At 39.7% G+C, this 121,571-nt stretch overlaps 5 protein-coding genes and 2 non-coding genes across 11 annotated transcripts; 3 read left to right on the top strand and 4 right to left on the bottom strand.

Annotated features, from left to right (window-relative positions):
* Nucleotides 1-18,243: 18,243 nt before the first annotated feature.
* On the bottom strand, nucleotides 18,244-33,410 carry ZDBF2 (zinc finger DBF-type containing 2). Of its 2 annotated transcripts, none has more exons than XM_065751015.1 (7): nucleotides 33,363-33,410; nucleotides 30,781-30,884; nucleotides 30,162-30,213; nucleotides 29,634-29,679; nucleotides 28,940-29,045; nucleotides 28,000-28,127; nucleotides 18,244-23,643 (listed from the first exon to the last, which is right to left on the bottom strand). In XM_065751015.1, exons 3-7 carry the CDS (start codon nucleotides 30,211-30,213, stop codon nucleotides 20,826-20,828), a joined length of 3,150 nt encoding a protein of 1,049 aa, XP_065607087.1. In that variant the 5' UTR covers nucleotides 30,781-30,884; nucleotides 33,363-33,410; the 3' UTR covers nucleotides 18,244-20,825. The 2 variants fall into 2 exon arrangements, with proteins under 2 accessions (XP_065607087.1, XP_065607088.1); XM_065751016.1 differs by lacking the exon at nucleotides 33,363-33,410 and having other exon boundaries at nucleotides 18,244-20,776; nucleotides 20,928-23,643; nucleotides 30,781-31,819.
* CMKLR2 (chemerin chemokine-like receptor 2) lies at nucleotides 33,297-56,620 on the top strand. The gene is made up of 3 exons (XM_065751017.1): nucleotides 33,297-33,377; nucleotides 42,188-42,338; nucleotides 55,476-56,620. The coding sequence occupies exon 3, from the start codon at nucleotides 55,489-55,491 to the stop codon at nucleotides 56,539-56,541; it is 1,053 nt and encodes a 350-aa protein (XP_065607089.1). The 5' UTR covers nucleotides 33,297-33,377; nucleotides 42,188-42,338; nucleotides 55,476-55,488; the 3' UTR covers nucleotides 56,542-56,620.
* Nucleotides 56,621-59,754: 3,134 nt separating this feature from the next.
* EEF1B2 (eukaryotic translation elongation factor 1 beta 2) lies at nucleotides 59,755-63,390 on the bottom strand. Its single transcript, XM_065751380.1, has 6 exons — nucleotides 63,250-63,390; nucleotides 62,958-63,080; nucleotides 61,649-61,772; nucleotides 61,221-61,287; nucleotides 60,356-60,481; nucleotides 59,755-59,945 (listed from the first exon to the last, which is right to left on the bottom strand). The coding sequence occupies exons 1-6, from the start codon at nucleotides 63,327-63,329 to the stop codon at nucleotides 59,791-59,793; spliced, it is 675 nt and encodes a 224-aa protein (XP_065607452.1). The 5' UTR covers nucleotides 63,330-63,390; the 3' UTR covers nucleotides 59,755-59,790.
* Nucleotides 60,714-60,847, bottom strand: LOC136058146 (small nucleolar RNA SNORA41). The gene has a single exon (XR_010623119.1). It is a non-coding gene; the product is annotated as a small nucleolar RNA SNORA41 (small nucleolar RNA).
* LOC136058145 (small nucleolar RNA SNORD51) lies at nucleotides 61,362-61,440 on the bottom strand. Its single transcript, XR_010623118.1, has one exon. It is a non-coding gene; the product is annotated as a small nucleolar RNA SNORD51 (small nucleolar RNA).
* Nucleotides 63,391-63,773: 383 nt separating the features above from the next.
* NDUFS1 (NADH:ubiquinone oxidoreductase core subunit S1) lies at nucleotides 63,774-77,165 on the top strand. Its single transcript, XM_065751022.1, has 18 exons — nucleotides 63,774-64,214; nucleotides 64,351-64,442; nucleotides 65,801-65,908; nucleotides 66,891-66,967; nucleotides 67,059-67,140; nucleotides 67,248-67,378; nucleotides 68,071-68,256; nucleotides 68,709-68,843; nucleotides 69,206-69,320; nucleotides 70,304-70,449; nucleotides 70,982-71,110; nucleotides 72,270-72,399; nucleotides 72,872-73,032; nucleotides 74,638-74,792; nucleotides 75,356-75,531; nucleotides 76,093-76,227; nucleotides 76,440-76,512; nucleotides 76,801-77,165. Exons 1-18 carry the CDS (start codon nucleotides 64,169-64,171, stop codon nucleotides 76,890-76,892), a joined length of 2,169 nt encoding a protein of 722 aa, XP_065607094.1. The 5' UTR covers nucleotides 63,774-64,168; the 3' UTR covers nucleotides 76,893-77,165.
* Nucleotides 77,166-84,675: 7,510 nt separating this feature from the next.
* Nucleotides 84,676-118,565, top strand: INO80D (INO80 complex subunit D). Of its 4 annotated transcripts, XM_065751375.1 has the most exons (12): nucleotides 85,217-85,231; nucleotides 86,343-86,411; nucleotides 94,132-94,227; nucleotides 94,333-94,579; nucleotides 99,804-100,555; nucleotides 103,645-103,753; nucleotides 108,701-108,925; nucleotides 110,932-111,041; nucleotides 112,749-112,882; nucleotides 114,247-114,464; nucleotides 114,762-114,919; nucleotides 115,873-118,565. In XM_065751375.1, the coding sequence occupies exons 4-12, from the start codon at nucleotides 94,362-94,364 to the stop codon at nucleotides 117,039-117,041; spliced, it is 3,093 nt and encodes a 1,030-aa protein (XP_065607447.1). In that variant the 5' UTR covers nucleotides 85,217-85,231; nucleotides 86,343-86,411; nucleotides 94,132-94,227; nucleotides 94,333-94,361; the 3' UTR covers nucleotides 117,042-118,565. The 4 variants fall into 4 exon arrangements, with proteins under 4 accessions (XP_065607446.1, XP_065607448.1, XP_065607449.1 ...); XM_065751374.1 differs by lacking the exons at nucleotides 85,217-85,231; nucleotides 86,343-86,411 and adding an exon at nucleotides 84,676-85,042; XM_065751376.1 differs by lacking the exons at nucleotides 85,217-85,231; nucleotides 94,132-94,227; nucleotides 94,333-94,579 and adding an exon at nucleotides 84,676-85,042.
* The last annotated feature ends 3,006 nt before the right edge of the window (nucleotides 118,566-121,571 follow it).

Raw genomic sequence — 121,571 nt, 5'->3', positions numbered from 1 at the left:
GTATTCCTTGACTTAGAAAAATCTCTATATAGAATAGGTTTTTTAAAGTTCTTCTTACCCAAGGCATAAATAATCCTGGTCATGCTGACTGAACATTTATTATGGAAGTATTTCTCACTGGTATATGAGGAAAACTTCTGGATTTCAACAGCAGTAGAACAACATATCTTCGAATATTTAACAATTTCAAGAATCAAGTTGGACCCTGTAACAACAGAGCAGGTGGGGTATCCCTGCTTGTTGCTCACAGAGACAAGAAGGTTTTATAGAAAGAGAAATACTTCTCTTGCAGACAGAATGCAACGGAGACAACTTCACGGGGCACAAACAGATGACTGCTTCATCAAGCAGAAAACCTTTGCAAGAATAGCATAAAATCACTGACTATCAAGTTCACAACAGTCATGATCATTACAGAATCAAATATCAGAATGGAATATCAAATATTCAGCTTAACGAGGAGTTTCCAAGCACAGAAGAATGAACCGAAGAATGAACCCAGTTACTTCTGTAACAATGAGAACACTATCTGGGTAGTTTAAGACCAGTCTTGAGTGACTGAAGAGTATGCACCACAGAAGGCTGCACCAGGCAGCACAAACAGCAGAGCAGAAGTATCCAGTGCTGAGCTCTGCTGACAAGCGAGTGCAGTAGTCAAGCATGGTTATGACTTACTCATACTACTGCAGTATTAGCGGGCTCAGCCATAGGCCTAGGTCCTGCTGTGCTCTGTGCTGTACAAACATTTTCTTTTGATTTGCAGTAGTGCATAAGTCAGCCAGTGCTGTAAATAACAAAACACATCTAAGAGTCCTGGGCAGGAGGGGGTATCAAGCACTCAGGGACATTGAACAGCAGGACCTCAGTAGCTGGCACATGGCTAATTTGCACGACCTCTAGTGTGCACTCCAGAGAAGGCAATAGCCATTCTCTGTTTCTCAGTAGAGGAATAAAACAAAGCTGCACTGAAACTTCATGCACCTCATATTTAATTACTTTCATTTTTATATGTGCAGTAGTATATTTTATATCAGGTATAGTTATTAATAATTTATACTTAAACCTGGGAATTATAATGAACAATGCAATGCATTAGTATTACCTTTTTGTAATAATTATACATCATGCATTCATTGTCAATATTCAGCTATTCTCAAATAACTCCTCAGTCATCAGTGTGAAGGAGAATATTTCCATAAGAAAAGCTGTTTTGGTTTTGTCCCCCTGTTTACATAAGATGTCCGTGTCTTGGTATGCATCCCTCCATCACAGCAGCAGCCCAGCATTTTGATTTTCCTGTTTCACTTCATTTCATTAAGTACACTGCCTCCCTTGGTTGCTGAAGTGTAAACATTGCAGTAATGCAATAAACACACAAGAGATTCAAGAAACAGTTTTTGCTCTAGATTCTCCTGAAGCAAGCATCACTTTATAAATCTAGCAGCACAGGGCTTCCACTGCTCTTCACCTTGCCACCTTTATTTCAACCTCATACTCTAGAGGAAGAATATTCTCCTGTTACTTAGTAGTTCAAGTTCTAAACACAGCTCTCCCCCTCCATGTTCTGCTGGGCACAGTGCTGTCTTATTATCATAGAGTACAGTAAAAAAATGACATTTTTCCATTAGAATTGCTTTTTTTTTTTTTAACAAAGCTTTGCATGTTTAGCATTACTGCTAGCTACTCCTCTCCACAATAGTACTACACAAATGAGCTCTTATGTGCACCATCTATTCCAGCACTACAGGTCAGAATATACATGGTAATCAGGATACACTTCCCATTCTCTCCTTTCAACATTGTGAAATATTAATGGTAAGGTCAAGTGGAATAAGATGATAAAAACAAATGCATCTTAGCAACATGCAGCAAGGGAGAGAACACGGCTGTGACACTGATATCAAATGAGTCAGAGGTGGTATTAACTGCAGTTCAATTCATAACCAGGTGAAACCTAGCATCAGTAAGCTTCTTTAGTTTGCAGGAAAGATCTAACTTGAATAAAGCAATGCAAACATATTTCAGACTGAACTCACTTGTGAGTGTGCATTCATTAGCAAAGGATTCACAAGCATTTTGTAAGGATTCCTTGACAATGTTGAAACTACTACATGCATGTGATGGCAGTGAGGTATTTTTGCCACCGGTGCAAACATTTTAGTTCTAAAGGCTGCAATTATTCAACATATTGTCCAATTTACTGAAATAGGCACAGCAGAAGCAGAAACATACTGGTCAACAAGGCCACCAAGAACACATTTGTCATCTATTTCAATACAGATATACTTAGCAAGTAAAACATAAGCTGCCAGCAGAAAAAATGCTGCTCTTTTAATAAGCAAGCATTTCTAGCTCTGTCTGCGACACCAGGCCTAGTCCTTGCTTGTTCTTCTCACTCTTGTGTGTTAACATGCAAAATCAGTGTCAAGAAAGAAAGATAAGTGAAATTTTCCCTGCCACTCTAAGTATGCTTATATTTATTTTTAAGCAAGTACACACTTGTCCAAGTTCATATCTGAAGGACTTGCCACAACTGATCAAATACTTACAAGTGGTAGGTTCTGGAAAATACACCACAAAACAGATTGCAGTGATTCCAGTGTGACTTTGCAAAGGGAAGGTATCAACACTCCTTTCTTGACCCATTTGCACATGCACACAGGAAAAAAGGACTGCTAGGAATCTGCTGAGTTATTCAGTCAAGCCCCCACTGGTTATTCCATCACACAATTCCTTTTGTACATTGTATTCAAAAGTAACTAGGGGTTTGGGCCTCCCAGTACCACTGGAAAGCTGCTCCAGAAGCTCAGCGCTTGAATCACTATGTAAATCCTCCTACTTCCAGTCTAATTTTGTTCATGCCTAGCAGAAACCTATTTGTTCTTGCGCCAGCCCTAGCATTAACAGCTTATTCCCCCTGCTGGTAGAAATGTCCAGGATGCTGATGCTCACAACTTCAAAGCCAAAGAAGAAACAAAAATATGAAACTGCAGATGAAACCAGTAAGAATGTTATCTTCAGCACAAAAACACTCAAAATAGCAAGGGCCACATTATCTTGAGAAGCAGAAAGAATATGGCCACACCAGTATAATCCTTGCTCGAACTACTACTCCTCACCAAGAGAAGGAATGTGCTAGCTACAGCTGCTACTGCCAGGAAGCTGGTTCTCTGGACACAGACTTGCAGCACTTATAGAAGTACTACTCTCCCCAAATTCTAGAAGAATCCTGCTCTTTCTCCAGTATTTGGACATGCTGTGGGTGCTGCTCAAGTAACAAATCTTTACAGTCTGATTTTCTACATGCATCCAGCAGAGCTCTGCGCTGATGTTGCTGCCATCACTGCTGTAATCCTACGTTATAAAAGGTAGGTTAAAATGCTGAATAGCAGCAGTGTTCGTCAGGACAGAAAACCTTGGTGTTTCCATAAAATGCAACATTACAAAATAGGAACAAGATAGAAACTGCTACATTCAATTATGCATTCTGCCTTTTCTCCATAGATAAATTTGGACCGATTTCCCTGTTCCTTTCCTAATTAGGCATCAGGATGAATCATCAGATGTGAAATGCACTATCCTGAAAGATTCCTACTTGAGGACATATATAGGATTTGGCACTCCTCTTGAGACCCTAAGTCAATATCAAAGCATCACTTATGATGAATTTATAAAAAAAACTAGTGGAAAGTGATACCAAAGTATTGCACTAGAAGCTTAGGATGTTCCCACATTTGAGTTTCTAGAAGGCCTTTATTCTTTCTTACATAAATGTCGGATAATGTGTTAGATATGGTATATACGGATATATATATGGCCAACAAGTTGTGCCAGGAAGATTCAGATTAGAGGAAAAATTTTCTCTGAAAGAGTGGTCAGGCACTGGAATGGCCTGCCTAGGGAGGTGGTTGAGGCACCATCCCTAGTGCTGTTCAAGAAGTGTTTAGATGAGGTGCTAAGGGATTTGATTTAGTAGTTGGGTAGGGATGGTGATAAGAGAATGGTTGGACTAGATGATCTTGTAGGTCCTTTCCAACCTAATGTATCTAAGAACCTATATATACATACATATATAGATGGATAACATACCAGATAGGTGTATTACCATCCTGCTCCTAGTCTTCCTGCCCCAGCATTCTAAGCTCATTTTCTTACAAGTTTGATATACAGCTACATAACATCATCTTTTGGCTTTCCCCTAGCAGTTGGTCCAGACCTATAGGTTCCCAAATTTTGAAGAGGTCTCTCAGATTTTATGACTCTCAGCACTCACATACCACAGACAGTGCCTGGTAATATCAACATGGCAAATTTGTAGCATCACAACAAAATTATGCACCAATCCCAGTGAACACTTCTTATAATTTCTGCAGTTAATTCCTTCAGCAGATTCTTACTTCCTAAGAGAGCTGCAAAAAATTATTCAATTTCCCAAACAGAGAAATTAATTTGAAGCCAATAATATTTACAAGTTTACTAGACTCAAACTGTCAATGCAGTGAATATTCTAGGGGAGTACTACTATTTTTGTCAGTTTGGTACAGAGGAAAATGAGATCCCATCAGGCTTTCCTAATGTAGAACTCACCCCTCAAACTTTCTGCTTATTTTCTTGATTATCAAGATCTCAGTCACAAACCTCTAGAACACACACAAAATAAAACAAGCCCTCAAAACCATGAGAGCAGATTCCCCACACTCACCCATACAATCTGACCAGGTGGATCGCTACATCAAGGACCAACACTGGAGGATACAAAATTATGCCCTTTACCCCGCTGCGTCCATTCTTTGTTTCACCCACATGAACTTGCACTTAGTCACCCTTCAAAGACCTTATTTCTTTACATGCATATGCTCCCCATGATTATCTGGGGTTGTTTATTGCACTGGTTAACCATAAAGTTTAAACACATAATTATGGGTTGTTATTATGGAAATGTAGCAGGTTTTAAAGACTCAGTGGAAAATGAAAATAGCATTATTGTACTCAGCATGTAGCATCTTTGCAGCATACATGATGGAAAAAGTGCCACTTTCCCTACAGCATACCCTTTCTTCTCCCCACTGTGGGAAATCCACACTATTCTGAAATCATTTTTTCAGTGATTACTTACAAAGCTGCTCCTTACGACAAATTCATGAATTTGCTTTTTCTCTAGAACTCCACCCACATCTTCTGGCTAATAAATGCTCCAACTTTAACCATCTTCCAACTTCTCTTGCATTATCATGCTGCAGAAAATGTTTGCTTATTGTAAGCAACTCCAGAAAATTAGCTGAAGGGGACCAATTTGCTGATAATCAAAGCAATGCAATTATCAAGTTACTGAGCAAGAAGCAAAATCAAAAGGAACTGCAATTCTGAGTAAACTGGGATTCAGACCAAACCCTCTTCTCACAACAAAGGCACGCCTCAAACTTGTATTGTACGGCTGCAAAATTCAAGAGCTTAGTCACAGAAACTGAATTACTCTGACTTTTTATTACTGTTCCTACATGCTGATGCTACATATTGAGCTTGAAGTGCAAAAGAACTTCTTAAATAGACACACTTCAAATGGTAGAGGTTAAAGCATAAAACAGTAGGGAAACAGGACTAAAAACACAAAGCAGATTAATTGCACAGTTTGAAGTACAATCTGACCTCTGCAGACCAAGGTTTGTCCCACTGGACAGTGCTTTCCTGTTTTTACATTATCTTGGCCTCATCCCAGAATTTATGTTGCTCTCCAACACTGCTGCATAATCAATGAAACTTCCATTTACCAAAGAGAGCCTGCTGAGCACAAGATGTCTTTCTCCTTATTCTGGCTGCTGATAAATTGAGTTTACTTATAGAAAACTGTGTCTTAACAGCCACAGCCATCTATTGATTCAGCTGCTTTTTAAACAGTGCAACAGTCATAATATTATGCCACCTACCATTTTGATGAGGGAAATAACAATGGCTGAATTAATATAGCATGAAGTATCAGTGTAATTAAGAAAAAGAAAACAAAATCATGTTTAGAACAAAAGCACTGCTGAGTTATATAAGCTCTTTTGCATTATTTTGCTAAAAAACAACCAAAAGAAACCCATGTAGTTTTATCCCTGCTCCAGAAGATTGGCCACTCGATGGTACAGTTAAAAATCACAGCCTGTTTTATAATAGCTAATTAATCACACTATTTTCTTGACCCCAACAGTTTTACCCTTGTCGTTCCCACTCCATACTGCAGCACAGTGCCCAGACCAATGTAAAACTGCACTGGTTGCTGAGCAGGAGCTAACATGCTTGAAACCCCTCCCTGTTTTCCAAGCATAAACATAGATTAAGGCTGTTAAGACTTTTCATGTGACTTTGAATACTCTGTGGACCTATCCTCAGCAGCACGGCCACCTTCAATTTGCCTTCACTGCTATTTTGTTTCCTTTTAAGATTGGAAAACGCTGGCCACAGCTCACAGAGTACTTCTTCCCCGCTCTGCTGCCAGGGAAGTTGTATTTAGCAATTCCTAGTGTCTGAGCAGCCCTTACAGATGTGGCCATATGACAACAGCCTTGTGTCTGAGCTCAGATAAGCACACAAATTGGCTTAAAGTACCATTGAAATGGTGGCTTCTGGAACCCTTTTTCATCTCAGACATATGTGCAGAGGTAACGAGTTGCAGAGCCAAAACTGGCATCAGTACTGGAAGCATTAATGTGCTTATCCAGTCAGGGTATAAAATGCAATTTGGTTTATATGAGCTGTCATACAGCTGAACTGTAGAGCTCAAATTTAAAATATTCATGACCACGCTAGCAGTCTCTTCTTTTTCTTCTACCCCTCCAAGAGAGCAATGAAGAAACAGTCTCACATTTTCAAATATAACTATTTGTTTTACAGAATGAACATCTTTTGTCGGGCTGCCAAGCTTGACTCATCCCTACAGACTTGTTTCGAGAAGAAGCATGCACATAGAACTGACAGCTGATAGCAAGCTATTTCCTAACTTACATACAGACTTTAAAGGTTTAAAAGCAACCTAGTAAAATTAAGACAGAAACCTTTGCAGTGGCAAATATTTATAACAGTTACTGGTTGCTGTAGTTAAGAAATGTTTTTAATTCAAAGTACCAGGTCACTGAGGAAGTGATATGTTTAAACAGCAGAACACTCTAAATGTACAGGAAGGATAACTGCCAGCTTGCTGCCATGGTTTGGGTGGCCCTGCTTGCCTCTCTGCTGTTCCTGCCATGGCTCAGGTTGACGGACCTCACAGGACTCCAAGCACCAGAATGTGGCAAAGGAGCAGCTGACTCCAACAACTCCACTAGTATTGCTACGTGTAGAAATGCAACCTACCAGCAATGTGAGAAAAAAGAGGCAACAAAGAAGCTCTAGCAGGTGACATGTTATAGTATTAAAATGGCAAACAGCAGGCAATAACAACTTTAACTTCTACAAAGACCAAGCACTAAGTAAACAATCTTTGCTTTGGATTTTTTCACTCACTGGAGATAGCAGCATAATGGTGATTTTTCAACCACTGATTTGAACCAGTGAAGTAACGCACGTTTCATTCTCAGAAAAGGCTATGTTCTGTGATCATTTGCTGACTCTTTAATCAAGTAAGCAGGATGAACCAAATGCACCAAACAGAAAATGCATTCCCTTTCATTTCCTATGTGATAAAGTTACACTGCATAGAATAAGGTTCGTGCTAAGTCTTATAGAGCATGATCCTGCTAGCCCATTCAACTGCAACATAAATTCAGTAGCCAAACTGGCCTCAAGAAAAGCTGCCAGACCATCCTGGTATTTTTGTCAGACTTTCCACTCACTTTGATGTGAAAAAAAGTGCATGCTTACACCAACATTTTCAAATGTGAAGGTTAATATTCACAGTGACAATTGGATTCTGGCTTAGTAATAGAAAATACATTTGCTTCACAATTCAATATGTGCTAAAGCAAATTTCAAATATAGAAGCAATGTTAAGAGCAGAGTCTTAGCTCACATATAGAAAAATAATATTCAGGTTACCTTCCTTTCTAGCTCTTCTCCATAAACATTACCAGTATGGAGAGACACAGGAATGGTAACTGAAACCTTATAATCAAAAAAGTGTAAAAATAGGTTGTAATCTTGAATGTAATTGAACATTAATTTGAATGTTAACTTTCTTGGGGACATAGGAAAATCTAAAATTCAGATACACGTCTCAAGGAAGAAATTTATTTCCTTGGTATAAGTACTAGCCTAAGAGCATGCACTGAAAAACAGCTATGACAAAAGGTACCAAATACATAGCCAGCTGACTACAAACTACATTTTGACATAGACATGTGGCACAGATATACCACTGCCATCAGCCAGAATGAGTCAATATTGCCCACATGATCCACAATAAGGAGAATCACAGAATTGTAGCAGTTGGAAGGAACCTCTAAAGATAAACCTCCCTGCTAAAGCAGGTTCTCTATAGCAGGTCACGCAGGCAGGCATCCAGGTGAGTCTTGAATAACTCCAGAGAAGGAGTCTCCACAGCCTCTCAGAGCAGCCTGATCCAGTACTTTGTCATGCTGACGTTAAATAAGTTCTTCCTTGTATTAATATGGAATTTCTCATGTTCTCGCTTCTGCTCATTGCTCCTTGTTCTATTGCTACACACCACCAAAAAGAGTCCACTCTCATCAACTTGAGTGCCAGACTTCATATAGTTATAAAGAGTTACCTGCTGATCCCCTCAGCCTTCTCTTCTCTGTACTGAAAATCCCAGGTCTCGGTTTTTCCTCATACAGGGGACACTCCAGGCCCCTAATAATCTTCATCACCTTCTGAGCTTTTTTAGATGTCTTATTGAACAGAGGAGCCCAGAAGTGGTCACAGTATTCCAGATGTGACCTCAACCAGGGCATAGTAGAGGGTGAATATCACCTCCCTGCACCTGCTGCTCAGGCTCTTTAACAGACCTCAGGGCACCACCAGCCTTCTTGGCCACAAACTGCTGGCTCATAGCCTACACACTGTCCACCAGGACACCCAGGTCTTTCTCTGCAGAGCTCATCCCCAGCGGCCCAGCCCCTAACCCTCCCAAGCTAGCTTACTGCTGCACGAACATGACCACTGTATCTTGCAGCTTTCAAGACAAACACAGTATCCTTCAGTCTTCCCCATCCCTTGGCTTCTTACTTCCGTGTCTCTGTTGCAATTGAGGCACGTGCAAAATGGGACTTCAGAACAGCATTAAAAGCACCTCCACTCTGCACCAATAAGAAAAAAAGGGAATTCTCTAGGTGCACAGAGGAACATCTCAAGGTTTCATCACAGTTTTCCCTTGTTAGGCAAGCAGCTTTCCTTCCTGGCCTCTTTTTGGATCCTCTGCTGTGACACTATATTGTCACTTCAATGGAATTGAAAATAATGAGACAAGAAGAGACAAATGCTCTTTCAGCAAGCCCCATAGCATGTCTTCCACAGAACTCTATCATGAAAAGACACCAAGAAATCCTTTGCTGCCTCCTCTGAAAATCAACACTGTTTTGATGGAAGATGCTGCAATTTCTTTATCATACCAAACCCAACTTCCATACAGCACAAATCTCCAGTGGGATTTGAATTATGCTGACAAGCTATGTTACCTTTGCAACTAACTCCAGTGACAGCACAGATCGCTGTTTTTATTTTATTTTTTTTACAGTCTAGTTGTCTTCAATTGTGCACAGGGATCTTCCCACCTCCCTCCCCAACAGACACTTCTGTCCAAATATGAAAGTTTACTGAATATCCAGAAGGTTCTCTGCTCAGGGCAAACAGTAATTAGCATACTACATGCCAGGAGAAAAAGGATTAGGCCTTCCCCAGCCATCTGCTGAATATGCTTTGCCAGTGTCAGATGAATGCTTTACTAGATAAACTGCAAGAATACACCCATTTAAGACTTTGAAATTTCATGGTTTTCCATTAAAAATATGATTTTGCTTAGTGCAAAAAGGAGAAGCAGAAGTACACCACAGAACAATAAGATATAATTATGTTTTTGAATCATACATTTTAACTTGAGGGCATACTGACTCATGGAGATATGTCCACTCAATACAAGTTCTTAGAGATTTCACAAATCACCCTCAAGACATTAATATTTGCTGAGCAAATACTTACACGACTAACCATCTGAGTAAGGAAACAAACTGGCTCATAAGATGGATTAAAAAAGAAGCAAATTTATTTGGAGAAGGTAATGCTCTAGGGTCTAAAAGGGTGAGGATTAGCGATCTCCTCAATTCCCATTTGTCACATAACTGAAAATACTTGAAGATAACAGATAAGTTCCACTTTGTAGAAGAATAATTCAATTTGCTAGTGGATTTTTATAATATCCTTATGTTACATTTCATTGCAATCTGAAATCAAACATGCTTATCTTGTTTGCAGTTTCCTACCAGGGTGGACAGAACTCCAGCTCTAGATAAACCTATGTCTCTTCAGATGCTGAGCCACTCAGAAGCAGGTAGACATCATTACAGAGACATCCCTACCTCTCACCCTGCTCAGACTTGGAAATTGCTGAGGATCAGGTACATCTGTATATGCCACGGAAATCATGGAGAGCTTGGGAAGTGAGACCCACAGCAATCCACCAGCTCTGTGGCCCCAGTGCAATTGCCCTGCAGGTGAGCATTCCTCCTGCCAAGCCTTCAAGCCAAACAGCAACTCAGTGCTTCCCTACCTGCAGCTCCTAAAACAAATAATAGAAGAAGCTGGAGAAGAGAGGGGAGATGACAAGCTACCACCACTCTACATCTGAAATCAGGACAGAAAAAGCCTACTGGTAAGTTAAGCATCAAATATCAGCTTTCCTCTTGCTTCAGATTTATATTCAGATGGATCCTGAAACATAATTGAAAAGAACAGAAAATTTCACCAAGAGCTGCTGAACAGCTGCTCTCAAAATCATTACATGAAGTACATTGTATGGACCAAATCTGGGCAGAGCTTTCCCCCTAAGAACTCTCCCTATCTGCAGTTTCTGTAATTCCTTTAATATCTACACAACAGCAGCTCTACTGCACTTCGTGTCACAAGTATTCGCACTGACACATTTTAAAAATAACTCATGAGTAAGATCTTGTTCTCCTTTCTATAAAACCTCTCCTCCCAATGATAAAAACCAGTTAATAATGTAACAAGGTAATCCAACTGTTCTAAAAACGGCACAGAGCCATTTATATTTAAAGAAAGTGTTTAGTTATGGGAAATTAACCTGTGAGAAAGGACTATTATTTTGTAAAGCAAACATCTGTATAAGCCCTTAACATCACCTGCCTATGGATGGCTGTTGGCCATTCATTCCTTATCCTGACTACTCATATTAGAAAATAGTTCCACTGAGAGAAGAGCAGTTGCCTACAGACTAAAATATGATGCCACAAGAGGTTCATGTAGTTTGTCTCATACAAATAAGGTCTTAAGCCCATCACATTAACCAGGCTCTACTGAAGTCACTCCCTGCACTCTTTTTTTAAATCTGAAATAGGAAAGAACTGGAGGCTTTTGTTTCTTCGGTGAGAATAATCTTCAAATCTTGATAATCTTCAAATTGTCAAGGACCTCTATTTATTTTGAATGCCATTTTTTATGTATCAGTTATAGGTCATTCAGGGCTTGATTTCATAAATACCTAGAGAAGACTAGGCCTGGCACCCAGACCACTCAAACCAATAAGAACTAGTAAGTACGTTGATTTTAAACTCAAGTCTAAATTAGTGAGCATTTTCAAAATGCTGCTTTTAAGCTTCTTGCCTCCCTTTCTCCACCTTTAAAACAAGCACAGAACTAGTTTATCATGAGAAAACACCATCAAGAATAATAACCAAATAGAAATGAAAAATAAAAAAGAATACGTTGGGTTGCACTAACCAGACAAGGAAAACATCCTTTAGGTCTCATCTCACAGGGAGAAAGCATAAATATTTTAAAATAATTTGACTAGCACCTGTGTCCCAAAATTTTTAATAATTTACGCTATAACTTGTCTAAACAGTAATAAAATTTTATAACCCAATCTATGGATGCAGAATACTGAACTCGTGGATGACTGAAAGCAAAGCCTGAAAGAAAAATTATGGTTCCAGGGCATTTTCCAATTTGGTTTATAAATAGAAGGTTTTGACATAGCACTCACAAAAATAAAGCTACAGTTAGCATGCCTGAGGCAGCTGTGCAGCTGAGAGAAGTGCATACTCTGGCAACTGATCTGTGCAGTTGCCTATGTTGTGATACATGCTATCAAAACACCAGTTAAGAATACAGCAAGAATTAGCATTTTGACTCAGGGCAGAGTGATGATAACATAAAAATCAAAGTTTGTTTCCCCAATACGTAAACCATCGTACAAAGCAAGCAAATTAAACTCCTATTTGGAAGCAGCAGATAAACTATAACAATACAAACGTTTTTGGCCTTTTTCAAGCAAGACAGGAACATTAAAGTGAACATTTTCTATGGCTGCAAAGCATTTTTAGAATGATAAATAAATGAATTATTTGCTAGATAGGAATTATTCACTAGACAGTCGCATCAAATTAACAGAAATATTTTTGAAATCTGAATAGTGGAATGAATACTCCACTGAATAAGGAATCCTATTTAGGGAATGCTCCAGATATTTCTGCAACTGGAGGTTTTTCACATTAACATCAGCTAATTTCAGATCAGTCACGTGGATGAATATTGTGTCACAGCTGGAGCAGTCTGGCAGTCTAAAGCAGAAGAAAGCTTTCAGCTGAAGCTTAGAAGCAGGACTCCCAGAACTAACGGAAACCTGCTGCTAATCTCTAAGTTGTTTCAAGCAGCAACTTACTGCATTCACATTCTATTATCCTCTGCTGAATGGAGCAGATAGGCAAATCTGAAGTTTATTTTGTATAAAATTAGGACCCGCATCCAAAGCTTCAAAAATCTCAGTTACTTTAACATAACAATTTGTTGATCCACCTTTGAATGAAACAGTTTCTAGCTGACAAATAAAGCCCAGTGTATGCTTAAATTTGAATGGATAAAGCCTCGATGTCACACAATGAGTATCATGAAGACCTTTTGTGCTATATTCAAAAATCCTTTTATCAAGAAAAATATCTCCTTCCCCTTTACTTAGCATCTCTTCAAACACTTTTTCAGCATAGTAGGCATATAGACACATAATGCAATTGCAGAAAAAACATTTTGTATGTGCTGATAGAATATTACGAGGCTGAAAAAGAATAGATAATACTTCCACACACTGCTTACAAAACAGTCTCAAGCAGTTTGAGATCCTACGTAACCTTCACTTACATCAACAGCATTAAATTTAAATATTTACTCAAGTAAACAGAAATTTAAAAATCAAGCAGAAAGCATCAATATCTAGCATGTAAATACACCAGAAATCATCATCCAGAACCAAAAATGTGCGCTTTTCTTGGAAGTATAAAGGTGAAAAAGGGATGAATGGTAGTCCCCTTTGAAGAATTATAAACACAAAACCAAGTTAAACATAAGGGTATAAACTTGCACTCAATTTCACCACTCAGTCCTTTCAAATCCATATACAGACTGAGCATTTGGATTGACAAGATACTGATTTCTGCATGATATAACTCTTCAAACTCAAAACTCTAATACTTTGCATAAAACTTCCACAAGAGTATGTGTGAGCTTGGAAGTTAATGTCATTCCCTTCCTCTCCAGATGCAATTCAAGAACTCAGTAAGAAACACACAGCATGATGACAGCACATTCACAAGCCTGTTTTAGAAAAAATGTTAATTCTTCCCCTTTTGGAAAGCTGAGATAAACTCACATACTTACAAAGCAGAAAGACAGTACTATCATCCTACCAAGGACAGACCAGGAGAAAGAGCTTGAGCTAATGACACCAATGTGCTGCCATACACAAGCAAGAAAATAAAAACAAATCCCCATTGTAAATTTAAATATAACAACACAGACAATGCAATTAAATGCCGTGAATATATATATATATATATTCAGTTCTCCAATATGAGCAAAAACTTGAAAAATTTATAACAGATTTAGAGGAATGCAATGGAAAAAATGCACGGATCTGTCTGGTATTACTGGCACAGCTGTTCTATAGCACTTTTATTTACATTCCTATCTACTGAAGTAGATATAACTGGTGCCACTTAATGCAGATTGCTTTTTTGTGCCACTGCACCAACCTGCTTTAGAGAAAGTAATGGCAGCAAAAGTCAGTAAAGGAATTACTTTTTAAACCACCTTCCACAACCCATTCTCATCAGAAGCTATTTAATCTGACTACCAGCAGCAGAAAGTCAGAATATAACCTTACAAAGGTAAGCATGACTGTACAAAAGAAACAATACAAAAATAATTTTAAAAACTTTTGGAAGCTGAAAACAAGCCCCAAAGAAATAAGCCACAGCAAGTTACCCCAAGCACTACACCTGCAAAGCTTCATTAAATTTAATTAACACAAAGCCAGTTAGAACAAAATATTAGACATAAGGCAAAGCAAACCAATACAAAAATCTCAAGCAAAAACAAATGGTTCTGTGAATGTGGAGTGGATGATAGGAACACAAGGCTTGCCAAAATACAACTATCAGATTTGATGACAAATATTTTTGGCATATAAAAACCATTACAATCCATGTTTCTGCCTCCGTTAGGAATGCAAGTCTTACAAAGAAAAAAAATGAATATTGTTTTTCCAGGAGAAAGATTGAAAGAATGTGAAGCAAACCACCACAGAAAGTAAATGGATTCTGACAATTATTTATAAAGGTTCAGGCAAAACAAATATTTTTTTTTAACGGAATGAAATCAATGAATAATCAGTACTTTTATTTCCATCTCATTCCTTACAACTGTAAGTCTTACTCCTCGTTTCTCTCTCTAATATCAAAAAAGCAAGTCATACATGCACATCACATACACAAAGGATGAAACATGTCCTGAGGACTAAGCCTAACCTGTTCCTACAGCACAATCTCCAGGCCAGCAGGTAGCTCCAAGCACAAGCTAGCAAGAGTACAACTTGATTCTGCAACTTATTTGTTCAATATTAATAATGACTAAGGTAGAGTGTAACCAGAATTTTCAGGTGCACCAACGTCAATGCAGTGTGACAAGTAAAAATGGAAACATGACTAACTTTAACATGCTAAAGTATTTTTGAGGATGCAAGAGTTTAAAAAAAGCCTATTCATGAATGCTAGTATCTTGGAAGAACTGCTTTTAAATATTCCTTAAGGAAGGGACTTCAACAGAGAAAGCCTGGGTTTAAAAATCACCGAAAACTTAGCATAAGCAACAATGATTTGCAATCATATCTCATTGAAAACACTACAATTCAGCAATTCTTCGCAACTTCCAGAGCTAAAGAAACGATTTTGTATGTTAAACCACCAATGCCTCCAATGAATCCAAAACCAACTTCATCATAATTCTCAAACATTCCAAGGAACTGAATTGCTGTTATACGTGACACTCTATAGGCATATTATGAACTGCCTAGATGCCCCATGAAAGACGCAATCACCAAACTTTAAACTAGTATGATGGTTGTAGCTCCACATTTAGATAGTTCAACCATATCCTATGTATGTAATAAAGTACTATATGACAACACAACAGCATGCATCTAGATAACATAATTCAGCCATGAATAAAACATGACAACCTTTAACAATGAATTGAAAATAGCAAAGAATATCCTGAAATTTTATGACTTCAGGTCTCAAGAAACAACATGCCTGTGCTTTTCAACCATTTATTAATTCAAGTGAACTTAGTGCATGCATCACTGTTACAAAACAGCATATAACAACACGAGGTAATGTACTGTTCAGTAGAACCAAATACAATGCTGTTGTTTTATTCAGCGGGACACATACTGAAAATTCTCAAAAACACAAAACTACTCAACATTATAGCATTTTTGGCCACTACTATTAAGCCAACACTAAATAAAATAAACTTTCTAAAAATAAATAAAATAAAGATTTCCACAGCATTTTGCAGTGTTCTCTCCATAATAAATCATAGCAGCAAGTTTTAAGCTAAATTCTACTTCCAGAATAAAGAGAAACCACCACATACAAATTTGCTCTTTAATTAAAAAAGAAAAAATAAATACATACTGCTAAAGGAACAAATAAATTTGTAACTGTAAAGCCCTAAACAAGCAAGGAACAAAACCTCTCCTTCTGGGCATGCTCTGATTTATGTACCTACAAAGTTTTCTAAAATGTATTATTTATTTCACATTATATGCAGCATTTCAGACAATAAGAAAATAACTAGATTTTAATTACATTAGCAAGTGAGGTACATCTTAGTATTTTTAATCTGTCCCCAAAACATTAAGAATTTAAACAGTCTTCTATTTACAGAATAAATACAAATTCTGATTATTCCATTCTCAAACAGATTTACCCTAGGTGAAAGGGAAAGGAAGACAGCTGAAGAAATCAAGACTCATAATTCCCCTCCCTTCTAAATACTACTCAGTAGAAGAATCCCGAACAGCGAAGCACAAAGATGAACCTGTTCTCTACGCTTCAGATAAGGTTACCATCCACTTCTATTACTTCTCACTAGTTTACTTACAAATGATATATTTTGTTTTACAGTCTAACTCATCCCAGTGTAAACACAAAACACACCCAAACGCATGACTGAGGAAAGACAGGGAACAATGCCTGACACTAAATAAGCTAAGGATACAAAGAAAGAACATGTTACACCGTTACTGGAAATATTTGTAACGTCAACGTACAATTACAAAAACGCACTGTATCAAATGACCACAGGGGCAGTAGAGATAAAGAAGCAAATTAAAGAAACATCAGGCAAGAATATTTCAAGTTACCAGTTGCGAGAACATGAAACCCACCAACATGCATTCTTACTTGGGCACAAATTTAGCATGAAATTTAGACATAACTCCACACTAAGTCAGTCTTAAAAACGCAACTAAATATCTGTATACGTGTTCCAGATATACTTTGATAGAACTACCACATAAACATCAGATACAAATTTAGCAAAAAGAACTAGAAAACTGAGACATCAATGTCCTGCTCACAAAGAAGCAAAATTACATCTAACAGGTTCTCGGTGATACCAAAGTACTTGCAGGTAGGCCAACACAGACAGAAGAATAGCACTCACCCAACTGGTGAAGGAGCTCCCTGACTGCAGCACTCCTCCTCAACAGCAGCCTAAGTACAAGAGATGCTCTCCTCTCAGTGGCTGGTCCCTATATGAGCACAGGCTGCACCTGTGTCCACTCCTTCTGGTCAGATGGGGAGCACAGATGCAAACAATTTTTTGCCTGCCTCCCTTGGCCAGCCACACCTCTTCACCAGGTGCTCAATCACCTCTTGGAGCCCTGACCTAACAGTTCCCCTACAGTCAATCAGAAAAACAGCTGAAGAACTGTGAAGTGCATGCATCAGACATTGAAATTTTGGGGGTCTTACTCTGTTTATGTAGCACAGTTCACAATTGAGATGCACAATACTAAAAGTAAAAATCATGCTGCTTAGAATGAGGTTGCTTTAAAAAGCTGAAATTATGAAATGTATTAAAAATACACATGAATGTATAGTAGGTCAAAACGACACGCAAACTTCTTTCTCAGCCATTATATACTCAGCATCTATTATCAATTAGATAGGTAATAGTGAACAGAATGATTTTGTTCATCGAGTCACCTTTTCTTGCTTTTGTACATGAAGACAGGCAAATATTTTGGCAAATGCCTTTATCCATTAATGTTGTTAAAACCACCAAACCAAAACCTCAGTAAGAAAGTATTTCAGCACATATTTCCCATTGCTGAAATCTCCACAACCACATTTTGAAGTTTCAGCAAATGTGCCGATGTGCCACTTGAACAATGTGATATTCAAGAATGGCAGCAAAAAACTTCAGTGTTAAGTAAACAATTCCTTAAGACTTCAGAAGAATGTCTTTTTTTTCCTTCGTGTACATTTTGAGCATACCTTCATCAATTCTCTTTCTAAGACAATTTACAGTTACTTCCCATACTACAGTTCATTCCCAGCAGTCAGTGAGCATGCATTAAAGGTTTTTGAACAGTCAGAACTGAAGCAAAGAAGAAAATGCAATCTATATAGCAAACCTTTTCACACTGTATACCACAGAAGTATTTCCAAGTTTATACCAGATTTGTTTTCTTTAATAAACATTGTCGGACTTTTTAAAGAAGTCAGGTATGTATATATCTTCTTATACTTCATTTAAATATAACACTAAGAAAAAAAAATGTGAAGTCACACCTGGAAAAGGAGTATATTATTTGGAGGGAGGAAAAAAAATCATGCTAAAAAATTAGTCATTCTGTAGTCCTCAAGGTATTTTATTACTCAAAGTTTCAAGGAAATTTGCATGCTAGACAAACACAAGCTTGCAGTAAATGAGTATGGAAAACAGTATTTTTGAGTGTAAACAAATATACACTAGCAATCTTCAGAGTAGTAAAACCTTATTCACAAACAAAACAATCCGTATTTTTCATGTGTACAATACTATGTAAAATGACACTGAAGAAGTCAGATAGGAAAACATTCTTGTATCATAAAAATATGTTAGAATGGGACATATATAGTTAATTTAAAGCTTTGCTTTAAAACAAACTTTATCTTAAAAATCTTTTTTAAGCTTTAAAACTTTATTCTAAAAATTAGCCTTTCTATAAAAACCATTCCATTAAAATTTTGTTTAAAAAAATCAGTTTTATATTAGACAAAATATTAAATTATACAGGCACAATTAGTTCAGAGGACTATAAAAACTCATAACCCTTTATTTTCCAGTGACTTGTAATACAGTCATAAGATTCTTTGTCAACCGACAACCATAGGAAAACTCATCCATAGAAATCAACTTTTATTTCAAAACTAAAAGAAAAATTTAATAAAATGTCAGACTATACTTGACCTGCAAAGGAATTTAGTTTCCAGCTGGCTTAAGTACATGCACATCTTTTATTTATGCCAGGAAATATGCATGTACATATATTTTGGGGAGGTTTTTTTGATGCACTTTTTAACAATGAGTAGTTTATGATGACAGCTTTTACATTTCTTTCAGATGTTTTATTTAAAAATATAATGCTTCAAAGTGCAACTTTATCTCAAAACAAACTAGTAACCCATGACACTTCAGAAAATCAATCACGAATAGGTTTTGATTTGGAGGGAGGGAATGCACAGGTACAGTATGCAATTGCAGAATCAGCAGGGTCTTATACTATTATGATATCTAAAAAAGATATATTGTACAAGCACAGAACTTACAAAGACTTTTACAATAGGATAGATTATATAATCCATCAAATTGCAGATGTACAAACAAGAGCCCTGACAGTGATGAAGCTTAATTCTCTGCTTAAAACTGAAGACAAATGAAAAATCGACACTGATCTTAAAGCGTACAAACAATTTCAGCACTGGGGTTTCTGTCTGCTAAACACTTTTTAATCAAATAAGCTGTCATCATAAAAACTAAAAGCAAAACAAATCAAAAGAAAAATAACAAAGAAAGCAAAGCAAAAGCAGAAAAACAAATATAACCAAAACCACAGAATGTTAGACTTTTTTTTCCCCAACAGACTAAGTCACAGAGTATCAATTGCCTAACGTAAATTATTACAGAATATTTTATTTAAATTTTTAATTCAGCTTATGTAGATATCTGTTCTAAGCAGATATTTGAACACATTGGATGTCGCTTCAGGTTTGTTTTATTTAAATACTGTACTGACTATTTAAAATAAAGGTTGAACTATAGCACACAAAAATGTAATCAACAGTACACCCAATTAAAATCCAAAAAAAAGTACAGGGTCTCAAAATTTAATGCTGAAACACAAGAACTGATTGCTATTTGTATTATAACATTTCCATCCCCTCCCTAAGGAATGTCAAATTAACCTATGAATTTTATCAATAAGCCGTTTAAAAAGAAAACAAAAGAGAATAAAGAAAACACTAAACTTATATTTTTAGGGGAATTTGAGGATTCAGTATAGCCACCACCATGGTAACCAGGAGGGACATATTTCCTTACCAGGATAGTCCATTATTGCTCGGTAACAGCCCACAGTGACTTTTTGTCCAAAAAAATTAGTTTGGACATTGTTTTGGGAAAAAGGATCAATATAAAACCATGTACAGTTATATTTCATTTCAAGAAAAGCACTGATCTGAATTTTATCATACTGTATTAATCTCAATACCACTCATTCAGAAAGTATATACCATATTATGTATTGAACAAGGTGTGCATATATACAAACACAAAATACATACACAGAATTTACCCCAGATTAATGTCTTAATTTAATTTCTAGCATAACAGAATCATTTTTTGCACTTTAAGAATTATGTGGAAAAAAGGAGAATAGGCACAATTAATTAATACAGCTTCTAATTTACCCTATTATAGTGCACTACCGTGCACTGATAATCTCATTAAAACAACATGATACTATTCAAGCCCATTTGTTTTGATGCAAAGGTGAAGCCTAGTAAATAGGATTCTATCTAAGTGCTTTAAACTCAAATGCACAACTTTTGCAGCTTCACACAGTAGAACAGTGCAATATGTAACATCCCATATACCAGGAACAAGAGTTTAAGGTTGTACCTGTTTCACATTAGACTGGCTTTGTACTTTCTGCAGCTCTAGCACTTCAACTGCTTTGTCTATGGCCTCCTTTTGTTCCCTTCCCTTTTCCAGGTGCTGGCTATTAAAAAAACAAACAAACAAAAAAAAAAACACAGTTGTTTTGGTGGCTAGCTCTCACCTGGTAGAACAATACAGTTTCTAAGCAACGGTACAGCAGAAGTTCTTGAAGGTCGGTTCACAGTGCTAGGGTGACCCCGATCTCCACTTACTTCCCAGCTTCTGACTTTGGAAGAAGCTCGCTCTGGCTTCTTAGGAAAAGATCCTGATGTGACTTTCTGTCTCTTCTCAGGAATACTTGTGACATTTGAGTTCAGAAAAGTCCTTTTTGACTTCTTCCTCACATTTAATTTTTTAGCATCAGGTTTTTCTTTCTTAAGGTGCTTTCCCACTGTAGTTTTCCTTGTTTGGTGCCTATGAATGGGGAAAGCTGAAGATTTCTGAGCACAGGGAGAAAGTTTCCTTCTCATTCCCTCTTTTTGTTGCTTTTTAGTTCTGGAAGTTTGTTTGCCTGTTGTTACTCTGTTTCCTCTCCTCCCAACAGCGCATCTGACAGACATAGCTCCTGAAGCTTTTTTGGAAAAAACTGGTTCTTTATTAGTGCTTTCTTTTCTTTTCCATATTGCTTTTGGATTCTCTCTCTCTAATCGATCACCCCTGATGGAGGTCAGAGGAGTTTTGGTAACTCTACTGTTAAATGGAGTTAATCTACCATCTCCTTCAACAACAGACTGGTGAGAACTCAAAGGGGAAATGACCAAGTGTTTAAAAGAGTTCTCAGGGTAACTAGATGCCAGACAGTCTGTTCTTTCTGTGGAAACTGAAGATATGTCTGCTTTTTGACTTGAGAGTGTATCACTTCCTCTACCTGATTCTGGCAGACAAGCTGCCGAAGATGCACTATAGAAGTCTGACCGATTGAAGGACTTTGTTGGTGTGCTCTCTCTCTGTGCATCAACTAATTTCCTCATGTTTGCATCAAAGCTGAGACTTCTGAACAGCTGTCGAACATGAGAAGGCTTTTTGGCCTTTTCCCCAACTGAACTCTTAGGAGGCATTTTCAGAATTCTGTTTGTCAGTGGGTCGTAATACTTGAAAGAACACTGTTTGTATTTATACCTTATGGAGTCCTTGCTATCTGTGGAATTACGATTTTTCCTCATTTTGGGAATATCCACAGGTTTGCCTTTACATTGTTTCATCTCTGGACACGAAAGTACATACACCACAGTCTTGGGCTGCACAGGGCTCATAATCCTGCTATAGGACTCAGGAAGTTTAAGGGCACAAAGTCTAGTTTTCATGTTTGGAGTCTTTTCATTTTCTGGCCATATGACACTGGCTTTTTGATCAGATGGATCAGATTCTCTTCTGGTCATTTTTCTTTTTGTTACAGGGTAGTTCAATAGACTTGTTTGGGTACCATGGCTGACTTTAACCACCTGACATCTTGAAGCTAGGCGCCACGTCCTCTTCCTAGGCGTTCTAAGAATCTGTGGGTTGCATAGCGTATCTGAAGCTAAAGATGGGTTATCAAAATCAGAGCCACCACTTAAAGCATCATTAAACTCTGGCAGTGCTTTAACTGATGCAGTTTCTGTTCTATTACCCTCGACAGTATTGTTCCTTTTTTCATCTTTCTGCTTTCTTCTCTTTGTTCTCTTTCCTGTACAGTTGGCTGAGGATTCACTGTCAAAGTAGCAGCGAAAACGACCTTCCCTGAAATCACGCACAAGTTCTTCAATTTTTATATCATCTTCATACATTATCTGAGACCAGGTCTTTCCCACAAAAGAAGGAGGCACATGAGGCAGAGCTGGAAGAACAGCTTCTTCAGGATGAACTACTACGTTCTGTTTCACTGTTTCTATTTGCTCCACTGACTCGTTTTTTAAAATAGAAGAGAGCTGTGTTCCATAGTTTTTATCTTGCAAACTTATTTGGACCTCTTTTAGCAATTCTATGTCTTTTATAGCTGCCTTCGGTACATCTGCTCCTGACCGAATAGGTGCATCACAGTCAAAACTCATTTCAGAACCCTCTAAATGAGTATGATCCAGAAGGGATGAAAAAGTTGAACAGAGATTATTCTTCTCTTGGAAATGAAGTTCTTCATATGCAGTTCCATGGCAATATTTCAGAATAACATTTTCAATAGTTTCATCCACTGAACTTGCATCCCCTCTGTTCATTTTCACATTTTTGCATCTTGCTAGTGGAGGGGAAGTCCCAAGACCTAGGGAGCTGCTGATCCCCACAGTATCCCTGAGACGGAAATCAGACACCAAAGTTTCATCCTGAGTTTGTAAACCATCTCGTTTTAAAAGAGATTGACCTGAGGTAAAACGTAAAGAATTCCTGTGGCTGCACACAGGATTCTGATGTAAAACTGAAGGGCATTTTGGGTGAACCAGTTCCAGAGCAGGATTCAACTCATCCCTATTGCATACCTCCATTCCTGTGCTATCACATCCTCTATGCAGAATACGATTTGATGATGATGGACTCTTCACATTTTTTTCTATTTTACGATTAACAGGAGAACTGTGAATTAATGTGTTGACAGAAAAATGTTGAGGTACTGGGCTCACAGCTGTAAACTGGCCTTCATGGCTATGATTTGCAAATTGAGCATCTTTGAGGACATTGCATTTCTCATTGCTAAAATTACCCACAGACATCTGGGATGTTCCTGTAACAAGTTCCTTCTCAGTTTCTAATTTTTGAGAAAGTGTCCGTGTTACAGAAGTTTCCTCTGTGTGCTCATGAGACTGGTATAGAGTAGGAGAGTACATGACACTGATGGACTCCTGGTCTTTGCTGGAAGCCACCTGTCTGCTTCTATTCTTCTTTTTCTCCACCACTCCCGAAGAAGCAATCCTGGCAGGCTCTGGAGTGACGGGGAGTGGCATATCATCATAGGACGGCCTAAGAGTGGTTGAAAAAAGAATCCTATATAAATACTGTACACATGATTAAGATTTTTTTTTCCAACAACATTTTTTTAAAGTAATTGCACCTAATGAACAAGCTCAAGACACTAGTTTTGCTATAAGAACCGTTCCATTAAAATAGTGGAAGAAGGAACATTCCCCAAAGCTAAAGACAACAGTTAGTTCTGTTAGTTGATCACCCTCCTCATGCAAATATCCATTAAGAGCAGCCTAACTTAAAATAGTTTTAAAAACAGAGCAAAGCTTGAAAAACAGTTTCCCTTTGTTGAAAACTGTGAGCTTGTAAACAAGTTATTTCTTTGGTAAAACTATAATGTGTTAACTGATGTTTTTTTGTAAGGAAAAGGAACATTATAATATGGCGTAGTATAAAAATACTACGGCGTATAAGAATACTACAGCATATAAATACCTGTTTCCTGCAAAACACAGCTGCCTGATAGGAACTTTGCACACATTACCAAGGAATTCCACATCCATCGCTTCTCACAGACATACCACAGCTCTGACTTACTTCTCTAAGAAGCTAAGTTACAATTGTCCAGCCTCACTGTGGCAACAAATGACTTTCAGATATTCTAGAACTGGAAGCTCTATCTTCATGATTGCCTTAGATAAAAAATGCTTCACATCTTGCAGAATTAACAGAACAGAGAGATACAAACTACTTCTGTTATGCATCTCTAGAACACAAAAGGTTTAAGACCTTAAAAAATACTGCTTTTCCGAAACAGTGGTCAGGCTCTGGAATGGGCTGCACAGGGAGCTGGTGGAATCACCGACCCTCGAGGTGTTAAGGAACATTTAAACATTGTGTTGAGGGGCATGGTTTAGTAATAACTACTGGTGGTAGGTGGATGGTTGGACTCGATGATCTTGTAGGTCTTTTCCAGCCTTGGTGATTGATTCTATGGTTCTATGTGTAGCAGGTGAAAATAGTTTTAAAATGTAGTAAATACAACTGAAGAGAGAATATAATGCTTTACCTGACAGTTATAATCAGACCTCATGAGAGCCAATCAGATGTTGTTTGAATACATGGCAGATAGCCGTGCACCTTTTGTGGTGCATTCATCTGCTAACGGAAGTATTGAGAGTAAAACCCACTGTATACTAATTTTCTTGTTTGTAAGCATTTAGTAGTCAGCATGTGCAGAAGTCCTTGAAGGACTCGCACATGAATTATGTCCAAGCTTATAAAGTTATTAATAAAGCCAGAAGATACCAAGTATTTCTAACTAGATACTCCATACTTATAAACAATGACAGGCGATCTTCTCTGAGGGTAGCTATTTCTCATTCTTTTACTGAGAAATGAGAGATAAAAGAAGAATTCTCAGATTAGAAGATCTGTTCTATGGTTGAAAAAAATAACAGATATTTCAAAAAACATTTTCATTTTTATTTGAAAGTAAATTCTCATTTGGTCTCTGCAGATTTGACAAGACTTAGAGTAGGAAAAAAAACTAAACCACACACAAAAACTCACTGGATTACCACCAAAACAGAAAAACAAATCAAAAGAAGCTAAAAAAACACACACCAATAATCTAGCATTAAACCACTGACTTCAAGCCCCAAGATAGAGCTCAAAGTTGATCTAACATTAGATTTTGTTGGATCTCTACCAGTCTTCTTCATGCTCTTCCCTCAAGCCAGAAGTAATTAAGAATAATTTTTTTTTAAGACAGCTGCATACTCATCACCATTTAATCTCTAATCACATTTTCTTAAGTTGCTTATTAAGCCTCATAGAGAAACAGCCTCTATGTGGGCTTCTGATAGATGCAACATGACAGATGTTATCAAGATAGATTACTTTTCTCAGTTCAGAAGGTCTGTTATGCTGTCAAAGATAGTCTGCTGCGATTTTTCTTGACTAAACTATCACTCATCAATTCACCCTCTTCTAGATTCTTATGAACAGTTCACTTACACAGTTATCAGGGAAACAGCATAACTTAAGCAAAGAGGTAAGGCAAATAAGTAGGTCCTTTCCCTGCCCCTAGTTATAATTGACAATCTCTACAATTGTTTGTTCCCCAGTTTTTCTAAAACATCATTATGAAACATTCTCAACAAATAACTAACAGCTCCAAAACTCACAACAAAGATCTCACTGGCTGTATAAGTGCCAAAGTATACTATTTATAATGAAGTAATTTACAGAGTATTTTACTTCGGCGATAAACAAATTATTCATCATTTGAGTGATGAAGTGATGTACATACTTACTGACTGCCACTACTTGATTTGAACTAACAAATGTAGCAAACACATTGTTGATGTTTAACTATCTAAATTAGTTCTAGGTAGCAAAACAAAAAACCTCATAGCAACTAAGAGTTTTTAAAGCTGCAACTGTTAAGTTAGCTAAAGTAACAGCACAGTAGAATAAAATAGCTGGAAGAATCTAAGATCTTGCCACCTTCATGGTTTCTGAAAAGGAAAAGCTATGTCTTACTGATCTGTGAACCATGCAATAGGTAGTGATAAAGGTCCCTGAGAGTCTGTTGAAAGCCAAACAAATAAAGAGAAAAAACAATCAAAAACCAAAAACTGGTTGCTAATATAGAATAAGTTAAACAATCACTTCTCAGCATTACAAAAGATCATAAACTGATACCCTCTGGTTCAGATTGTTCTGTGACTTATTAGTCATTTTTGTGAAGTATGGCATAGAAATGATTACAATTATCCTCTGAACACAAAGGAAGGCAGTGGGAAAGTTGAGTTAAATTTTGGTAAACAGAAAGGAATAAAACTTGCAAAACACTTTACTTGAGCCTAAATAGCTGTTATCAGTTCAACAACAGCAGTACACAACTCCTCATCGCTTGAAATGCAAGTGTTTCTTTAATAGGAAATGAAGACAAGATTATAGCACAACGTGTAATATTCCTTCTCTAACATCAAAAATAAAACATTTTTTCCTCAGTTAAAGGTGTATAATCACATAGAATACAGTGGAATTCTGGATAAAAAAGAAAAAAAGGAATAGAATGAATAGAAGGACAGATAAGTGTTATTAGGACTGACTAAGCACAAGAAGAAATCTCATGTAACACATTAAAAAAAGAGGATTATTATCATATGAATGTGATGTAATCAAATACATCAGATGATCAAATTATGCCAGTCAGCTGAACTGCTGTGCTTGACTGAGGCATGCATCTAAGCTCTTAGGTAAAGCATTTTTGGCTTAACTCCAAAATCTTATAAATCAGATCTAAACAGAAGGCAAAAACAAGTAGAATTTTTTCTTTTTTTTTAATAAAAATTTTGTCACTTTTATTTTTCACACTTTGTCATCTCTGGTTTCTTATTCCAAACTCTGTATGTATACTGGATTATTTCTCTCAAACTTATCATCCAACCTTACCTATATTTTGTACATTATTTTTCTTATTCTGTTCCTTCTTCCAGTAACTTAGGGGAACATGGATAGCTTGGTTTTCCTAAATAGTAGGTATTATTCACTGAATGAAATAACCTTGTATTATCAATACCTCAAGAGATATCTGCCTTTTTCATTTGTGTATTACCTTAAAGCAGAGTCACTATTTTCTCTGTGAGAAATAGAGAAAGAATACTAAAAAAAACCCAGTTATTTATTATGATATACTTGGTTCAGACCAGGGTTTTTTAACGCCTTGCAGAATATAACAAGGAACGAGACTTAACTAACTTTCTTTCAGCTGACCTTCCTACAGAAAGAAGTTTATACTCCCTCTTATCATGCTTAAACATGCACATGATAAATAAAGGGAACACTTTTAGAAATTTGAGCATTAACAAACTGGCCAATTATTGTAGTTCCCACAAATAGTAACTCAACATGAAACTGTGAGGATGGTGAAAAATAAATACATAAACTCTCACCTGACATAATCCACAAACCAGTATCACATTCAAAAAGCCAAAATTATGAACCACTTCAATATGTACCATAAAACAGACTGCAAAATAGATCAATATTATGCCCAGAGGCATCTATTGTAAGAATTTGTAAATATATGTCAACTGTCCACTCTGCTAGCATACTAGCTGACCAATATGTTACTACTTTTTGTTAGGCCTTTATATTTAATTGCTATCAGTGATACTGTATCATAAGCAGTGACACAAAGTTTGAAAGCACAGAAACAACACCAAAGGAATATATTTGGACAATGGTTATGCAAATACATTTATATTGAACACAAGTTAGAAATGAATGCTTCACCTCAAATGGGCAAAATGTACTGGTCAGTGATGGAACAGAAAGAAGAACTCACAATATATGCACTCTACCAGCATATTCTTAAAAAGCAAACAAACATTATTATACCTGTTGTCATGGTATCTGTGGGGATGATGATGCAAAACATCTTGCAGGAAACGCTCCATCAAGCTACTGGTACCCATACGATTCCTGCAGTAAGTGGTAAAGTGTCTGTGCTGGGAGCTAAAAATATGCTGAAGAAAGATAAAATGAATAACTAGTTTTATATTACCGTTAACACAATGATCTGTTCAGAAGAATTACTTTCCAGGCAAAACATTACTGTCACAACAAAAATGCTTCAACAAAAAGAAAAATCTTCAGCCTTTTCTACTTCAAGGCTGGAATTCTATGAAATTTTTGAATATGCATAGGGAGATGTAAATAATACTGAAATGCGTCAAAATCCTTTCTGAAGTGAACATAAATCAGCTGTTCTGAAAGCTGTTCACAAATCTCTTGTGACTGGAACAAATGCTGTAAATACATTTAAACATGATGATTAAGATTATGAACAGTTTTGAACTTCATTTGAGCAAACACCCCATAATTTACAAACTATGGAGTATTTTCATAAGCACAGAAGACTGAATAGGTTTATACTTTCTAGTTAAAAAGTCTAGAAGACAAGAAACCAACAGTATTAACAACAGATAAGTTAGCAGTTGATCAAAAGTACTCAACTTTGATATTAACTAACATATTAACTGTAATATTTAACGGTACATCTAATTCTAGATGTTAAAGCAACAGAAATAAACCTAATGAGTGCAAAGTATAGTAAGGTGCCACTTCAGAAAAGCAGACTGCAGTAAGCATGCCATTTCCACCAGTTTCTTTATAACAGGTAACGGGTAAGAATTTCCTCTTTGTGCATACTTTGTAGAACTCACTTTTTTTCCATTCAGAGTTGGTCGTTCAGTGCAGAAAATGATGCTTTGTAAGGTAAAAAAGCTTACTAGTACTCCTTGCTATCTGCTGCTGGATTATCCAGTAGCCTTCTTACCTGTTCCAGATTACTGTAGTGTATGTGGCAGCAGTTGCAGTATCCTTGTCTGTTTTGCATGGTGGATACTCCAGATCGAGGATGTTCTTGCCTTCTTGAATGCAAACTGAAAGAAGCAGGTAATATTACCAAGACATTTCACTGAGAAAATGGCAAATGTTGGCTTGATAATTACATTCTTAACATAGAAACTCAGAGTATCCACCTACAGAGCTGAAGCAAACTTAAAAAAATAAATGTTTCTATTTCAGAATTACAATGGCATTCAGGAATACATAGTTTAAGCCACACCCAAGAAAATTATTTCTTAAATGCAGAACAAAGGATAATGGGTATAAGGCACAACCATTACAGATTCTAATGTGAGTTGAAGTAGTCTGAAGAAATCTATCTGCCCAGAAAATGGCAGTCATTCTTTTATTATTCTTCTTTGGTCTTCTGAAATAAACAAACAAACAAACAACAAACTAAGAAATTCTGACACCAACATAATCAGTTTTGGGCACTACAGTGCCCTTTCCCCACAGTTCATAATCTGCAAAAAAGATAAAAGATCTCCATTATATGCTTAATCTACATTGCATCACTATCAATCATTACACAAGAGGATATAGAAGGTTGAAAAACAGATTATTCTTGTTTTACTTAGTGTAAGCAGAAAACTGGTTGTCAGTTAGATTATCACCTTACTCACCTGCTATTGCTGTCCTGTTGTAGTGAGCCTTCAACACCATGTCTTTCTGTTCCCAATATAAAAAAAAAAAAAAGGATTTCATGAAGTTTTTACCTGCAGTCAAGTTAGGTAGTTCCCTTACATTATACTTGGTAATATTTTAAAGAAAGAAGTTTAGAAGTTAAAATAAAAATTTAGAGAGATCATTTCATACTCAAAGATCCTCTAGGATGTTCACAAAACAAACGTCACCCTTTCTTGGCTGAGGTGAGCAGGTATTTTACACTTTTGTCTGAGATCAAGATTAAGCAATCTACATTCATAAGACAGCTCCCTCCACAACCAGAGAGCTAAAAAAGCAGCATGTCCTAAACAGCTTGCCACTGGGGAAGAAAATCCTGTCTGTATGGAAACCTGTGGATAATTTAGAAGTCACTTTTTCCATCTAAGTTCCATACTGAAATTTAGGAAATCAAATGACACAACTGTAAGGTGAACTGATTATATTAAAAAAACCTGCAATAAAAGCATGCGCTTTAAACGTCTCACCTTGTGCTGAAGAAGCGGAAGCTTCATCAGATGGTTTGATTCTGTCAAACATCTGTAAATCAAAAATGAAACAATTGAGATTTAAAAGTACCCCAAAAATAAACAAAATCAAACTCCTCTTCTAGTCCACCTTTCAGCCCAACCTGTTCAGATGTACTTTGTAGTTTTGACTGTAGACAATTCCTTGACTTAAATTAATCTGCATCTTAAAAGAACAACTTCTGCTTTACTAGGTTACCCCAATATCACATTTAGCAATGCATGCTTCCTTTGACGAGGGAACGGGACGATTTCTGGTCTAATTAATGAAACTAAAAGCTATACTTATGAATACAGCTTAGATTGTGTTAGGTTTTTACCAAACGCATTTAATTGGTTAACTTCTTAAGTTATATTTCCAATGAACATGGAAGATGAACTCAAATAGAAACTATACATGACCTACACCAAATAAAATAATCACCCACACTGGAAAAGTAATACTGTTCAGAAGACCAGCAAAACAGTATTTAAACCTCTAATTTACACTTGAAATATGACTGCAGTAACATGCTTTAGGTGCCTATCATCTTGTTAAGTTACAGAATACAAATAAAAAGTCAAACTTTCTAGTACAAACCTTAGTGTCGTCAGCCTTCTGCCAGACAGTTCCAGGCTAGCAAACAACAAATGTCAAACAGCAGGCCATTTGCAGTGCAGAACACTTGTCTCTTCTCATCCTATCTGTCAAAAATTAATTTAAAGTGCTTTAAAAAATAGAGCAAATAACTTGTTTCCCTTGCCCTTAGGCATGTAAATTTTTCTGAACTTCTTTGTGAACAGGTCAGACACTAAAATGAATAAACCCCTTTTTGATGTCCGCAGTACATCTATTCCTTCATTACAGCAGTAGCGGTTCCTCCTAAATGGTAACTGTTCCAACTGGAATAACTTTGTTCATTCTTTCTTCCATGAGGTCTCTACATACTGCATTCTCCTGATGCTACTATTCAGGAAATGAAATTTGCTTCTACAATAACAGAAGGAAAAAACCAAACAATCAAACATCAGTATTAACCAAATTGAGTTTTATTCATGAACCTACTCAGAAAAATAACATTTTCTTTTATTTATGCAAACTCGCAAGATACTGCAATGAAACACTAACTGGAACTTTCACAGGATGCTGGATATTCACAGCATTTTATGAACTCACCATTACATACTCAATGACGTATTACAGTTTCCTTACTACAGACACGGAAAAAGAGAAATACCTCAAGAATTTCCACAATCCCTGTCACTAGCGTCGCCCCAGTCATAAAACGCAGGACTCCACAGTTCCTAGATTTGCTCTTGGCTTACCTTTAATGTAAATGTGGAATAGCAAACCTAAAGATTCAGACCAGTAACTTCTACTTTTTACCATATATATGGTGTGTATCTATTCACAAGAATCATTCCTTCCTTTTTCCTTTGCCTGTTCTCTATGTGGGAAACAAGCTCCCCTGTGAGGCCTGCACTACAAGTCTCAAGCGTTTGAATTTTTTCCAATTTTTTTTGCTCTTCTCCCCTATTTACCTTTTATTATGAAACAAGAGGGCTGCTAGAGCAGTTATTATTGACAGGAGTACCTTAATATCTCAGTGCCAAAGAATAAAACAAAACTTTCACCTTATATCAATAGTATCAATTCACATAATAATATAAAAAGCAACAACACAGAAATCATTAGATAGAATAACACCTGGACAGAAACGATATATCCATCTTAAAAAGAACATAAAAATTCCCCTGGGGCCCTGAAAATCTGACCCAGGGAAACTGCTTACTGATAATTAATCTGATCATCATCTGCTAACTGAGAAAGGCTTTCTTGATATATCAACACATCTGTATGTATCTGGGACCCAAAAACATGAAGAAAAACCCACAGTACTATAATTCATGAATGATGCGTTATGGAAAATAACTTGTTCCTTGCACTTAAAGTCAACTTACTGAATTCTACTATCTGGATATATACGCTCTAGACATGCACAGGGCAGTAAGAGCACAGTGAGCACAGAGGTCATCCCATTCTCTCTGGCTGGTGAGAAACAGGAAAATGGGACTCTCATCCAGAGTCAGCAGGGGCACCACAGTTATCCTGCCCAGGAGATGGGTGACCACACCATAACTCAAAAGGGTCTTGTTTCATCTCAGAAACGACAGACAGCAGAAACTGGAGCACGTGGGAGGGTAACCAATACAGTGGCTCATCACTTCTTTCATTTCAAGGAGTAATTTCTGCAGTCGTGCAGTACTGAGGCTTTAAACTGAGTTACAAGTGTCATAACTTAAAACTGCAGGACTATTAAAAGAATGGAGATGTTCCAGTTTGCACATCTCCTCAGCAACTTTCTACAGCTCAGCAGATTTCCTCACAGCAGAGGGGCACGCAGGGAAGACCTGTAAATGCACAAGCTGCCACTACCAAAGACAAACGGCTGAGGAGAACCTGCAGGGATACGTGAGGAAGCAGCTGACAGGAGAGGAGAAACAAGCTGCCTCCGAACTGAGAACGGCGTCGTTCTGTGAGAGCTGAGCCGCAGCTGAACACAGCTCGTTTGCTAGCAGAGGTCAAGCTTTGCCCAGTTGTGCTCCTCGCTTTATCAGCTCGGAAAAGCCGCACAGGGTTTCTGAGATCGGCGGGCTTTGCGCGGACAGTTGTAGCTTTGTTAGGACTCTTCTGACTGTTAATATCTTAAGCCGTCGGATTAAAAAGTAAATCGCATCTGTGCTAGCATTAGTTTAAACAACCTACCAACGGGAAAAACGAAAAACAAAAGGCACCGAAGAAACTCTAGCGCCACTCTCGTACCGCAACAAGTCAACAAGAGAAGAGCAAAAACGACGGCCCGCGGGGCGTGGCCGCGAGCAGCTGCGAGAGCCAGGCCGGGCCGGGCCGCGGCGCTCCGAGGGCTCCGCCAGGCACGGCCGAGCCCCGCCCGCCGCAATACCGGGCTGCGGGGCGAGGCGGCGGCTGAGGGGGGGCGCTGCCGGCGCCCCGCCCGCGAGCGCGCGCACGCAGGTCCGCCGGGCAACGTGCGGACCCCGCCCCTCCCCGCGCGCGCTTCGGTCGCCCCGCCGGCCCCTCTCGCCGCCTGCCTCCCGCCCCGCGAAGCGTCTTCCCGCCGCTGCCGTGCGCACCGCCCGCTTCGCTCCCCAGCGCCGCCTCACCTCCGTCCCTTCCCAGTAAGTCCTTCCGTGCCACGCCGGGGTCATGGGACGCCATCCCGGCTTCCTGCTCCGGGGCGGCGCTATGGGCGGTGCCGAAGGCCGCGCTGTAGGCGGGGCAGGGGGCGGGGGGCGGGCGGGCGAGGGGTCGTGTGTGGTGTGCTCGTTTCCCGTGGAAATATAAAAGCTTTCGGTTTTCTTACGTGTGAGATTGAGAATGTGGCATAGTTCAAGTCCTCTTTTGCTTCAGTTGTAGGTTCTTAACACTTTCGATCTAATCTCCCTTGGGAAAGTAGAGATTGCACGCTTCGCTCATATTATTATCGCTGGAAGTAGGATGTTTTAAACAGCCGAAGCAGAGGCAAAGGCGATCGGCACTTATATGCACAGACAGGTGCAGGTGGCAGCCATGACTCGTGCAGCGGGGGGGAATGACTGCAAAATTTAGACGGAGGTTGCAGTAAAAAGGGGCTGCTGCTGTGTGATTATGAAACAGTGGATCAGAAACGTCCACCCACACTGATCGAGTAATTGGGCACAGAAAGTCTCACAGAGAAACAGCACAGAAGAACAACAGGAAAAGGCTCCACTTTAGGAGGGAAATTACTTAAATTGCTGTTGAATTCTTTGGATTCTTTTGCTTAGATACGGATATATTTTCATTGCCAAGGGATAAGTAGCTTACGCAGAACTTAAGTTGCCCAGTGACATTTTGTTGCCTGGTTTAATACAGAACTTGGCAAAATTCTTAACTGATTAAATAAGAAGGGGGGGTACAATGGGTATGTATAGCATAGGGATTTTGTTTCTCAAGGCTGACGAGATCCACTAATTTTAGTTACATTTTGTTAGACATAACTCAGTAAGATGGGCTAGTCAGAAGGTGTGTGATTGCAGTAGGAATGTGTGGAGAATCAATCACTTCAGTAACATGGGAATGAGTCTTGATTTCAGAGATGGACAAGTGAAAACCTAGTTTTAGATAGCATCCTGCAGGTTGCAATGGAGATTTGTGGGAAGCAGTCATAAAATCTTGCAGATTTACAGTATTTCTCTGGAGAATATTTACATATGTGAAAGTTCGGGCACATGGCAAAATTATTTCATGTCAGCAGAGTTGCACTGTTTAAAGGTGTATGTTCTATCTGTGGCAAACACACTTTGAAATACAATCTGAAGCCAAACTAGTTTACCTTTATGATGGGTTCACAGCAAGCTTAGTGAGTTACAGCGGATTACCAGCTCTGGATAACTTGTTGGAACAAAGTAAGCTCAGTTACATATCTGAGGCTGCATTGTAGCTCTAGTACTGACATTTCATTTCCAGAATATCTCATGTAAAGCAAAATTCCTTAGCAAAGAACGCTGCAGAATCCATCTTACAATGCCATCTAGCTTATCCTAGGAATATTCCTGAATATTTTCTTGCAAAGATGGAAAGGAATTTTCTGTCTTTTGGATTATTAATCAAAGACAACAGAATTTAGGCATGTGTTGTCAGGTATTTCATGGCTTCCATATTTTTCTGTATTTACAAACTTAAGGCTGCAGACAAACTGGAGGAATGAAGTGATATTCTGTGGTACTTCTTCCCCTATATAATCACTACCTAGAAGTAGTGTTTTCAGAGTTTAAAAAAGAAAAAAAGTCTTCACATGCATTAAAGGATTATATTAACACACCTTTTTTTTTTTTTCTTTTTTTCTGTAATTGCTCTGGATAGTAGATTTTTGTACACATGTACTTTAGAGAATACAGAGATTTTTATTATAATAATGCTGAGCAAAATTCAGTGACATTCACGCTCATTCCAAGCCTGTTGTTGTTGCTGTTTACAGCTGCTGTTGCTGTTCACTTGCTGGCAAGTCATCCAGAAGGAACAGCTGATGAGGCAACTCAAAATGTGTCTCTTTAAACACCAAAAATGTACAAAATGCATCAGAATTCAGTGCTTTCAGAATGTTCCTTCATGATGGGCTACTTCTGTTCTTGTTTACTCTGAAATCCCTAATCTAGTACAGCTCAACTGTTTTGAATCTTTCCAGTAGCTTAAGTTAACGTGTTTTCAAGACACTTTATCCTAAAGCAGAAATTATGAACGGACCTTCTGCAAAGAAATTAAAGCAACAGTTGAGTGGTTTGTATACATTGATCTTGCACTGCCTAAAATTCTTTATTACTGAACCAAGCCTAAACGTGCTGCTGAAGGAATATACATAGAGAAAATGTCTCGGTGTCCTGACAGCCCTCTTGTGGAGCAAAATAAAATTTGCTTGACTTTTCAAAATAAAGGGGATAATAAAGCCTTGGGATCCTTTTCCCATTTGTAGATCGAAATAATGTTTGCTTTCAGAGAATGCATCTTTCATCATGAAGTGCTAAATAGCTTGGTGTTGCATTCACAGTTATTTCTACTCTCTGCTAATAATTGTCCAGCGAGTTCATCTCTCTGAAATAACAGTGCCTGTGTTTTTAAAAACGTGACACAAAGAACAGGATTAGGTCAGGAAGTAGGTTGGGGGTTGCTTGTCATGACTGGTCATGAATTGCAGGATATTCTTTCACCTTCAGCTTGTGCATGGATTTATTTTTAGCTTCAGAAATAACAGTCCCTTAACATTTCTTAATTCTATTTCCCATTTGTTTTATATTCGTTTTCAAAAATAGCATCGTTTATTTTGCCTGTTTGATACAGTTGGATCAGCCCTTGAGAGCTGACAACATTTTCAAGTGCAGTTATTCATTACCAAATCGCTCTGAAATAGACAATAACTTCTGAAATGGGCATGCTAACAAATGCAGTAGAAAGTGATGACTTCATTTGCCTGTGCTGAAGGGAGCTCTATGACCTGAGAGCCTCCATCTATGAAGGAAATGGAAAGAATAGCAGGTTCTAGGATTAACCACAAACAGAAAGCAGGTATGAAACACACTTAGAACAGCATTATTCTCATCTGCATAGCAGAATGTTTTGATTGGCAGATTTTAAACTATCCTTCCTTTTCATGGTATAGGTACGTCACAAAATGAATGCAAGTTTTATATGGGAACCTAATGTTAACATTGAAATATTTGAAATAGAAATCGTAGGTGGCTATTATTCCCTTCCAGCTCACTTCCCTTTCTGTCCTAGTAGGAACCCTGAGATTTTTCCAGGAAAATAAATATTGTCCCTGTTGTTCAGGCAGGGAATTAAGTATTTTCAATAGAGTTAATTTTCTCAAAGCTTATTGGAGATGCGTTCTATTTTTAGGAATGTTCAGTATTCAGGCTTCCAGAAGTTATCTACCTACCTTGACCCCATTTAATATATAAATTAAATGTTTATATATATATATATATATATAAATTTCAATTGAACAGTTCCAGTTTTAAATAGATGTGGATGAATGACCCTGAGTGTAAAATACCTCAGCAGCTTCCTTGTCTGTAGTGTAATTTATAGGAGTCAGGGAGCTGCAAATATATATGCTATTATGTTGAGTCTGTTGATGTTCTGCAGGCAGTTTAAGGTGAGGTCAAAATGTATTCCCAAGGTAGTTAAATAAATACTCTTTTCTTCCACATTGGCTGTTCTAAATTATATTTAATTTTTTCATGTTCCCACAATAAACCACATAAAATATTTTCTTACATGTGAGAGCAAGCAGACTCAACCTTGTTTTACTTTGGGAATCATTTAAAGAAAGATTTCTTTATCCAATTCAGAGGAATAAATAAATAAATAAATAAAGCAGGAAGTTTAAATAATGTGGAATAAAGAAGTTCTGTTTTTCCCCAGGGACAAAACTTGCTTTTAGTCTAGCAAAGCTGATAAGCAACAGTGTCAGAGTTTGAAAGAAACCTCTTTCTCCTACAGTTGGAAAATATGGGGACAATTTCATGGAAAATCCAGAAAATGGAGGAAGAAAAAACAAAAAACCTTTTATGTACCTTTGGTGTTCAGCAGTGTACTATTACTGTAACTGTAATAATTTTCTGGATCAGAGTTCAGTGTCTTTGTCTTCTGGTTCATCAGTAAAACCAGAAGTCTCTTACATGTTGCTAGATGTAGGTCTGAGCTTATAATACAGAAGTAGCTGAGAATCAGTTTCTGCTTTGGACATGAGGTATATAGACTTACTGTAGTGCTCCTTTGCCTTGTTTCTCATCTTGAAATGGAGAAGTGGAAGTTTCCTTCTCTGTAAGGGTAACAGAAATGGAAAGTAGGTCACTCCAAAAGTTGATCCTATTTATTTCCATGGAAAATACAAAAGATACAAAGAACACAATAATATTATTTGGTAAAGCAAATTCTCAGCTACAAAACATAGTCACCACCATTATCTATGCATTTTTCTCAGCGATGATGAAGCGCCTGCACGCTGTGCTTGTAAAAACTTGCCTCTCTGTCTGGATCTTTTACATTGTTCTTGCCACCACTGAAAGGTACCACCCACCGCCTCACTGCGCTCACATCCGCTCTTTGGTCTCCAGTTTGGACTTGATTTGCAATGGCTTTGCACTGGTATTCAGGAACCATTCTCCATTTATGTGCAAGGTGCTACTGTCCAGTTTAAAGCCCTTGCATGTCCATAAATCCGAAGGAATATCAACAGCTAGACAGTACTGTAGAGAGTAACAAGCAGGCTTCAGCGTTCCACACTTGCCTAGAAGTTTCTCTTAAGATTTTGAGCAGTAATGCTATAAAGAGCAACCTTGCTTGATAATCCATATGTTCTGTATAGGCTCCTTGCTTGTTATGCAGGCAGCTTGCTTGCTGTCCTTTATTTTGTATTAAACCTCAGCTTTGCTCTCTATATTTTGCATGTAAGGAGAACTCCTTTTTAACTTCTAACTGCAGTTTGTCAAGTGTTTCAGAGCAGCTCTGTCACAGCTGTCTCAGTAGCTGAGAGAGATGGTCTGGTGGCGCACCAGAGAGGGACTGGCACTCATCCTCTCCTCCTTCATGAACCTGCTGGTTTGCTGCATTGTTAATCGTTATGACAAACTTCAACAATTTAGTTGTGGATTGTTATGGACAATTGCAGAAGGTGAAATTTAGATGACCTCCTGGGTCACAGATTTAGGTCCGCTGTGTACAACCCAAGTCGAACTGTGAGCTTAATCTAAATGCTGGTATATAAAAGATGGATGATTGAACCCTCAGAAGTTAGACTTTAAATAGAAAAAAAGACTTCACTTATTTGAAAGAGTAGATGTAGGTATTCATACTGGTGACTTGGAGCCAAGTAGATGGAGGTAGCAAAAATCTGGAAAAGATATGGCTCAGGTACATCCCTGTGCTTTTATTACACTTCCATGTAAATTAGTGCCCAATATTCATCATAAAACTTCACTTGTTTTGTTTGTGGGAGCTGCATAAAGTGCTGCTTTTAAAAATCTTGTTCAAACTTGTACGCTTATACATACATATACATACATACAGTAATTCATTCCTATGCTTGTGTGGCTTTTTTGCACATGTTGATCTTTTTTTCAACATGTTATACATGAAAGTCTTCAGAATCCCAATATCTGCATAGAAAGAGGATGTGGATCTGCTAAAACCTCCCTTCATCAGGTTGTTTGGTCTAAACGCTGGAGAATGTTGTTGTAGTTACTGACTACGGTATACAGCAGGCAGTTAAGCCGCAAGCAAACATTCACCAAAAGGATAGGCATGAATAGTCATTAGTTTCACGGAAAGGGAGGAAATTACTCTTTTCCTGATAGTCAGGTAGTTAAATTCAGTCTTTCCAGAGAGGATTTTTATCCATGAGGTGTTAATTCAAACAATGAGGACGTCTAAATCCTCAAAAAGTAAGTAGCTTATTTCTTGTGTTGTTCAGCTTAAATTAACCATGGGAAAAACAAATATCTTTTGTTTCATTGAATTTACAAATTCATGATTGGTGCAACTTAATTGATTGTATACACTTTGGATTTAGTCTGATGTGTTCTTCAGTGATGAGATTATCTGCTTGCATTAATGTACACCTTGATAAGAACCAGGGGTCCTGTAGGTGATAAATAATAGTCACAACTGACAGACAATTATTTCTAATCCTGGTAAATTAAAGCTGTTTTGGTTTTGTTACTCAGTAACTTGTGCTTTGGTTAATGCTGGTAAAATACTTCTTTCAGAAGGCTTCTCTGTATTTTTCTTTCCATATATACTGTTTTTGTTCTATAGGTTGCTTCTTTTGTATGTTTGTTTTTAAAGAAAATAAGAAAAATTATGTTTTAAAACGCATTTGCTTTTCAATAGACCTAGTTTATTCACCGCTGTTCAACCCCAAATCTGTTATTTGTATGAGAATGTTCTCCCTTGTTCGTTTTTATCAGATGTAAATAACTAGTTCTCTGCTCTTCAAGTCCTACACTTACCGAAATGTAGAGTAAAAGCTCCAGAACTTCATTAACTTACCCTGTTGAAAAGGAAAAAGACGTGAAAGGAAACAAGGGGTAGCTTTTTCGTTTACTTTCTTCCAGGCATACAACATTCAAAAAGTATCTGAAAAGATCACACTGGTAAAATGATATCAATGGTTAATGTGTTGTATATGCAAAAATGTTGAACTCACCATTCCAGTTTTTACTGTTAGCACAGAAGGAATTAAAACATAGGAAGTTGTAGGAACCAAGCTTGCATTCCTCAGGGATGTGAGATTCCCTTTGTGGTTAATCACAACTGTAGAAGAATGAAGTGATATATTTAGCTCTGAACAGAAAAACAAAACAAAATGTTTTCCATTTAAATGGAAGTTTGTAAAATACTATTCCTTTTTTTAGCTCACAGATACATTGCACATGCAGGTCATACTGTGCAAATTTAGTAATTGTTCAGTAGTGCAGAAGTCCTTCTCAATTTGAAAGGAGAAAATGTAGGTAGAGCACACAGGCAGAAAAAAATATCTTTGAAATCCTGTGACTTGCTAACCCTAGGGAGGAAAGAAGCCCTCCTTTTCCATGAGAAATTGTCTCCACAGAATTTCTTCTGGATCCTTCAGTTGTGATTTTTTGTTTCCCACCATGATAGGCAGAGTGAAGAAAATTGCTGTGTGAATTTTAATCCCCCTGTGCTTCAGAAGAATGAAGGAGTTGAACTATCAACTCAGTACATGTTAGAGCAGTCCCAGTCAACTTAAATTTAAGGTGAAGGAAACAGCCTCTTATAGATAACTGTTCTCCATCTCAAACTAATAGAAACCATTGCACTCAGCAGAATGCTCCCTGCACCAAGAAGGTGAAGAGAAACTGACATGTATGTGATTCCAATTTGCTTGCTGAGGTTTGTCTTTTAGTACAGATTGTGTGTGGGCATTTCTACCCAGTAATTTTCTCTCTTGCCTTACTCAGATAGTGCTGAGCAAGCCTTTGAATTAACTGCCTTACAATAACTGGATTTGACAAAGTATCTACAGAGATAGACTCGTGTACTATTACAAGCAAAATACTCTGCAGATACGCAGTTGAACGGTGCCTGGATTCACCTTATCCCAATATTTACAAGATAACTGCTATTAAAAGAGCTTTTTATCAGCTAAGATTCACCTGTCAGTTACCTAGAAGAAAGAATAAATATTTAAACAGCAAGAAATATTGCCAAATCATGAGGTCTTCTGAAGTCTTTCTGCTCTCTTCAGGCAACCCAGATACCTGTCTATGTCACATATTTATAGGTGTGATGTCCCACCGCTGTCATCTTCTCCAGGTCCAGACTCTGTGTCCTGCTGTAACATAATCTCCGTCCTTCTTTCCTCTGTAGCTTTTTGCCTCCTCATACAAGCTATCAGCGTTCTATGTTATATTGGCAGAACAAGAAGAACTGACTTGGGAGAAAGACAAAACATGATTGTTTTGCTGGAGGGAGTTTCTGGCTCCTGATAAGAGATTCTATAACTTGTGAGCCACAGCAGTAGCACTTAAAAATGATAGTCTTACTGACCGAATGCTGAAATTTCATTGTTTCTGCTTCTCACTAAGTAATTCCCTCATTTTTATTATTATTTTTATTATTATTGTTTTTACTGGAATCAGTAGAGTTGACTGAATTCAATCAGTGTTGAACATTTTAGGTGTTTTGAACTAGTCACAGATAAGTGCAGCAGTTAAGATTGTTCCTTCCACTAGATTTACGTTTTGGCAGGAGTGGGCTGACAGACCCACAGCTGATTTAAAGTGGTATGATGAACGCAGTACCATCAAAGTCAAGTGACACTATGGTACAAAGATACTTGGAGAATAATATTCACATTTTACTGGCAGAGAGGCTAAGGTATGTGGAGAGCATGAGGCTTGACCACAAACACTCAGTAGCCTCTTGACAGAACTGGGGTTCAAGCCAAGTCTCCTAAAGCCCAGTTTAAATGTCTGACCACAGAATTACACTGATGGGCAAGAGGACTAGTAACTCATACTTTGAGAAGTTCACTTTTCTCTTGCATACAAAGGGAGTTTAATAATCCTAAATACAAACTGAAAGTATCTCAGAGTACTGTTAAGAAAATGATGCTTTCAGTGTAGCTTAAGCATCTTTCTGTTCATTCAACGTTATTTTCTATAAGCCAGAGTGGTCAGAAACAAAAGAAGTACTGTTCAAATCCTTCTCTACATAACAAAAAGCAGCCTGCAACTGTAAAGTCCATTTCCATTCATCAGCCACCACATCTGTTGCTTGCTTGGACACTGGCCAAAATGAGTCATTCACGTCTAACATTTATTTTGGTAAAATACTGGGATTATACAGAAGGGCAATATTTCAAAACCCGGTTTAGCAAACCAAGGGAAGTTGGAAACAACTTCCTCACAGCTGAAAACAAACACAGCGTTATATCATTCTGCAGCTTTATTAGGAGGAAGGCAGTAGCCAAGTGAAGCAGCTGGAATCACACTGAAGTCACTCTGAACTCTACAGATCATTCCGTTCTTCCTTCTGCTACAGAGAGCACATCCCTGACTTAGAGCGTGCTTTCATCTGAAAAACTTAGAAGGTGGGTCAAACTTTCTATTAAAATTTTAACCTTTCTCTCCATTTCTTCAGAATAACATGCATCTACATACAAAGCAACACTCACATGCAAATTCTGTAAGGTAGTATAATGGCTAAAAGAATTTCTTAGTATAAAGAATGTGACATTCATTTGTTTCAAAGATTATTTTGAACCAGCCCTGAAGCAAGCAGGGATATGAAAGTAGGTGTGAATTTAAATTTTAATAACTTCTAAATGTGTTTATACGCTGTTTGAGTAATTTAGCCAGCCAAAGAATGCCAGCTGACCTTGGCTAAAATATCTCCCCACACCTTGTGTTAGTTTCATTAGCTTGCTTTGCTTAGGGATGATACATCTCCAGCTATCCCAAATTCCAGTAATATGAAAAATAAGTACATTAGTTCTGATCTAGATTCCAGGAGAGGAACTGGATATCATTTCAACTTCAGATAACAAATTGATTGTTAACAATTGTCAAGTCTGTAATTATTAACAGGATAAGAACATAATTATTTAGAACAGTTACAGTCATGAAGAATTATAAAGAGTTCCGTGTGATCTGAGCTGGAAGGCTTGTGTGTTTTCACCACTATCATGAAGTAAGGTGGAAAGATGTGGATCTATCTGTAACTCTGTACATGGAATAGTGTTTTCTAGGAAGCAACAAGATTTAAAGCTTCCTATATGAGTATACAATAGGCAAGACTGGATTCCACCTCCTGTTCTGCCCTATTGATCGCCACGTCATCGTCCTCTTTAGCCTTCTTAAATACTATTTTGTAAATTCAAACAAAATACGAGAATTCTTTTTGTAGCTTTATAGAAGATGTATAGATTCACTGAGAATTAAGACACGTTTGCATTCTAGCTGAACAAAATTTTCTTCTTGAATAATTTCACATTTAAGCTTTTCAGTCTGTGATCTGTTCTTAAACATCTTTGTGTGTGAATGTGTGAATAAGTCCACTATTCCAAACAGTAAATAGATAGTTTTGCAGATCATTGTAGTCTGTTGAATAAAAAAAGCCAGTAACAAAAGCATTCATTTTGTCTCATGGAATGTGTCAACAGTTCAGATGCCTGTCTCACTGTGGTTGCTGGTTGTCTGGCTAATTTTCACTCATTATTTTTAATAATGGTTTGATTAGTCTCCATTCATTCTGAAGCTAGAAGTTTCATAAGCAGCCTGTGTTGTTGCTGACTTTTCAGAAAAGAAAAGAGTTGGAGGAAGAGTTTCTCATGGCACATTACCAGAAGGAACTGCTGAGACCGGGGTGGCCAGTACCCAAGAGACATTTGGTTTTAGAAAGGAAGATATCATGCATGGATCATCTCCCCAACACTCAATGACTCTTTTACAGTGTGCTTGACACACACAAAAAAAATTGTCCTCAAAGCACTTGCATCTATGCTCTTATTTTCAGTATGTTCCAGATGCCATGGGTATAAGGAAAAGACATAAGGAAAAAAAACATGTATCAGGCTATGACTGCTCACTTCCAGAGAGTCTTTGCTGGTTTGTTGCTGCTCTTTTTCACCTGCCCACTGCTTTACTGCATTACAGTTCTTTAGAGGAACCGAACAGACATGCTTCAGGGAGAATATCTTTTCCTTAGTGGACCCAATGACAAATTAACAAAACCCATTTCTGTAAGCAAGATTTGGTTTCAGAGGTATCTACAAAGGCCAGCACTCCAGAAGACTCCAGACTTTTCCAAGAACTTTAGTATTCAGTTTTCAGTATCTACCATTATTCTCACATTTTTCTAACCCTAAAATCATTCAGAGTTGTAGATGCAGTTTTAACACATTCACAGCCATAAGCCATCTAGTGCTCAGTTATACTTGTATAAGAATGGAAGCCAAAGTAAATTTTCCATGGTTAGCCTAACATTTAGTTGTCTGCTTAATTCTTTCCGCTTGAGATTTTTTTGTTGGCATTTTTTTAAATATTGATCAGGTCACTGCATGCAGAGAAAGCAGAAAAACATGCAGTCTAATGGGCAATGAATGGCATTTTTTTTAGTTTGACTTCTAGAATTCTGGGTTAAACAACAGAAAGATCTTTCAGGAGGACAAGTAACAACGTGTTCCCATCTCTGATAACTTCACTTGTCTTCCTCTAAGCTTTGTCTATTTCTTTCTTCCCTGATATCTCTCTCCCATCCCTGACTCTTCTCAGAAGGAAATATTTCCAGAATTATAAGACACAGTTGTGAAGAGCCAGCACCTTTTCCCCTTATCCACAAAATATATTCGCTTCTTCATTGTTCTGGCAAGGTCCGGGTTCTACCTTCATCTCTACATTTGAATCTACTGTTTGGCTTTAGGCAAGTAACTTCTGTTCCTTTCCCTATTTCTTGTGTGTCTGTTTATTCTGTTTTGAGTATAAACAAGGCAGGAATTGTCTCTCATTATGTTCACGCTGAGCCTAGATGCAGTGAGGCTTTGATCTCCAAAAGCTAGGGCCTTTGAATACTTTCCCAGCACAAAATACTTGCCTCTTTCAGCAAGTGTGAGCCTGGCACAGCAAGTTTCGATCTCTTTTGAAGCTACCTGGTTGAGAGAGACAACAAAACTGTGAAGAGAAAGCCCCTGAAGTAACAATGTAATATCATTTTCAACACTCCCATTTCTTTTTCTGATCATCTTTCGAAGGACTCAGCCTCATATTGTTCTAGTGGGATCTTTCAGAAATGTTAAGAACTATTGTCCTTTTAAGAAAAAAAAAGATGTTTCTCACTGTCTTAAACTCTAACTGGAGTGTATTGTACCATGTCCAGTGGAGTCTAATTCAATGTGACATAGAAGTGATTTGCAAAGGTAATACAGGAAACCTATAAAGCCAGTATTTCCAAGCTTCTAGTTTAACATCTGAATCAGATGCCATCTATTCTCATCACTGTAAGGCAGTGTTCCCTGTACCATATTAGGGAAATAGATAAACATCCAGTCCTTCTGAAAATGTTTTACTAGTATAGTTCTGGATATTTTTTTTCTTTTTGGTTGTTGTTGTTTAGTTTTGCAGGAAAACAGCAGTTAATTTGGACCTGAGTTTAATGTAAAAAACAAAACAAAAAAACCTGTATGAACATCAGCAGTACATAGTGACCTTATTACAAGTCCTCCAAAGGTAATGCTTCCCATTTTATTATGTTGGTGGTATGGCAGTAGAGATTTAACCTTCCCACCAATATTCTATTTCTTTTTGTTGCTGTGTAACAGATGGCAGCAGAGGGGCAGTCTGACAGAACATCATCTGAGATGGAAGAGTGGATGAAGCAAAGGGGTAGAATTGAATTCCTCCACACTTAAAAAATGGCGCCCACTGACATTCATTGATGCTTGCTGAATGTTTCTGGAGAACAAAAAGTGGATGCAAACACAGTGAGGTGGTGGGTGGTGCATTTCAGCAGTGGAAAGAGTGACATGAAAAAAAGCCATATTTGGGATGGTCAGTCAGGTTTTTACAAGCACAACGTGCAGGCTCTTCTTCATCACTGCATAGCTAATGATAGTGACTGTATTGAAAAAGCGTTTTGTAGATGAGAATTTGCTCTATCAAATCATGTTATTGTGCTCTTTGTATTTATTGTAGTTTCCATGAAAATAAATAGGAGGCATTACCTTCAGAGTGACCTACCTTGATTAACTGTGAAGGCCTAGAAGTATGCCGTCTCATCAGCTGGAATGTTTTGGTTTTTATACTAGCACTGCTTGGAAATGAGCGTTCTGGTAAACCTCTGCAAGAGTATGTATCATGAGTAATATAACCATAGGTAGAAGAAACTTCTGTTCAATGAGCAATAAAACTAATATAGAAGAAAGATTTAGAAGGCAGTATCTAACAACACACACTGTTGGAAGTGACTGGAAAATGAATATATAAAACAGATCATTGAAAGGCATATTTCAGCAATTATTGTCTTGCTAATCTTTATTTCCTGGGATTAGCTCTTAATTCTTGTTAAAAGGACAATAAGGATAGCAGATAAGTTGATTTTATGTTATTTCATAGAAATTTTTTTTATCTTGCTGGAGAGTGGTTTTTGATTACTTTTTTCCCCCTCCTGTAATGACCTCGTCCCTGAAGTAATTTCATAATGGCTGCTTTCTAACATATATTTAATTGGCCTTAATCAGTCTGCTGAGACAACCGTTTGTAGTCTGAAAGAAATCCCCACATTCACTTTATTCTGTGCTCATTTGTTCCTTCCTCTTAGGAAAGCGGTGCGATTAATGCATTTGTTTGCTGAAGTAGGACAGCCTATTAAAAACACTGTAGTTGCATGATCATGTAATGATTATATAAAAGCCTATCAAAATCTTCCATCACAAATGTGCAACAGTTGTGACCTAAAAGTTGCACATAACTCTTGCATGAGAAACATTAAAAAGTCACGCTTGATTAGAAATACAAACATTTATCATCTTAGACATCCAGACACTGTTTAGCCAAGACAACAGCTTTAAAATTTTTGAGGTGTCTCCATTATCCTACACATGTAATTATTATGATGGCTCGTAGCTAAAGAAAGTATTGACAGCATTTAAGGAAGAATAGGATGTGTACAAAACTCAGACCTGACAGATAAAGATAAGCCTGGACAGGGATTGTCCAGGCTTATCTTTATCTGTCAGGTCTGAGTTTTGTAGGCTACTTTTTACTACAGAGAAAGCCAACCAGAAACTGCAGGGCTGCCCAGGTAGGTGCTGGCTCCCACCCAAACAGTGGACATTGTGTCACAGGGCAGAGTCCTGTTTCAGGAAGGAGAAGGTATCCCAGAGGTGAAGCTGTGGTTTCTTCACTTCATTGTGAGTGAAAGGATGGTGTTATTTTTAAGAAAGGAAGATTGGACTGTGAAGAACCGGGTGAGGATTTTCAGTTTAGCACCTAGTTTATCAGAAACTTCCTGTAATTCATTCTCAACCTTCTTGTCTGTAAAGCTACTGATGATACTTCTCACAGGAGTCCAGTTTCACTACAGCCTCTGAATACTTAGGTGTTATGACTGGTTATATAAGTTCATAAGTTCATAAGTTCATAAGTTCATAAGGTTGGAAAGGACCTATAAGATCATCTAGTCCAACCATCCTCCTATCACTATCTCTACCCAACTACTAAATTAAGTCCTTTAGCACCTCATCTAGACGCTTCTTGAACAGCGCTAGGGATGGTGCCTCAACCACCTCTCTAGGCAGGCCATTCCAGTGCCTGACCACTCTTTCAGAAAAGAAATGCTTCCTGAGGTCTAATCTAAATCTTCCCTGGCGCAACTTGTGGCCATTCCCTCTCGTCCTGTCATTACTTATCAGGGAGAAGAGGCCTACCCCCTCCTCACCACAACCCCCCTTCAGGAAGTGGTAGAGTGCAATAAGGTCTCCTCTGAGCCTCCTCTTCTCCAGACTAAACAATCCCAGCTCCCTCAGCCGCTCCTCATAAGACTTGTGCTCCAGGCCCCTCACCAGTTTTGTTGCCCTTCTCTGAACACGCTCCAGGGCCTCAATGTCCTTCTTGTAGTGAGGGGCCCAAAACTGAACACAGTACTCGAGGTGCGGCCGTACCAGAGCTGAGTACAGGGGGATGATCACCTCCCTGCTCCTGCTGGCTACACTATTTCTAATACAGGCCAGGATGCTGTTGGCCTTCTTAGCCACCTGGGCACACTGCCGGCTCATGTTGAGCCGAGCATCAACCAACACCCCCAGGTCCTTTTCCTCTCTACATTCTTCAAGCCATTCTGCCCCAAGCCTATAGCATTGCATGGGGTTATTGTGGCCAAAGTGCAGGACCCGGCACTTGGTCTTATTGAACCTCATCCCATTTTGCTCAGCCCAGCTGTTCAGCCTATCCAAATCCCTCTGAAGGGCCTCCCTACCCTCAGGCAGTTTGACACATCCTCCCAGCTTTGTGTCATCTGCAAACTTACTGAGGGTACACTCAATTCCCTCATCTAGGTCATCAATAAAGATATTAAACAAGATGGGCCCCAAAACTGACCCTTGGGGGACACCACTCGTTACAGGACGCCAGCTGGACTTAACTCCATTAACCACTACCCTCTGGGCACGGCCCTCCAGCCAGTTCTCCACCCAGAGAAGAGTGAACCTGTCCACACCACGGGCTGCCAGTTTCCTTAGGAGAATACTGTGGGAGACCGTGTCAAAGGCCTTGCTGAAGTCCAGGTAGACTACATCAACAGCCTTTCCCTCATCTACCTGTCTGGTCACCCAGTCATAGAAGGAGATGAGGTTGGACAAGCACGACCTGCCCCTGGTGAACCCGTGCTGGCTGGGTCTGATCCCTTTATTGCCATGCACGTGTCGTGTGATCTCCCTCAATATCATCTGTTCCATAACTTTCCCTGATACCGAGGTCAGGCTGACAGGCCTGTAGTTCCCCGGGTCTTCCTTACGGCCTTTCTTGAAGATGGGAGTCACATCGGCAAGCCTCCAATCTTGTGGGACCTCTCCAGATAACCAGGAATGCTGATAGATGGCAGAAAGTGGCTCGGCAATCACCTCTGCTAGCTCCCTCAGCACCCTTGGGTGGATCCCATCTGGCCCCATGGACTTGTGGCAGTTCAGATGGAGGAGAAGATCTCTGACCGTCTCTGCTTGAATCACAGGGGGTGCATTATGCACCCCGTCCCGGACTTCCAGGTCAGGGCAAGTACCATTTGGATAACTGTCCTGTCTATTAAAGACAGATGTGAAGAAGGCATTGAGAACCTCAGCCTTTTCCTTATCATCTGTGGTTATATTGCCTGCCTCGTTGAGTAAAGGAGGGAAATTTTCCTTAGTTTTTCTCCTGCTGTTAATATATTTGTAAAAGGGTTTCCTGTTCTCCTTTACAGCATTAGCCAGCCTAATTTCAAGCTGGGCTTTAGCATTTCTAATTTTCTGCCTGCAATATATAGATACTCAGTTCTGTCTGCTATATAGACTGCCTATATATATATATATATACTGCCTGCTATATAGATACTCAGTTCTGTCATATAGGATGTAAGACCATAATTTAAATATTGAAATACACTGTTCATCTCAACTTTTGTCATTTTGTTGATTTTGCTTGACCTTATGTTTATGGTCACACAATAGACTTGCAGATATTAGAGTAACCCTTTATACTCAGAAAAATACCAAAAGAGTTAGTTGTACTTTTAGCTGTACTAACAGAGGGGAATGAGGCAGGAGCTGACTAAACAGTTACAAGGTCATTTCCTCCCAGTGCATATCCCAAATACACCCAAGTTTGTGTTTTCTTTGGAGATGGAAATCTTAGTGCATGGGATCTGCATGAAAAAAGATAAGTTTTTACCAAATGCATTTGCTGGTTCTAGAAATTTTGAGTTACTTGTTTATGGAAATAAGCTGCTTAATTGCAGCAGTTGTCTGAGTGATTTGTTAATTTAAACCAGAGTTACCATAGGTATTTTTCTTATTACAGCAGCCTTTTTAGTTATAGGTTTGATTTTTTCATTTGTTGTTTAACATTTCTGTGGCAGCAGCAGTCCATGTCTGAAATCATTGTTTTACCAGTATTAACTGTGTCTGTACTAAGAGTTTGTTAATCTCACTGCAAGACTCAGTTTGTACAAAATGTTATGAGACTATTATCTGGTCAGATGACTTCAATACCGCAGATAAAGCAGTGTTATGACTAACAGTATCGTGTTCAGCCTTGCTTAAACATAGTTGCTTTTGGCATTAATTTTAGAAGATGTCTAGCTAGGACATTGCATATGCATTCCTAACACTGTTTCAGTGAGAGACATAATGGAGAATGATGGCTATTTACACTTTTGTCTTACCTGCTAGAGCAAATTTATATGCGTATTGTGTACTGGAAACATTTTCAAGACATGGCATACCTATCACGATCTGTTCAAGTTGTTACATTCACAGCAGCACACAAAGTCACTTCATTACTGTATGCCTACTGACTATTAGAACAGTTCTGCATTTTTGTAGAAGAGAAAACATACACCAGCCTTGATTCTGCTTTTCTGTGTACCAGATACAACAGCCAGTTTCCTAGTAGCTTTGTCTGCAGGGTCAGATTTAAGCTTGAATTATACCATAGTTATGATTTAACTTTGTAGTGTGGGTGTACCAAGCATTTCTTGCCATAAGAATGTTCCTACAAGGTGATCATCTTATGTATATAGTTGGCTGACAGTTCATAATATCATCAGTAATCACATCAGTCTGTGAATTTTAGGATCTTAACTTCTGCCTCAGTAAAATACTTTCCAAAAATGTATATATTGTTCAAACAAACTTGCTCAGCCGTCTGTTTTGAACTTCACAGATAAACATGAAATTCACCTAGTAGTTTATGAATTTGAATCTACAGCAACTCAAAATTTGGCACCTCAAAAGCTTGAAGATTTTTCGAAGCCTCCCTCCCTGCAATTAATTCTGTATCCAGACAAATTGCTAAGACACAGCATAACAAGCAGGCTTTGGGTGACCTCTTGAAAAGCTAGCTGTTCTCCAACATCTAACTCTTGCAAATGACAAATGTTGAAGTGAATTAATCAAACAGGCTTTCCTGTAACTACAGATCATATAAGCAGAATATGATATGCTCAGAATTATTCACGAAGACATTAAAAGAAGGGGTTTTGCATTATATGCCCTCTATGAAGCCAACTATTGTGACAGCCAGCTCCACATTCTATAATTTTCCTATTAAGGCCCAACACTGAAACCCTGAACTCAGTTTAGCAGTCCAAAGGCTTTCAGCACAGTTTATCACACTGAACAAGTATATTCAGAGGTGGCCACTCAAATATTTGGTTAAAAGTTAACACAACACAGACAGTGAATAAGCTCTTCCCTTGAACATATCTGTAAGTTCCTAAACTTCCAGGGTCAAACATGAGGGAGAGGCTGCATGGGCTGCAGCCCAAACTCATGGCATAAACTACCAGCGCAATTAAACTGCGCCCCAACTTGCATGCTGCCCAGAGAACTTTGAACCCCCAGGAAGACCTTACATCAAGGGAGGTGAAAGGAAATAGTGACTGTTTTGTTTGTCTTCTCCTATTTTAGACTGAAAACCCAGCCTAATTTCATTCCAAAGCCATTCCACTGACCTCAGGGCTGAGGCATGGTGAGGTCAAATGACTTCCCCTGGTCAAAGAGGATGCACACAGCATAGCCAGGAATAGAGACCTTGTCTCATGTCATGACTGCAAGGCTGTTCTTTCTATGACAAAAGTTGTTCTGTTGTGAGCAGATTCAGACATTTGTCTGAGTGATCATTATGGCTTACCTTTCTAAAATGCTATAATGGTGAGAGAGTACAAAATTCAGGTACTTGTAATAAAAAACTGCAAGTCCGTCAATTCAGATCTTATTCTGTATTTCCTCACTGAAACACAGAAAGTCACTGTGTGTAACACATGGTAAAATTTCTTCCCAGCAGCTCCTAGGCTTTATGTTTTAGATGCATTTATTAATAATCTTTGTTTCTTTGAATGTTCTGAAATGCATTAACACTGAGCATCACCCTGTGATATTCCTATGAAGTAATTTCATAATTGATTTCAGTTTTACAGAAGGGCACAGGAAATGAAACCTCTAGTCAAACATTCTGAAACCTATTTGGCTAAAATTTAACAACTATATTCATAATTAAGCAACTGAATCAAGGAAACTCAGTTTTCAGAGCTGCTTGTGACCTCAGCAAACAGGAACAGACACCAGTGAAAGGACAAATGCTAAGCATACACTTCACACAGTCTGTGCACTATTTAAAAAGATGACAGGATGAAGACTAAACTTGGTTATATTCATCCAAATGCAATATGACACTGTTCTGTAACCTGCAGCTGCCCCCAGGTCCTATTGCCAGGCCTCTGACCACATTTTCCTGTTTATTAAAATTTGTTTTCCTCCCTGTGGCCATTTTTTCCAGATCTGGACCTGCATGGTCCGAGACATTGAACTGCATCATCTCCCTCACTCTTCCTAACAAAGGAAGCCAAATGAGAACTGCAAAAAGTCTACTTTTTTTTTCTCTCTACTGGACCTCTGTTTGCAGACAGGTTCATGAAAGAGTCTTCTCAGTCTGGAAATCAGGCCATCTGGCAAAGATTTTGCAGGAAATCAGAAACAAAATAAGGAATTTCTTCGCTTTCAAGATCTGGATTTGGACTTCAAGATAATTCTGCTTCTTAAAGTATATATTAAGAAACTCATGTTTGGAATAGTGTGCGTAACACACTACGCAGTATATGTTGTGAATGTTAATGATTATTCTTGGAGGGAAAAAAATCTGTGTCATTACAGCTTTAAAACAGCATAGCTCCTCTGAAAATCCCCCTAATGATTATCTTTCTCAGAGCAGCACCTAATTCCATGAATCTTGTTACAGAAGTGCTCTGTATATATGGAAGGTACACACAGAAGCTTCTGGGCTTTCAAATTGAATTAGGCTATATGGATAAGACTTAGCAAGACTGCCAATTTCAGCATCTGTGTCCTGAGAGCAGTGGTAAAGAATGCTCCTTCCACTTCTTTTGCCCCACTGCTAAAGAGTTACAATACTGGAAGACTGGGAGTTAGAGATAAGGAAGAAAGATAACCTTGGAAAAAATATTTCCTCAAAGTACATTGCATTTTAGATTTGTGCTCTTCCAGTGGAAGAGTTTTAAACTACAGGAGGCTTGTAAGTATTTGATATTTAGCTATGTTTTCTTTCTGCTGTACATCATCCATGAGATTCCAAATATTAAATTAACATTGCTGGGCAGAAGGCAAACATCTGTTGTTTTTAGCCCAGTTAGGAAAAAATAGTTCGGGGGTTACACACAGGGAGAAAATGCTTGAACCCAAGTGTTGATTTGTGCTAGCTATTGAGAAACTTAGAAGCAAACCTGATTAATGACTAAGATACAGGATGTTAATCATCAAGATATTGAAAAATGGCACTAGTTTAATTGCGTATTTTCAACTTTAAGGTATAATTTTGTATACAGGCAGACACACTTAAAAATAACGTCAGTGTTCCCTGAAACTGTCCAAATGTAGGGTTGCTCCAGATGTTAGTGGTACTGCTGCTTGTTTATACCATTTCTCAGCAGATGTTATGCTATTTGAAAAAATTACTCAGATGGGTGGTACCAGTATTTGATGCAGAGTCTACCCCCGTGGGGCATGTAATTACATGGATACAGCCCAATATGTATCATTTTATCAGGACAGCAAAGCAAATAGCATTCCTTTAGCTTGATGTAAGTTGCAAGGGGCAAATGTTATCGTAGCCTCTTTATAGACTAGACTTTACTGACTTCTATTGCTTTAAAAAATAAAAGAAAGTTACACAGCTCTGTTGTTATTCCAAACTTATCCCATCTGTCTATAAATAAGAAATAAAATCCTGCCAATGTGTTTCACTTATGTGAGGAAAGTTATGTATATAAATACAGGCATGCAGATACACTTCTGCAGGGCATTTTCTCCTGCTGTCCTTCTGCTATCTTTTAACATACTAAAGGAGTTACGGGAACGCTTAGCCAGGTTCCAGAAGCGCAGGCTGAATCTTAGTTTCTGAGCAGAACTATCACTCAAATATACCATTAAGCTCATCCGTGGTACAGCCAATGGGTTGATCATATCCTGCTCTCAGTGCAGCTGAGGCCAACCAGAAAACATTGCTTTAAATAACAGTAGAATTTAGCAGAATATTTATTTTGAGTATGGCAGATACTTTCATCAGACCACGGTCATTTATGCTATTCTTTTGCTGTACTTTGGAATGAATACAGTGCCTCTAAGTACTTTCTCCTGCTCAAGTGTCATTTGATGATTTCCTATGTGTTTATTTTCTTTCTTCAAGATCTTTCTATTGGTTGATTTTCCTTTTTCACTCCTCCCATCCCTCCTACAGTCTTCCTCTTCAGCTTTAGAGGAAAATTCCTATTTGAAAAATTATGTTGCATGTTCCAGAAGCTTTTGTAACAGAAGAAAATTTAGGCTTTTTTTTTTTTTTAAGGCAAAAGAAAAAAAAACAAAACCACAAATCAAACAATTAATTTCCAGCAGTAGCTCTTACAGTTTATATTATTCTCCAGGAAGCTTAGTTTTCTTTCCTCCATTACCTGTTTTTCAGATCACTAATGGAAGAACATGCCAGTTGTATGTACTGCCACTGAAATGTTTTCAGTATATTTTCATCTCTACATCCTTTACTGCATTTTGCCTGGGCTGTATCCCAGGGAATCTAACACTGAGTAGGTCTGAGAATCAGTATTCCTTAACATGAGGCTGGATGTGTGATAGACAGGAATAAAGCCACGAACTTTCATTTGCTGACAAAAATCACTGTCTGTATTTTGTTAGCTAGAACTTGGAATGTATGAAGATGCAGCTTTTTTTTTTTTTTTTTAAGAAAAAAAGCTTCCTGGCAATTTCTTGCTTTTGTAGATGCCCAGTGCTTCTCTGATTTCTAATACAGACATGGTCCATAAAACTTGCTTCAAATGGGATCAGAGCAATTGCAAAACAACAGAAAGTATGGCAGTTACAGCAGAATAGCAAGATCCTAGACTGCAGCACGTAAGGATTTACTCAAATGCAACAGCAATAGACACAGAAATAAAGGAAAGGAGCTGCTTACCTTCAGAAGGCCTCAGGTACACAGGGATCTCCAGCAAGATATCCTTACTTCCACTGCCAACCCTTAAATGAGGTCCACTTTCTGGTTACTCAGGTGCACTACACTGCATGCACCTGAGCTCCCCTGGGTTGGCCCTGCCTTCCTGCCAGGTGTGCAATCATTGTTTCAGGCTGTAACTTAGCATTTCTGCTACAGCAGTAAAATACCAAACCCAAATAGAAAAGAATACAAATCACACTTCAGTAAAACTTTGCAACATCATCAACCAGTGATGTTGTGGTCAGTGCTTTCTTAAATAAAGGCAAGGAAAATAGTTCCCAGACTACTTATATGGAGTTTTTCTTGAAATGTGTGCAGCTGAAATACTTCACAAGCTTTGTAACAGAGGTTGACAGCTAGGAAGTAATAGATAATATGAAACTAAACTCAAAGCAGTTGCAGATTACTGTGTACAACACAGTAAAACAGATCCCCTTTGATTGTTCCATTTCTTTTCTTCCCTAGAAGGCAGCTGGGCAACATGACATTTGAAGATTTTGAGAACTACTCATATTTCTATGACCTGCCTGAGGAAGAAGAATCACCCCAATCCACCCTCAGCATTGCCCATATGATTTCCCTTTCATTTTACAGTGTGGCATTTCTTTTGGGAGTACCAGGTAATGCCATTGTCATCTGGTTTATGGGCTTCAAGTGGGATAAATCTGTCTCTACACTCTGGTTCCTCAATCTGGCCATTGCAGATTTCATTTTTGTTCTCTTTCTGCCCCTTTATATCACATACGTGGCAATGGGCTTCCACTGGCCTTTTGGGAAGTGGCTCTGTAAAATGAACTCATTCATCGCACTGCTGAATATGTTTGCCAGTGTTTTCTTCCTGACATTCATCAGCCTTGACCGCTACATCCGCCTTGTCCACCCAGTTTTTTCCTACAAGTATCGGACCATAAAGAACACCCTCATTCTTAGTGGGATTATTTGGATGTCAGCTGCAATTATTGGTGGCCCTGCCTTATACTTCAGAGACACTGCTACCGTTTTCAACAATGTCACCATTTGCTACAACAACTTCCATGTGCATGACAGAGAGCTCATTTTGCTGAGACATCACATCCTGATTTGGGTGAGGCTTGCATTTGGTTACCTCTTTCCTCTGCTGACCATGGTCATTTGCTACTCATTGCTGATTGTTAAAGTAAAGAAGAGAACAGTGTTGACTTCTAGCAGGCTCTTCTGGACCATCATTGCTGTAGTTGTAGCTTTTTTTCTTTGCTGGACACCATATCACATATTCAGCATTGTGGAGCTCTCTGCTCACCATAATGAAAATTTGCATGACTTACTGCAGGATGGCATTCCCCTCTCCACAGGCCTTGCTTTCATCAACAGTTGTCTCAATCCAATCCTCTATGTTCTCATTAGCAAGAAGTTCCAGGCCCAGGTCAAGACAACAGTCTCTGAGGTGCTAAAATTGGCGCTGTGGGAGGTGAGCCGCTCAGGAACTGTCAGTGAGCAGCTGTGGAGCTCAGACAACACTCATGCACCTGTGCACTGTTGTGAAACTGCTCAGTGACTGTTCATCACCATCCATCTGTAAAATAGCTGACAGATTTGGAGGTGGTGTTGAGTTCACATCTGCCAATGAGACATGGATCTTTGCATATACAGTTTTATATAAACAGCTGGCTTAACTGTGCTTGCTACTTTCCTTTAAATGTTTTTAAAGGACACATCATTTGGGTGTGGTGTGGTTGCAGTGTGGACAGCCTGAATAGAAAGTTATCCAGGTTTTCAATCAGGAATATTGCTGTAATCCTGTTGTTGACAATGCTTTACTGATCTGAAAAGAGCACATAACATTCCTCTGATCACCACTGATAACACTTTAGATCTAGACATGCTCATATGAGATCATGGTCAGACATCAGTGGTGTGTGTCACAAGTATTTCACTGTTGTTTAAAGTAGGAGTCACCTAGCGATATTCCAGGCAAACGATCCACTCTGCACTCGGATAAGTAACTCAATACAGTGAATACTGAATTGCTGCCTTTTCCTTCTAGAGAAGCATGGAAATAATAATAAGCTTTTGTCACATATTTTTTCTGTGTTTAAACTTTCAGGTTTTAGAGAGTTTACAATTATTAGTTGTTCTCTGCTGGCCTTGCAAACAAAGGTTAAGATGCAGTAAAATATTTTGTCTTAACGTCTTAAAAGGAGTAGAGTGAATTTGACAATATTCTTTCACAAACACATAGCCAAATTCAGACTTCTCTACCAAGCAGCAGTCAAATCCAAGATATGAAGTTCACTCACATAAGGAGGCAGTAGACCCAGCTGTCCTGTGTCCTGTTTCTTCAACTTGTTGCCTGCTGTAGAATCAATTTCTGAGGCAATACCACTTAAATGAGAAGTTGTATGTGAGATAAAACTCTGCTAAGAATAAAAGCATAAAGCTTTAGGTAAATTTGAACTAGCTCTTTATTGTTACTGGCCAACATATCTAGAGTAAAACTGGCTTTCAGATAATCTACATGGTAACACATAAGTTGCATTTATACTGTAAATGGGGCCTTATATATAAAGCTATGCATTTGTACATATGCACAAGCACATCCAGTACTGATAGCTGCATAAATGCAACTGCCTGATTGCAGTCAGTTGCTGTTTCTTTGGGCTCTGATCTCAGAGTTTGAGGCAGAATCTATGGAATCTCAGTGTATTTAACTTTGGGTTGGAAAGTTGGTAAGCAGCATTCTTTCCTTTGAGTCATTCACTGCCTGGTACATAGTGACTCGCCCGTAATACTTTGGCACTGTGCAGCTGAATGTGCCTAAATCAACTGTTTGCAGTTTTTCTTCACATATTCCTTGACATCTTTCTAAGAATGATGTGTTTTAGCACTCCTTTCCTGACTGTACTCCAAGTGGAGTAATAAAGCTTTTTTGATTCCAAAGAATGTGCTCATTTGCTTTTCTCAACAGCAAATATGTGATGACTGTTCACAGAACAGCACCTTCCCAACATTCTTGGAAGATGAAAGCAAACCCTGACCTTTTTTATTACAGGAATTAAAGTTTATTCAGTTTTCAACATGCACATCAGTATATGAGGACAAATATATGCAGTAAAGAGCTTGATTTTCAAACAAGAGAATTTTACATTTGCTTTATCTTGTGTACATGATTAGAAAATATTTAACAATGCTTTGCTTGGATCAGCTTTCTAGATTGAAAACATATTGCCAACATCTAACTATCACCCACTGAAAGCCTCCCCCAAATAGCATAGAATCTGGCCAACACCAGTCCTGGTCTGTAGAAATAAACAGACTAACAACTTTACAAGGTAATTACTACTCCCTTTGTACCGCGATCAGCTACCGAATTGCCTCCAGCTCATTGCTGCAAGAGTAATGGAAGATACCACACAAAACAGACAGCATTCTAAGATTGTAAAGAATAACAAAAAAGAAGAAAACAAAAAGCCAATTATTCTCCTACACTGCTTGGACAGAAGAATGCTCATTCAAAGCTCTACAATGAAAACAAACAAAAGCCAGAGGTAGGGCATCTCTCTGATTTTGCTGTGAGATACTGCAGAGAAAGAGGGAAAAAAAAACTTCATAGCAGCAGGTTCTATTCTTACCTGCTCCCTAATGTTTATTCTTTTGAAGATTGAATGCAAGTGTTTCTGACACTTCAGTTAAAACTTTATTTTTAGAGTGGTAACTGGCAGCCCTTTTTAAAATGATGCACCAGCACATCCCCACATTCCCATAGGTGACATTTAAGATTCCCACCTTACTAGGGATCTTGTTATAGGTTACATTTGAAAAAGGAACATCTCCATATAGGTATTGATTTCTCAGAGGCACAGTGACACCGTAGCAAGCTGCACTTTAACAAAGTTACAAGGCATTACCCACCTGCATTAGCGCAGCACGTAAGCCCCGCACGCCATTACTGCCCGCATAGCACAGGGCGCCGTCAGACCGCCAGCGCCTTCCGGAAGGGACACACCGCCCCACAGTGACCAGTACGTCAATTGCACCTCGAGGAGCGCAATGTCTGCCGCTCTAACAGCAGTGCTGGCCCGCGATTTCAGGCGCACCAAGCCCTTCGTATTAAAGCAGGAATTTTATCAACATCATTTTTTTGCTGCGCTTATTAAGAAGCACCGCACCCCCCCAGAAAAAAAACAAAAATGAAGTTATTTTGATTTTTTATTTTTAAACACATCGGAAGGAAAAAAAAACCCTCAGGTCTACACAACAGGAGATGGTGATAAGTTACCCTGGGAGTCTCAAGTCAAAGAGTACATTTCACCACATAATCTCCAATGCTCTGCAATCCTTGTTGCTTCGAAATTCCTTATCTTTGTCTCCATTCCCTTAGTGACAGTTGAACTGCAGCTTTTAAAAGAAAAAAGCCACTGCACAACTATCTGGTTATTCACCAGCCTTTCTATACAAAATTTATATTCCTCTTAAAGTGCTGCAGCCCCATGCTTCTCCCTGAAAGCCACCTCTCCTTCCAGATTAATTACAAGTTTCCAAGGATGCAACTCTACCTAAAATAGAGGAAAAGTCATTTCAGATACTTAAAGCCATGTAGATGTCAAGCCTAAACATATGGCAACTGTCAAGTCTCTGCTCTGGCACTAGGGTACTATGGTGCTAGAACACTCCTAAAATCCAATTTATTAGGTTCTACTTTACCCATCAATCAAATTTCATATAAACTAGATTGCACTATGATTTTGAATTAACAACAGACATGGCCCAATTTTTGCAATTATATTTATTCTAGATACATCAAGACTTAGATCTTGTTGAAAGCAGCTACATCCATTGATTGTACGTAATCTTCAAAAGCTGTTATTCTTTCTTCCAGCATGTCTGTTCCAACTTTATCATCTTCAACAACACACTGAATCTGAAGCTTTTTGATACCATAGCCGACTGGTACTAGCTTGGCTGCAAAACAGAATAAAAAAGCATTAAATACTCCTTGCTTGGAAATGCAAATTGAAGATGTGAGTGGCTGATAGGGTTAATCAACAAGCTTGTGTAATAAGTGTGCTTATTTGAATCTTAACCTTGCTGCTGCTCTAGCAGCTTTTTGACTAACCCCTTTTAAATTATCACTCTTGAAAGATTACACAAAGAAAAACATCAGTTTGCTATTTAGTGGGTGCTAGCTTACCAAGCACCACACATGCACAACTCATGTTACACATACTCCATGGAGCATGGCAGTTAATTCACTATTTTAGCTGCCTATGTTACATTATCAGATGGGCTAACAACAGTCCTGAGACTACCTATTCATACAGTACCCTAACAGATCACATGATCACCATTTCCCCACTTTGAATTTTACTTACAAGACCCCCAGACCAAGCCATCTGCTTGAATACTTCGAACACACTCCTCTAATTTGGCCATGTCTGTCTCATCATCCCAAGGTTTCACATCAAGCAAGATCGATGATTTGGCAACAACAGCTGGTTCTGAGGAAAGAAAAGAAAGAGAAGGAAAATCACCATTGCCAGTTAGGCAGTTTTCAGAAACTCATGAATATACCTGCAAAACAAACTTCACAATAACTTTACCAGCTCTATAAAAAAATTGTCACTGAGACCTCTTGAACCAACATGCATTTCTAAGGGTATTTAAAATATATATCCTGATGCTTTGGAGGCGTATTTCTGAAAAATACTCTGAAGATAGATCAAAAGCTAACACTGTTTGTTACACAGAAAGTCCTTCTTAGAGGATCTAAGAAGGAGCTTAATACTATGTAACAGTTTATCTTCCACAGAGGGAATACTGCAACTGCTACAGTCCTGAACAGTTTCAGACCAGTAACCGTGGAGGGACTTGCACCTGGCAGCCTTCCCCCTCATAACTCACCAACTACTCATCAGCCTTCTTAGGTTAGCCTGCTGGTTTTATACTATGCAGATGTTTCATACTACTTTGCATGTGTTTTATTCAAAGAAAATCCTAGGGTTCTCTTTCTGTAGAGAAAAGGCTTAGCTTCTTTGATAAGACAAACAAAGGTATAATAGGCAGGATGTAAAGTATGCTAAAGTTCAGTGATTTACTATAGGAAAAGCTAAGCTCACAGACAATTCAAGTGAAGCAAACTACTTCTGCTTCACTCCAGTCAAGTTTATCTGTTACAAATACTATTTCTAACCACCCTGTTCAGATGCATTAAAAGGTCAAAGTTATTCAAACACATACTTTTGGACTTCTTTGATTCATACTGGGCCAGGCGTTCTTCCCTCAGTTTCTTTGCTTCTTCACTTTCCTAAAAAAAATAAAATAAAATCACAAAAAAAAGCCCAAACCACTTGATCTTTAAAGCATTAAAAGATTGACTGGCATCTACTCAGGAAAAAACAAATCATCACAGCTGTCAGCCGAAAGATGGTGATTTTTGTTTTATTCATCATGTAACCAGTCAAAGTAGACATTTCAACCCATAATATTTCTTTCTAAAGCAGAGTTCTACAAAGACACCAGAGTTTGAAGATCCTGAACAGTATATGTTACTAAGGCCACAAATTAAAGTAACCTAAACTAGTAAGGTAAACACTTATGTATACAAGAACCACCTGGATAGATAAGATATATACATGTAAATTAAAACACAAAAAAGTCACCAATACCTCTTCATCATCAGATCCAAAAAGATCAATGTCATCATCATCTTTGCTATCTGTGGCTGCACCTGTTGTGTCCTCAACATCAGCAGGACCATATTTCCCCAAAGCCTTCTTCACTCCTGGCAAGCTAAAGGAAAACAGCAGGTATTAAGAAGCTACTTAAACATTTGTAGAAATACTTGTAGAAATATTTGTCATTCATAAGTACATTCATAGCAAAAATGTCATAAAAACAAAAACATTAATTCTGCTACTTGTAAACCTTCCCCAAAACAATGCTTCTGAAAACACCTTAGTTGAACTACAGCAAATCCTACAAAGACTGTCTATCTAATCACTGATGGATCCTATGTTCTTTTGCTGCCTTGCGTGACTCCATGGATATTAAGAGCTTCTATCATGAAATCTGCAATATACTTTGTGTAGGGGAAGTTATCAATTTGTTTCCCTAAGAATACTTCATTTGTTTAAATTAATAGTAACAGAAAACACGTTGATAGTGGACAAGGGACCAAAATTCCAGTAGTTTCCTATTGTTATTGTGAATTGCTGTTATAAATATCATTAAACTAGACTTAGTTTTCAGCAATTAGCTGAAGTTTCCAGAGTGGACTTTTTGAAGAAACTCTCATCACCTCAGTCCCATTTGGGTTTGAGAGCTACAAAAAATGCACTGGTGGCTGAGCATAGAACTTCACAAGAGCTCCCCCCAGAACAGGATTGAGGCACAGAAAGGCAGCAGCGTAGCAGTACTGATACTACCTATGCTGTACCTTTTTAGAGAGGTCTGCAGCCACCGTGGATGTCAATACAGCACCTTTCATGAACACTAATATCTATAAAAAAGAGATAACATTTACTTTTACAGTTCCCCTTCTTTATATGTATTTCTGTGTTGCCAATATTCAATTCAGCATCATCTTCTGGGATCAAAAACCTGAACGAATCACCTTCCTTATTTCTTATCTGCCTGTTGTCTCCAAGCTTCTGTCATGGTTCCTAATTCTAGTGCTGCCCTTATGGAGTAAATCACTGCTAAATTAGTTCTAATTTTCAGCATAGTTACATGTGTGGGGGCAGCAAGTCCCAAGCTTTCTTATAAGCCTCTCCTAGAGCCCCACGGCTGCACAGAGGCAGATTCAGCTTCCTGAACTCTGAGCAGCCCTTGTAACAAACTGGCAGGTCTGCTCTGCTTCTAGACTGGCTTCTGTTCCAAGGAGCCGTCTGCTACCAGGGGAATGTCCCTTCCTCTCCAAGCTCAGAAACAAATGCAACAACTCGCACACGTGTCCGCTTTGCGGTTTAAGCATACCTCGCCTTCTGCTTTTCATACGACTTAATGTGATTGTACCACCGAAGAGCATGGAACAACTCTGCGGGAGGCGGGGCACCGACGGCTTCAAAGACTGCTATGTCGGCCTGGGAGGGCACGTACCTGCAGGAACGAGCCGCGGTTAGCCCCGCACGCAGGACGGAAGCCAACCCCCCCCCCCCCAAGCAGCGGCTCTGAGCCCGCCCACCGGCACGAGGTTTACGCACACGCGCGTCCCCGAGCCTCCCCACTGCTCCCCCATCGGGCCTCGGCCCGGCTCGCCTCCCCTCACCCCTCGATGTAGCTCTTGTCGGCCAGAAAGTCGTTGAGGACCCGCAGTCCTGCGGCGGACTTTAGGTCCCCAAAGCCCATGGCGGCAGCGGCACGCAACGCCAGCCGCGCCGATACCCCGCCGCCGCGCAAAGAGACCCAGCTGCCCCTGCGCTTCCCTTATATAGCGGCTGAGTCGTACGTGACACCGCACGCATGCTTATCCTTCCGCCAGGAAGAGTAAAATAGTTCCGGGCGGGCTAGGCGCCGCTCCGGCGCAGGGCGTACTGGAAGCCAGGCGCCATAAGAGGGGAGGTGGATCAGAGCGGCGTGTGTAGGGGTACGCGCGGAGAGGCCCGTCAGTGTAGGGCTGGTGTTTTAACGCTCCCTGCCCTGTCCCGCCCTTCCCCCTCTTCGCTGAGCCAGCGGAAGTTGCCGGAGCTAGACGACAAAAGCTGCAGGAGATGCGGCACTCGCCGAGGTGGCGCGTTTGACGGTGGCTGAGAGGGCTCAGCAGAAAGGCGGAAATTGCCGACGGGCGCAGCGTAGCGGAACTCCCCGAAGAGCGCCGTTCCGAAGATTGCCGAGCAGCTCGTTCCCGGAGATTGCCGAAGGAGCGGCGGAAAGAGCCGAGGCGATCGCCATAGGGGCCCAGCGGGACGAGCAGGGCCGAGCTGTCTCCGCTGGCCGCCCTGCGCCCGCCGGTAACGGCAGCGGCTGCTCCTCCAGGTAGGGGCCCCGGCCTGCAGCTGGGGGCCCGGAGCCTTTCTCCCGCCGCCGCTCGCCGCGTCCTTGACGGGCCGTGAGGCGGGCCGGGGGCTGCCGGCGGGAGCAGCCCGCAAGGTGACCCCGTGCCGCCGCCGTTACTCCGCCCGTTTTAAACGTGACCGAAAGCGTTGGAAGCGGTCCATCTCCGCGCCCTTGTGTCCCCGCGGAGCACCATGCTGCGCCTGCCTGCCCTCCGCTGGGCCCTGCCTGCGATACGCGGTAAGTGCTGCCCTTGGGAGCCGCGGAAACGGCCTTACATCGGTGCCGTGTAACCGAGGGGGGTGGGGAGGGTCTGCCCGCTCGTATCTAGCAGCCGGGGTAAGGTTTGCTACGAGAACTTTTCCCTGTCTTTCAGGCCGCACGAGCGCTACAGCAGCCGGCAACCAGATAGAGGTGTTCGTGGACGGCCAGCCCGTGCTGGTGAACCCTGGAACCACTGTGCTGCAGGTGCGAGGGCTGGCACGGCAGCGTTTTACTGGGCCTCCGTCTCCGCTCTTTGCGCCGCTTGGGGTCTCGGTTGCAGAGGCTCCCTTCTTATAATCGCGGATTGGTTGCGATTGGAAGGGGCCGTAAAGCCCACCCAGTTCCACTCCTGTTGTGGGTGGGGCCCCAACCTGGTCTTGTATGCCTCCAGTTTCGGGTCGAATCAAAGCTGCAGAGCTGAAGTAATACATACACAGAAATAAGATCTGCTTGAAGTTCTAGCTCTGAACGCCGTCAGTTATGGCAAATTCTATAAGCTACAAATTCTAGCTGTAGACTCTAGAATTCGCAGCAGCTTTCTATTGGCTGAACTGAGTATCATCATCTGCTGATTTTGTACCTTAAAGCGATGAGACACCAAACAAGGGATCGCTTTTGGTTATTAGTTCTTATGGTTTAGAATGCTGTTCCTACCTACACTGCTTTTATTCTTTTTGCTGTGGGGAGTAGCACACCATGGATCTCCCAGCTTACACTCATTTTTGCTGCTTTTCAGGCTGAAATTTCAAGTGGATTATTCTCTGACACTTTCTGAGTGGCCATTCAGTGAGGGTACGGTATAATGAATTAGAACGTGGCCTTTATTTCAAAATAGAACCCTTGCTCTTTGGATTCAAATCATTAAGTGATTAATTGATGCTGACTTCTCAGTGGTGGCACGTACACAGATAATTCTGTGGTGTTTCTCATGTCAGCTGAAGCTGGTGCTATAGCATAGATGCATGAAATGGGGAGGATTTTATGTAAGAAAGGCCTTCATCCATTCTCAGGAAATCTACTGAGTCCTCCTGCTACCACTTCAGACATGGCATGGAAGACTGTTTGGGCTTGAATTTCTGTTGAGACTGAAGATTGACAGTGCCCTAGTACCTTCATACAGAGTATCCATTTTGTTGAGTTATCTGAAGCCATAATGACCTTTCTTATGTGTTTTCCAAATGTTCCTCTTCTATGCGCTTTTCTTCAAATAGTGTCTTCTTTCTTTAATACTTTGTTTTTGCTTCTGGTGTCCTGTCTAATACAAAGGTTTCCATAACCTTTGAGGAAAGAGTGAAAGAAAGGTCAATTCTCATTTCCTTAGCTAGGCCTTTTGTTGAAAAATAATCGTATTTATAATTGATAACTTTACATATTGTGATTATTTACAGTTTTTAAAACTTATTCCTATGAAAGCTAAAAGTTTAGTCAACTTAAGTTGAAAGCTCTGCATTTCTGAGCACTCAAACTGATGTTCTTTGGAAAAAACCTCAGCTGTACATTACGGGATGTTACTGAAAGATGTAACTGAAATTTCATTTCCCTTTGTTCCTTATTCTGTGTAGGCCTGTGAGCAGGCTGGAATTCAGATACCGCGGTTTTGTTACCATGACCGTCTCTCTGTTGCTGGAAACTGTAGGATGTGTCTTGTGGAAATAGAGAAAGCTCCAAAGGTACTGTGTATGTTTCTTAAGAAGTCCTGTTTTCTGCTGTGCTTAGGGGCCTAGTTAATCTTGTAAATTCTTGTTTTGCACAATCTTAAGTACACAAATCACTGTAATTCAGCTCCTTCAAGCAGGTTTTTTCCTTTTCCCACTTTTAAGTTAATCCCTGTATTATGTATGCATTAAGACCAAAATATGATGGGCTGCAGTGATTGTCTACTTTTAGACCTATGATCAGTCTCTCCATTTGGTATGGATTATCTTGCTGCTGGAGATGAGTATTTGATAGCTGTGTATTTTCAGATGTATTTTTATATTATGTAATTCGGGCTTCACCTGAAGATTTTCAGTTGATAGCACGTAAGCAGTACACTTCAGTTACTGTGTGGACTCAGCCATAGGATTAGCATTTGCACGTTTGTTCTAGATAAGGAAAGACTGTAGTTACTACTTTGTGTTTTAGTGCCTTGTGTACCATTGAAGTCCACTGTAAAATAGTAATTAACTTTAGGATTGAATACTGTATTCAGCAGTATTGCTGTAAGAAATCTTGTTAGATAATTAAGGCATTCTTTTGGAGTTAAGTTTTGGATTACACATTTAAATATTTATGTACTCAAATAAAACTCTTTAGCTCACATCACCTTGAATTCAGCAGTTGGAGCTTTGCGTCTCTGGCAGTGTTGCATCACTGCAGTTTGGAATGATGATCTCTATCATCATGTGAGTGGAAGGCAGGAAGGATTCATTCTCTGAGCAGGAATTTTCGTTAATCTTGCCGTAACCTTGTGGAAGTTTTATTCCAAGACTCTTGGGAAATGTATCTGAATAAGTACCTGGTAAATAAATGATGCATGCTTTGAACTTCAGTACTAGAAGTTTAAATTAATAACAGGTGTTTGTATTGGAATTCTGGGAAGGAGGCTGGGATTTATGCCCATACTGAGAAGAAATACGTTGTGCTCATGCTTGTTGTTTATGATGATTGCAGCCAGTAGCTGCTTGTGCCATGCCAGTTATGAAGGGCTGGAACATACTGACAAATTCTGAGAAGTCCAGGAAAGCGAGGTACCTTTCTTTTAGCCTCCTGAGGCTGATTACTTTTTCTGTTTGCTAATGTGTATGGAGTGGACATTAACTTTATTCCTGAACCCAACAGAGAGGGTGTCATGGAGTTCCTGCTGGCAAATCACCCACTGGACTGTCCTATCTGTGATCAGGGTGGAGAGTGTGACCTACAGGTACAACATCCAATTAAATGGCATAGGCATGTATTAATGTTCTTGCCTTGGGTGAAATCGTGCTGTGCAGCAGCCTGGATACATATATTTTTTATTGTCTGTTCCAGGATCAGTCAATGATGTTTGGCAGTGATAGGAGTAGATTTAGAGAGGGAAAACGTGCTGTTGAAGACAAGAACATTGGCCCGTTAGTCAAAACAATCATGACTCGGTGTATACAGTGCACTCGGTGTATCAGGTAATGTCCTTTAATTTTCACTGGGGAGAGTACTTGAGCAGGAATATCTATAGAAATTCGTTACTTGCAAAAGAAACACGAGGGGCAGTCAGCATTTCTTTTTTTTTCTTTCTTTTCTAATTGTACTTAAGAACTCCTGCTGGTAGGAACTGATGGCTGTTTTCCCAGAGCTGCCAGGCAGCTGTCATAGGAAGCAAAGAGAGATGGCCAAAACATGGGAGTGAAGTTGGCGTTCTGTAAGGCAGAACTGGTGACTTCCTCAGCTGTAGCTGCAAGATTTATTTATTCTTGACAGCCTCTGGTAACTATATTTGTGCTGTTCCATAGTCCTGAAATTCACTACCAGCTAACTTGGGCCTGATGGAAAAGAATACAATGTACCTGTCTGCTTCCAGAGAGAAGTTTCTAGATGTGGCTAATCTTAGACTTTGTGAAATTCAGTGACCACTGAATTGCTGTGGTGTTTGAATTTAACTACACCTCATTTTTGTAGCCCCACCTAAATGAGTTTCAGCAGATGTATAGTCCTGCATGTGATGGCACTGCTGAATGTATTGAAATAGTTGTTCTCTTTTTTCAGGTATATGAACTAAGGCTAACATTCATCTTCAGAAAAAAAGCTGAGTTGAAAACGGTGGTATGTTGCTGCTAAGCATTCTAAATTTGTTTTTCAATCCTGGTCTATCTACCAGATTTGCTAGTGAGGTCGCAGGTGTAGATGACTTGGGGACAACTGGAAGAGGAAATGACATGCAAGTTGGTACCTATGTTGAAAAAATGTTCATGTCCGAGTTATCAGGAAATATTATTGACATCTGCCCCGTTGGTGCACTTACCTCCAAGCCATATGCCTTTACTGCACGCCCATGGGAGACAAGGTGTGTGTCTTAGCTTATTATGCAACTTTCTCTGTTTGTTTTATGATTACACTTGATCTGACAATGTGCCAACCTCTGGATCCAAGGGTTTGGGTTTTTTTTCTGATTTTCACTGTAGAATTTTTAGTAGACTAATGTTCTGTTATTGACTTAGAAATCTTTCAAGAAAAGGAGAAAGACTAGGGTTTCTGGATATAGTTCGTAAACTATACTAACTTTTAATCTTTTAGATTATGCTCATAATCATTATGCTTATTAGAAAAGTGTGTATAAAGAAAAATTGAAATTAAAGTTCATTGCTGAGGATATTTAAAATATCTTTGAAACAAATCTCTTAACTGTAAATCTAAAGCTAAACTTACACCACGTGATTATTTTTTTAATATTACTTTTCAGTTGTCTGCTGTTAGTCTATAGAAAACTATAAGTTGTTTGTTTTTAAATCTAAACAGGAAGGTAGAGTCCATTGATGTTCTTGATGCAGTTGGAAGCAACATCGTAGTGAGCACGAGGACTGGAGAAGTGATGAGAATTTTGCCAAGGCTGCATGAAGATATAAACGAGGAATGGATATCTGACAAAACAAGGTGTGTGGAAGGTATTCGCACACGTGCATTTATGCACACACTTAGAAAACCAGCAACCTGCACAGAAGCTCTGACTCCTGATCTTTGCTGTTACTATTTGGAAAGACATAGTGAAGAGTAATTTGTGAAACATGCTTCCAGTAGCTTCAGTTATCATATTAGGCTTTGTGATATTTTCATTTTTGTGGCATTTTCCTTTTTGTGTCAGATTTTATTTTTGCATGGTTTGGAGAAGGAAAATATCCTTTTTTTTTCTTTCTGATCATTGCAAACATTTTGTTTTAAAGTACAGTCTCACCAAGTATTTGGTGTACACAGTTGTCTCCCTTTGCTTTTTACTAATACCAGTGGTGTTTGCTCAGGTTTGCATATGATGGTCTGAAGCGTCAGAGGCTTACTCAGCCCATGATCAAAAATGAGAAAGGACTCTTGGTTTATGCTTCCTGGGAGGATGTGTTAACTCGTGTTGCTGGTGTGGTAAGAGCAATTTTCAATACATGCAGCATGTAAAATTAATTTCTGAGGCTGGACATGTTAAAAATGATTAATGGGAAAAGTGCTATATAGAAAAGGACGTTTTTCTCTAAGGTTAGTAGGGAGAATTTGACTTTGAATGTACTTCCACTTAAATCTCTTCTCTTTTGAATATGGTTCAGTATTTTGTGGATTAGATGACCTGACGAACTTTTCCTTATCACGATTTCAAGAACATACAGGCAGTGCATAATTTGGGGTATTTAAATAGGAAACTAAACAACTCCTTCAGAAGCCCAAGAGGAAGTGCCTTTCTTAAATTACTCTGATCTGTATGAATCTTTAAATTTACTGAAATTGTGCTATCAACACTTTTGCCATCAGAGCCATTAATTCTGTATTACTTTTATCTGAATGGTGCTTGCCTCATTGCTTTCTATGTGCAGTGATTGATTCTGGTGTTCAAATGAAGTGCTGCATGACTGCTCTGGATTTTGATTAAAATTTTATGTGGGTTGAAGTAGAATTGAATAACTGTAATTGAACTTTCCTCAAGGATGTTTCACCCTGTGGTACAGTAGCTGGATTTGTTATGAAAGTCACTGCTTCTCAGATAATGACTGGGAGTTGAATTTACTACCGGAGCTTGTCTAGTGGAGGTTTGTTTTCTGTCTGTGCTGTAGCTTCACTAAAATAAAAGCATTAACTAGTCTTCCTCACCTCACCACACCGAATAAAAGTCAGTCAGATCTGATAATAATTCAAGTGAGAGATGCCCACATAGAGCTGTTATGTGCTTCAGTTGTGAGTGCTGAAGGGTCTTAAATTGCTGCCTTGGAAAAGTTTTACTGCTCATTTTGTGTTCCTCCAGGCTAGTAGGTTGCCTGTCTTTGGCTTGTCCAAATGTAACACACATTTACACGTGTCCAAAGGGGATTTATTTCTGTGGTTTCTTTTGCTTATGTTTATACTTTCTGTCCCTCCAGCTAAAGGCTGTTGAAGGTAAGGAAGTAGCAGCAATTGTAGGAGGACTGGTGGATGCAGAAGCACTAATAGCTCTGAAAGACTTACTGAACAGAGTAAACTGCGATACGCTCTGCACAGAAGAGATCTTCCCTACTGCTGGAGCTGGGTAAGAATCCAGGCAGAGTTCATAATTGTTATGTTAATAAACTTTCCAGTCTGTTAATCATCTTATGGTAAGATTCTGAAGTGACCAAGGATAATAACTTGATTATTAGCAGGTTTTGTTTGAGCTCACATTTACTTATAGAGATTATTGAATGTGAGTGGAGGCAGAAGTCTCCCCTAAAGCAGTGTTCGTGTGCTTCACATCAACTGAGTCTGCTGCAGTTTCTCAACAAGCTACTGAGAGTTAGCTTTGTATTCTGTAGTAAGGTTGATAATTCAGTTGCTCTATTTAGTTTTGTGAAAAATATAGGACAGTAATTGTAAACGTAGGAAGAAACGTCTCTGTTGTAATTCTTACATTTTCTGTTTCTGACACTCAGGAAAAGCAGAAGCTGCTGATTGTATTTGGGTTAGTAATTCAGATTGAAAAATATATTTCCCTGAGATTGAAAAAAGTTTGGGGCATCTAGAATCTTTTTCACTTTTATTTCTTTACTCCTTCCCTGAATGCTCATTGCTCTACTTTGTTACAGCACAGATTTACGCTCTAACTACTTGCTTAATACCAAGATTGCTGGAGTGGAGGAGGCAGATGTTGTGCTTCTGGTGGGCACCAATCCACGCTTTGAGGCACCGCTTTTTAATGCCAGAATTCGTAAGAGGTTTGTATCCATTGGTGAGTGAGCATGCAGATGCATCTGGATTTGGCACAGTGCTCCACTGGAGCCACAGGCAGTAGTTGAGGGCATTCATCCAGGTGGACCCAATGGATTTAGTTCACCCTTTAAGTAAAGGGGACACCTGTAGAAAAAGGGTGTCTCTTCTTCCTGCAGTATCTGGCAGTTTTGTTCAAGTCTCACTTTGACATTTTACAGATATTCAAATGCTTGTGTATTCCTTTCTTATGTAATGCAGACACCTCAGACTTTGTCTTAAAGATGTTTGTTAAAGCATCAAAAAATTTAAAGAATAGTTTTCAGCATCATTCTGATCCTTTTTCTGTAGTTGTTATAACAAACTAACTAGGCTTTCTGATGTAGAAACAATAATTCAACCATAGTGTTTCAAGCAGTGGGGGCCGTTTCTCAGCCTTTTGAATGCTGCTAATTCATTTTTAACAAGATGCACCAGTGGGTGTTGACTGACATTTAAAAAAACCCTGTCCTACCTAATGTTTGGGGATTTTCTCAAGTGCATCATTTTAAACGATGACAACTGTAAAATGAAAAGAAAAATACAATTAAATTTATGGAAGATTTATCTTTTATAAGACTGTGCATTGAGGAGCTGCAAGAAATGAGAATTTTCTAACCAACAACGTTTTTTTGTTAAATAAACAAGTGGATTTCTAAAACTGTCCAATTCAGAACTCTTTCCTTCTATGAAATTTCAGTTCTGTAAACAAGAGTTAAGCAGAAGAGTTATCTTAATATTAGCTGTAGGTGGTTGGGTTTTTTTGTTTTTCTTTTTTTCATTTTCTTTGCTTGTTTTTGCCTAACACTGTAAAAGGTGCCTTAAAGGTGCAGCACCTCATTTTGTGCATCCTTTTTTTTCCCATTAATTTGCAAAAGTTTGAGGGGAGAATTTAAATCAGAACTTCTCACATAAGGTGTGCTGGTGTATTAGTCCCAGAATGTATATAGAGAAACAGCTCTAAAAACCATGAGCTTGCCTAAAAGAGTAATGTGAAACCATGTTTTAATGAAAGAGTGAATGATACTTAAACTGTTTTGAAAGAATTTGCAAGCTGTTTTGGGAAATTATATCAGTGGGTTTGACTAAAATTTCTTTTGTTGTATAATATATTTGCTGTGTTTTCAGCTGGCTTCACAATGATTTGCACGTGGCCCTTGTTGGCTCTGCTGTGAATTTAACCTACACGTATGATCATCTGGGAGAATCCCCACAGATTCTCCAGGACATTGCTTCTGGAAAACATGCATTCTGCAAGGTATGCACTTCTTAAGAATCTGTTAAAAGTTCAGATACACTGAGTAACAATCTCACAGAGTTAGGACTCCTCACAGAGACAGATTTGATCAGAAGTACGTACTGTGCATAGGGTTATTATCTTTTAATCAAATGCAGAGGTGAGGTAGTGACTGGTGTGTGCGAAGTGTGTGTGAACTGTTTTAATACATTAAGATAAAACTTTCCAGTGCAGAAACTTGTGAAATATTTCTTGATGTGAAACAGGCTGTTTCCACTTAAGAGTCTGGAGTTCCACTTAAGAGTTCTGTACTAACAGGGTAGCTTACTGTCATAGTCATTTCTCTTGACTTTATTGCTAAATGAAACAATTACTACTTCAGAACTGTAGTTTTGTATGGAATACTTATGTAGAAATTATGCTATCTGTTACATTGCACCAAGAATTGTCTTTAGAGCCTTGGAATTCATGTCTTGATTCTTAACTTGCACAGGTTCTTGACCAAGCTAAAAAGCCAATGGTGGTAGTAGGAAGTGCAGCGCTGCAGCGCAACGATGGAGCAGCTATCCATGCTGCAGTTTCCACCATTGCACAAAATGCCAGGACTAAGAGTGGTGTTGGTTCTGATTGGAAAGTTATGAACATCCTTCACAGGTTTGCTTTAAAGCTTTTTTTGGGAGCTGTTTCCATTCACTTAATGCTACACAGCACAAGTTACCTTAACATATGGATACATATTTCCTTGTGTATACTCAAACACTTTATCAGGTTTGAAACTGCAGGGAATGTAACTAGCAGAAGCTTAAATAAAAATCAGTTTCTTGACCTGGGAAACTTCTCAGGCTCTTCACAAGATTGTTTGATTCTCTTATTCTGCTATTTTTAAATAAGGAATTTAATGTGTAAATTTAGAGGTCAGAATACAAAGAGAGCTTAATAACAAACCAGAGTGCTCAGCAGAAGGCAGGGCAGACCAGTGTCACTTGCTAAATGGTGGCTTCTTATATTCATGAAGAAAAACAAAATAGCAAATTTATCTAAATAATATGGCCCTTTATATTTCTTTTACTGTGCAGGTTCTTAACTTAGTGGTATGTGTCCCTTACCTTAGTGCCGTTGTTATTTCATTAGGCTAGCTTCTCTCGAGAAAGTCCTTCCCCGCTTGTTCTAAAACTCTTTGACTGTCACACTGACAACTTCTGTGAAGGAAAAACAATTTCAGCAAATAGAGTTGCTCTCAGATTCAGAGATTCAGCAAGGTCTTTCTGTCAAAAGTACCACGGCAAAAGCAATGCTTGGTCTCTGAAGGAAACTGAAATGTAATACCCTACTGTTGAAAATCAAACATCTAATGTTAAAATGCTGATGAACTAAAGAACAATTTTGCTACCTTTGGTACACGTGTTTTGCCAGCCTTCTGTACTATTGTGACTTTCATGTTCTTTACACTTGAGGCAGAGAGATGGCACATATTAAGTTAATGTAACTTATATTCATGATTGTATCAAACAAACATAAGTAGCAAAGGACTTAAAGGTGTAAAAGTCACATTTTGGATTGTTGCTGGGAGCCCAGGTCAAAGCTTTTTGAGGAATATTAATAGGTTAAAAAAAGAGATCTCTATTTTGCATGAAAGGAGAAATGTTTTTTCAGTTTACTTTTTATTACCGTAACATTGAAAGATGAGTACTCTACAGAGAGAATCTTAAAAATAACCCTGAACATGGCACCTGACCGTGTAGGATTATGGAAAAGTAAATTCTGCAAAATAAGAACAGCACTTTCATTTTAAGAATGTTTTGTGTGTGTGAATAAGTGAGTAGCGACGAAGTGATGGTCTTAAGAGCAAAGATGATTTGATGTGGTTGATGGTAGTCTTTCATCTGTCATGTGAGTGCTCTAAATTGAAAATCCTGCTAAGCAAAGGTCATGGCTGAAATGTGAACTGTGGCGTTCCACATGACAAGTTAGCTCTCCCGCACTAGGAGGACTGTGCTGTCTGCCATTGTTCTGCTATCCCCTCTTAAGTAAGTGGGATTCATCAAGAGGAGTTGGATTGGCATCAGCCTGTCAAAAGGCAAAACCAACCCAATATTCTGTCAACTGTTTTGTCAAAATTCTCAGCTGCTGTTATGCTTCAATTTTATCCTGTTACTGTTAGAGACATAGCAGTCCAAAATATTTGGTCAAAAAAAAGTTAAGCCTGTTCTGATGAGAGACTTCTGAAATAACTCGCAGTCATAATGTTTGTTTGTGCAGGGTGGCAAGCCAGGTGGCTGCTTTGGATCTGGGTTTCAAACCAGGAGTAGAAGCAATTAGGAAAAATCCTCCCAAAGTATTGTATCTCTTGGGAGCGGATTCTGGTTGTATAACACGTCAGGATTTGCCAAAGGATTGCTTTATCATCTATCAAGGTAATTAGTGGATGTAAATTTAGAAGTGTCATCTAAAAGCTGGAGAGAGGGCCTACATGCTGTCATACTCTAAACGTATCTGACCCTTTGATAAATGATAGCCTTTATTTTGTGACGAGAAATGAGAATTCCCATATGCAACTGAGACTGGTTATCTATTTCTTAAGTAGAAATAAGAAATCATTGGTGATTAATAGGGGAATATAAACCAGTTTGACACTGTGGAGCCTAGCTTCAAGCCTGGCAGAAAGAAGTTGGTTCTCAGCTGTCCTGTCATACCTAAAGATGGTCTTGCCTTAATTCATTAAGCTCCTTGTAGCAGCAGTAACACTAAATTGAATGGCTATAGAGGCTGAATCTATTTTCTGCTGCTTGCAGGCTCTTCATTTTCCCCAAAGCAATGGGCACATAACACCTCAGAACAGTCAGTAAAATATGCTCTGTGTCACTGATTAAGTGAACCTCAAACTTTTTTCTTCTGTGAACACAGACGTTCTATATTACGTTACTAAAGCATTCCTCCTTATGTCTTGTGGTTTTTTTTTTACTATTTTTTTATTTAGGACATCATGGGGATGTGGGAGCTCCCATGGCTGATGTTATTCTCCCAGGAGCAGCATATACAGAGAAGGCAGCAACATATGTGAATACTGAGGGTAGGGCCCAGCAGACAAGAGTAGCAGTAACACCTCCTGGGATGGCAAGGGAAGACTGGAAAATCATTAGAGCTGTCTCTGAGGTACTGTTTGCACTATAAATTGCTTCTAGTAAAAGTATAGTGAGTGGTTAAGTCCCTCTTCTATTGAACAGTGTTTCCCAAAAGGTATGTTTTTAGGGAAATGTATGCTTTTAGTCTTAAGTAACAGTGTTTCGTATTGAATCCTTTTGTTATTTTGTGAGTTAAATAATACTGTTTACCTTTTAGGGCTAGGACTAATGGTGTAGCTGCTGTATGCTATTGGAATGCATACTGGATGAAGCTTTTTCTGGAAGTTCTGCTGGTCTTCCTGATGTGTTTTAGAGTAAATTGGTGGGAGGACAGAGTTTGTTGCTTTTAGAAATAAAACAATAATGCTTGGGACAGGATGTAGTACCAGAAAAGATGAAATACATGTGTACAAGTCACTAGGAATGATGCATTGACGATGCCACTAACTTCTGTGTTAGAACTGCGTAGAGTTGTCCTGTTTTTTTTCTCTGCTTTTTTTTCCCTTCTTTAAGTACGCTAATGGATTGATAATTAAAATACTCTGCATTAAACACATAGATTTGATGGTGTTTCTTTCTATGAATGTCTTAGCTGGCTGGTTTGACCTTGCCTTATGAGAACCTCGATGAAATACGGAAGCGTTTAGAAGAGGTGTCTCCTAATCTGGTCCGGTACGATGACGTGGAGGAGGCAAACTACTTCAAGCAGGCAAATGAATTATCAAAGGTAACCAAAACCAAAGCACTTGAGTGTGGTTTCATTCTGTTACATAGGTTAATGCTTTTTAAGAAAATGAACCTTCTTCATACATAGTACTGTGAGCATACCTTGATCTACACTCAAGAGTGAATGCAGATTTCACAACAGAAATACTTTGGTACCAAGTTTCTATCATAAAAGCTGTTGTAACTTCCTTTTTTATTTTTTATTTTCCATAGTTAGTGAAGCAGCAGCTCCTTGCTGATCCTCTTGTTCCACCTCAGCTCACAATAAAGGACTTCTACATGACAGGTATGTAGAGGATGGCTTTTCCATTCTGAAACAAGCAGTACATTTTACTTGGCTCTACATTATGACTTTTATGAGGCGCTTAAAGCTTTCCACTAACACATGTTTGACTCTTCATACAAAATTTTCTCATAAAATGATTTGGAACTTGCACAAAGTATAGGGCATTTCTATTTCTCCTCTTTGTATGCAGTTCTGTACTACATATTTTTATATTGGCTGCGTAAATCTGCATATACTGAAAATTAATAGTTTACATACAGGTGTGTTTTTATCTTCTTCTTTCTACAGATTCCATCAGTAGAGCATCCCAGACAATGGCCAAGTGTGTGAAAGCTGTTGTTGAAGGTGCTCATGCAGTAGAAGAGCCAGCCAGCTGCTAGTTACTGATCAAAGTGCTACCAACTCCATCCAAGTATTTGTTACAGTTAATAGCTGTGACTAAAACGTTGTTTTTTTTTCTTTCCAGAATCTATTTGCTAGGCAGTGGTATTTCTTTTTTCATCCACATTTTCATCAGTTCACATAGTCCCATAATATAGGGCTCTTATGGCTGGAGAGAACATGCAGCATTCAGCTTGCTGCACCTAGAGGCTGTATACACGATGACTGTATACAAATAAATTATAATATTAAACAAGCCATTACCCATGTAATTTATAAAGCTCATGCTTCTTGTATGAAAACTCAGTAACTCATAGTTGTTTTGATTTGCCAAGAACAATTTTTTGTAGCCTTAACACTAGATTGTAACCTTACAGAGCATCTAGAGATTTTAAACACTGATGAGGATGTGAACGCTATTTTTGTCATGAACTTTCAGAGCAAGTGGTCTCTCTTTTCAGTCAAATGTACCTGGTTTGCGTCAGTGTTCAACTACCACTGCCCCAGATATTTGGATGTTTCTCTATTTTGTTGGCAGTTGAGGAAACTACTTGATGGGAGAATTATTTTTATGCTGTGAAAAAGAGAGCAATTTTCACACAGCTTTGAAATTTTAAACTTTTTAAAACCTAGCAAAAGATAGAAGGCCTTCCGCTGCACTGGTACAGGAAAAAAATCTCACTATTTCCTCTGCACTGATCTTTTTATAGCAAAGTGAAAGAGGAGACTGGGGTTTCATTTTAAAGCTTTGCAATGACTTCAGAACAGTGAGTCTCTGCTCAGTGTTACAGAACATTGGTAGTGCAAGTTTGGAAGAAGGCTACCCCAGCAATGAGGTACTAGAATAATAAGGTATGGAGGAAGGAATCCTTCCCAGAACCGTGCAGACTGAAACGCTGTTACAAGGTCATCGCTTCCAACTTTTTTAGTTTAATTTTTCACGAGGAAAACCTACGTTTTCCAGCATAGAATAATACTGAGTTCACATGAATGCTGCTACAGAAATCTTAACTTTCAAAAAGCTCTTTCTCCAATGTTTGACATTTTTCAATAACAAGCAGGTAGTATTTGAAAAGTTGTTTTCCTCCTGCCAAGGAAGAAGTCTCTTCTTGGTTTCCTCAGCATAGCCCAGTCTGCCTTACCCTAACAAATCTGAAGTACAGGACCTTGCTCACCCAGCCTGCCTTTTTTAAGCTATCAACAGGGTCAGTTCTCTGGGTGGTACAAAGTAACTATTCACTCCATGCAAATATACTATGTACATTAAGGAGACATCTGTAAGTACTGCAGTCTGTTTTTAATGTGTCAGTTAACAGGTCTGTCCACAGGTGTGACCAAACACAGCATAAAACCTTCCTCTGTCCTTGTGGAATGTTAGTTCAGGGGAAAAAAGGAGGTTGTGGCAGGGACAGAAAAAGAATGTGTATAAGAACAAATGCCAAAAGCAAGACAGCTTGTTCTCTCCACAAGTGGTGGGTTCAAAAGGAAAAGGTTTCTCTGAATCCTGTATTCTGTAGAATAGTTGGTTCTTATGTTCCTTGGGTTAATACCCTTTTTTTCCCCCCTGAAAATCCATATTGTATGTATATACACAAGAGTAATTTCAGTTGTGCAACAACTCAGTCATCAGTTCTTCATTTAGAAATTTATAAAGGCTAAAAAAAATTGACACTTTTTTTCCCCTTAAATAACTGGGGGCACAGGCACATTATTATTACTTCTGAAAGCCCTGCATCCTTCAGTTAGAGTGTATATAGGAGATACCTCTATTCAAGAAGGCACCCAGCCCTTATTTTAAAGAGAGGGTAATTAATATGTGAGGTGTAGCTGTCTTGTTTCTACCCTCTCCACCTGCCACCTAACTTTTTAGACAAATTTGATAATGGCAACAAGGCTCTACAAATTTGACTATTGGAAAGTAGGTAGTAAAGAGAAATCAAAAGGGGCCTGCTTATCAACCAAGTTCATAGTGTAGTCCTTACCTCATTTGCTGTGCTGGCTGGACAGTCCATAGATGTGTGGACTTTTCTTCAGGTATTGATAAAAAGATAAGCAGGGGTCTACACAGAAATGAAGGTGATGTAAGCAGGAGGCGAGAGCTGAGGGAGATCAGTTCCCCAATGCAGCCCTGATCATACCCAATGGCCAGCTGCCACATTTTCTCACTTGTTGCAAGATCTCTTACAGAACAGTAACCTTCGTCTTGCTTTTCCCTTTATTCTCCTGCCTCCACAGATACCATGAGAAAGAATGCATCCAGCAGAGACAGACGGGTTCAGTCACTAAAGCACTCTTCTTTTTTTAATGCAGTACTATGTAAATAAGCTCTTAAATACGCTTTATGTTAAACCTTGCTTTTATGTATCCTTGTCTTCAGCAGAAGGTTGTGGAGAAGCAGAGAAAGAAAAAGGGTGTGCTGATTCAAGGTAAAGCCCTATTAAGCACTTTTGGAGCAAGTTTAGGCCAAGTTAGCACCAGCAGTCAGATTAAATAGCAACAAATTCTGTCCTCATTTCCCACCTCCTGTCAAAATAGTGCAGGCATGCTTTAGACTTAAGTTTTTTAATTGAAATAAAAAAAAAAAAACAGCGAAAACATCTCCCACTCAGTATCCACTTACTGGCAGCCCATGTTCCAGAGGGAGACTGGGCAATTCAGTTAAATTCTTTGATTAAAAAAAAAAAAACAAAAAACAAATAAAACAACAACAAAACCAAAACAAAAAAGGAAAGTCAAGTCAACTGTGATGCACTTTCAGCAAGACTTTGAAACAGACAACAAAACAAGGCCATTAGGAAAACAGATCCAAGTACCTCATTTTTAAATTTTCAAGTGTTAGCAGCATTTCTCCAAAAAGTGAACATGTGGGGTCAGTGCACAAATGCTGTGCTTTTTATTTCTGAGCTACTCATTGTGAGATGTCCCAGACTTTTTCTGAATTTTCTGAAGCATCTTGTACAGGATGCTGTCAGAAATCTGAGAGATCACTAATTTGGTCTAGAGTTGGAATTATCTTCCTAATTTGCAGTGATGACCAAGACCCAGTGTAACCAGACTTTCTTTCAATTACTCATCTGCATTCAGGTAATAAAGCGTGTAGCTTCTTAACAGCCACGATCACAGTTAATGAAATATCAGTAGGCACAAGTGGATAGATAAGGAAAAATGCAATAGCATGCTTCCAATTAACAGTGGCCTCCCTAGTAAAATAGGGCTCTATTAGAGCACTCTCTTGGGGCAGTTCATTTCATTTGTCCCTATTTAAAGAAGTCTCCACGGATGCCTGTCACATACTCTGGACAACTTTCCCACGATTGTAGTCTTACTATTTTTTATTTGCAGGGATTTAGGAGATAATAACACTTATTTAATGCATACTAAAATATACATTGATAATGAAGAACAGGTTAGTAGAGTCTCAATTATTATTTTTGGTTCATTTCACTGTCAATTAATTAACCTTGCAATGAGCTAGCATATGCCTGCTCCCAACTGGTTGAATACTTCTGCAGCCCTATTCCTACTGAAATCCACAGCACATTTCCCACTAAAGCTCCAGTAAGTTTTAATATGGATGCTAAAACTCAGAAAAAGAAAGACAGTCAATTGTTCTTGGTGTTGTTTTGCTGGTTGCTTAATACATACTAGTACAGGACAACTGGAATTGAGACATCCCATAGACAACCACTGCAGTAAACAAAATATCCATGTCAAAGAATTGTTTAAAAAAACCAACATTGTTTAAAAAGTTTAACATGCTGATTTTTAATGGTTAGCTCAATCCCAGAACTCACCACAATCAAATAAACCAACACTACACCAAGATGCTGCTCAAGATCTTACTTAGAGGAATAGATCTTATCAGAACTTTGTTTTTTTGCCACCACTTCAGTGTTTAAATGACTAAAGATAAGATCTCATATGTCAATAGGGCTCTGTATAAAAATTTCTAACAAACATCTACATGCTTAGTTATCCCTCCCCTTTGCAGGTGTTTCTCATGTATTTTAAATAACTTGCTAATCACTTTCACAAGCATTTGAAGACATTGGAACTGTTTCTTCAGAACACATCATATGCATGTCAAGGAATAATACCATAGTACTGCCATAACACGAATTGCTGAAAAGCCAAGACTTTTCATCATGCGTCCAGAGTCTTAAGTTATGACCCAGAGCTGCTTGGGGTCTGTATGACCTTGGAAGAGTCACAGTTGCTTTTTGAAGCAGCCTACTCCAATAACTGGTACACAACCGAAAGCATTTACTTCAGTTCTTTTATTAGACTCACAGGGCTTACTCACTCTTTTGCTGTCCTCTGTCTCACTGTTAATATGAGCAAGACACATCGGTAAAGTATGTCTCGTTAACTTGGAAGTAGTGATTTAAGGAACATTAATTTTCTTTTACCACTCTGTGCTCAAGCATACAACACATTAACTGGCCAGAATGCTTGGCCTAGGCTTCTGGCCACTCAGACTAATTCTCTAATGAGGAAATCAAGCAACAGAATTCCTGTCTGCATTCTGCACAGGGGCGGTTTCTTGCTATGGGCTCACACACCTTCCTTGTGCAGGAGTCATCACCATTGAATTTTTCTTCAAAAAAGAAATAATTTCAGAGCACAGCTCCACTCTATCAAAACAGATGTGACTCCCAAGATATGAGTTTCATCCATAACTAAATTCTACATATACAAAATTCTGCATGACCGAAGCTAGCAGAATTTGCTCCGTAGAACTGTTAGAATGTAACACTTCATTGTGAGCAAAACAATATTGGCAATCTTCAGGAAATAACTGAAAAGAAAATCTTTTGAATCCTTTCAGGCATATAAAATTTTGTTAAATAAATTCCTCTGTCCAAAGCATGGAGATTTTCATTTCTCTGTTGAACTATTACACAACAGCCAGCAGTTCACATACCTAAGATGTAACTAACTTTTCCTCTTTTTCTTCCTACTAAGTACTGCTTATATATATATTAAAAAAAAAAAAAAGCCACTCAGATATCCCTTTGCCCTTTGCCTATTCCCAACTAGATTCAAAAGATTTCTCTTTAGCTTCTGGTTTTGCAGCTAAGACAAATCAAACTGATCTCAGGATGTCACCAAAATGCATAACACTGCTATGATGCATATTTTACCATAGAATCTTTAAGGTTGGGAAAGACCTCTAAGATTAAGTAGTCCAACTGTCCTCCTACCACCAACACTGCCCACTAGACCACTTTCCTTGGCGCTATTAGGCATGCAAGTAATCTGATTAAAGTCAGTATCTGCAAAGTCAAGCATGTTAGCCAAAGAAAGGGTTTATTATTGTTTCTGTACTCAGGCTCTCAAGTGCTTTCTTTCATAGCCTTTTCTCTAACATATATCATCTGCATCCCATTTCAAAAGCACCTCAACACCCCTCAGCACGCTGTATGGGTATTTTCAAGAGCACTGCTGACAGACGCAGTTCAGATCAGCTGTTCATGTTATGCCTCCCTCCGCACAGCACTAACCATTCTCCAATAGCACAGTGAAAAGAACCAACTCAAATTACATCTGAATGATGCTAACCTATTGACTTCCAGTGGCAATTCCGTTCAACACATAGCTAGATACAAGAAATCACCTAGTGTAGAAACTTTCTGCTAGTGCAGAAATACTGTACTACAGCAAAACTCTTATCAACTTAAAGAGTTTTATGCAAGTAAGTATGGAGCGATTCCTCAAACAGCCTTGAATTATTAACCAGGCCTGCAAGCATCTGAAAAACTGGTCTGAGAATTTGTTTCATTACTTATCTAGACTTAAAGGAAACATTAGCTTGCTCTGCATTTTGTTGCATTTCTGAATCCTGAATCCATCACCACAGGAGTATATATAAAAAAAAAAATATATATATTTTAATCATCCCAATTATGATCAACATTTGTAATTGCTGTCATTCCTGCAATGAATTTTAGATACAGAATATAAAATAATTTTTATTTAAATATCCTTCAAAATAACCATATTTCATGCTTCAAATGACACAATAATGACTGGTAAGATTACAAAGTACCCTAATTACACCAATACTTTCATACAATTTTTTCAAATAGTAAACAGGAGCAATGCATTTGATTATTATGATTTTCCTAATGTCAGAGCGGAATAATGGATCAATAATCTGATATAAAAAAAACCTTTGCAGTAACTCCATGGAATGCAACACTGCATTATTAAAACGTGCTAAGTAGACTAACCATCATTTTTTAAAAATCCAGCCAAACAAAAAATATGCAGTTTGACACAAAGACCAACCAACTTTTAATTAAACTTTAATTCAAACTAATTGATCTAAATGAAAAAGCCATGATGAACACACAAACTACGCTCACTATGCTTGCCAAGCAACTGACAAAGTATATTTTCAGAAGGCAATGAAGAAATATATATGTTTGGAAAATATATATTTAAATAAAAAATTACAGTAAGAGAGGTAATACTGAATGTTTTTCAGATTTGACAGAGGAAAGGGAGGGTGTGATAACATTCTAAACAGCTCAATACCCTCATTCATACGACTTCAGTCTGATTGCAGCTCAATTAGCCTACATTACCTGAATAATTTTTATAACGAAAAAAATGTAAATGCATTTTTCCATGTACAGCTTATTAGTTTCCTAATTATTTACTCTTCCTTCAGGAGGAATAAATAGGCATCCCTGCAGTTCCCTGAACAGAGCTGGATATACCCCTATCACAAACAACATTATCATGGGTCTGCTCAATTCAGTGATCAGTGTCCTTACCTATGGAGGCACAGTAAAATCTCAACTGTTTTGGCAGCATTTTATTTATGTTTAACAATTTTATTAAATTATCTGCAAGAAGGAAAAGCACGATGACTATCCTGTACTACAGAGTACTGTCGCATAATTTAACAGCATTTCTCAACCTTGCAAGCAAGAAGTCAGGATCAATCATACTCATAAATATCAGAAATAAAGCCCCCAAATCAAAACAGCAACTTAGAAAGATCCCAAACAGATTTTTAAGAAGTTGCAATGAGCTTTGGAAATATTACAAACAAAGACTCAACTGTTCCCTCCAAATTTCCTCTATGAGCTTTATTTCTCACATCCCTTCCTGAGGGGCAGACAATGCTGAATTTATGACAGATTAGCAGAATTTTTCATGTATCTATCACAGGTTCCACTCACATTAAATCTCCTATGGCTTCTCTACAAGGCCTTCCTACAACATAGGTATATCTGTATTTATATACATAAATTAAAAAAAAATCTTTTCTTACCTGTACATTCAGTATTACAATGCCTTGAGAGGATGTAGTGATACAGTTCTGCCAAACTATCCGGTATCAATCGCAGTTGCACTACTAGCAGTAGCAGCACCACAAAAAGTTACACCGACTTTCACAATTGCACATTAATTTTTAGAACTATCGCAAAACAATAAAAAGCTGCCACGTTTCTAAATTATAGGGAAAAAAAAGTTCTTATTTTTAAAAGAAAAACAAAGTTAAAAAAATATATTTTTTTGACCGTACCTGTTTGTTTTTTTTTTCTCAGAAAGTTGATCTTAACTTGATATAAATAAAATTATTTCTTCAGTCACATACCTTTGTATTTTATTTTTATTTAAAATAATGTCATATACATGAATTAAAAAATTGCTTTTGTCCATCCGGCTCCCTCCCCCAAATCAACACTTTATAAAAACCTTCTGTACTTTTTTTTCCCCCTCCCTCTCTCCCTCTACTACCTCCAAGATGGTAGGAAAGTTGTTGTTTTGGAGGGCAGAGGAGCCGCTCTGTGATGTTATGTCCTCTCGGTGCCTGTAGTGGTGCTGTAGGAGGCTGCTGGCTCTCTTCTTGAGCAGCCCCAGCAGCCCTGCCTTCTTTGCTGGAGAATATATTCAGGGATTCCCCTTAATAATCACCTACCCTCTGAGCACTTTGTAGTTTTAAAATAATAAAGAGCCCCCAAAGCTTCCTTCCCACAAAAAGCAGGATCTCCTCAGAGCCAGGGGGGCAGCAGCTCCTCAGCACAGAGCCCGAGCCCAGTCCCTCTGCTGGGGAGGAAACTCTGATCTGTCAGCCCAACAGAGGGAAAGGGGGGAGAGGAGAGAGAGGAGGAAAAAAAAAGCAGCTGGAAAGGTAAGCCAGGCCCGGCCTGCATCCCCGGGCTCGCGTAGCGCGGCAGGCGGTGCGAAGGGTGCAGGGCGGGCGGAGAGGCGGGCTACGCGAGGCCGGGGATCGGCCGGGGCGGTGTAGGCCGCCGCGGGGGGTGAGGGGAGCCGGGGGAGTTTCGCGGCTTTCGGGCGCCGAGAGGAGCCCCGGAGGGGGGTGAGACGGTCGCCGGGGCTCAGCGGGAGGGTCGGGGCGCGGCGCTACGGAGCCTTTGCCCGGGAGGTGAAGGGCGGTGGGGGAGAACGGGGGCGGGGGGGCGCTAGGCCTCAGCGCGGCGCGGCCTGCCCGCTCCGCTCCGCTCCCCGCCCCGTCGGGTCCCCCACGCCGGGCCCCGGGCCCACAGCGGGCCGAGCCCCGCCGCCGCCGGAGCCGGAGCCTTGCGGGCAGGGGGAAGGCGGCGGGGCGCGGCGGCGGGGCCGCTTCCATCCCCCCACATACCGCGGCGGGGCGAGGTGGAGGAGGGGGGGGGGAAGCGCGGACCGAGGGGTGCCGAGGACGGCGTTAATTTTCCGAAATGACTTTTAATGAGCGGCGGCGGTGCCGGGGGTTGGGGGCGCCCCTTCCCCCGGACCGGTCCGGGGCCGCCACGGCGGAGGCGGTGCCGGTCCCGCGGGGCCGCGGCCTGGAAAGTTTCGCGGCGTTTTTAGGGTGCTCACCCCACTCTTTACAGCCGCCCGCCCCGCCTCGGCGGCCCTGGAGATGGGGCGGGGGCACCCGGAACGCGGCCGCGGCCCCCCCCACTCCCCCCGCGGCTACCCACCCCACCCCCCCTTCCCTCCCCCCCCCAGTCCCGGTTCCTTGTCCGATCGCTCGGGTTATTTTGTCCCATAACTTTTTGAGTGGGAACGGGGGTTTCTTTTGGAGGGTGGTGGGAAGGCTGTTAGGGCTCCCCATGAGCTGCCCCCGCGCGGGGGGCGTACCCCAAAAGCAGGGGTCGGGGCGGGGGGCAAAGCCTCACCTTCGCGCCCTACCATGTGTCGGGGCTGGCCGCAGTGCCTGCCACAGAACCCCCAGGCCGTGCACGGGGCCAGTTGGCTCCACTTTACTGGGGTAGTGCCCCTGACCCTGCAGCCAGGGAAAAGGACCCCCCTCAAAGTCCCGTTCCAACCCGGGCACGTTGGAGTGTGGTCTCCAGCCCTGTCCCACGTCCTCAGTTGTGGAGACGACACAGTGTGGGGTGTAGTTGGGACAAGTGTGAGGTATCGACTGTGACTGCCTCTGAGGTGCTGTTGCCGGGAGCGGGAAGTGAAAGGATGCTTTTTTCCAGGAAAGGGAACGTCTGTAGTTGTGAAGTGAGCCCACTGGAGAGCCAACCAATGCGCTTCGCCCTGCACAGGTGAACCAACTCTGGTTTTTCTTACTGGAGATACATACTTCTGTTCAACTGTTCCTTAAAATGCCTTTTAGCCCAGAAGGCTAATTGCTTTGTACAAGTAACCTTGAATAAATTTTGGGAATGACAGTAACAACTTACAGCTTTATATTACTTATTACACCATCTGATTAAACTATGTAGATCTATAGTTAGTTCTAACTTTGTTACTTAACAACATATGAGGGTTTATTTTAAGGCTGCTCTCGATTTTTGAGGATTGGTATACTTAAAATTGGCAAATTTAGGACAGCACGTCGTTCCCTCCCAGCTGAGTGTCCTGTCCTCTGGGCACTGTTCGTACCAGCAGTGCCACTCTCAGACCGTACCCATCGGGTGCTGCTGCTGATTGGTAAATCGCAGTATCAGTGTTGCCTGTGAAGCTGTCACTTGCAGCCTACTGACATTGTTGCAACCATCTTCAGCCTCATATGTGATTTGTTTGTATTATATACACGTGTAAGACAGATTTTATTAATTGTGAACCTAAATTGTCCACAGAAAGCAACCCTAAATTTTCTTAGTAGGTGTAATTTTGATGTTTGAGTACTTTCACGATGAATGAATGAACTGTTTGTAGGGCCTTGTCCTACGGAGTTGCATGTGCCATACTCTCGCAGTATGGCAGATCCTCAGGAGGCAGAAATTTATTGTAATGCCACATAGAAACTTTGATCACTTATAACTGCTAAAAGGCAGCTCTGTGAGGAGCTCTGCTGCTTTATTTTACTTACTGAAGCAAAAATGATACTTCGGTATTGTGTGAAAATTTGTCTGTGCACCACTGGGACTAAAAATAAGGCAGAAGTATTTTGTTTAACCTCGTACACAAGTGCACGTTAGCTGCTATTTGGATAAACAGAAGACTTGGACTTAGTTTTTTCTTTTCTTTTTAACTCCTCAAGTACAGATGTAAGGTACATTGTAGTATATTTTAGTCTGTGCTTTCTCTTTGGATCATAGCTTAGATATTTTGAGATAACATTTCAGTTTGCATTTTTGAGATGTTGCAATTCCTTAAATGTCCCATTTATTGCTGTGTCTGAAGACCTTTCTGCAGCCTGTCACCCTTGCAGTCCCTGGGCTTGTTTATAGCCATGTTGAAATAAGTGTGCTTCTGTGTGAGCATGAGGATCGTGTTGTGTGGATGTGATTGGAGGACGGGGGCCTTGGACTGGGTCAGATATAGCAATCCTTGTTCAAAAGCCTTTTGAGATAGGGAACCAGTCTGGAGCCATAGGTCAGGAATAGCCCTATTTAGGAAATGTTACACTGAAATCTACAGGAATATGGTCTTGGCTGCAAATTTTGGTAACATATGTTACTACTGACCATCTTTCCGCCTTGAAGTCCATTGAAGTTTCTGTATTTATGCTGAAGTTTATTTTGTGTAGGAAAACAAAACCAGCAAGTTGCACAGTTTTGAAACAGAAAGTATTTTTCCCCTCTTCGTAGTTATGTTTTCTGTTGTTGACTGGAACTTGTCACAAGGCTGTATGTTATTTTGTTATTATTAAGAATAATACTGAAATTTAGTTATGTATTTATTGTGTTGTATCATAAAGAGTAATTCATATTATCAGTGTTGCTTAAAACATACAGCTGCTTTTTCATTAATATTTTGGACAGCTTTATGCAATATATATTGCCTTTTTGCAGAGTTGAAGTAATAAGCCTTCTAAAAAGGCAGAATGAGGACAGTGTTGCTCCTTCTGTCTTCCTGGGTAGATTTTCACCTGTGAAAACTAGTTCAAAGTATGATTCCAGGTAGGAACTGAAAGTGTCCAGTGAGGTCTCTCATGCTCAATGCCTGCATTCTGGGGGTAGGTTTGTCCCAGTTCTTAAATGTGTGTGCAGTGCCTTCGCCACTTGTGTGGGCTCTTCAGGGGTCTTCCTGAGTGAAGACTGTGTTCTAGTTAATAGAGATGTTCCCGGCAGGAACTCCTGTAGACTTTGGTTACCTCTCAGTGTTCAATCTCAATTTGGGTGTTTTTGCTGATAGGCTAGATTGAGAAGTAAGCCATAGTTGGGGTTAAATCATAGAACAGGGACAGAATTTACAACTCTGTGGTGTCGATGGTGACAACAGTTAGATGAGGTAAAGCTTCTTTTGATAAAACGGAGTACTTCCCAGAGAGGTACTTATCAAGAGTCATGGAGTCATAGAGTGGTTTGGGTTGGAAGGGACCTTTAAGATCATCTAGTTCCAACCCTCCTGCTATGGGTATGAACACCTCTGCTAGACCAGGTTGCTCCAAGCCCCATCCAGCCTGGCTTTTAATGCCTTCAGGGAAGGGGCAGCCTTCTTTCTAATAATACAAGTTTTGCTAGTACTGACTGGAGAGTTCTATGGTAAGGTAGTTTTAAATGTGTGTCTTTTTGTAATGACTTTTATGGCTTCTGTTCCACTTTGAGTGGATTAAATTCCAGGTTGCCAAAAACACGTTAGGGTCCATGTGTTTATTGTCAGTCTCAGCAAAAAGGATCAGGCAATGAGAGCACATGGAAATTTTCTTTCTTGGTCAAGTTAAAGAATCAGCAGAACTGCTATTTATGCTGTTTGTGGAAAATCTTAGGTTTGTGGAGTTCTGCTTTCTCGCCCCAGGGTGATGGTTTTGGGAGATAACTAGATGACTGCACCTCGTCTGTGAGATGTCATGAACACACCAAGCAATTAAATGAACACACAGCATTAAATCTGTGCTGGTATTAACAATTCAAAGAACACAGTTAAAAGTCACAATTAAAGAGATATTATTTGGATGCAATGTGTGAACATCTGAGCTCAGTCCTCTGAATTATATATCTTTTAACCATTGACATACAATTTAATTGCAATTTACTATGAATATGGGGATTCCATTACCTAAATTTGTCTAGGTTGAATGTCAAATTCTGAGCATACATTTGACAGCGGATCTAACCCACATGGTTTAAAATGTTCTCATGTTTTCTGTGCGGTGCTTTCTCAGGGTTGCTGATTGGGTTTGGGGCTGTTGTACTTTGTCTTTAGTAATAGTGACCAGGCCATTAACTTCTCTGTAGAATGCAGGTGATGCCAGGTACCAATTTCTGTATGACACAATGCTGGTACTCACTATGATCTCTCAGAGACTTACCCAAGACTGGCTGTGACGGTGTTTTCTGACCTCTCTGAAGGAACATTGAGCTGTATTGGAAGAGCTATGTTCCTTTGGAGCCAGTGCACACTGTAGGCGAGCCCTTTATGCCTGCTTTTGAGCACTGAAAGTGGCTGGAAGCTGGCTCCCTGCTGCCTGGCAGCAGGCACTGGCAGGTGTGTGCCCATGTATATTTGAGTTCTTTTCATAGCCACTTTGCAGACCACCCTCTGTTGCTGTACGGACCACTTGTGGCTGCAGCCAGTAGCTCTGTGCAGTGGTTATGTCACAGTGTGGCTTTGCATCCTGCCTGTCCTTGTGTGAAAGCCTTGCTGGGATGCGCAGTTTGTTGCCCTTTGCATGCCCAGACATGGCTGTTACCAGAGGGAGGAGATTTTCTTGCAGTCATCTGCTCAGGTGTAAAACATGAATATGTTACCAAATGACAGATGTTAGTGGCAAGCTTGATTGAACATCAAGAGCACCCTCCTGGGTAAGCTCAGGGGTTGATCCAACCCGCTGTTCTGTCTTGGGCAGCAGGAATGACTGATGCTGTTGAGGCAGAGGATGAAAGCCCGACTTCTTTTAGCGTTTTCTTCTTTGACTTCTCCATTGTCCACGTTTGTTAAGCTGGGTGTGCTAGCAGGTGTATCACTGTGTACTTACAGAGAGTGTGACCACTGGTATAAAAACTTTTCTGTTACCCTTCAGTACCCAATGACGTTGCCTGCTCCTGCAGCCACTGTGACACTGAGTTCCAGCAGCTCACTCACTACCTGTGAGCAGCAGCAATAGAGAAGTACTTCTTTCCTGTGTTTTGAATCAATCTCATACTATTTCCCCAGGTACCCCTAGTTCTAACATTGTGTGATCTGTCCACTGTCTGTTCTATAGTCACTTATCCCCTACCATTAGGATTTTTAAAACCTGGGTCATTTGGCAATGACAGATTCCTGAGTTCTTCTGTTCTTACTCTTAAAATGTTATGCATAGTAGTAATTCTTTAAGGAAAATGTAGGTTCCTCCAGTAGTGGCCTCTGGTTTCTCATTCGTGGCTTGTGGCTAGAGCCAGTGTAAGGACATGCTTTCTTAAATTAAGTTTGTTTTGAACCTCTCTGCAGCTTCAGTGTGTATAATTGCAGACACTGAACTTCCAAAAGGTTTTGCACCTGATAGTCGTGCAGCGAAGTACAGCTGCTCAAGCATTTGATTTTCCACGGGAAGTCCATGTTTCCGTCATCTCTGCTGAATCCTGTGGGACAAAAATATTTTCTCTCCACCCACCATTTAGCTAAGTGTAGTTTCAGTTCTCTTCAGTTAAGTGACATGTGCCTGTGCTGTGCTTGTGCTACTTTTTGTGTCGCAGCAGAAAGCTCTGCTGACAGCTCCTATGTTGTTTCTAAGAAAATGCTACAACAGATGATACCAGAGTTGTTATGGAATCATTAAGGTTGGAAAAGACCTCTAAGGTCATATGGTTAAACCCCAGCCCACCCCACCGTGCCCACTAACCCTGGCCCTCAGTGCCGTGTCTCCATGCTTCTTGAACACCTGATGTGGCAGAGAATGAAAAGAAAAGGCTCTTCATAGGCTTGGTGTGAATTCATTCTGTCGGCATATCTACACAGCACCACTGTCTTTCTGGAGTCTGCATAGCAGTCTGCCTGTCAGATGTGTATCGTGGTTTGTGAAGGTTGCTGTAGTTTCCCCACGTAACACTAGCTGCAAGGTCCACTAGCTTTCTTTTTGTTGATTACTCTGTAGTTGCACCGATCAGTTCCTATCAGTATTTTGAACTTGGTTATATTTCTGTGAGCTTCTCTTAGTGTAAATCTAGACCCCAAAATAGGTGTGTGAGCTCAGGGGTTTCCCTGGGGATTACTGCCACTACCCTAGCTTCAGTGTTACATATAGCATGGTGCTTGTGGCCTGTATCTTTCAGACAAGTGAGATGGAAGATGCCGTGCCTGCCTCAACACAGTCACGTTGCAAATATAAGTACAAAAGTAAGACTTAATTATGAGTTAAGCCCAAAAATAAGATGGGGGGCACAGGAATAAATCCAGGATTACAGTGACTGGGAACTGTGAAGGAGTCTCCTTCCCGAAACTTAACTGAGGAACCCAGATATGTGTTTTGTGTTGTTTGCTTTGGAACTGCTCTGAAAAACTCTTTGCTTTGCTCCTTGATAACCTTCAGGCAAGAAGTGTGGCTGCGTTGTTCAAAGGAGGAGAGGTCACTGGTCAGTCCAAAACTCTGCAGAGTGTGATAGCAGCAGCTTAAGAGGTGGTGGTAAACACAGCAGAAATAAATAGCAGCATGTGGATCACCCCATCCTTGCAAGATGGACGTGTTCTGTCCAGTCCTCTGTCCTGCCCAGTCTGTCACCAGAGCAAGCGTTGGGTCACTGGAGAGCTGTGAACTCTGGGGCAGAAGACTTTGTCAGCTTCATTCTGTGTAAGAGATGTAATTAGTTTAGGCTCATTTAATTACTTTTGCTACCGCAGTAATGGAGGAGACTGTCCAGCACGTGGGACTTGCACCCAGGTCACCTCGCTACTACTTAGGCACGGCACCAGGGGATTTTCTTTCCTTTCACATTGTTGCATTGAGGATGAATGCGTTTGAGAAGAGTCACACTTCAGTGATCAGTTTCAGATACGTGGAGTGTACATTCCTGTGCTACCCTGCACTGAGGGGAAGGCAGTGGGAAGTGGATTTGATGTCTGTGCTTATGTTCTCACTGTTTGCAAGTGAAGTTCCAGGGCTGCTCCCAGGGTGCTGCTGGTCTGTGCCCCTGGAAAGGGGACTGTGTGTGGAGAGGAAACACAGGACAGTCTTCCCTGCTGTCAAATGATTGATCAGGTTGCTGATATTTGCACCATGTTTTGTAGCAGATCTCCATTCTGTGTGTGTTGCACTGCACTTACAAAACTATTTAAATAATTGTATTTAATTTTCGGTGCTACCTTCTGTCCTGCTTCTACAGCTAATAGCAATGTCTTCTTTATGCAGTTTGCTGCTGCAGGTGTGGTAGGGTGTTTAGTTCTGCCCCAGTGACTTTAAGGTCCCTAGCTGCCATGGTACTTACCACCTTCTCAAGGTGCTTTTCTGCAGTGAAGAGAAATTGCTTCCCCAGGGAAGAAATATCTTCCTTGAAGAGGCTGGAGCCTTCCCTCCTTGCTATCTTTTCCTTGCCATGTGGTGCCTTAAAAATGGGTTGGTTGAGTTGGTAAGCTGTGCAGTTGTCATACATCTCTCATGTACTGCGTATTTCCTGAATATCACCTCTGTGTGTGTTCTTTTGCTTGGTTTATAATGCGTCTGAAACTGAGAACTGAATACACTGCATATGCATCCTGTGGTTCAGGATGGCCTTCCTAAATGCCTGCTGCCTTTGGCAGGCTGAAGCTGGTGGTAGGGTAAATAAACCCCAAGGATGGTACTCAAAAAATAGTATAGAAGATGGTATATTTTAGTAGGCCTATATAGATGGTACACAGATAGCTAGCAAAGAGGGTGGTTTAACTTTAGGATGATAGAGGCTTGCTGCAGACACCACACAGGAAGGATCTCCAAGAAGAGATCCTTCCCTGGTGGTTGTCAGCCCTTAAATGGGGTTTGGGAGAGGTGGAGCCAGGCTCCACCCCTTCCAATCACACAGGTACATCACCTTCACCTGTGGTCCTGTGGCTGACTCGGTGCTCGCCTCAGGTAACCAATCAGTGGTTCAGGCCATAATTCAACAGTTCCTATAGAGCTGGGTGTAGCTGGGAAGCTGCATGTTGTGTGCACTGTTAGTTGTTACTTGATGCTGCTTTGGTTTTGTGTGTGTTTGTGCGTGCTTTAAGAAGGATGATTGCTGAAGAGTGTATAGTGGTGGGAAATGAAGAAGTACTGGAAGATTTTATGGCTTTGTTATTTTGTTGTACTGTTGGAATCTTATTTGGGGAGTGGGGAAGAAAACAGGCTTTTGCTGAAATGGTTTTCCATCCCTCTTGGCTTCAACGGGAGTACTATCTCTGGTATCATTAATGCTGACACTCCCCTAAAACTTTTGCTTGTGAAAGATGTGGGCGGCTACAAGATCACCAGTCTCTTTACCAGGTGTGATAAAGGCATCTTAAAAAGATAAAAGGCTTTCCTATGCTGCCTGTGAAAATTAATATTTGGTACAGCAAGAATAGTCCTCAGCTTTTTTGTAGACAAATATTCTTGAAGGAGAACCTTTCTGCAATCAAACGAGTTCAAGTTGCATCAGCTTTCAGCTTGATTCCTGAAAGCAGAAGATCTGATTTGTTGCTTAACTTTTCCAACTTGTCGCTCCTGATCATCTGAGGAGAGTTTTGTTTAGCAGGTTTAAACGTGGTGGTGTCAACATTTTTTCCTGTTTTGGTTTCTAAAGCTCTGTTTGTGCTAGTTGAGAGTTATTGTGCTATATGGGTTTGGGTTATTGGATGCCAGCTGAACCGTTGGTTAAGTGGCTGCATCTGGCCACTTACTTATTAAGCAGTATGATCCTATCTGTTTTATTCTGACTTTGACCTTTTTGATGTTTTCCTTAGACAATCCACATCGTCTTGATTCATCGTCATTCCAGGATAGCGGTGTCCTTGGGGCTCTCTCTTAACACTGATATGGTACAGAAGATTTAAGATCAGGTATTGTTTTGGGTCTCTCTTTAGCATCAAACTGAAATACGCAATCTAGAACTGAATGCGTTTTTTTTCCTTATGTGATTTATCTTAATATTTTGGTTCTTTCAGCTGATGTTCACAAGGAATAGAGTCACGTGATGTATGAAGGCAAACACATACACTTCTCTGAGGTTGACAATAAGCCCTTGTGCTCGTATAGCCCCAAACTGTGCAAGCAGAGGCGACTTAACGGCTACGCCTTCTGTATCAGACACGTTCTGGAGGACAAGACTGCCCCCTTCAAGCAATGTGAATATGTGGCCAAGTACAACAGCCAACGCTGCACCAACCCCATCCCCAAATCTGAGGACCGTAGGTGAGTTGTGGTTGCCCACCTGTGAAGTGGGAACTAGTTGGGATGTAGGCATGAGTTTCTTTTAAGATACTGCCTGGTTTCAGGATAAGGGAGGAACTGGCCTGAGTGAATTGAATTCCAGGATGTTTCTTTGAGGGTTTTGTTGTAAGACTAGTAAACTTTATTTTATTTTCTATTGGAGTCAAGTATTCAAAAAGGGCAGTAACTTGCTCCTGAGGAAGTTTTCAGAAGGGTTTGTTGCTTTGCTGAAGTTCATTATAAAGTATGGATCAAATTTGCTGTGCAATATCTCTTGTTCTGATTAGTTTGCTTTGTCACTTAGTGTATGCTATTAAAAGGGCCTGCTTGTTTGACCAACTGTGGCAAAAGCATGCTTCTATCCACTTTTTCAGGACAAACAACTGGGCTTAGGGAGCAGTGAGGGATAGGTGTGAATGCAGGATTACAGCTCTGTGTTCCTGCTTTACTGCTGATCTGTGATGGTATATTATTGAAATAAAATGTGTATTACTTGGTAACAGATCAGTCAGCTGGAAAAGTGCTATTTGCTCGCTTTCTTCTCTGTCTCCCTTTCTCTCCTCATCCCTGCCCAAATGAAGATGCCTTAGGTGCCCAATATGAAATGGCTTGCAAGAGATAGTGCTTGAGTTTTTTGGAGAGCTGGGAATTCAAGCCAGGCTTCCTGAATTGCAGCTCATAATGTAACCACAAGGGCATTTTTCCTTGCTCTTGAAGACTTTTTGTTCACATCTCACTGGTGCTGCTTGGGGTGAAATAGCAGAATTTGTCTGATCCTATCTGCAAGGCGTATGTGACTAATTTTTCACTCATTGCTGCAGGTTTTGCCAGTACCACAGTATTTAATTAACATGTGTGTTAACTACCTGGGGCTTATTCTGTTAGAAATAATTTTTTTTGAACCTAAAATATAAACAAAGTACACCAAAAAAAGAATCAAATCACTCTTCACTGACCTTTCACATTATTAGCTGCCATTCACTAACCTTTTGCATTATTAGCAGTGTTCCCACTGTGCCCTACATATAACTTCCTCCTCAGCTCACAGCTCCCTCTCTTGCCTGAAACAACAGTTGGACTGTGCTCTAAATTAACTTGCACTTCACCTGCCATTTCACTTGTGGAGACTGATGAAGTGAGAAAAAAACACGAGTGTTTGTCAAAAGCTATAGGGCAAATGCTCAAATGGCACAAGATGAATAACTTTAAGCTGAAGTTCAACAGTCGGTGACTCTTTCTTTGCTACAGTACAGTTGAGGCTCTTCGAAATAAACTCACAAAAATGATCATAGAAATTGTTTGAGCAAATGATGTGCTGTAATTTCAGTTGCAAGAGCTGACTGAGCCCAAGTCACTGGTTAGCAGGATCACACTCTAAAACAATAGCAATGATACTTAACTTAATGACATTTTTTAGGTCTCATATGTTCCCATGGAATTTGAGATTTTTCTTTACACCTTGAATTGTGTTCACACTTTGTTCTTTTTGATTTTTCTCAAGTTAAAGTGAAGTGTGGTTGTGACATCTGCTGTATGTTATATTAGAATAATTCGATTGCATGTCGAGTGTCACATTACAGTACTTGAAGAGGACAGCAGGTGTCTGAAGGAGAAAATAAACTTTTAATTTCAAATGAGAGGATGTGATAGTTGGGAAGAATATTTTAAAAGGCTGCTTCTCAGGGTGGAGCTGAGTTTTAACAATGAGATTTGATGAATGCTGGTGATAAGACAGTGCCTGCTCTAAACAATTTTTTTTTTTTTTGGCAGGCAAACCTATATCTGTATCTTAAGAGACTTCTTTCACACTCTGCTCAATGTAAAGATGTTTGCTATGTCTGAGTTCTCTGCTTGTAGCTTTTAATTTTCTGTGTACAAAATTACTGTCAGATGGTCATTTTGTCAGTTTGAGATATTTTTGTGCTCAGAAGCAGGCTGTATGATACTTTTACAGCTACATTCTCATATATTTTTAAAGATTATAAAAAATAGAATGTCTTAACAGGTTGCACACATTATATGCCAAAATCTCCTATTCTGTCCACAGATAATTAAAAATAATTATCCCTTAACCCCTGGCAAATGAGTTGGCATCAGCCACAAAGATGTTTAATATGCTTTCATATTATTCAATTTCTTATTAACCATTAACATTATTCAAATGAAAGCTATTAATAGTGCATGACTTCATTGCCTTAATTGAAGTCTAATTTCTCTATTCTTTTTTTTTTTTTTTTTTAAGAAATATACTGGATGATACAGACACAGGCAATGTATCTCTACTTCCTCTTCAATATGTCTCCTCATTCTTTTTTGTGCAAATACACACACAGATTATGAAACTCAATTTATTTATATTTTTAAAGTGTAGAATGATTACAGTGTAGCTAGGTTAGATACCATTTCATCTTTTAATTTTCTTCTTTCAACGGAGTCTGTAAATAATGTGCAAGCTACTCTCTGGTTTAGTTAGATCTTTCTTTAAATAAGTGACTATACCCAGTGCAAACCTGGGACGTACTGGAAAGCAGGATGCAGATGTAGATAGGAAATGTGGCTTTCTGGGTTCCTGCCTTTTCTGTGATGTGGAAGGCTGTCTGGCTAAAGCATGCACAGCCTATCACCTTTATGAGTGGTGCACTGTGGTAGTGTAATTGATATCAACCCACTGCTCTTACTGTTGACTGCATTTGACCTCACCTTCACGAGAATAAGGGCCTTCAGTACTGAATAAGGAAGTGGAAAGAAACTATATTAGGTACTCAGTGTGATACTGCAAGCTGAGAATAACTCACAAGGTTTTGGAAATGGCAAGCTGTGCCATTGAGACAGACGTGCCAGCACTGGCTGCATACAGGGCCACCTTGGTTTCCTAGTGTCGTGCTCAGGGCCAGACAAAAGGTATGCTGCTGCTTCCAGGTGCTAGCCTGCCTCTATGGAGCATGAACTGCTTCCCTGGCATTGTGTCCAATCTGAAGAACCTCTCTATTGGCTTGGCTGGCCCTTGCCTTGTTCCAGCAGAGCCGCTTACTGCCTGCTCCTGGCTCTGCAGCATGGCCAGTGTGTGACAAGGCCGGCTACCAAGCTGTCCTGGAGCCTGCAGGGAGGGAAGTCCTTGTGCATACCAACCTACATGGGATCTGTTTTTATGTTGTAGCCTTGCAGCTGTAGGTTTATGTCCAGAGGAGATGCCCCTGTAAGATACTGCTGACTTTTGCTGATGAAACTTGGTCAGTTGTAAAAGTCAAAGTTTTATTCTCAGTTACGTAAAATGGAAAAGAGAGTTAAACAAGCAGCCTGAAACTCAAAGAGTAGCCTACTACCTTTCCATAGATTTATTTCCTTTTTCTATATTTGGCTTGCTTTTCCTTTCCAGTTTTACCTCCTTGCTCATGCACAAGCACAAAGTGGCAATGTAAGTTCTGAACAGTACAGGGGAAACATTCAAACTGATCAAAACTCTAATTTTTGTGGCATTAAAGGGAAAAAATCAGTTGTGCTTGTCTTGTCTCTTAATGGCTTTTATTTTGTCCTACTGCAAGTGGTGTCCTAACCTATCTTAGTCTTGTTCAAACAAAATGCTAAGAAAGTGCTTAATTTTAATTACATGAATAGTGCTATTGACTTTAAGCAAAGCTTTGCTGAGTCCTCATTATAGAATTTAATTTTTAGAAGTGCATCTCTCTGTATGAATTTACAGTACTGTAGTCTGTTCCAATAAGGACTTCAGCTTGTCTCATTTATTTATTACTTTCGACTTAGTGTAATGAAGAAATTAGTTAGACAGTAATGTGTAGCAATGTTTTTCAGCCTTTTTTTTTATTTGTAAATCCTTATGGGTGTGGACCCTTGAAGGAACTACCTATATGGAGATTGCTAAAGAGCATATAGAAATTTACATTTGTGCCTCTTATGAACCATTGAGAAAACATTCACATATTGCAGCCTTAGGGGCAGGATGACAAATTGAAAGCCAGTTAACTGATCTGTTCAATCTTGTGGGAGTTGATTTGGCCTTTTTATTTATTTATTTATTTCATAAGGACCAGGAATCACTTCATTTTTAATTTTTGTTCCACAAAACTTAATTTGCTCAGATTATGTCCCTTGCAGGATGCTCTGTTCTACTCTGTCATACCGATAAGACTTTAAAGAATACTTTCATGGATACTTCCTTATCTTGTCCTTAAGTACCATGACATAGACATCACTCTTTCATTGTATCTTTGTTGTCATCTGTAAGCTGTAAGTTGTAGATGGGATCTAGAAAGGGCAGAAGCCTCATAGCTGGGGCATTCTGCTCGGGCAGGATTTTATGAAAGCAGGAAAATGTGGGATTGTGGTACCTATATCTCTATTGCTTGCTTATTTTAAACAGACAGAAATTGTTTACTTCTTTGTATGCGATCTGTGCCTATTAATTGTAACTCTTTCATATTAGAAGAACTTGAAATCTGTGTTTGTGGATTATTTGTGTGTGTGTGTATATATATTCTTGGCATTGTGTAGATATTTCCCAGAAACACAGAATTTCTTTTAAACTAGGTTTTATTTTGAAGTGCACTCCACTAATCCTCTGGTTACAAATTTGTTATGTTAAATTACTAAAACAGAGCTTAAAGATGAAGCTACTTTTTCATTAAGTGCAAGTACCGACGCTTCTTAGCAAGTATCTTTAGTGAGATTGTCCCCATGATAAAGAACTCCCTACTGCAGTGGGATTGGTAATGATGATATGTACATTGATGAAAACACTAACTACTTCCAGGGGAAGAGCAGCCAAATGAAGGAAGTAGTCATCAGTGTATTCTTTCCTGGGAGCTTTCGATGTGGTTTTGCATGATCAGTGAATGGCTTGAGTTCTTTCTTACTCTTTTATGTATCAGTCCACTTGTTTTGTTCACTTTGGTTTTTGGTCGTTTACCCTACAAGAAAGTAAATACTTTGAATATACTGTGAGAGTCTACTATGAATAAGAAATGAATACTTTTAAGATTTCATATTGTCACTTGGGAAAGTTCGTTTCTGTTAGAAAACACCACAATTATCTGTTGTATTCAGAGCTGTTTACAATCTGTGTAAAGTTTCCTGTGTTTTACTCTTAATTTCTCATGTTGTGTGTAGGCTTCCCCTTAGTGAGGTCCGTTTTCTTCAGGTTTTACTTGCAAGAACTGAATTAAGAACTGACTGCTTTTACTTTTCATAGGTACTGCAACAGCCACCTGCAGGTACTTGGCTTTATACCGAAAAAGGAGAGGAAGAAAAAGAATGATCCCATAGAGGAGGTAAAGGTCAGGCACCAGATGGATACTGTGGCCCTCAGTCTGACAATGCCCACCCTGGCCTTGAAGATGCCCAATGGACTGGATGGGATGTCCCTCTCCCCTCCTGGGGCTAGGGTTCCTCTTCACTACCTGGAGGCAGAACTAGAAGACCCCTTTGCTTTCAATGAGGAGGATGATGACCTAAAGAAAGGGGCAACGGTGAGGAAAAAGTTGCAGAGCAAGTTGGCTCAAAACCGACAGCGCCAGAGAGAGACGGAGATTTTAAAAGTTCGCCAAGAGCACTTTAGCCCCCTTCCTGCACCTTTGCAGCAGCAGCAGCCTCTGCAGCAGCAGCACTCCCATCTGCCACCTTCATCAGCTTTGTTAAAGCCAACAGGGCTACCACAGGGCATAGTCAGCAAGTCACCTCAACCTCCAAACACCAGCCTACCAATGCAGGGAGTGGCACCCACCACACACACTATAGCACAAGCCCGGCAGTTGTCTAACAAGAGACCTCTGCCTCTCCTGCCACCTGCTAGGGCTCCTGTCACGGACCCTCCAAGGACTGATCGGGTCCTAATGAAAGCCACAGCCTTTTCTCCGCACTCGTCCTGCATGAGCCGGCTACAGAGACTGGTGAAACTGTGCACTCGAAAACAGCAGCTGGACACTGACCTGTTTCCTCATCTAGGTGAGTAGATAATGCATGCCTTGCCTCTTGTTTTCTTATCCTGAAACCAGAACACAAAAGGCAAATGTCCTCCTGCCTCTATCCTGCTTTCAGTTGTGGTCCGTATGAAGTAAACGTGCACTATGTGATTGCTTGGTGTTTTTGTTAGCCCCATTCTCTATGGAGGGATGTCGATCTGTTACATGCCGTTCATGGCACTTCAGCTGTTAGTTCTTATTAGAGCCTCGTTAACCATTTGAGAAATCAAACTGAGGTATAGAAAGCGTTGCTTGATGACATATGCATTGTATAGAAGATTTGCAGCCTGCTTAGTAAAGGTGCATTGGAGACTAGACAAGATTAAACATGTGACAAGTGCAGGTTACAAAATAAGTGCAAGTAAAAGTTAGGATATTTGGCACATCATTCAGTGCAGATCCAAATTTATGGTTGACTTGGGTAGGAGAGTTGGAGCCCAAGGGCGTTGTTCTGGATCGGACCCAGTCACGTACAGAACTTGGCTCAACAAAAGAAGAGTGTCATTGTGCCAGGCAGGAAATTAGTACCGTTATAAAGGTAGTGGGAGAGGTGGAGTTTTGTCTGCTTGAAATAGTTTCCTCCTTCTTTATTATCTAGAGACTGTGATAATCAGTTATTGCTTGAAAAGATGTAAGTGAAAATAACCAACTTGCTGCTATGGCTGTAATTCTCTATGAAGCTTCAAAAAAGGCAGTTGACCTCGTGGCTTATTTGTCTGGCGATGAATACAGACTCAAGTACACCTTGCTTTCCTTGTCTTGCCCCTCATGCCCCAAAGTTACCTTGCTTTTCTGCTTAGTTTTAGACTCTGCTTTCCTAACAAGTAAAATACTGACAGGAAGAAGGGGAACAGAGGTCAGTGTGTGATATTAGAGCAGGAATGCCATTTATGATGATTCTCTTTTTAAGACTTCAAATAAATCTGGAAGTACTTATGTGAACATCTTACTTAATTGCAAACATCTGTAATTTTTGCTGTTTCAATTAACCTTTTTTTAATTTGCTGTTAAGATCTGCCCTTTGGCACTCACGGGATAGCTTGACTATTTGTTCAAAGATAATTAGCATCCCGTAACATTCTCTAAAGGACATTGTTCTTTGGAAATGTTGTTTGATGGTCCTACATGTAATGCAGTTTTTCTAAAGAATGTTAGCTTCAGAGGCACTTCCCATGTGTCGCAAACTCACAGAGCTTAAAAAATGACCTCTGTTTTGAGATGCTGTAGAAAGATAGCTTTCTGTGTTTAATGTTTCACATTCTCATAAGACGTTTGGGCTGAAGGAAATACATTTTCCTAAAAGAGGAATAGTAGAAAATAGATTAGACATACAAATGTAGGGTTAAGCAAATGCTGTACTAAAATAAATGTGAAAATGGTATATACACTTGGAACATTTCATATTTGGCAAATAGCAAAATTGATGTATTAAATGTGTCAGAGTGAAAAATGTATTTGTTGTTTATTCATAATATGCCTCAATATTAAAGACTAGTTCAAAAAATTTTAGGATTTGTGTTTATTGGTGAAGTAACACTACAGATGGTGGTGCAGAAACCCTGAAGAGAGAAACTCAGTTTTATGTATACGTGCTATTAGCAGCATGTAATTGGTTGTTAGTATAGCTACAGTCTTCAGTGTGAGTATAGCTGAGTCTAGGTTAGATTTTATCCCTTTGTTTCTTCATTGCCCATTGAAAGTGAAAACAACTCAAACTCTGATTTTTATTTTGAAACTTTGAGTAATTTGTTACATGATATTTTTCGTGGTCAGTCTTTATCCACTGATGAAGTTGTATTTCCCTTACTTTATGGAAGGGGGGAGTGTAGAAATCATAGAAAGTATAATTCTGGCATTTTCTCAAATATGTTATCTTAGTTTAGTTCATACATGTATCTTAAATAATAGGAACCAAGAAGATATTTTCAGGATGTTGAAGGTGCTGAAAAATAGTTTCTAATCTTTCTGCCAGAAACATCAGTTCTAAATGATAGAGGGGATCCTGATGATTGTGTGATTGTGTTCCAAATGACGTGTACTTCTATCTCAGAATATAGGTGACCAGTTTCCCAAATGGAAAGCATCAGACTTCAAAATCATTTCAGATAGAGTTGTTTAGTTTATTTTCAGCAAAAATAAAGTGTTCTTTAATTTTGTCCAAACTGCTGTGCCATTTTCAAGGAGCACATGAGGAGATGAAAAAGTAATGACGATGGCTTATAAATGTGGCTGCAGGTTTTTTATCCCACATGCTGCAAGAGATTGTCAAGAATTTTACTGGATGTGGGTGAGAGAGTAGATAAAATTCCAAAAGATGCCCCAGCTAATGTTTTCCACCTGAATGTATCACTGGAAAGACAATAATAGAGTCCATCAGTTTGTCTAACAGAGGCTGTTGATGCAGACAATGAATTGAATGTACTGTATTATAATTAAAGAAAAGCGTGCTCCTTTTTAAAAGTGCACAAGTATTTACATCTCTTGTAGCTCTGTTTTCCTGCTAATATATGCATTTGGCAGGCAATTACAAAGACTGAGCAGCAGAACATCCTGTGTAACTGCCTATCTGTCTCTACCCATGCTGCTCTGTCTCACAGTTTTCCCACTCTCTGGGTGTTTTGGCACAGAGCATTGGTCAGAACATAAGCAGAAATGGAAGTGGCCTATCTAGATCATATAACTTTAGAAGTTACCAGACTGTCAGTTCTTTGTAGTAGGGACTTCACTGTTACCTCATCTATGAGTATTGCAGGTGTGTGGTAGAAAAGCTGTAATGTTTCCTGTAGGTAAGGATGCTGGTGTCTTCAGTTTCACTGCTTATGAGTAAAGAGCCCAGGAAGAATTTTAAAAGGAAAACTCAAATTTGAAATAAGTCAGTGCATGCTGTTTGCACACTGTAATGAAGCTGCTACTGTAACTTTGCAGTCTAATTGAGAACGTTATGTATTTAATCAAACATAATTAAGCTTGCGAACTATGCTACACGTTTATCTTTTCTTCCATAGGTTGTTCAGAGACCTGTGGGAGGTGAGTCCAGTTTTCACCCAACATTCATGTTTTCAATTCTCTTAGGGCTGGATTGGTCTGAAGACAGTGGAGAGGAATTGGAGGATTCAGAACAAACCTCCCCTTACCAGGTTGCATGGTCTGTCCGAGAAACCCTCGGCTACGAAAGACATGAGTGAGTATGATTCATCTGTGTTCACAGTGGCCTTGATGCAGCAAGTCATGTAGATGTGAGCTTTACTTTCAGTGGAGTCATTGGACCCTTAGGTTTGAATTTGTTTGTAAAGAACTACTAAACAGCTTTCCAGCTTCAGCTCCAGCCTTTACTTAATGTAGACACCTTTGTTCGGTCTCCTATCAGAAGGTTGCATCAGGAAAGAATTTAAGCTTATTAACTTAAATGTAGTTGGGTTTAGTGATGTTTATTCATGAATTTGTGTGTCTTGCTGGATGGAGACATTTCCTGACTTGTATGTAACCAAGAGAAGGGAGTTGTTCTTGGTTTCTTGTCTTCCCTACTGTTTGTGATTAAGCTTGTTAGTAAACTTGCTGCATTTCAGTTGTCTAATGGTAGTTGTGCAGGATTTTGTTTTTAATGTGTTAATTACTAAAAGAAACACTTTGAAAAAAAGAAGTGTTGAATAAACTTTTATCAAATAGTGGGGAGCAGTGAAAGGAGGAAGGGATGTGACTGAGGGATGAATAGAGCAGGTGTCGGTGGTTGGTGCAGAAAGGCTGGCAATGGTCTCATTATTCTGATAAATCATGAATGTGGGCTTACACCAGGATGCCATAGTATGCGTCCTTATTAACATAAGCTGTAAGGTGCAAAGTTAAAGCAAAACATCATAAATGTGTTGCTGTAAAGGAACTGTTAACAAAAGGAAATTGGATGTCAAGATCTGATTGTAGTTTCTATGATGTCCTCTTTCAACATATTAATGGATTGCTTGATACTATAGCTCTCTCCCATTTTTTAAATTCTTTTAATATCCCAGTCAAGTAACATTTAGCATCATCTCATTGTTAAAAAAGAAATTCTGAAACTTGCCAGAACTTCTGTCCATCTCAGATGCGTGTCTGCACAGTGACCAATGGAGCTGTTACCAGGACAGGCAGCAACAAGTAGTGAGAGCCCTTTGTGATTGAAGCTTAATTGCATGACCTTTTTTTTTTTTTTTTTTTTTTTTTTAGGGCATTGGCAGTTAGAGAGTAAACTTTCACAAGTATTTGTTTTACTTAAAAGGTGACTTCTGAGCCAAAATGTTCTAGGAGAACATGAAGCAACATTCAGTTCATCTTCTAAATCACACATAATGTTCAAAGCCGATATATCTATCAAATGACTCCCATATGTGCTTCTCTCTTTGACATTTGAACTAGTTCTTCCATAGATCCCTGTTGTGTTTTTTTCATCAACTTCTAAAGGTCATCTGTGTGTATTTTGTCTTCTATTTCTTAACTTCCTTTGAATTTTTCCTCACCTTTTCTCATATTGATACCTTTTCTTGACATCTTTCTGATCTGTTAAAGCATTTTGTGCATTTTAATTGAACAGTTTATTAACAGTTTAAGAATTAATCACTATGGGTATGTTTTTGTGTAGCACTGGCTGCTTTTGTACTTCATTCTGCCCAGTGTTGGCTGCTCTTCAGCAACTTTCCTGATTTTTGTTTATTCATAAACATTGACATGTGCACTTGCTGCCAGCTTCCTAAAGCTTTTATTTCTGTTATGCAACCTTACGTAGAGGTTTTATTTACATAAAATGTTTTACTTTCATGTTGTTGTACTCTGATCTGTCTGCTGCTGAAGATGAATAAGTTCAAATCACTTATTGGGTGATCTGATTAGTCAAAATGATTCTGTTTTGCTGGCACATCAGACCGATAGCTCCTGATTTGGTCAGCACGCTGTGTGCGCTCTGAGTTTTGGTTAATTTTACTAGAAAAGTGGAAATGGTTGTCCAAAGCCTTCAGGTTCTGAAAGCTTCTGCCTAAAACTGTGGGAATTTGCTTACTCTTCTTCCTAGTTAAGCTGATCAAATTAAAGCCTGTTCTCTCTTCCTTATTTGTGCCTGAGCGTATGCATTAACTATAACCCTCAAGCAAATTTCTTCTTTACCTTCTTCTAAAAACACTCAAGACCAAACTTCTTGAGTCTTCATTGCAGTTCCTTTGGGAAATCCCTCAAAATATTTCTTAGCTTCTACAAGAAATGTCATTTAACTTAGAAAATATTTTTTTTCTCTTTTGTTAGATCAGAATAATTCTTAAATATACATTTCTGTAGTAAGTTAATTGTGTATGCAATTAATATGGTAAAATATTTCATACAGATGGTTAGTTGAATATGAATGTTTGAATTATGGGAAAGGTTATATAATTGTAATTGCTATTTGATATGGTCCCTTAATGCCAATGCATATTATCTAAAAGTATTCTTTTGGAGGGGTGTTATAGGACCCTGAAAACACCTATTTAGCGAAACAGTGAAGTTGGATTTCAACAATGTTGTCACTTCCTTGGTTACTATGTAATGTAGCGTAATAATGTGTCCCCTTCCATTTGACTCCCCTGAAGACAGCAGCAGTAATGATTTTCAGGGCAGATGAGTAGAAGAAAGTAGGCGGCTCCCCATCCCCACCTGCTCACACTACCCTTTTGTTCTCTCTTTTTGCTCCTTTGTTTCCTTCATGAAGTCAACAGTAGTTCCCTTAATACCTATGCATGACAATCCTAAGGGGAAGGGTTGGGAAGAAGCTCTTCTGGTGATTTATCAGATGGTTTGCATGCATTTTCAGAATTCTTTCGAAAACCAAAATGCCACACATTAAATTCTACTTCAAAATTTATAAATGCAGCTTAAGAGTATAGACAAAATGGAAGATGATGAAGTTGCTTATAAAGGGACAAAAGTAATAAGTATCTTTTGGTTTTGATACTTGCCTAAGTTTTATTAAAAAAAAAAAAAAGGTGGGTGTCATTATGTTGTTTTAGGTCTCTGAACGCAAAAATAAGTATGTTTGGTTAATCTAGCTGGCTGGGAAATAACTTCCGAATAGGTTATTAGAAAATGTCTTGAAATAAACTGTTGTTAATTGCAGGGTGACATCTTTCTATGTCTTTTACATATGTCTTGACCTCTTTTATGAGATCACTTTAAAAAAAAAATTTCAATTCAAACTGTATTAAAATAGTATGACTTTTTTCTGTCAATTTCAGTGGGAGGCAAGCTCAAGTTCTCCAATCTACAGATATTTGCATTGAAAAACACTTTCCCCCAGAAGGAAAGACTTTCCTAAGTTAATTCATCATTAAGTAAAGAATATTCCTTATGTAGCCATATTTAAAATTAATATGTATGCATATTTGTTTGAGTAATCTGTCCCAGAGCAGGTAAGGCAGTATTTAAGACACCAGACCTATCTATATGTAACTGATTCCATCTGTATGTTTGCTTTCTTTTAATAAATTAGAAAGAGGAAAATTTGTATTAAATAGCACATCATTTTTTTTTCTAATCAGGTTATTTTTTCTTTTTTCTTTTTTTTTGTAGGCATTCTTTCCTGTGAGTGCTTACGAGTGTGTTTTTTCATCTTCATTGTGAAAACATTTTGAACATTACATACGTTAAATACCTTTAATAGACTGCATGTGCCACATAGCATTTAATTCCAGTAGTTAATTGTTTGCAGTTTACATTTCTTGAAAATAGTCTGTCATCTGTCTTAATGGGCAGAATACATAGTATGTTTGACATGACATAAAACTTGAAAAAATGTGTATTTGCATCCAGACAGTGTGTGCTTATGTGGAGTTTCTGTGGTTGGTGGTGCCTTTTTGAAATAGTCTCTTAAATTTAGGCTGTGTGCAGATGGAATACAATTTTCCACAAAAGAAAGTGGTTTTTGATTGTATTGCCTTTCAGGGACAACAGTTCACTCTGTTGCTTAGGGAGCAAAACCTTCCTTCTGCAAACTGGTGCCTGGTGTGTAGGACTGTTTCAGGGACTCCGTTATTTTAACACATCCCAAGGATGAGTTCATTAATTTGTGATTTTATTTCTTTATTTAATTTCGTTGACATGACTTTGGTGGTCCTCTTGATGTGTGCGTGGACATTCAGAAAGCTCCGATACATGGGAAAAAACTTTCTGAGACAAATGAAGACAGAGATCATTCCTGACTATTGATGGTCAGACTTTTCCCTCAGTAACTTCAGAATTAAAGATTCATTTATCCTGTATGGGTAATGTTGCAGCAAAGGGAGAGCAGCACCAACTGTCTTAAGATCTCCTTACAAAGTAATCACTGGTACTTTCTCCTTGTTCCCTTTTTTTTTTAAACTCTCTTAGAGTTGGTGCAATTTTGGGGAGAAGGCTTGTCTTACCCTACACTGTTCCTGCAGCTGACTGTGATAAAACTGGGATATCAGTCCAGTCTTATCTGTGAGAGATGCAGGGTTGGGTCTGGATGTTCAAAGTCAAGGGACATATTGTGGACATTTCTTATTAAGACTGAAGTAAGTCCATTCCTGCTGTGGGCATGGGATTGGCGTATGTTGACTGCAAGAGGCAGGGAGTGTGAAGAAGCTAGCTGGTTTAGGAGGCAACACTACCTGGCAAAGTAAGGGCAATTGGAAAAGGTCAGCAGTTTTGGTACTTGTTAGAATTTGACCATCTTCTTCGTATGACCTTTCTTCAATAAATTTCCACTGCATGGCTCCCCACCCTAGGCTTTGCTATTAATTGCACTTTGATTTAAGAGTTTGTCTCATTTGCTGAGACATTTACAGTAAATAAAGGTTACCGGTATAGATTTTTTTATTTTGAACAGCAGGCTCCAGACATTTAAATGTGTCAGAGTTGATGATAAATTGATGTAATCTCTAATAATGACATGCTAAGAAGGGTAAGTACCTTTAGAATTCAAACAGGTTCTTATTCTTACCCTTTTCCTGAGCATCCCTGCCTGTTTTCAGCCTTCAGATGTCTGTGGGACTAGAAGATGGAGGGCAACTTAACAATTCTATTAAACAGACATGTTAAACTTTCTTAAAAGAAAAAAAAATTGCTTAAAGCCTCTTTGTGTTTTTTTTTTTTTTTTTTTTCTGTCCTCCAGGTCTGATGATGACAATGCGGATGACAGGAGTTCCAGGGTGGCCAGACTTTGCACTTACTTTCAGCAGAAATACAAGCACCTCTGCCGCCTGGAGCGGGCAGAATCACGACAGAAGAAATGCCGGCACACGCTCCGGAAAGCCTTGCTGCAGGCGGCCAGTAGAGAGCCAGAGCGTGCCGGGCAGCTCATCCAGGAACTCCGGAGGGCGACCTGTGCTCGTACCAGGTGAGAGCCTCCCTGTGGCTGCAGTAACCCAGGTCCTCGGCAGCGTGAGGGTGGGCAGGGTTTCTAGCAGCTGAAGCTGAAATGCTGAACTCTGAAGCTGGTAGGCATGCACGCAGCAGAATAGCCATGACACGTAAATGCTGCCATCAGGGTAAAATAATGGTGCCATACAGTGTTTTCTATTAAAAGAAGAGGTATTTTTCAGTTTTGTGTTCTAAAATGTGGATTGTTTGTTCAGCGGTAGCTGGAGCTGGATTCTTAAATGAGTTAAGACAAGTTAGTGGCCCACTAAAATTTGTCCTTGTTAATGAATGTGTATTTTGTCTGTCTCCAAATATCTGGCACTTTGCTAAGCCCAGTTCTACAGGAAGTGTCCAGTTTGACATGCAGTTTACTGCTTCAATTCAGGTTTTTTTCTGCTTTCCTCCCTCCCCCAGTAGTGCCTTTGCCACTTCTTAATTCTCTTCCCAGCAAATCAGACTTAAGTTCATGCTTTTTGTTAGATTTAACTCAATCCAGCATTAAATGAAACTCAGCAACAAAAATCTTCTAACAGCTCTGAAGGTTACCTTCAGTGGGAATTCTTTCTAGATAATGTCAGCATGCCTCCAGCTCTTGGCGTCCTGAGAGTTGGTTGATTTGTGTGTGTATAGAGACAGAGTAAGTCTGAACCCTGGTGTTATGTCTTGGGTACCAGCAGTTTCCTTTGAATTCCTGGTTTTGCTTTACAGGGACAGGGTGTGTGATTGCGGGTTTGGGGAGGGCTGACATGAGATGAGAGTCAGGCAGGGTACTGAGAGTATATTCTGATGATTAGATGCTTTTGTTCCTGGACAGTGGGCTGGTTTATTGCTGGGGAGGTGGAGTGATGCTGGAGTAGCTGCTTAGAAGTATAATGTAGAGTTACATGACTAGTTTATGAAGCTATATAAATGTCTCCAAACTTCAACTACAGCAAAACCCTTGCCAGAACTGACAAACTGTTAGTGGGCTTTTTGCTGCTGAGGCCTTTTATTACACAAAAGATTAAATTGTTCTCAGAAGACTGCCATAGCCAGGTATGCCTGTCATCACTGCTCTAGTTAAATTAAGTAACTGCAGATTTTTCATTTACAAAATGTTTCACGGGTAATATTGCTAACTAAAACTTCGCTCAGTCAAAGTGCAGTTGATGACAGTAATGGATGAAGGGAAGCAGTCAGGCTACAGACAGCTTTTTGTCAACCTAGAAAACAACATGTACAGAGGTGAAATTCAGCACTGGAACCTCCAGCTTTATCTACGTGAAGGTGACAAATGCCTTGAGAGCAGGCTAACACCAAGTGAGCTGTGTAACACTTAGAGTACTCATCCACACTGCTGTCTGGTTGCCTGCTTGCAGCTCGTGCTCAAAGCACCAAGGCTGTGCTGAGGAAGCACTCAGCTCTGGGCACCTGCTGGTGGATTGAGCTGTAGCACGTTGACGAAGGAGAGCTTTTACCCATGTTGAGCACTCTCAGACTCTGCCACTCTAAGTTTGTCTGAGCACATGCTTGCATGTAAGCTCTGGGGATACTCAGCATGTTTGGGTTTGTGAACAGGCTTGAAAATGCACTTGACTGCCCGTGTGGGCATACCCAATACTTTGTATTCTGAAAGTTGACTTTGTTTTAAGGATCACCTTTGATGATGCTCACCTACTGCTGGTCTGGGCTATGGTGCAGGGTGTAGTAATATTTACATAGTAGCAGCACCGGAGCACCGCTCATTGTGATAAAGGCCCCATCAAATAAACAACAGTCCTATTACTACAGTCATACCATCATCTGTCATTGGCAGGTATCCCTGTTCAGGGCATGATAGTAGATGCACACCTGTCTGGATCATCACACAAACACGCGATCTATAACGTTTCATCCTGCTGTGCCTCAGTCAGTGGAATAGTTGTGGTAGATTACCACCTGAGACTGGGTTTTGGACTCCAAATCTTTTCTGTTTTTTGTTTTTTGTTTTTGTTTTTTTTCCAGCACAAGCCAAGCCAGGCAGAGAGATGCAGAAGCAACGACCTGTAGTGGGACTTCGAAGGGAGAACCGTGCACTAACAAGGCCCTTCCATTCACCAGGCATTGTTTTCAGCGTATCCTCTTAACTGTTTGGAAGTTAAAGCTTTCCTGCTTTAGGGTTGTTTGTCAGGTTCTTGAGTTGACAGACATGTTGTCAAGTAAGTGTTTGTTAGTGTCTCATCAGCTGTGTTGCTATTAGTTTTTCCTTGTGGGTCTGCAGACAGTGGCGATAAGTGGTTTGTTCATAGTCACGTTGTTTTACTCCTGTAAGCTATATCTAGTGGGTGCAAGAAATCTGTATGAAAATGATCATTTTTTGTGGATAACATGATACAAACCATGTAGCCTTCAACTAGATGGCTTTCATACAGTTCTTGGTAGATTCAAGTGGACTACCTACCTATGAAAGTTTTATGGAAACAAGTTTTCATGTGTTGTTTAAAAAGATGACATATGCTGACTGGAAAGGTGGAAATCTGTTATTTTGCATTGTTTAAAGAAACAGAAGAGAGTCAAAATATCCAAATTCTAAATGAGGAAAAACTCCCAGTGCAGGAAATTTCAATCAACATCAGGAAAAATGTAAAGAGTCTATGAGTGAAGCTCACAGAAAGGAGAAAACACATTAGATATGAGGTTTAATTCTGACTGCTGTGAACAGGCTGACCTCTGACCTGGAATACATAAGAATTCTGCAGGCTTGGTCTTTTTATAGATGCTGACTTGGAGCTTTTGTAGGTGTAATTTCTTTTGTTGGACGTTTTGATCTTTTAAAAGACTATTGCATCTCTGTTCCAGTTGCTAGCAGATGGCAGCACCTTTCCAATTCCAGCTGTGTTTTGGACTTTCCTTGTGATTTGGAATAATATTTTATTTTACTTTAATTTTAAGTGGTTTTGTTTGTGGATGAATATGCAGTAGAGTGGTCAAGAATAGTAATTTTTGCATTTCTACCTGTTTTGTTTCTTTTATGCTTTCTTCTCAGTGGAAACCTAAAACAAGCAGTCTGCAATCCAGTCAGCCTTCTTCAGGTTTTCCATTTTCTTTTTTTCTTTCCTTTGCATTTTGGCATTTTTTTGAATGCCCATAGTGATCTTGAGGGTAGAATCAAAAATGAAAGCTATTCAAGACTGAAGGAGTACTTCTAATGTTGCTGAAAAAAACACAATGAAATATCTGCTTGATTTGCTTTAAGACTAGAAACATTTTCACTTCTGCAGGGAATTTTTCTGAAGGAAATATCAGTGAGCTTACGTTTAGATTTACTTGACCTTTGTATCTGATTACACATCTTTTTTCAGAGGAGCAGGAAGGATCTTGAAACTTCTTTGTCGGCGCTGTACAGATAAATGCCAAGAATGTACCTCAAAAGATTGAATTAAGAAATAGTCTTTCTTTAATGTTTCAGTATGGATTGTCATTAGTCTTTAAGGAAATAGTCATGTTGACTACACTTCTTCAACTGGTACTATTGATCTATTGATTAAGAATCCAGGAAGAGGCTTCTTTTTGCTAAGAACTCATTACTGAAATAGCTGCTTCCATAAAAGTATCTCAATATATAGTAAAATCATTAGAGATTCTGCATGAATGTGGTTTTTCACTTTAAAACTTGAGTTTGAGCCTTACCTAGCTTTGAACTTAACAAAGTTAAGATACTCATTAAAAATAGCATCTATGGACAGATAAAGTTGAAGGCTCTGATCTTTACCAGATGTATAAATCAAAGGGCGTTTCTCCATTATTGCCTTGGGTGTTATTCCTGATTCTGAAATGTGCAGATATCTTACTGAACCGTTCTCAGCAGCTCTTCTCAAGTTGTACAGCCAAGTTTGCAGATGGTCAACAGTGCTCTGTGCCAGTTTTTGACATTACACATCAGACACCTCTGTGTGAAGAACATGCCAAAAAAATGGTAAGTACAAAGCCAAAACTTTTTATTTCTTTGTGTTGAGTAAACTCTTGCTTGACAACTGGAAGGTTTACAAGCTTCAGAGCTCATTGCATTTTATTTTCTTAAGAGGGTAAAACATTCCTGGTTAGTGTAAAGTATGCAATAGAAATCTTTTAGATAATTTTGATGCCATAATGAATTGCATATAAGAATATCCTCCTTTCCTGAATCAAGACAAAAAAGTCTTCGTTAGAGGTCCTGTGGCCATTTTATTTGAACTCTTGGATCTGAACGTATTATGAGTTAAAGTATGGACAGAGTACTGATTCTCAAACAGCCTCACTACACAGCATCCCAGGCATTTTCTAGAGGAAGTGTAGATAGCAATTACAAATGTAATGATTTTGCTACTTAATTTACCATTTCAGTGACTAAAGAAGTTGTCTTTAATCTCCTTCAGGGATCTTTGCATCCCAGAGGAAAAGCAGTGGCCTACAACACATTGAGAGAAGGCACAAATAAAGATGATGTCCTCTACTCTCCCTCTATGCCTTTGATCTTCCAGAGCAAAACTTCTCAGATTATGTGCACACCCACTACTGTCTTGCCCTTTCTTCAGACAGGAGGCATAAAACTGCTTTTTTTTGTTCTGTTATTGGACTCTGTTGTTATTTTTTTTCTTGTTTGGTTGGGGTTTTTTGTTTGTTTTTGTCTCCCACTCTCCATAATTGTGTAATACTGAGTTTTCTAGGTTAAAAGGTGATGGTTTCTGCTAACACAAACAGTTATGTATGGGATGTTTTCCCCTCTCCCAACTGTTCTTTACTGTGTCTTTATTTACTTCTGCAGCAGATAAAATCCTCTGCCATTCCCAGCATAATGGCAACTGAGAATTAAAAAGTGTTTGCTTTATTTTGTAAATGGTCACTGGGTTACTCTTAAAAAGCACTGAGGCCATAGTTTCTCATCAACACTCTTCACAAATCCCTAGTCCTAGAGTGGTGTACCTTTTATATGGAAGTAGACACTTGAAGATGCTGTCTGCAGCTGCTACGTTCCATTATTATTGCTTTTCCACAGTGATTTATCTTTAATACTTACAGGAATGCTACCAAAGGTTACAGTTTTGCACAGGTTTGGTTAGGGTTTGTTATGATGGTTTTGTTAATAACACTGTACAGCCTCTTCTATTTACCTTACTTCAAACTTTGGTGTATGTGATTTTTGCCATCAGTGAGGGAGGAAATAGTTTAATTTTTGTGTCTTGCCTGGGTTTAAGTTTGCAGTCCTTCCTGCATTACATATAAATATAATGAGGAGAAAAATACAAGGAAAGTAATACTTGTTCTTAATTTGCTCCTGCTGCTATTATTTTATTCTCAAAGGACAACTTCTTGAGGGGGGACAGCTCCCGTAAAGTTCAGCACCAGCAGCAGAGGAAACCCAGGAAAAAAACGAAGCCACCTGCACTTACCAAAAAACACAAGAAGAAGAGAAGGCGAGGTCCACGGCGGCCCCAGAAACCTATTCCTCCTGCAGTGCCCCAAGGGAACCTCACTATGCCTGCCAGTGTCTCACTGCCAGTAGAGATGCCTCATATACGGTTAGTGGTGGCCTCACCCCACCCTGCTCACTACTATCTTGAATGTTGAGAATAGGTATTATGATAAGTGTGATGTTGCTGTGCTGATCAGCATCTGGATCAATAAGATGCTTTGGGGCTAGAAATCGCATCTCCATGTGACTGCTGGAAAAAAACACACAAAAACAATATACCTTAGAGTCAGTAATTTCAGAGGTGAGAAAATTTGATGGATAAAACGTGGGGAAATGTCCATTCACAGTTGTGTTTGAAGGAATCAGAGCTGAACATCAGGGACTAATGGTTCTTTCTGTCCAGGAGCCCCTCCACCCCAGAGCTGAGTGCTGATGAGCTGCCTGATGATATCGCCAATGAAATCACAGACATTCCACATGACTTGGAATTGAATCAGGAGGACTTCTCCGATGTCCTGCCACGGCTACCTGATGACTTGCAAGATTTTGATTTCTTCGAAGGTACCATTTTATTTTATTCTATGCTAGTGTGAATGAAGTCAGTGAACTGAAGAAACGAGTATTTCTGAAACAGGCATTTTGAGGGGCTGCTTGCCTTCCCAGAGAGGCAGTAACTTCTAGATGAGGAAGAATGCGTCTGCCCTATTGTTTGTTTGTTTGTGAGCTCTGAAGTAAAGCAGTCCTTAAGAAGGCTGGCATGTGTAGTTCAGTGCTTGCTCTTATAATTACTGCTCTGTAAATCCTAATTGGTTTAGCTTTTTAATAATTCATTTTGCATTTTTATTGCCTGTCAGTGTTGCGGTTTAATCAAGCATGTTCTTAGTAATGGCAGCTTTCTGCCATTGAGTGGGGCTGAGATCACATTCAATGTTGGCCTTTGATAAAAGGAGAAGAGAGTGAAAATAAGATCTTTAAATACGTTTTGAAACTAGCTCTTGATTAGCCTGAATTTCTGGATTCTAAAGCTCGGTGACTATCACAGGTAACAAAGAAATTAGAACAGCTCGGAGTTGGAGTATGTAATTTCTTTGCTCATTTTCTGACCAGATAATGATATCAGCATATGTGTTTTAGTTGAAATTAGCCTAAGTTATACCAATTGTGTACAGTTTTATGGTGTAGTGCAGTAAGCAGAATGGAATTTGTAGACAATTTGTGTTTCTGCAGCACTGATGAAAATCTTGCTTAAGCATTTTCACTTTAAATCCAGTGAGACTGAGGGGCACCTTGTACTACAAAAGAGGAGAAAGGGAGAAGGAATTCCACAGAAGAGTGAGGTTTTAATTTCTATTTCTTTTCACACTGCTTACATAGTAAACACTGGTGAATGAAACTTTCTCTATACTACAAGCCATTCTGGAAATGTATACACTGCAGTTCTGTGCCCCTGCATCCTTAGTGTGCTGAGGCCACCTGAGATGAGTGCTTAACTTCTGGTGTCCCCGTTTCTGTAGGTAAAAATGGAGATCTCCTTCCGACAACAGAAGAGGCTGAAGAACTGGAACGGGCCCTACAGGCTGTGACTTCTCTTGAGTGCCTGAGTACCATTGGAGTACTTACACAGACAGATGGTGTGCCAGTTCAGGAGCTGTCAGATAGAGGGATAGGGGTGTTCTCTACAGGTGCTGGAGCTCCAGGAATGCAGTCCTTGAGCCGAGAGGTTAACACGGATCTGGGGGAGCTGTTGAATGGGCGTATAGTACATGATAATTTCTCCGGTCTGGAGCTGGATGAGAACTTGCTCCGCTCTGCTACCTTGTCCAACCCACCTACGCCCCTGGCAGGGCAGATCCAGGGGCAGTTCTCAGCCCCAGCCAACGTCGGCCTTACTTCTGCCACTCTGATAAGCCAGAGTGGCCTTGGGGAGAGAGCCTTCCCAGGACAGTTCCATGGACTTCACGATGGCAGCCATGCCTCCCAGAGGCCCCACCCTGCCCAGCTGCTGAGCAAGGCAGATGACCTGATCACCTCACGACAGCAATACAGCAGTGACCATTCACACTCCTCACCCCATGGAAGCCATTATGATAGTGAGCATGTGCCGTCTCCCTACAGTGACCATATCACATCCCCTCACACCACATCCTTTTCCGGTGATAACCTGGCAGCTACCTTCTCGGCAGAGATACCCATGATGGCACAGCACTTGCTCCCGACTCAGCTGGATGTGCCACTTAGCGGGGTGGTCAACCCCAGAACTCACTGGGGAAACCTTCCTGTCAATCTTGGGGACCCCTCTCCGTTTAGCAACCTTCTTGGTGCAGATGGACATCTCCTGTCCACCTCCCTGTCCACACCACCTACCACCTCGCACTCAGAGACCACACAGCCTGCCTTCGCCACTGTGACCCCCAACAGCTCCAGTGTGCTTCCGGGGTTACCGCAGACCAGTTTTAGTGGCATGGGTCCTGCCTCTGCTGAACTCATGGCCTCCACCTCCCCTAAACAACAGCTCCCTCAGTTCAGCGCAGCCTTTGGGCACCAGCTGAGCTCCCACAGTGGCATCCCCAAGGATCTGCAGCCCAGCCACAGCTCCATAGCCCCTCCCACGGGCTTCGCAGTGACCGGTGCCACCGCTACCAGTACCAATAACGCATCTGCGCCCTTCACCTCCTCCAACTGAGCTTGTCTGCCTGGCTCTGTGCAAGTACACGGGGGGACCTGTGTTTTCTATCTTTCCTTTCTTCCTTTATTTTTTTTTCTGTCCTCTTTTTTTTTTTTTTTTAATGAGGGGGTGATGAATAAAACCCCTGCTTCAGTACTGACCAGGGTTAGCCCTCTGTGAACCTTGCTGTAGCGTTCACATGTGCTTGTTGTGCACCGGTGCTCATATAGTGCAGGCAGGTTCACTGTTTTCCCAGTAATTCCTTAAGGATACAGCGCAGTTACTGGATGTAATTGATCTTAGCAGGAAGACCTAGCAATGGGAAGATACCTCAGATTTACTGATGCATGTTACTGTTTCCTAAGGTTTGAATCAGTGCTTGCCATCCCATTAGCATCTGGTAGAAAGTTTTCCAGTGGGCAGACGTCTTTTTTTTCTTATTTTTTTTCCCCAAAGGTAGCATCTGGCATTGAAAACTTGGCTGCACACATTGACTTGAGAATAGTGCACTGAAGTCCTAAAACAAGACTGTGGTTCAAGGATGAGTTTGACAGCTTGTTAAAATAGTATCTTGACCTCCTCTGTGTGCGTGTGTGTATGTTTGGGGTGCAGGGAGCAACAGCTCTTTTTTCTGCTCTTGATGAAGAAGTAGAAAAAGTGGGAGTTGTCCCCTTTTGGATCTGGTCACTGTTCTTACTGCATGCTGACTTTCATTTTGATGATGATGATCTTTAATTCATTGAGCAGCAAGGGGAACAATTGGCTGCCCGTAAATTTGAAGGCTGATGCAAAGTTAGCCAGGGAAAAGAACAACTCAAAAAACAAACCAGAAACATTAAAATAGAATAATGGTATAGTGAAGATTCCTGTGCAGAAATGCCCTTCCTTGCTGAATTACTGTGGCCTTGTAATGTTGATGATTTGCCTTTTCAAGTGTGGCTTTGTCTCAGACTCCTTGCCTCACAGGCTGACAGGTATTTTCCAGCTGAAACTGGAAGAATTCAGTTGGTATTCTGCCCATCCACACAAGTCTAGTTCAGACCCTTTGGTAAGTTCCAAATGGATGCATTTCTCAAATTGTTTCTGCCTATTGAGACGTTACTTTGTTAGCTTTTTTTTTTCCCCACCAAGCCATATTGAGTTTCTTATGGGACTTGATGCTCTTAACGTGAAGCTGAGTGTGTGTGAGGAAGTAGCAGGTACCTATCAGCAGTCATGACTAACCAAAAGATAAATCACTAAAGCAAAATAGGTAGATAAAAATTCCTTTTTTTTTTTTTTTGTCAGGATATTTTGCTTTTACTGCCCACCTGCTGAAGACCAGTGTTCAAGCTTTTAGGTAGTAATTCCAGTTCTTAAAGAATGGAGTCCACTAGCTTTTAGATATTTTTATTTACTTTTTTTTTTTAATCCAAGGGATAACAGCAGCAGAAGTCCAGAGGTGTTTACGTGTATCTCTTTACTGGAAGGGAAGAAAGGAATTTGCTTATGACTTTATAGGGCTCAGATTTGCTATTATACTTCAACTGTAAAAGTAACTCCTATTTCATTAGTCTCTACTCTTCTTGTTTCTGAGATGCAAAGGAGAAAGAATAGAAAAACTCACATTTCAGTCTCTGACTGTAGAATCGGGATTTCTTTCCACCATAGAGTAAAACATCCTACCTGCATATATTGTAGTCTAATCCAGGAAACTGAGAACCAAGCACATGTCATAGGGAGGCCTAGTAAATTGTTTGAGCAAGGGATATTTGAACGAAGTTTAGTGTCTATAGGAATTTGTTGTGATAGCAGTCAGGCCTACATCAAACTTTGACCCAAACCTCTCCTTTCGTCTTGCTAAAGAACAGAGTTTAAATGGAAGAGGTCTTGTCTTCTTACTCTCACAGCAATCCCTTTTCTTGAAAGGTTTGTCCTCCTTAAACTTAAAGGAATATGGATGATGTGTATATCCTTTATGAAACTGCAAGCGTATGCGGGTGGAGGAAGCAAAAATGATTTTCATGCTTCTATTGTTATGAAGTCCTTATTTCATACTTAGTAAAATAGATCTCAATAATATAAGGCAAATATTTTTAAGTGGTGATTTAAATATGTTTGTAACATTTAAATGTTTTTAAATCATGTAAAAAGTTGAATTGAAGCCTATGAAATCCTGCTTGTGATTGTCCTGCTGATTGAGGAATGCCCAGTGGTATTGTGAAATGAGGCAAATCTGACAAGGCATTTATTTATTTTTGTATTAAGTTCCCCACACTTTGTTGAGGAGACAACTGTTTGATTTGCAGATGATTTTCCTTGTGTCCGTATACTTTCTTCAATGTATTTTGGATGACTGGCTGAAAAAGAGTGAAGAACTAGTATACCAAATGGTTAATTCTTTAATCTACTTGTGTATTTCTGTCACTTTTAGAAGATGTTGATTTCTATAAATCAATTTCAGGACTTTGTTCTCGAAATGATTCTTGTGTCCATCAAATTCTCTAATGAAACTGCAGCTATTGCAGAGTTTAATTGCTCCACATTACATTTCTCCTTCTTAGCAAAAGGAGGGTGGTAAGGGGGGAGAGGACTAGAGGGCCAAGTTCTGCTTGCTCGAATTGATATGAATTTCAGAGGAGCTCTTTGGTTTAAGATCACTGTGAGTTTGTGCTGGTGTAATTCAAAACGGAGTCCAGCTCCTGATCTGTGCGTTAATTTGGCCAGGGAATTTCAAAAGCTATTGAAGTTATGAAGATTCATAATTCTCACTAGAAATCGTTTGCTGTTATGGATCTGCATTCCCATAAGGCAGCCTAGGAAACCAACTCTTCCTCACTTAAACTTCAGTTTTGCATATCCCTTGATGTTTTTTTCCTGAAAAGTGACTAGGTAATGTTTTTCAGTGAACAAACTTAACTTTGCAGTAAAGCTGTACTATTATAAATAAATTTGTGTGCATTGGAAGTAGGAATCCCTCTGTCCTGTGTGATAGAGTTCGGAAATGGGCCACCATTCTTGCCTTCTGCTCATTCACGTCCTGTTTTTTTCACTGCCACTGATGCAATCTGACAAGAACTTAGGGGAATTGATCTTAGGTTTACAGGAGGGATTGTACCAGTGGGCTTCTGCATCTACAGAGCCCGTCGAGTTCTGTTGATTGACGTCCTGTTGCTGGCTATGAGAGATCCCATTGAGCAGCTTGTGCAGCCAGACATTTGGCACCTCTTCCTCTGGGAAGTACTGCAGGTCTGGATAAGGTAGTCCTTGAGGTTGATATTTGTGTAATTCCTGAATAGCATTCATGCTCTCTTCTTGAGGTTTCTGAATATCATCTCCTTGTATAGCAATTAGCACTCTAATTGCCCTTTCACCAAAGAGTCAGTGTAGCAATTTCAGTCCATTGATTTGAGTTGGTCAATATCTGTCATGCCCTTTACATATGAATGGATGAAATAAAGCTAGTTTAACTTAAAAGTTAATTTCCTTGCATGAGATTTGAGTGGTAGAGAATTGAGAAGAGAATTAGACCTAGAATAAAATCCTGTTAGGATTGTTTTTTGTTAATAGCAGCACCTCAATTATTCTTTGTACAAAAGTGCAAGAATTGACAGAATGACACGTAACAGTGTATGGAAGCTGACTGGAGCAGCCTGATGCTGGCCTGGTGTGTAAGGCATTCTGTTAGACATGCTTTCACTTAGGAAGATTTTATGCCAACTTTGAGGGGAGCCGTGTGCACTTAGATACCTCAAGGCTGCTTTGTTCTTAGGCCTTGTCATTATGACAGAAGAAGAAACATCTATGATGCAAGAAGGTAGGAAAGATGTCTTTTTTGTCTCTTCTAGCCTCCCCCTCCCTCCAGGTTCTTGCTTAGTTCTCTTCTCATTGGTAGCAAGCTTCTTTGTGTCTTTGGACATAAAGGTCATTGGTTTAATTATATCAGTAATGCAGGTCTGCCTTATACACTGCAGACTGCACTAGGTTTCCCACTTCATTCAGCAGGTTAGTGAATGAGGATTCGCAGTTCTTGTTTGAAAACATTAGAATGCCTCGAGAAGCTTACAACCCATTAGGCAAAAATCAGAGGTGATATTGGAAATATAAATGTAAAGGAAGGAATGTTAAAAGAGGGCCTGGGAATGAATCTGCAGGCTGGTAGCTACATTCAGTTTGAAGCATCGTTTTGCTGTAACCATGTCTAAATACAGTCTAGGGTTGAATTGGCTTGCCAGGGAAGACAGATCTCGAGAAATAATACTATAGAGGTGTCTTCACTGAGATGTTGTCCCTAGTGATTAAGTATACATGCTGCTACTCAGTCTGAAGCTCCAGCTCCTCCATGGTGCTGTAGCAGTATGACTGTTGTGTTTCCCTGTAGACTTCAGCAGAGCCAGCTCCCTGGTGCTCAATCTTCCAAGACTAGTGGAGGACCGGGACCGCAGCAAGGGGATTTTTCAGCAGGCAGACAGTAGGCAGCTTATCTTTGGTGGTTATTCTACAGTGAGGGGCAGCTTTCCTGATGGGATGTTTCTTTTTGCCTTTGTATTTTTGCCGTGTCATGTAAAG

Source organism: Cyrtonyx montezumae, unplaced genomic scaffold (assembly GCF_038088225.1).
Source record: "Cyrtonyx montezumae isolate F1298 unplaced genomic scaffold, pur_monq_1.0 scaffold_7, whole genome shotgun sequence".
NCBI classification, from domain to species: Eukaryota; Metazoa; Chordata; class Aves; order Galliformes; family Odontophoridae; genus Cyrtonyx; species Cyrtonyx montezumae.
The sequence above is the reverse complement of the archived record's forward strand: the minus strand, read 5'-3'. Positions and strand labels throughout refer to the sequence as shown.

Bases quoted from the DNA above. Each gene is read 5' to 3' on its own strand.
- ZDBF2 (XM_065751015.1), bottom strand. From the start codon at position 30,213: ATGTTTGACAGAATCAAACCATCTGATGAAGCTTCCGCTTCTTCAGCA. The intron at 28,128-28,939 runs GTAAGAAGGCTA...ATCTTTCTTCAG, and splicing joins ACTACAGTAATCTGGAACAG to CATATTTTTAGCTCCCAGCA. The intron at 23,644-27,999 runs GTATAATAATGT...AACCACTCTTAG, and splicing joins CACAGATACCATGACAACAG to GCCGTCCTATGATGATATGC.
- CMKLR2 (XM_065751017.1), top strand. From the start codon at position 55,489: ATGACATTTGAAGATTTTGAGAACTACTCATATTTCTATGACCTGCCT.
- EEF1B2 (XM_065751380.1), bottom strand. From the start codon at position 63,329: ATGGGCTTTGGGGACCTAAAGTCCGCCGCAGGACTGCGGGTCCTCAAC. The intron at 61,773-62,957 runs GTATGCTTAAAC...GTTTTCCTTTAG, and splicing joins TATGAAAAGCAGAAGGCGAG to CTTGCCAGGAGTGAAGAAGG. The intron at 61,288-61,648 runs GTATTGGTGACT...TATTTTTTTTAG, and splicing joins TTGGATCTGATGATGAAGAG to GAAAGTGAAGAAGCAAAGAA.
- NDUFS1 (XM_065751022.1), top strand. From the start codon at position 64,169: ATGCTGCGCCTGCCTGCCCTCCGCTGGGCCCTGCCTGCGATACGCG. The intron at 69,321-70,303 runs GTAAGAGCAATT...CTGTCCCTCCAG, and splicing joins TAACTCGTGTTGCTGGTGTG to CTAAAGGCTGTTGAAGGTAA. The intron at 73,033-74,637 runs GTTTGCTTTAAA...TTGTTTGTGCAG, and splicing joins GTTATGAACATCCTTCACAG to GGTGGCAAGCCAGGTGGCTG.
- INO80D (XM_065751374.1), top strand. From the start codon at position 94,362: ATGTATGAAGGCAAACACATACACTTCTCTGAGGTTGACAATAAGCCC. The intron at 108,926-110,931 runs GTGAGAGCCTCC...TTTTTTTTCCAG, and splicing joins GCGACCTGTGCTCGTACCAG to CACAAGCCAAGCCAGGCAGA. The intron at 111,042-112,748 runs GTATCCTCTTAA...TGAAATGTGCAG, and splicing joins CACCAGGCATTGTTTTCAGC to ATATCTTACTGAACCGTTCT.